The following is a 121,896-nucleotide window of genomic DNA, read 5'->3' as shown; positions in this document are numbered from 1 at the left end:
TGCACACACTCAAACCTTTGTTACATTGTTGCTATGGCAGCTAACTCCGACTCTCAGGGCGACTGAATCTTAATATGTCACATTGCAGGTGCCCCATGGGAATCACACTCTCCTCTCTATCCTTGATCCTATTTTCTCTTTCTTTAATTGAACATAATTCACCCGAGCACTTAAAAACAACATGAAATGACATTTGCATTACCACTGCAATGTGACATTTCCAGGCATAACAGGATATTCAGTGGCAAAAAAAATACATGTCTGATTTTGCAGGTACATTGTGTCAACCTACAGGCACATGCATGAATAGATTAGAATACCACTGTTAAATGTTTAAAACTACACCCGAATTAGAACACTCTTTTACTTCCCCTGCCATTAGTTTTATTGGTGAGGGGTGACACAGTGGTCATGAACTCATGCGTACACAAATACACTGTGTGTTTATAAAGAAAGATACAGCAGGGCTGTTCAGATGGATTGCAGATGGATCTTTGGGAACACTTTGTCTTTTGGTTGAAATACACACAGCTCGCAGCTTCACTGGCTTTGACATGTATCACCCCTCCTCATTTTTCACACCTCCCTTTGCAGCATCTCAAGTTTTAATGTTTTGATTTGTTATTGCATACTTGAACTACTTTGCCTCTACCACCTTTTATGTCTCCATTTCAGTAAACACACTGAATAATTCCTTAGTGAATACATTAAGATGATCTGAAACTAATTAGCTTTCATAGCACAGCTCAACCTGTATTGTAGTATCATTTTATTTCATATTTCCCATGAGGTTTATATTTAGGGGTCCAAATTTAATACCCATTCCTTTTAAATTGATGTAGACTTTCATAACAAAACTTCAAATCACCTCGAGTAACCTTCGCAAACAAATCATCTCTGTTTGATTAGCCTATAACAAGGGCTGTGCGTAGCTTAAATTACATCAGAAGGCCCAATCACAGCAAATAAGCCTGATTAATGTGCTTCTTGTGTGCAGTTATTCAGTCATAAACATATTGTACACTCATACAGTGTATGTAAAAAAGGATTAGATTTGTGAATCTTAAAGAGTGTTTTAAACAGTTAACATAGACGGAATAAAAAGGCACAACGTCTTGTCTATTTCTGCCTTAGCATAGAAACAAATGTGCTTAATCGCTATGAAGAGTGTGTATTTTGTTGCATCATCATAAACATATCCATCGTTGGTCAGATTCTTCATGCCTCTGTAGGCCGTCTTGCAGACTTTGTACTCTATTGGTCCTAGTTAAGTTAATTCACTGCAAAAATTAATGTAGTTTCATATCATGTCATTTTATAAATGTGTGCAATTTTGTCTGTTACCTGCAATATTTCACCCAAGGCCATACAGAAGGCCAGTGCCGACCGATTAGATACACATAATGACATAAAGAAACATATTAATTTCCTGAAAGGCTGGCAGACATTTTTATTTTCAAGTTGTGAGATGGACTGAACAACCGTTCAAGCTTTCTGAATTCCTGAATCTACCACAACACTTGGCAAAAGCAGAAACTATAAACAATTTAAATCAGAATCTGAGGTTTTAAGCAAGTTAAACAGTTAAAAGGATGTGCAAGTCTAAGAGTATTCGTGGGTAATCCACAGTGCTGGAGTGCTCATTATCCCACGCCGGACCCAAATTTCTTATGACTAAATGTGGTTCTCCCTGCATTCTGCTCCTTTGAACAATCAGCGTCTGTGAGAAGGTACAGAACATAAAATCAAAACCACATGTTTTACATACACAGAGTCTGTCAACATTACTCATGATTGACAGAGCTTACTAATGCCCTGCATTTTGGACCTTTCGTTCTGGCAGCAACTCTCACTTTCTAGGCCAGACACTTGAAAGTAAATCTCAATGTCTCAACTTTGGCTCTTTTATGACATAAAAGCCCTGGAAATCTTTTTTTTTTTTTTTTTTTTACTTATTTTTAAATGATTTGGTCACATGAACTCCTAGTAGGCCTAGAGAAATGAGTAGGCCTAAGTATACATTATGCACTGGTTCATTTACATATAAAGATATGCCAGAAAAGTTGTTTATAATGCATCATACATTCACAGCACTTACACTACCAGTGTTTCTAAGGGTTATCATCCAATACGTTGTTTGTACTTCTACCATTATATTGGTTGGGATATTTCCTCTAAAGTAGTTATGACTAAGAAGTTATATTATTTAGCTGAAGTGTTAAAATTATTATTTTTTTAAATCCAGATTGAATTTGCAAGAATTATATATCTTCAATAAAAACAATAGATTAGGAAAAAAATATTAAGGGGAAAGATATTATTTAAAATATGATTTAATTTTAATTATGTGTTTTTACATGTTTAGTTAAAAAATAATTTAATTAAATATCTAAGGCCCTGCTACACTGTGTCTACCATCTAGTTTATGGATTTTTTTTTTTTTTTTTTAATTTAGCTTTTATTGCAAAGTAACTTTTTTCAGTTGCATATCTTATATGTTGTCGCTGTTAGCTTTAGCATGTTAGCTTAAGCTGAGACCGAGATCCACGTGAGGGATTATTGTGCATATTGTACAAGCAAATATACATAAATCACACAATATGAGGTGATGATAAAGCATTAAATGTATTTGTAAGATGCTGTCTTCTCCATAAAAGTCCCAAACAATATTTTCTCAGGGCAGTATTGTGGCCTACATCATCTGAGTGTGAATTTACTGCACACACTGCTTACACTGCTAGTATTGCCAAAGTAGGCAAAATGTGACAAAGAAACCTGGTTCATACCAGTCTGAAAAAGGGAAACGAAACAGTTTAAAGAACAGTATGGCATCTGTCCACGTAGATATCCTGTTTGCCCACAGCCTTTCCTCTGAAAGAACAAGATGAGGTGAAATGTGTGTATATGTCTGATAGAGATCCACTGAGTGAGATGAATTTTTGTTTTGTCTTGAGAAATGTAAAAGTTCCTACATAATTCAGCTCTTTGTTCCATCAATGACCTGGAGAAGGCCAAAAAGCTTTTTCTCCATTTACCAGCAGACATAAAAGGGCTTGTGTGTGTGTTTGACAGAGAATATGCAAAACTGTGGGCTGCACTAGATGAAAGCGATCATCATTCATGTGAGAGAAACACAAAGGCACAGACAGAAGGACAGCGAGCAGGAAAGCAGGAAGTATGTTTCTGTATTAGAGTGAGAGACTTTATTTATGTGATGCCTGGTACTAACTGGTTTATGCTAGTTCCGTCTAGCTGTTCCAGTAAAAAAAAAAAAGTGTTTCAGATTTATCTTTCTGGTGAAACTGGATGACCAAGCATACCAACATCTCCATGTTGGGGAATACAAAACAAAAGTGCATGCATATAAATATACTTGCTGTGGCACCCCTTGATGAAGGGTGGTAGTTTTTCACTGCTGTGTTATCCAAACACATCTTGTCGTGCCCCTCTGAAAAAGATCCAAGTCGTTCAGCCCTGAACCCCCTTTCCTCAGGAACAGTTCTCTCTGCCAAAAAACATGTAGCTCTTCCTGAATGTGGCCTGTACTGTCTAACCCTGAACCACATTTCACATCTGGGTCACATCAAAGTAACCAGACATGGACCTGGAAGACAGCTGACTGGCACTCTGTTCATATCCAATCGCATTCCTATGAGTATGGCCCAACTCTTCAATCCCTCCATCCATTGCACAAGCCAAAAATAGGTCACAATGTTCTTGTTTGGGTTTACATTTACTGTGTTTGTTACTCTTAGAGTGCAAAGCTACATTCACATTGTTTAGAAGAAAAATCCACAACGGTTCATAATTATGGTCCATTACTCAATCAAGCCAATTGAAAACAACTTGTACTGAGGCACAGTCTTTCCAGACATCTTAATTGTTTATGTGTCTATTGTAAGTGATTCACAAGTACACCACAGCAAGTGAAAACTTGTCAATCACGAAACGCTTAAACAGACCATTGGAACATTCTGCAACATTCCAACATCTACATCTGCCCATTACTAGCCCTCTGTTGCAAGAAATTCAAAACACTAGTAAGCCCATAAATTGCACTTCACCCTCCATGTTAGATAACCAAAGTAATGTCATTCAGTTATGCAGACATCAGTTCATTCTGTCTTAATATCATTTTCCATGTCGTCAGTTATACCTCCCTCTTAAACACTTGCGTCAACACAGAATGAAGCATGCATACAAATGCATTATGTTGCTTTTGTAATCAAATTTATTGAGCATGAATAATGTTATTTAACATGACAACCCCTCTTGTTTTCTGTAAGTAGCAGTTTGTCTTTTGTAATGGAGATTGTACTGTGATTGGAATTTGTATGAATTTTACTGGGCAAAAATAGAAGACGACAAATGTTACAGAAAGAATCTGTAATGTTTGTATGTCGTTTGTGTTTATGAATCATGTTTGTGCATTGTCTAATTAAATCCTTCAGTACTATTGTGAAATATTCACCAGCAAGTTCAGTTTTTTTTTTTTCCGGTTTGTTTTTCACAGATATGTAGCACTGGCCACTACAATGCTTTGAAACAAAAGAGGAGGGTACTGCACTGAAGGGACTTGCCTATATGGCCATGTGTCAGAGCTCTGTGTTTTACAACAGAAGAGCAGGCATTTTCCATATGTGGTAAACACGAGTGGCTGTGCTATGCATCTCTGGATAGGTTTGTTAATGTTCTTAATATCCTCTTATCGGGTGCTGTAAATCAGAAGGCCTGGTATTATAACATCTGCATTGACACCGATGGTCAACCACAGCAGGGAAAAAACGATGAATGTGGAAAAAAAATGCAGCTAATGTTTTTGGTGCATACATCAACAAACCATGCATGATTACGCAAGTTACAACATCCTTCAAATAATACTGTAGGTTACGTTATTGGCTCAGTTGAAATTAAGGTTGATATGATTTGTGCAGTCCACAGACATCATCCTCCGTAAGGTGCCAATTACTGCTGAACCTAACAAGATTCAGAAAGTGCAAAAACCAAGCACATTGAGCTTTTAAATTCTCCATATGGTTTGCATATGCAATTCATTTTCTAAAATTAATGTAATTGGTAACATGCAGAATCCCCAATTGTCCACCAATATACGGTGTAACATTTGGGTTATGAAGTAAAACCACTGCATCCTCCAGCAAGAGGAGGATCGAGATCACGTTTAAGTACATTTGACTCTAGAATCTTATGCGTTGAATTTTAAAAACTTAACTTACACGGAGTAATTAAAACTGATTTGATTTACAAACACACCATTTGAATGAGCAAAAAGCATCAAGTTAAACACTTAAACAGATCAGAGTCACTACAGGCAGCATCTTTATTGGTTCCAATCAATACATAACCACTCATTTAAGATGTTCTTCAAAACTTGGCAAAATTAGCTCTACTCAGTTGCACCACAGCTGAGGAACAAGCAACCAGTCAGTCATCGAATACATTTGCCCCAAGATGAGGCCATCAATGGAATCTGTCAAGAGAGAAGAAAAACCTTGAAATTAAACTTCAACCAGGTAACAGGTTGCTTAAACACTGCCTGCATTTAATTTTCTGATATTTGCATGTGTCTTGCGACAGGATCCAGGCATAGAGAAGGTGACCTCTGACCCAGGTTTTAGCAAGAGTAATTCATTGTACCCCCCTTATATGGCCACTAGAAACACAGACAGTCTCCAGTGGGCAAAGCATAGGAGGGAACCTTAGACTGCATAAAAACATGGACTTCGTGTCCATGACATCACCCGTAGGTTCCTGTAGTGTTTGAAGTTCGAAGTGGGCAGAGGGAGCCATCACCATCTTAGCAGCACCTCACTCCCCGATAAAATCAAAAATAGGCAAAGAGGCAGGAGCTGGTTGCTGAAACCACACCCACCTAACTTGACCGTGGTGTCACTCAAGTGGCCACACCCTTAATTGTGCATAACTTTAAGGCTTAATATAAATATAACTTTTAAATTAGTTAATAAAAATTCACCCTCGCAGTTGTCATGAAGGGCAGAATTTGCTATATAGACCAAAACACTTTTTGTACCAGGCTGTAAATGTTTTTGTAAAGTTGGCCATTTTAACATGGCTCCCTTTTGGAGCCAGTCAATGATTTGCAGTTTTAGTAACTTCCGTGTTGGTTTCAAGAGAGAGACCAGAAGGTTGGCACTTGGAGGGAACATGAGACTTGATCAAACTGGTTGCAGGAAAGTGTCGATAGGAAGTTACTCACCTAATGACTGTCGTTCTTACATTCTCCGCCATTAGCTGCAAAATACAAGTGTAGATTGATTAGAAGGTACCTTAAAACAATTAGAAAAGCTAACGATTACAAAAAAAAAATGTTTCTCCCGACAGGATCCGAAGCATGGAATATTAAGCCAATACTTCAGGTTTATGAGAGATTTCATATAGCCCCCCCCGTGTCGATCATTCAAGACATAATAGGACTTGAACGTGCAATAAAAGGGGCAGACAAAAATAGAAAACTTCCTGTAATTAAAACTCACTTACCAAGTAACAGCTAAAGAAGGACTCTGCAGCACAACTGTAGCCTCACAGAAGCAACTATTTGCGCCTAAACATAAAAAAAAACACAAAGTAAATTATAAAGTCGTCAAAAAAAAAATACCAATTTTAACTGCTTTTAGCAAGATCTAGAGTAATGAGACATGAAGTTTTGATGTGAAAATGATTTTTTTCTAACTACTTTTGTTAATGAATGAGAACCTTGAAATAAGTTAAACACTTACTCACCTTCATGGGTAATACATTGTAGAAACTAAAGTGTCTTCAGTCAGGAGGTTCAGATGGACAGTCTATTAAAGAAAATAGATGCAATCAGCATCAGCAAGCAGACAGGCCTTACATTCACCACGTGCGTTCTCGAGCCACACGTGGCCTTACGCCACTTGACATTATATTTCTATATAATTACGATCATGGCTTGGCAGCAAGCTGTAAAACACCTTTATAGAGCATATTTTGTTTTACTCTGAGAATTATTTTTCTACCTTTCTATGCACTTATAATTATCACCGTAAACTGTTCTGGTAAATTAAACATGACTATTTGCGATCCGACGTGTACATGTTATGCTTATGTATAAAACAAAGCAAGGCTTCAAATAAATAAGAAATTACACAAATGAAAAAATAACTGAACAGAGACACTTACTAACACACATACTGCGTCCGCTCATTCTGTCGCCAACCGATCGTGTGATCTTCTTTGTGCGAGAAGCAATGAACACGTGGGACCGACCGTTGTGAGGAATTCTGGGATACTTAAGAGAGAAGGACCGCCTACCGTTCATTTCAGCGAATCGGCTCTTTCTAGCAGTTCATTCAAAAATAAAAACGCCCTGACCATTCTGTCTGATCGATGTACAAATCTCTCCAACATTTATTGGAAAAGGTTAAACTCTAATCTCCGTTTGAAATATTACCGATTGAAATAGAATATGTTATTTAGCGTTGCAGCGTCCTCAAACTTCATTTATGCTGTTTGAGTGTGGAGTTGTGAATTGTGCTATAAATTATGCATTCTATTGGCTACACAGATAGTTCGAACGCACGTTTTCGACACTCATTGGTGACTCAATCTGTCAATCAACTGAGCAGCGTTTCATGTCGTAGACAACAAGTGCACCAATTGCGTCCCAGTGGGCGGGGTTTGACCGATAATCCAGGATGTGAATGTTTTGTTTAGTCCGTGCAACTGGCAAAGATGTTTACAATAAATATATTCAGCATTTTTATTCTTAGTTGCAGCGACCAAGAAGAAAACAACTAGATGAAAGCCACAGATGTTTATCTCTCGCTTTGTCTGCACTTTGCATGAGCAGAGGGGATTGAATGGTCACTGATTGCTGTCCTCGTTTGGGATTGCAGCTTGGCCTGTCAGTGTACTGCTGTTACAATCATGTTTTTTTCATAAAGATGGCAACGAGGGGCACATTATAAACTAAATGACTGTCAGAAACATCGCCTCTATCTGTAATATGGTAAGTATAAGTGTGTGGATCGCGTGCTAGCTAGCTCTTACGTAATGATGATGGTTGAATGGCTTTCCTTACAATCAGGTGCATGACCTCATTTATGAGCTGCTGTATGCATGGATCACAACTGTACTGAATCTTCTATCATAACTAGACATTTTCACTCGCTCAAATAATAAGCTGAGACTAGAAGTGTAAGAAATTGCTTATACTGACTTTACTATATAGCAGAATAAGTGATGCCCTTTTCATGTTGTGATAGCTCAGGTTAGCATCTGTGGTGTTAATCTTGCATTTTAAAATATAAAACAGTGATAATTTTTTAGGCTACTCTGGGTTTAAGGGTGCTTTCTGTATTTGTTTTACGAAGACAGCCTAGCTGTATGTAGTCCACATCGCTCTGTTGTCATTTTGATAGGAAGAGCATGTTTAAAACATGTCACTTGTTGAAATATTAAAATACATGAAGCTTCTCTAAATAATATAGTTCCCGCAAAATGAAAATGGTTGTAGTCGAGAGGTTGCTTCTTTCTGTGCAGTTTGGATGGATGCTCAAAAAAAGTTAAACAACACCCTTAAAGCAGCCAATATCATCTTTTGAAGTGATATGATGGCTTTGTGAGCTGTCATCTGCTGAAATGGATTTGAGCTGAAGAGTACTGGATAGGTCTTATTCTTGATTTTATGAACTAGATGTGTTATTATTTATTTATTTTTTCTATTAATTATATGCTATGTTTTTATAATATTTATTAATTAATATTTAGAATTAGCTTGTTTTATTGTTTTCAGTTTTCATTTTATTTTCAGAGTTAGTAATTTGTAGTGCTTTTCTTTTGCCATTTTAACAGTTTTAAGATGGCTTATGGGAGCAGAGCCCAGTGTTTTATGTAATGCTGTAGTTTCTGTGGGATATCTGACATTGCCTGAATGTTTTATTGCCTGTAACTGGCCTGAAGCCTCTATCTACTTTCAGATGTCATCCTTAGATAACTGCAGGTATTGTGTCATTCTGAGCTAGATGTGGTTCGGAACAAGAAGAGTGAATTATTGCCAGCATGAGGGGGCACAGACTTAACGTCTGACGGCTGTTTAGTGCTAGTTATGTAACCAATGTCCAGACAGGGTTCATTTGTTCATCGGTGTGTGTGTTTGGAGCCACATCTTAGTGGCTCATTGACCACGGATACAAGGCAAGCTAATGAAATGTTCTCTTTTATGTCTTCCATGTTCAGTTCTGCTTAAATGGATTCAATTAATGTGTATTTGGTGTGCACAAATGCAGACCTGTCTTTTAATTTGAAAACATGGCTCTATTAACTGTGCTTTAGTTTAAGAACATTCGTCTATTACCTGAATCTGGCAACATATTGTTTTATATTTTGTGCGTTTGTGTACGTGCGCGTTTATGTGCTGTGGAAGGTTTCTAAGCAGAAACGAAGACGGCCTAGCTGTATGCACTCCACAAGAAAATTCCCCCCATTTATGAAGTCAAATCTTTATATTGTTAAGCCAACATAATGCCACTTCATTTTTTCAAAGCCTGTGAGCTGAAGAGGATTTGATAGCCCTTATCAACAAATGCAGCCTATTGCTTTCCTATTGTTAATTATTATGGCCTAAAAATATTCAAGTTCCTGAGTCTGTCTTGCACAATGCCGTATTTATATTTCAGTAGGTAATGAAGATCTATTAGTGCTGGAATTGAAGGTCTTTGTGGATTCATATTTCCTACAGATAAAAAGGTTGCTGTCTCGGTCAGGTTAATAACACTAAACTAGACAATGCAGAGATACCGAGAGCGGCTATTTCCCATCTTTCAACTGTCAGTCATGGTCTTGACTTCATTGGTGCATGACTTTGATCTCTGGATCTGATTGTGTTTTTTTTAGTCATTAGCTAATCTGCTCATTCAGAGTCATTCAGAGATACTGCTCAGGTTCTAAAGATGCGTTGGGCTATTAATGGGCAGCCATAAGCACGACTATTCAAAAGTCTGGTGTCAGTAAGTTTTTGATGCTTCTGAAAGACCACGGCTGTATGTATTTGATTAAAATATGCAATAAAAACAATACTGACAAAATAAGCTGGGCTAAGATGAAATTCCAGCAGCCATTTCTAAGTTGTGTTAAGTGTTTCTTATCATTATCATTGAAAACAGTTTCTCTTGATATTTTTGTGGAAACTGTATAAAAACAATATTACAATATAAATATATTTAACTTTTGATCAGTTTAATGTCTCATTGATGCATAAAAAGTATTAATTTTCTTTAAAAAAATCTTACTAATCTCAAATATTTGAACCGTAGCATGTAGTTCTTTGGAAAAAAATTACAAATAAAGGACAGTATTTCCCCTGAAATTGCCATCTTTTTTTACATTTTTGAGGGGATTACATTTGTATGATTATATTATAATATATTTGTATATCCTTACAAAACTACACCACTTTAATCTGTAACCTGAAATGCATTCTTAATTTGAACAATTATGGCTGTTAAGTAATGAAATAAAGTTATTAGTCTAAATGACTAAAACCAGAAAACTTCTCCGTTTTGACTTTGAGCATGGGTATTTATTGATAGTTTTCCACACTTGGCAATGGCATGAGAATTAAGAAAGCAATAATTATGTCTTACCGATTGCTAATGATATTGTCATAGTGCTATAAAAAGCAAACAAGAAGCGTAGGTTATTGTCACTTGCAGCATCATAAACGAGACGAGTCATTCTCTATCAGTACATCGTGATTTGTACCATTTCATTTGGTGGCTTAATGTCACGTCATGGAGTTTAGAGAAAGAAAACTTTAGACATAAATGTCTTCTTATTCAATGTAAAATGAAATTGTAGTTGTCAAGTCTTTTACTTTTTCTCCTTAATTTCTGTTTCAGGGCGCCAATGCCTCTGCTCTGGAGAAAGACATTGGTCCAGAGCAGTTCCCCATTAATGAACACTACTTTGGATTGGTCAACGTAAGTATCACACAGCGCCAGACTAACTCTTAAACAGACACATGGCTTTACATGTGAGCCAGTGGGAGCAAAAATATATATTATACATATGGTAAGGGTTTGCATATTTGTTCTTGAAACATTGGGTAGCTTGGTTTTCTCAGTTTTGTGCATGTTATCATACTTAACAACATTATTCATTGTGAATTTGAGGAAGATCACAGGATTGAAACAAAGCAACCATCTGAAATGTTTCACTGACCTGAAAAAAAAGCACAGTTCACAACCTTTGCTAACCATTTTATTTGTTCTTTCCAACAGAAGTGATTGGTTTATTTTGATCTCTTCTGCAAAATATATTAGCATTTGATTTTTTCCTGCAGAATATGTCAGCTTGACAAAGCTGAATGTGTTCCTGCTGCCATTAGTGCAGCTGGTGTGATTCATGAACATGTTACTGTTCAGTCTTATAGCTGCATCTTTCAGGTCAAGCTGCCTCTTTGTTTTGGCCAAGCAGTTAATTCACTAATTCAGAGAATCGTCAGGAGAGGGATCCACAGAAATCAGGTCACAGTTGTTATTTTTCTTACTGTCATTTATTTAGATTAGAAAGCGGTTCGCATAAATTAGGTCACAGTTATTAATTTTTATTTTTCTTTATTTAGATTTATAGGAGAACTGTCAGCCTGGTCTAATTAGAATTGCTTTAATTTTAATTAAGAATTTACTGCCATCATAATGTGACGATAAAACAAAGCAATTAGCTTAATGAGAGAATTGATTAGTTTGATCCCAAAATGATGTGTCTGAGTATATATTAGAATGCCACACAGAAAACTGTCTGCATCTGAGGTTATCAAATATTTATATATTGCGCCATGATGACATTTTTATATCGAAACACACTGTTAACAAGAAAAAGTACCACTCCAGAATACTGATGCACTAATGATGTGTTAACCTGAAAACATTTTCAATAAGACCACAGAGTGCTGAGTTTCAGCACATTTACCCCTGATCGCTGCATTTTTCATAGTTTTCATAGTGTTTCTAGTGTTTTCATGTTCAATTATTGTTGTCACTTTTGAATACTCATGACATATATATCCTGGTCAGGTTTCCTCCTCTTATTCTGGTCATTTTCTCTCATCTCTCTGCATTCTCTATCAATAAAAAAGGCAAAAAAGCCCCTAAAACAACTTCATTGTCAGTGTGAGGGAACAGGAACAGGCCTTTGGAAGGGAAACAATGCTCTGTTTTCATGGTAACGTCAAGTGCTGCTCTTTCAGCCCGTGCAGGTCATGTTGTTAAAGAGCTTGTGATTCCACCATTAGGTTTTTCAGCCATTTTATTTGCTTTTAGTGGTGAGAAGGGAGTTTTTCTTGATTGTAAATGTTTCATGCAGATCTACATTTGGTGAGCCGTATCTTGCCTGGAACTCTTCCAGATTTTCTCTCTCGGTTTCATAAATCTGATTTAATTGCGTCCCAAGTGTCCTTGGTTTGTTTCCCGCTCAAGGATTGATTAGCTCAGCCTGAATGAATTCCTCTCTCTCTGTCTTTTTCTCTAGTTCGGGAACACGTGCTACTGTAACTCAGTGTTGCAGGCTCTGTATTTCTGCCGGCCATTCAGGGAGAATGTGTTGGCTTATAAAGTCCAGCAGAAGAAGAAGGAGAACCTTCTCACCTGTCTGGCCGACCTCTTCCACAGCATCACCACGCAGAAGAAGAAGGTGGGCGTGATCCCTCCCAAGAAGTTCATCTCACGTCTGCGGAAGGAGAATGGTGAGGGAACCAAGGGATGGAGGTTTGGCAGGTTAACATGGCCTTGTTAACCACTGCTGGTAGTAACTGTTAACAACTCTAATATGAAGGCAAAATGCATCTTTCTGCATTGACATTCATTTAAAAGTAGCTGTGTATTTTGGTCAAATAATTAATTTGTCAACACCTAATATTATATATTTATATATACATATATTTAGTTCAAAATACTGGGGTTGGTAAGAGTTTTTTTAAAGAAATTAACATTTTTATTCAGCAAGAATGTTAAATTGGTCAAAAGTGAAAGTAAATGCAAATCATGTGACAATGAAGACATGAAAATTTGGTTTTTTGCCTGCATAGGAATAAATTACAATTTAAAATATATTCAAATAGAAAACAGTTTATTTAAGCTCTAATAAAATGTCAGAATATTTTACATTATAATTGATCAAATAAATGTAGAATTGGTGAGTATAAGAGAACATTTACTCAAAACAACAATACAAATTTTGAGCGGATATATATTTTTAAAGGGCTTTATTTATGTAAATTCCTTATTTTAAATTTTAATTACAATTAGAATTTTCTGGAGTCCGTTTTTTATTAAATTGTATTAATCAAAAAGTCTGATTATAATCATGTTTAATTTAATAATCATGTCTAATTCCACCAAAATTCATTAAATTGTTTTTTTTTACAAACTCCATTTGAATATTTTCAGGGTACTAAGTTTTTTTTTGCCAAATTCCGAATTACTGTCTATAATGACTAAATTCTATCTGTGTGTTCCGCATCTTGGAAATCACAGGGCCCTAATTCCTGTGGTGCCATCAACCAAGTGCCTATTAGCAAATTGGCAGATTACAAATGACGCACTTTCATTGTGTAACATTGATGAATGGTAACGGACTGGTCAGAAATATGCAGAATCAAGATGTTTTCAATGTTGACTGAATGAATGACACATTCACAAATGCAACACATTGAACAGACTGTTTCTTTTTCATTTTTCCTTTAAATAAAGTTAAATATGGTTTCCACTCTGACTAAGCATCTGTTTACTGCTAATTTGTCATACCAGAACATTTTCAGATACATTTGGTTGACATTTTGTTAAATATATGCAGTAGTTTATGAGCAATGTAAAATCTTACATTGACTCATAAAACCAGTCTTAAGTCACTGGGGTATATTTTTAGCAGAAGCCAAAAAAAAAAAAGACATTGTATGGGTCAAAATTATAGATTTTTTTCCAATCATTAGATTAAAAATGTTCCATGACGATATTTTGTAAATATAAATATATAAAACTTAATTTTTGATTAGTAATTTGCATTGTTAAGAATTCATTTGGACAACTTTTAAAGGCGATTTTCTCAGTATTTAGATTTTTTTGCACCCTCATGTTCCAGGTTTTCAAATAGTTGTATCTCTGCCAAATATTATCACATTATAATAAACCATATATCAATGGAAAGCTTATTTATTCAGATTTACATTTACCCTTAAACTTAAGACTGGTTTCGTGGTCCAGGGTCACATATATGTAAAAGTGTTTGCTGGCAAAGATGTCAACATGAGTTTGTAGGAAACTACTAGAGCAGTATCTAGCGTTCAGACAGGAGACTGTGAGAAATCAAACCTGTCCATGATAACAGAAAGCCTCTGTGTGATATACTGAAGGAGAAGCAGGTGTAACAGATCAGGTGTATGTGTGCTGAGGGAGAGGAGAGGGATAATATGTAGCATAAAAGAGGATTTGTTCTTCGGTTTTATTCCAGAAAATGCCCTCGCTATGAATGAACAATACAGACCTCTATCAGAGAGACGTCACTTTACCAGCTCACCCTCACAGAGTTAGCTTTATGATTGCAAATGCTAGACAAAAGTTAATTACCTTTTTAGTAGTGTTAACTGGAACATTAATTGGAACATACTGAAAAATACAGGACTTGTGCTAAAGAAGCCACATTACGACACAATGCCAGATGCTATGAAATATGGGATTGAAACGTAATCTTTAGCAGGATTGCTAGCTAATGTTACACGTTTTGCTCTCTGGCTCTTCCTATAGACCTGTTTGATAACTACATGCAGCAGGATGCCCACGAGTTCCTGAACTACCTGCTGAACACGGTGGCTGACATCCTGCAAGAGGAGAAGAAACAGGAAAAACAGAACGGACGACTAAAGAACAATGGCACTGCCATCGCCTCAGACACCGAGCCAGAACAGAACAAGGTCGAGCCCACTTGGGTTCACGATATCTTCCAGGGCACACTGACCAATGAGACGCGCTGTCTCAACTGTGAGACGGTAAGAGTGTTGCTACGCGCAATAACTACTAATAAAAAGCCAATTTATTATTAATAGGCATCCTAATAATCAACTAGTTAATATTGAGATTTGTTCCCTTTACTAAAGTATTACAGTGTTTTATTTTACTGTATTGTATTGTTTTGCTTTTATTTAATACAGCAATGAAAGCCAGTTTCTGCGAATGGATTAAAAAATAGAGGTAATAGTGACTTTTTAACAGAAAATTATGGGATATAAACTCAGAATTGTGAGATATGAACTCAAGATATAAACTAAAGATCTAAAATTGAATTCTATGATAAAAAGTCCCGATTACCTTTTACATTTTTTATTCCATGGCCGAAACAAGAATCTTAACTGCAAGAAGTAAACTATAATATGTCAAATCAAATACCTTATTTCAGGAGATATATATATATATATTTTTTATTATTATTATTAAATGTAATTATTATTATTATTATTATTATTTTTTTCCTTATAGAATATATTGAAATATATGCAGCATCTTCAGGGACATGCAAAATAAAATGTTATATTTAAAAATTAAATGTATAATTTATTGCTATTTTATACTATAAATAGTAAGTTAATTAAAATTATTTTGTAGTTAGTATAAATTCTAATCATCTAAATTCTGTAAGAGATTAATGTAAAATTGTTTTTCTGTTAGACAGATGCTATTTTTTACTGTGAGTTGTCTTATAAAACGACATTCGGTCAATCCTTTAAATATTGCAGCCTGAGGAAAGAAACTACCATCTCTCTATCGTGTGGCCCACTTTTCAGTCTTTGCTGTTGAATAACCTATCTTTTCTTTGCATTAACACATTGCCGCTGGACTACAGTTGAGTTGTAACAGGCCGTCACACGCCTGTGCTCTCACACATCCTTACTCGTGTCTTTCTGCAATAAGTGCAAGACAACGAGAGACAATCAGGTCAACAGAGTGCAACCCGTTCACCAGCTGAAACTGTTCGTAGAAAGCGGTTGCCAGCACACGTGACAAACATCTTTGTAGAAATGAGACCCCACTAACTCTCTGCCCCTTGAAGATACTTGACAGATAATATTGTCTCTGTGGATGTCCAGATCACAGTTTCTGAAGAGCCGCGTTCTCTTTTTACTCCGATGCTTTGTGAACTCACATGTCCTTATGTTTTTACAGGTCAGTAGCAAGGATGAAGACTTTTTGGATTTGTCTGTAGATGTTGAGCAGAACACTTCAATAACACACTGTCTCAGGTAGACATATAAAAACACTGTATCATAACAGTAATCATGCATGCTTATGTGCACAACTAGTTGTTTTCTTCTGTGGTTATGCTCTTTGATAGATCTGTTTTTTTGGTGGCTTTTACAGGGACTTCAGTAATACAGAGACCCTGTGCAGCGAGTATAAATACTACTGTGAGATGTGCTGTAGCAAACAAGAGGCACAGAAACGGTGAGCGTCCTTGTGTCAGATGTGTATTATATAGTGTGGTAGTGCAAGTAAGGTTTCAGAATGACATACTACTTAATAGCAAACTTTTCCAAAAATTGTCTAGTTAATCAAGACAACTTAATCAATTAACGTACATTTTGTGTTCCAGTCATTTTGACCTGAAGAGGATGTTTTTTTTTGTTGTGTGTTTTTTGTTTTGTTTTTGTTTGCCACAAAATGTTCTATATATTGTATGCAACATCCAACATTGCTTAATTTTGCACATGCTATTTTAAAAGATGGTTGTTTACACTACACAGTATATATGGTATAGTATACTAGTATTCCAATTACAAACCATTCCAGGATAGGTTTGTATGTCATTTGATTAAATATTGTAGCTTTTGAGGCGTGTATTAAACAGTGCAATTAACGAAGTACTTTTTTGTGAAAAAAAAAAAAAATGCTTTGGTGCTGCTCTATACACTGCAGTGTTAATTTCTACGCACCAGTGATTTGTTTTGTGTGCATGTGTGCATGTTGTAGTATGCGTGTGAAGAAGCTGCCCATGATCCTGGCTCTTCATCTGAAGCGCTTTAAGTACATGGAGCAGCTGCATCGCTACACTAAACTGAGCTATCGTGTGGTCTTTCCACTGGAGCTCCGCCTCTTCAACACCTCCGTAGACGCTGTCAACCTCGACCGCATGTATGACCTCGTCGCTGTGGTGGTCCACTGTGGCAGGTATGAGAACTGTCAAACATGTTCATCTGCAACATATAAAAACAAACTGTCTTAACACAGTCTGCCATGTCGGTACATTAAGTCATATGTTATAAATACTGACCATATAAGCCGTTGGAGTCTATGGTGCAAATATTTTCGCCGTAGTGTGAATGTATAATGGTAATTTCTTTCATTAAGAATGAAGCAGAATAATTTAATCAGAAAAGAGAGGTTTTTAGAAAATAAATTAATAAAAGTGATCTGTAAAGTATTTTGAGTTGAAACTTCACTTACACACTATGGGGACATCAGAGACTTATTTTACATCTTGTGAAAAGGGGCATAATAGGTCCCTTTTAAGAAATATCCATTGTCTAAATATTTAAAATATAAGTTGATTTCCTTCAAAAGTTTAAACATTGCCTCTGTAACTGTTTGTATAAGTGGCCCAAACAGAGGGCATTACATCACCATCGTGAAGAGTCATGGCTTCTGGCTGCTGTTTGATGACGACATTGTTGAGGTATGAACTTTTATATACATATGTTTAAACATTTTTTTTTATTATTGTTGTTATTAATACTTCTCACAAGAATTCAACAAGGATGCATTAAATTGACCAAAAGTGACAGTAAAGATTATATTTACAAAATATTTATATTTCAAATAAAAGCTCTTCTTATGAGCTTTTTATCAATCAAAGAATAATAAAAAATAAAGAAAACACATAATGCGTTAACTGTTTTCATCGTTGATAATAAATGTTTCTTGAGCAGCAAATCAGCATATTAGAGTGATTTCTGAAGGGTCATGTGACACTGAAGACAGGGGTAATGACTGCTGAAAATTCAGCGTTCCTATCACAGGAATGAATTACATTTGAAGATATTTTCAATAAAAAAAATATTCAAATTAAAATAATTTTTAATTGCAATACTATTTAACATTTGTATTGTATTTCTGATCAATAAATTGAGCTTTAGAGACTGAACATAATTTAAACATATATATTCTTTTTTTTTTTATTTTATTTTTTTTACGTAGAATGGTAGCATATAGTCAAAATATAAAGCCTAATGCATGCATAATACAACACTTATCTTTCTTGACTTTTCTCAACATGTGTTTTCTATCTATTCCTTTCCATTTCTCTTACAGAAAATTGATGCACAGGCAATAGAGGAATTCTACGGTTTGACATCTGACATTTCCAAGAACTCTGAGTCGGGATACATCCTGTTCTATCAGTCCAGAGAATGAAGGAGCAGAGGGGGAACAGAGGAGGAACGTGAGAAGAGATCAAAAGGAAGGGTATTTGTGAAGATGACATCCGCTAGATTCCTTTTCCACATCCCTCTACTTTTTCTCATCTCATACTCAGGGTCTCCAGCTGAGACTGAGTGCCAAAAGCCCTCTGTAATCCCATTTGCCAGTATGACATTTCCCAATCTCAATGCACTCTGCGGGGGGAAATCACATCTTCAAATCTGACCCTCAAGTCAGTCACCTGCATCTGGAAGGCACTTTATAAACAACAATATCTAACACAAAAGTAATACAACAACAAAAAAATCACAACATATTCAACTACAATACTTGTGAAAACTTGAAGGAATCAAAAAGCTACAAAAGGAGCAATGAGTCCAGGTAGTCTAGCCAGGGTCACTGCTTCTGTTCATTCAACACCCAGGAAAGTGCCTCTCATTCTGGGTATCTGAAACCAGAAAGAGGGATTCTCTCTCTCAATCTCTGGCTCAAGGTCAGGGACCCATTTTGGGTCACTTTAGATGTTTCATACTGTGATGCCCACTCATCAGTCCACCTTTGTATGACTCTTACCCAGTAACTGGTTGAATCCACACATCCTAGTCCAGTCCTGGTCATCAGAGGGACTGTATGCACTGTGGGACAGTTTGTTGTGGAGTTTGGCATGTTGTGGGAATAGGATTATGATTTTAAGCAGTAGTTCTGCACAATGAATCGAATGCGATTAATCGCGATTGTCATGCACTTTTAGTGAGTAAAGCTGGTTCTGTGATTAGTAGTAGATCTCCATCACCTGCTTTCAGATGGAGTAGCATTTATTAAACATAGCTCAGGATCATTTAGGATTAAGAAATCGACAAAATCGTTCGCGATTATGACAACTGTTTGCGTATCTTCTCCGCGAACTTCAACTTTGTGTAGTAAATGCTGTTTCATCTGAGAGTACGTGAAAATACCACATTTAATAACATGTTTTGACTCCGAACTCACTTCAAAACATCAGTCGAGTGTTTGAAATAAATCCTTCTGTGAGATGATGTGGCTTCTAAGAATAATTAAGGCACACAATATATTGTATCCTAAGCAGTGATAAAGGCTATGTTGATTAGCATTTCATTATAGATATACTTTATCATGTTGAAAGTTATAATAAGAAGAACTCCGATAAACCATATATTGCCGTACTCATGTGTTTATTAGTCACGTTGAATCAATGAAAGCAGTTAAATCTTCTGTTTATTCAGCTATAGCTATAGGCATTAGTGATTTTCGGTTCTTTAACAAATCATTCTTTTTGAGCTGGTTTTCAGGAAGTAACCGGTTCACAAATTGAACAGAATCAAACTTTAGTTCCGAGTTGATGACGCAGGACGCACAGCCGAAGTAGCACGTCCAACTAAAAAAAAAAACTGTTTGAGATGGTTCAACCAACTGTTGAAGTTTGAGGGGGTTTCCGAAGATTCTGATGAGCAAGTTGACGATATTGTGCAAGCCTGAGGCACGCACTGGAAATTAGCTTTTTATGACTTAATTTACATTTGATTAAAACCTACAAACCTTTCTTTCGAGTGATGTAAATAAATTTTACAATAGTTTATTGTGCATGGATATTATATTTAAAGTTCCTTAAGTGAAAATCAAGGAGTTTATGTTTATCCATTCTTTATACTGTAGACATGTAGAACATATCTGCGTTTGTGCATCAATGTCATGTGTGCTGTAGGTGTGAAACTTTTAAGAATCTTATCCAAGTTGTAGGCTAGTCAGTCAAACACCATTAACTTGAATTATATGGCAATAATCAGCAATATGCTTTCACACAAATAATAATAATTTAAAAAATTATGTTTCAACAGGCCTATGTGCTGACACAAATGACTTGTTTGAATTTTTCATTGATACAACATGGCACAGAGTTATTAGAAAAGAAACGCGTAAAGACGTTGCTTGATGTCTTCAGGAACCTATGAATCTGCTGTTTTAACCAGTTCAATGAGCCGATCTGTCTGAAAAGAACCGGTTCATGGAAACGAATCGGGCTTTGCATCACTTTAGGCATTTCCTGGGTACGCATGACAATCGCAGTTTCTGCCTAATCGCGATTTATTGCCTTTGCGATTTAATTTCGATTAATTGTGCAGCCCTACTGAGTGTTCTGTTACACAATTGAGTGTGTGTGTGTGTCTGTGTGTGTGTCTGCATTTAGTCATGCAGGCAGCTGCTGTGAAGTGACTTTGCTTTTCATCCAGAAATAGTTGCAGCCTTGTTACCTAGAGAGTTTTCAAAAGTTGTCCTATTGAATTCTTTGCTCCCTTCGAGTAACAAAGAAAAAGGGCAGAACTGCAAGGCTGAAATGCTGCTTTTGTATCCCTTATCTAACACTGTTGTTACCTAACTTCCATTGTAGGTAATGGCCTTACTTACTTAGTTACAAGTGTTAACAACCTTGCAGTCTTGTAGTCTTGTTGTTAGGATCACCAAAATTTGCCGGCCCTTACTGACTTCATCCCACAAAGCATTCTGCTTCTGTCTCACCTTTACGTCCTGCTTTACTTCCTCCAGTTGGCTTGAATACATATTTTTCTCTCCTAAATAGACGTTGTAACTTGGTCCGTTTTTTACAAAGTAAAATGATGTGGCGTTTCATTGTATTATTACTTTGAGGAGTAGTTCACCCACAAATTAAAATTTAATGAAAATTTACTCACCCTTAGGCCATCCAAGATGTGGATGTGTTTGTTTCCTCATCAGAACATATTTTGGAAAAATAGTATCATTAGTCTATATCACTTGCTCACAAATGGATCCTCTGCAGTGAATGGGTGCCGTCAGAATGAGAGTCCAAACAGCAAATAAAAACTTCACAATAGTAAGTAATTCACATGACTCCAGTTAACAGCTTGTGAAGTGTAAAGATGTGATTTGTAAAAAAAAAGAAAATCCATCATTAAAATTTCTAAACATTGCTTCCGGCTAGAATACAATGTGCATATTTGCTTTATCGAGTAAAAAAAAATTGTCTGGTCTGAATCAGGAGAGAAATATGAATGGGTCAAGCTCAAGACCATTTACAAGTCAGTGCAATTGTAAGCAAATATGTCGGTGAATTTTGATGTTGCAGGACAACGGGATGGAAGCGTTATTATGAAATATACACTCGTATTTTAGCTGGAAGAAACAGTCCGAGTTTAAAACATCAATGAATTTATTACCAACCTGCAGCTTTTAGCTAGACAACTGCAGTCATGTGGATTTCTTGTGGATCATTGTTTTCATCAGCTACATGGACTCTCATTTGTTTTGATGAAGAAACAAGCTCAAACATTTTTCAGATTGCCTGAGGGTGAGTACAAATGTTCATCGTTGGGTGAACTATTCCTTTAGTACATGAAAGTCTTGAACATGCGAGTCAGTGGTAGGAGAAACCTGAAATGCACCAGTCTTGAGATTACTGCAATGCGGTCAGTAAAGTTTAGGTTTAGGGCTCATTATAGTATCTGATAGGTTTTCGCTCTTACGATAAGAACATGCACACAATTGCTTTGATATGATGTGAGCGGCTTTTATCTGAGAGGGCTTTCACTGTTTAATGTACGTTGTACAGTCAGGAAAGTATCTGACTTTAGATAAATGGGGAGCTTCATAGAAGACAGTACGAACAGAATGTTAATTTTAACATTTAATTTTGTGTATAAATGGGAGAGACTGAAAGGAAACAAAGTGCAATACAGGGACAAGATAAACATTCCATGGTCATTTTACACCAATTTTTTTTTTTTTTTTTTTTTTTAAAGAAACAACTGATAGGTACTCCTGTTTATTTAGTGTATGCATTTATTTTATGTTTTTAGTTAAGGCAAATGTTTAATTTACCATTTTATTCTCTCAGAAATAATGTGTTACTCTGAGTAAAAATAGCCCACAACTGAAATAAATGATTTATGTATTTGCCTTTTTTGTCCGTTCACAGCACAACAGTATAGAGTTGATTTTAAGCTGTTGATTGATCCATTCTCGGCTTGTGGTACCTGTATCTTCACACTCCTCAACCAACATCATAATGTGTAATTGTATGTTACAGCCAGACTACATGCAATATAGATGTATGAACACTGTGTAACAACACGATGTGGGATTGACTATGCAGCGTTTGTGTTCGTCCTGTTGTTTCCTGAGGCTTGACAGATGCTGACTGATTATTTGGACAGTTGTTCTTTCATTTGCAGTTTCCCAGTGATGCCAGCAAAGTGTTGTTTCTCAAAAAGAGGAGCAAATGTGGTTGTATGAAGATGTTTTGTTGGTACTAAGACCACGTTTCTCTTCTTTCATTCGTGATCAAAGTGAACAGAAATGTGCCAAAATTGCGGTGGGAAACCTGCAGTCCTTCGAACTGGAAAATGAAATGGATATTTCTGTGTCATGAAACTGTACATAAATATTATGTAGACATTGGTTAGAAATATATTCTATTTTTAAAACACTAGACGATTCTATTAAAATTGACCCAAGGGGAGGGAAAGACATGGTCGCTCATGAAGAAATTAAGAGCTAGTATGATTTCAGTCAGGTTTCTTACGGTGACCTGGATGATTTAGAAGTTTGTTCTGTAGAGTAGCCTAAACTAAAAGTACTGTAACTGCTTAACACTGTGGATTGAATCTCCACACACACATACATGAACATCTGGATTTGTTGAAAACCAATTATCAGTCACACACCTTATATGCAAAAAAAACACACCTGTTTGTTTTGTCCTCTTTTATTGTGTGTATTTTCTTTAGGTCCAGAAAAGAGATGTACAATGTGTGTGTTTGTGTGTCTGAGAAAGAAATACCAGGACTCAAACTCTAATGGAAAGTGTGATAACTGTAAGTGCACTTTATCATAGCAGAACCAAAAAGGTTTCTCGTAGGAACTGGAATCCTGACTGAGATTCTTTTGGTTTATTTTCCTTTCCTCAATAAATGAAACACAACTTTACCAGCTGTGGCTCAGCAGTGCTTTTTATTGATTTGTTTGCTTGTTTTTGTTCTCTGTGTGTTCCTTTTAATTATTCTGACACGCATCTTTTTCTTTTCCTCTTCGAGGTGACTAATAAAATGAAAAATTGCAATTTTGTACAAAGACGCAAAAGGCCTTGGGCAGAGAGCTGAAGGGAGAGGGAGTGAAAAGAGAGAAGGATAGACTCATCGAATGATACGAGAAATGAAAAGCTTTTTTACGGAAAGTCCTTTATGTGCCTAAAGTGCTGATTTTTTAGGGATTTCCTAAGGGAGATCTGTGACTGTGTGTGTGTGTGTGTGTGTGTGTGTGTGTGTAAAAAAGCAATTGGTGTGTGATGTCTTTGCACAAATAAAAAAACTAAAAGAACACCTGCGACAGAGTGACTCGGAGACTAAGGAGTCATGTTCTTTTAGATAATCAATGTCTTTTGTTTTTATGTGTGTGTGCTTTGTAAGACCCCAACAGATGTGTGAACACGCATCATAGTATGTGTGTCACATGCTGATCAGTGTGTGTGTGTGTGTGTGTGTGTGTGTGTATGTGTGTGTTAGTCCTTGACAAATGTTTCTTTTATACATCCGCTTGTTTTTGAAAATGAACTGGTTTAATCAAGCGACGCTCTTTTATTTTCCTGTGTGATGGAGGGATGTGCTTTTGTTCTCCAGCTGTCTGCTGTCTTTTCACCTGACACTCTCCACAGGGGAAGCAGGGATCATTGTAACACTCAATAAATGCTACATTTGGGGGAAAATACTGTGCACAGTGCACTCAGTGGTGATAACACTGGGTCTGTACATGCACAGTTCAGTTTTCAACCTCCTCCCAAAACAATGGACAAACCGTTTGTAATGAGGAATACTGATAATACAAATAACATAACCAGTAAAACATGTTCATTTTTGGTTTTAAAGTAATAATTTTATTTATAATAGATAAAATTATGCATCATTTAAAACGGTAATATACAGTGGCATGCAGAAGTTTGGGAACCCCTTGCAGAATAATTAAAAAAAAAAAAAGAGAGATCATACTAAATGCATGTTATTTTTTATTTATTACTGTCCTGAGGAAGATATTGTATATAAACATTGTTTGCATATAGTCCACAAGACAAAATAATTGCTGAAATTATTAAAATAGCCCCATTCAAAAGTTTGGGAACCCTTGATTCTTAATACTGTGTGTGGTCACCTGATGATCCACGACTGTCTTTCTGTTTTGTGATGGTTGTGCATGAGTTTCTTGTTTGTTCTGAACAGTTAAACTGAGAACTGTTCTTCAGAAAAATCTTTAAGGTTCTGCAGATTCTTCCGTTTTCCAGCATCTTTGAATATATTTGAACCCTTTCAAGCAGTGACTTTATGATTTTGAGATCCATTTTTTTTACACTGAGGACAATTGAAGGACTCAAACACAACTATTTAAAAAAGGTTCAAATGTTCACTGATGATCCAGAAGAAAACAAGATGCATTAAGAGCTGGGGGGTGAAAACCTTTGGAATTTGAAGATCAAGGTAAATTGTCCTTTATTCGTGTTCCGGGAAACATACAAGTATCTTCTGTTGCTTACGAAGGGCAGAACTAAATGAAAAAAAAATAATTCAACAAAATAAGAAAAATTTGGACATCTTCTTCATGTTCAAAAGTGGACATTTACAAATGTCATTTACAGTGATCACACATGGCACCATTCCGTTTATGCCGCCTGGATATTATAACTGTAACTTCAGCATTCATAGTTTAATTGCATCTGACTCTTTAATGTCTTCTTTCTTCATTTCTTTTCCGTGCTTATTTATGATTTCATTCTATTCTCTGATGATCTTGCTTCATTTATTCATGTCTCATTCAGAATCTTTCCAGAAAATCATAAATGCAGAAAAAACATCATTAATCACTAATAAACATCATTCCTTCCCAGCAGGAAGTCATGATAGCCTGGTAAGTGAGTTTTTGCATCTGTGACACTGCCATCTCAGGCTGTGATGTCTCTCCAGTTGTGTGTGATTCAGTGAGTGTCATGACTCAATGCAGTTACATTTTCCTCTTAGTAATCACACTGCTGCAATCACGATCATCATTTCAATAATCTCCATTTGAAATTTAGGCCAATCAAAGTATCAAAAGAATATTTTTAGAAGCATGTGTTATTAAGCAAGGAATCCCGTCTGATTATTACAAGGAAATAAGGAATTAGTTTTAATAATAAGGAAATTCCTGTGAATCAAAGGCTGTTGTTTTCGGACAGATGTCAAAGCAGCACTGGAGTTTAATATGATTCCAGTAAACACTTGTAATTTCAATGATTATGCATAATTAGCTGCACGAGATGCAGTCTGGGTGTGACTGTGATCAGACACTGAAGCCGGTCTGTGTTTTGGGGAGATTACAGTAATGTACAAACAACTGAGTTTCAGAAAGATTACCCAGAGATACAATGATCTTGTCCAGCTGATGTAAAACTATGAATTTACTGCAAATACATGCATGCATTCTTAGAGATTCCTAAATGCATTTAAGTCAAATTATGCTACAAAAAATTTCTTCTAACAAATAAAACTCCTGAAACTTTTTTGTACAGGAGTCAGTTTTTTATTTCATATGAATATTCTAAACATGCTTTTATTGACGTTTTTAGATTCTCAAGGGTTGAGTAATTTGAGTTACCTTATATTTTATTTTGTATTTTATTTATTTTAAGTAACATTTTTTTATTTGAAACATTGGAACATTTTAATATGTTTTAAACAAAACAATAAAAACATGTTTAGAATATTCATCCAAAATAACAATCTGACACATACTAAAAACGTCTGATCAAGCTACTTTTATTTGTTAGAAGAAATTCTTGCAAGCTGGATTTTTTTTTTTTTTTATAATTTTACTTTGATGTATTTGGGAATCTCTGAGAATGCATGCATTTATTTGCAGTAAATTTATCAGAAAGGGGTCATTCCTAGTATTACACAGATATCACTATAGAGATCAATTTAGAAAAACTTTAAGTCATCACACGATTTCACATTTCCACACGTGTGCTTTTACCCAGACCTTTTACAGATACATTTTAATAGCTCAAATTGAATAATACCATTATGATGTACTGACATAACAACCAGACGTGGCATCATATAACTGCGGTTTTATTGCGAAGGTAGGCAACCCACTGTTAATTTCCTGCCTGAAGTTTCCGTTGAAAAAGTCCATGGGTGTTTACTGATAGTTAAAGTGAAGTCATATGAATGAATGGAGAAATGCTCATTATGTGATCTTCCGGAATGATCCTCCTCCTCAGGTGTGGATGAAAGAAACAGAGCGAGGCAGAATGATTCTATTCAGTCTCAAGGCTGCGAGCAGCGAGAGATGCGTCACACTGAGAGCTGTGATGGGGAATGAATGAAAGACAGAGAAAGCACTGATGTTTGATCAGAGAAAAGTTCTGGGGTTGCCTGAGTGCAGGCGGAGGAAACGCGTACGCCAGTGCAAGTGTGCACTTTAAAGAAGCAGTTATGTGCTATCCAGCATACATTGCTTTTAAAAACACAGATACTATCATTCTCTCGCTCAAGGTGGAAATGCCATATTTGCAGTATCAAGTCAAATCATCACACACATGCTTCAGAACAAAGATCAGAGGCTGTTACACGTGCATTCTGCATCAGACATTGAAAACCTCATTATGAATGTTAATGCATGTAGTCTATGAACTGTAATTTCATAGTAGCGAAACACTGACAAGCAATCAGAGTTCTGACCTGAACCATGTGCCTTGTAGGAAGTGCTGAACTTTCCAGTAATACTTTTTTTGGCATTTGTTGTCCTTGTTCCCAGAAGTGCACAAAAAAGCAACAGAATTTGCTTTTATACTTTACAAAGTGCTTTCTTTGTGAGGACTCTGAAGTCCAGAGTAGCAGTTGACTGGAAAGTGAACTGCAAAAAGCTTCAGTTTCCAAGCTTTTTTTCCTTATGACTGTGTTCAAAAAGCTCTTGAGAGCTTCTACAAATTTAAAATTGTTTATTGGGGTCATAAAAATTATGCTTAGTTGTGTAAGAATGGTACAAGTGTTCTCAGTAAAATGCATTATTATTGTGTTTAGTTTTTTTTTTTTTTTTTGTATGAAGAAATCTGGAGAAAACTTAGGCTTAGGCTGCTATTATGTAACTTTAATGTTGATGATTTTCTTTATTATTTTTCTCTAAAGCAATCATCTCTACATATCGATTTAATCAATTCTTGTGTTTTGTAAAGAACCTTTTATAATTTGTTTATATGAGCATGTCATTTCTTTGTCACGGTATTCAGAAAAATTTGTCATATGTTCACATCAGCTGTAATTGACTCATGGTAAAAAAAAAACAAAAAAAAAAACGTGGTTGTTCTATGGTGGCCTTATTTTTATGTGTGACTGTGACCTTGTTACAGGCAGCATGTCCAAATACAAACCTTCATCACAAGGTAATGACACCCTTTCACAGGAATGTTCTGGCCTCCTCTATATTTATATTTAATCAGCAGCTCTTAAGGTGTCTGCTCAGTGAACACCTCAAAGCTGCCTCACACTTCCAGTCATCTCTGTATGTGGAAGACCAGGTATGTGGCACTAATGAGCTGCTGGGTGCACAGACCTAATAAAAATGTATGTCATCTGCTAAAACTAACGGCAAGCACAAGGGTATGTTCTTCCGAATTTAAACTTCATGATTCAGGATGAGAAAACATATGCTAAGTAAAGCTGACAAGATGAAATCCATAGATAGATAGAGAAAGACAGATGAAAAGAACACACGTGTGTGTGCGTGTGTGTGTGTGTGTGTGTGTGTTCAATACTGTATATTCACAAGAATCTTAAAGCTATAATGAAAGACTTGGCTATGACTAATTTTGCATTGCTTCTGTAGGATGCATCAGTCATGTATAGAAACTAAATAGGCCTAAAAAAGACTGTTGCTTAAAAAGCTACCACTAGGCTAATGTTTTTCTATGAACCACTAATTAAATGAAGTTATAAACGAACCTCTGATAATAGGTGTTCAATGAATCACACACTACATTCCACTCATATATGCTACATGCTCTTCACTAAATGAGCGCACATACTATTTTGAGGCAGTGTGATCATTTGTGGCACACATCATCATCGCTACAGTCATACACCTCTTATCTTATGGAATGTTGAGCTCCAAAGGCCAGGCTTTAGTCTTGACTCAAGGCTATTTCTGTGCCACTCTAACATACACAAACACAAACCAGGACTCTGCAGTGCTGCAAGGCTATAAATGGCTCATAGTAGTTAGTTAGAAATTCTTCTGAGCGAATAATATTGGGAATGTTTACACCACGTCTGTTATTTCCGACTGCCCTGCTCTTGTCCAGTGACTCTCGGCTCATGCGCGCCCTCTAGAGGACAAACTGCCCTTACCTTTGTTTATTTATACCGTTGCTGTTTGCACTGAAGTAGGCCTGTTGAAATTGATTATATCATGGATAGGCAACGTCGGTCCTGGAGTGCCATTGTCCTGCAGAGTTTAGCTTTAACCCTTATCAAACAAACAAGCTAATCAAGATCTTCAGGCTTACTAAAGACACAGACAAAAAGACTACAGACAAGTGAGGTTTTTTTTCAGGGTTGGAGCTAAACTCTGCAGGACATCGGCACTCCAGGACCAACGTTGCCTATCCCTGGATTATATTATCATATTTGAGTCAAGAATATGTATTCATTACATTTGCCTCTCTTTCTCTTTCAGCTTGATCTCTCTTGTTCCTTCTCACCGTACGTATCTACCTCTGACACAGAGAGGTGTGATTGTGTTTATGGCTGACTGTGTTGAGGTCTACTGTATGTGGGTCATTCCTGTTATGCAGTAAAGTTTTTTTTGTCTCCATCAACCATTTTAGAGAGTAATAAAGATATTACGAGTATTTCTTAATTTCATTTTTCTTCTTCTTCTTCGTTGCTTTAAACATTTCCTCGAAATGTTACGGTTTCCCATGCCCTTAATTTTGTTTTCCACCCTGTTAGTCATTTGTAACAACCCTTTAACTAATCAAAGCTACGTCCTTAATGACATCATCCTCCAGGATGTGACGTCATTTTAGTGGGAAAACAACAACAGAAACATTAGTATTAGCATAATGGATTTTCTGAACTCTGTCTTTTGCCTCACTCTAAAACAGTGTATTCTGATTGATTCAATAACAGACACCTGTAAGATATCAACATTTTAATAGTTTGAAGTTCAAATTTATTCAGGTTTAAATGTCCGAGCTTGATCAGAGCATGGGGAAGGGGAGCGAAAATAGAGTACAGTGTAAAAACCTTTACACCTATTGAATTTCCAGTGTGGGAAGTAACTAGTTACATGTAACTAAATTATGTAATTTAATTACAGAATAATTGTAATTCTTATTAGTTACAGTTACTAATTACAGTTATTAGTGCTAATTATTATTAGTACAAATTACTAATTAATTCGAGTAAAAAGTGTAATTAAATTACAGTTACTTATGAAAATTTTATAGTTTACAAAGAGGGGTAATTCTGAATTATTTTCACACACACATACAGGGTAAATTGATTTGACTCTAAAATAAGAGACACCAATGTTTGAGGAGTTCAATATACAGAATATGGACACATGCTTATTCAATAACTGTTTTATTTCCTTTTGGGTTTTTATATGCTTTATTTTTTAAGATTAGTTGTTTCTTCCATGCCATTGTTAGATGCCAGTCTTTCCTGTCATAACTACACAAAGATTAGATTTTTTTTTTTTTTTTTTTACGTATCGTAGCTACTAAACTATTACTTGTTATAGTTTTAAATCTGTATTTAAATTCAGAAGGGTCTCAACATTACCTTCATAAAGTAATTGAAATAGTTACACTACGTATTACATTTTAGATAGAGAAAATGTTAATCTGTAATCGTTTTCATTTCCAAAGTAACCTTTCCAACGCTGGGAATGTCCCCAAATGTGTGCGTTGTGTGTGTGTGTGTGTGTGTTTATTTTTCCTCTTTTTATCGCCCTCTGTTGATGTCAGATCATAATTGCAGCTGATACTGCAGGATGATGTTGCTATATTTACAGTTCAGTGATTTATTCCGCATATAAAGTGTTTTGGGGAGATATTGACTGAAAAGAAAATAACTTGTGTCATAAGAGACTCAATTTTTTCCATGCTGCTAAAAAAAATAAAATGGGTTTGGAACACCATGATGGTGAGAAAATAACAGAATTTTCTTTTTTTTTTTGGAATCTAGTTATCCCTTTAAGCAGGAAACAAAACCCACATAAAGTGCAGTTTTGAGAATAGTGTTCCTCTCTCTGAGTTCTCAGTTCTGAATTGAATATAACACACAGTGACATTAGCATGGTTATTTTCAGAGGAGCGGACTCTAGATGAAATAATTTTAGTGGTGTAAAATAGATTTAATACAGTGTTCCAGCACACTGAAGCAGTGCTAATTCAAGTTAAAGTAAAGGGAAATGGATGTGACCCCGAAGTAGGTTGAGAAAATACACAGAGACCCCATAAAACATCCCTGAAGTTAATAAGGAAGGAATTCAGTCATTGCTGGCAATGTATTTCTAACTATGTGTGTGTGTTTTATTTAAGAACAAAGACACCAGTGTGAACACTTTCTTAGATATTAACAATCTCTGATACTTGATATTTAATAAAAACAGAAGCAAATTGCATTTTAACATTTTAAAGACTTCATCGCCAGAATTGGGGCTGTTGGGTTGTCATAGCAACTGGGATTTGCCGCCTTGCAGGTGTTTGTGTTGTTCTGAACTCTGGCTCTGTTCTGTCCTACAGCGGGCCAGTAACAACAGGACCCACCCTTCAGAGTGTTTGTGTTCAGGCGCAGGACCTGCTGCTGCTGCACTGAAGCACAGGGTCAGAATCTGATCTGGGATCAGACCCAGTTCAATGAACTTTAAGACCCCCTTTACGCAAAGACTACATGTGACCGGAAAGCAACAATATATCTATTCAGAAAAATACGGTGTTCTTGTCATGATTTGCAGGAGCACGGTACAAAATTATTATTAAAATTATTATTAATATGTTTACTGGCCATAAAAATTCTTAATAAAAAAAAAACTATATCTATTGTAATGTATATACAGAGAGAGAGAGAGAGAAAAAGTAGGGGTGTGCGATATACTGGTAGACATGATTAACTAGAAATTTGTCAACCAGTAGAGATTTTGGACTTCATCTCTATCGCGGTTACACACTCATGTGACATTGCTTTACTACATGGTCATGAATACTTATCATTTGACAAAACCCATGTTTAACAATATATTGGATCCGGGTAGCTCTTAAAATGACAGCAGTCTAATATTCCTGCTGTCTCTCATTCATGTTAATCAAACAACAAAAGAGAGAAAATCTCTCACTACTAAATCACTTTTGTAACTTTAATAAGAATAATATATCAAAAATATATTTCAAGTTGTTGTTTTTATCAAATTCTGCAAGATCTAACCTTCAATAACACTAGAGAAATTCTTTCATACATTTACCTTTTTTTAGCATCAGCTGCATTTGTTAATTTTTTCCCTTCAATGGTTTTTAAAACCTTAAAAACCATCATTGACACATATGATCTCACACACATGGAAGCACATATGCAGAGGTGCCAGCAGCACAGAGCTCAGCTGAACACATAGCTCTGAATAGACAATACATCTTGGTGACAAGCACACACATGGATTCTGCAGCTATGAAAACACTAGCAACATGTCTATGTCTGCATATGCAATCTGTCAATGTTTTTTTTTTTTTGAGAGAGAGAGAGAGAGTCTGTTAACCAGAAGAGTTTTAATGAATTTGATCAGACTTTAAAAGCACTTTCTCTTTTTTTATTTTTACTTTTAAGTCTATCCAAAGACAGATTGAAACTCCATATCATGCTTTACACCCCAAGAGTCCCAGTCGGTGAGTAGAAAACTAACTGAATACATACATGCATACAAACATGCCTTGACACAAATAACAACATGATGATATTATTTATTATGGCCACCTGGCTCTTTGGATCTCAAACAAAGTGATCCTATAAAGTTCTCCAATATGGCGATGGGTTCCCTGTCAAAGGCCTCACTGAGCACTGACCATGACCACTGACCGTGATCTCCGAGTCTGGGGACCGTAAGCGGAAGCCATGCTAAAAGAAACATTAGTCTTCCTGTTCCTCTGGGAGTGCTGGACACCATGGCAAACCTACAAGTGATCTCTGCCTCATCTGACAGCCTCCAAATGCTTTAAAAGGCTTCTATTTTCAGCACTAGAGCTCTTGTGGGCTGTTAGTCTGAAGGCTAACTTTAAAGCAGCGGTGGCTTTATTCAGCAACGTGAGCCAAGAACAATCCCACACAAAGGTTGCGTGGACGTTCAATACTGTACTTACCATCTCAAAATATTCATTAAGGTGTCACAGCAGCCCTCCATTACAAACACACGGCTTCCCAAGTGTTCATCTACAGTTATATATTTAGTCTTCCAGTAGATATATAGTGCAGAGGACTGTATTTATGACTGTGATCTGGTTCTGCGTTTAAGGCTGGAGGCCTTGAGCTAATGAGCTAATGAGCTAATACTGATTTAGGATCAGGTTCCTTTATGTGACCAGTATGAAAGCTGATTTGTTGATGAAATCCTTCTAAAAATATATTTGAATTCAGACATGTTGATGAGTTTTGCTAAAGGCAGAAAACCTTAGGTTTTGTGTCAAAGCAAAAGTTGGACTTCTGGAATTAGTTTAACGTGGGTTAAAACTGGGATTGTTTTGAAGAAGCCAAACAGAAAATGGTCCTTGTTCCACAGGGGAGAGCAAGGATTTATAACCCTATTCTTTATGTTTAACTGCAGATGTTCTGGTTCATGTGAAAAAGAAAAGATATTATCCTTTCCTCAGATTGTATCACGATTCTGTAATCTAACATCATAACAATCATATGACATCTGTTGTGGTGAATGCTGTCACAGAACACTGCGAGGTTGCAAAGAGATCAAACTAGAAACTTTATAACGAGTTCACTAAAAAAATACAAATTCTGTCATCACTTATTTACCCTCATGTTGTTACAACCAACAAATAAAAAGATATTTCGAAGAATGTTTTAACTGTTTTTGTCCATACAAGGAAAGTCAATAGGGTCAGAAACATCACAGAAAAGAATATCTTTGCATATACTAATTAAATAAAAGGACAACTGCGTTTAGTACTTAAAGAGAGTACACTTTTTAACACACTTACAGTAAGTACACTCTTGAGAAGTGCGCTTACTAATAATGTCAAATAAAAGGTTTGACTTTAAAGGACATTTTAAATAATTGTTTAAAATAATACAATGTTGTGCTTTAAAGCAGTGTACTTATCTTGATCTATTAACTAACACACAAAAAATACATGTAAGGGACTTGATTATAATTTAACTGAAGTTTGTAGCTTGATATTACATTTAAAGTCACATTAACCATATATATTTAAATAACTGCAACTTGATTATTGCAAATATTTAAATTCGTGACATACTGTACAAGTTTCAGGAGAAAATAAATAATACCATCAGTTCTTGTCAGTGCATTCAGTAGTACAGTTTAACCATATTTTAAAACTAAATATTATTAATCCTTTAATGGTAAACATCATGAAAACATAGCATTCAGATCACACTCAAGTTTTCATTTGAAGTATATTATTTCTGTAACAACTGCTCTTTTTTTTTTTTAAGTATGCTTAAGTGCACTTCTTTAAAAATTGATTCCTGATAATGCCATCTTTTCATAAAAATCAATTTCAGACCAAGACAATGTTAGATCTAGGCACAGGAAATGAGTTTTGAGCTATTTGTATCCCCTCCAGACTGTTGCCATGGCTGCCACTCATACTAGGTTATACAAATATTGTTAGCATTAGTAATCATCAGCTTGTTTCACTGATAATAAAAGAAATTCCCTCTGTGAATCTGTGAAACCTCTCTTTGCTGTTTCTGGGGTCTTTGGTGACTCCGTTTGACCTGTTTAGACAGAACCTGTTAATGTATTTGACAGGACATGACATAGTAAGTGTCAAAGATGTGGTGTAGTACCTCAGCTTGCAATTTATCGAATAGTTAAACAGATGAATTACTGTGAATTAAAAAACCTGATTGTGGATCCTGTTGAGCTCTGGGAAGTTCAGAATGTTCATCAGCCAGCAAATACCTCATGTGTGAGTCCTCCAAAGGCAGTGTCAGGATATATAGTGACAACAGAGAGAGAAATGACACAGGAGAGAAGTTTATCACATTTACTGATGAGATAATATGGCAGGTTTCCACAAGCAGTGTGTATGAGAGAGTGTTTTTGTCTCATCGAGACTCTGTCATGGAGTTACACTGCCATCAAGTGTTGATGTGCTGCAGTGCAATATGGAAACGCTAGTGGACGTGGTTCTGCAAATCCAGAGTGGAAACTTTTCTCCAGCGTAGTACACAAAATGATGGTTCGGTACGTACCTCGGTTTTAACGTCACGGTTAGGTATGATTTCAGTACAGAACTAAACTTAGGGTTAGGGTTAGGTTATATATATATATTAATAAACGGTGGTTTACTTAACAAGTAATACAATAAGTAATACATTCAGTTTACATTTTCTTCAAACTTAATTTTAATTAATATTTATTTTCAATTGATTATCAACACTCTACTTTATATATTAAAAATGGATGCAAACCTGTAAACTGCATATAATGAAGTTTTTTAATTAACTTATAAGAAATATATATTTTTAATATATTCAATTACACACTGGCTGTCATAGCATGTTTCAAAACAGATTAATTTAAACATACATTAAATAATTAACACTAACAGGTTTAGTGAAATATAATAATGAGTAGTCTATACAGTGTGTGATATTTCGCTATATGTTCCTTTCTATAATCAATTTCACTAGTGAACTAACGAGCTGTGGACACTGATGACTTGCTGAGGTAAATGAAATGCTACGTGATATTTTATTTCCACACTGTTTTGTTGATGTCTTTTCCACGGTTGAAACACTGATTGAGCAGTTACATGAAGCGTGAGATGTTCAGTCATGTTTATAACTAGTAGTACATAGTACATTTACACTGCACAAGTCTGCAGGGCGTTGAGGCTGGGTCACAGGAAACAGAGCTGATCGTGGCCGCTCTAGTCAAAGCTTGTGTTGGGTTTATACCAGCATGTTTCTGAACCGTCCCAGAAGCATCTCTCCAAGGCATTTATACAGAAATCTGTCATACCACATCAAAAACTGTCAAAACGCCATTTATTATTTACATTTCCTGACAAAAAAACTGTATTTGTTCGGTACACATAAGTGTACCATTACACCCCTACTCTCTAATGCTCCCCAAACCCCCTCCTCACACTCCACTGTGGGACATAAATAACCTCACAGATAGGCTCCCAGTTCTGCTGTAAGGAAATGCCTTTAGTTTGCTTCTGCTCCAGAAGACTCACTGTCTGAATGTGTTTGTGTCTGACTGAGTGCAACTGAAAGAGTTTTAAAGAAAGAGCTATGAAATAGTATACTCACGTTTGCTGGAAAGTTAAGAGCTTTCTTTACTGATTGTACCTGCGCTAGCAATGCTAAGGACAAGGGTTAAATTATTGACCCATCGCAGAGAGTTTGATTGACAGGTGATCTGACCAATCATAATGTTGAATCTGTAATTTTTGTCGGACAAACAAGCTAGACAGTAGATTGACATCAGTGGATCACGACGCATGTACATGCATTCCTCTGCTTGTAAACAAGGCACAGCGCATGTGTGTTAACTGCTATGTCTGCAGCAGCACGTGCATTGCATGTATTCCTGTAGATCAGTGGTTCTTAACCCTGGTTCTCACGACCCACCCAGCTCTGCACATTTTATATGTTTCTCTTACCACTTCAGGGGTTTGTTCAATTCCAACGTAAGTGCTCTGCGAAGTGAACATCACAGGATATTCCACCATGGTTCCAGTTCGAAGCGTATATGTTCCATTCAAAGGGCATTCAAGTGCACAAGATGTGACTTCTGTGCCAATCTCATGATTACGGTTAAATAACCCTTCGCACTTCTGGATTTAGGTTTGTCAGTTCTTAAGTGAAGTAAACTTCAGCTAAATTCCCTTATGCAGGGAGTAGATGGCAATAAACACTATGTAGGGAACATGTCAATTAGAACACAGTTAATTTATGGGGCTCTCTTTTACTTAACTGGTTATCTGATGAGGTGTGTTCAAACAAGAGAGATATGCAAAATATGCAGTGCAGGAGGTCCCAAAGACCAGCATTAAGAACCACAGCTCTAGATAATGGCAGTGTATGGCACAAGGAGGAGAAGAATTGTTGAATAAAGTCATTATCTTTGTTTTCTTTGCACACAAAAAAATATATATTTTTGTAGCTTTATAAAGTTACGGTTGAGCCACTAATGTCACATGGACAATTTTAATGATGTCCTTACTGCGTTTCTGGACCTGAGAAAATTTCAGTTGCATTGTTCTCTATGGAGGGTCAGAAAGCTCTCATATTTCATCAAAAATATCAAGACTCATGGGTTTGGAATGGCAGGGGTGTGAGTTGAAACCAATATTCAAATTTAACCTTTTTCTTATTTATGAAATTCCTCTGTCTTCTCTCACTTTTGTTTCTCATGAACTATTCAAAATATGATTTCACTGGGATTACGTAAGCAATTTAACCTCATGGCCATAAACAGGTTAAATTAATATTTTTTAGTTTTGTGATTGTTTGTTAAGACAAATGATGAAAAGAGACATTTGATTTATTCACCATGTTTCAGTCCCATGACCTTCGTCAGACACAGGATCTTAATTAGAAATGCTGTACATATAAACAGGCCCATTGTTTCAGTGTGACTCATACTCTCTCTCTCTCCATCTACTGGTTCTTTGCTGTGGCCAATGTAAATGAAAGCTAGTAATCTCTAACCTATAACAAACAAAACCAAAACAACTTTCTCACAGCTCTGAATCTAATGCTGGGAAAAATGGACTGAAACAAACCATGACCCCTAAAATTAGCATCAGCAGCCACAACATGGAGACATAGCACCCTTAATTTAATAGGGCTGTGTATTGTGAGGCCATAAAGCTTTTAAATGCCTAGAACTGTCAACTGTAATACATATTGTGTGTGGTGTGCTGTGAGCAAGAGCATACCATTAAGATCCTTTGATTCTTTCATGTTCAAGACCGAGGAACAACAAAGTACATGAAATAAACTGAAAGTCTACAAACACTTGCTAACTGACACTCATTTGTGCGGTTTATAATAGCTGATTAGTCACATGGTTTCCACATAATTTTAGCAAAACTTTTGTCCCCTGCAGTTTATTGTTTAATATGCTCAATTATATATGCTTAATGCCAATAAAATGCACATGTGTTATTTAATCTGAAATAGTATGGTGAATGTTGAATGAGTTATACAGTCGAGTGTGTTGTGTTGTTTAATTGTTATTTGCTTTATTTTACTCTCTGCGTAGAAAGTGGAAAGATACTATAACTTTTGTTCCCATTTCTGCTAAAAACTGCACGTTTAACTGTCTACAATTGCTAAACACTATTCTGGACTACTGAAAGTCTTGGCTTGCTTAGATTAGAATGGCAAAAAAAAAAATGGAAAAGTAGGGGAAAACATGCTGTAAATTAAAAAGTTTTTGTTCTGAGAATATTTATGTAAGAAATACCTGGATCTATATTTGCTCTCAACTTAACCATTAATTTTAAGTATGATTCATATTACTGGAAATCTTTTTTACACTTTCACTTTTTTTTTTCCTTTCCAAGATAGTGTGATGTGATTATAATGTCACACATACTGCTTGAAATTGTTGAAAAATTCTTTTTCATTTTATAATAATAAAAAAAAAATAGCAGCAGACATTAGCCGGTATACAGTGTCCAATCATAGCCCTTGCCTTTCACATTTAAGTGTATAATTATTGTGGTATGTGTATAAGTGTTTAATGTTGAATAAGTGATATTTCAGCTGGCCCATAAATTCATGTTGCTGTAACTCTATCAGCGGGTCTGACTGTGGCCTTATGAATCTAAATGTGATGTTTGACCCCCTCCTCTGTTCACCACTACATCCTTTTAATCTGTACCCATATTCAATAACCCTAAAAACTTATTTTCTTTCCGTTTTCTCATCATTCTCAGAGTGTGAACTACATTTTTCAGAATTGTCATTGGTATATGAGAGGGATTTGCAGTGCACTAACAGAGCTTTGTCCTCTGCTTTCCGTGCAAGGATCAAATCAGCCTGTTCACTAAAACGTCTCTTGAGTGCTATAAAGTAGAGAGACTCACACCTGGACGATCCCACTCACCCTCCCCACTGCATGGCTCACTAAAGCACCACTGTTTTTCCCATCATCATAATTCTCCATATGTTTCTTGTAAGGGCAGCGGTGAGGGGCCAGTGCTAACTGCTATCATGTGCAACAAGTTGTGTTTGGTCAGTGACTCTAGTTGGGTTACCTACCTCAATGTGCTCTGCTAGTATCCCGATAAGCTGACAGCGGTCAACATTTAGAGCTATATTTACCTTCTGTTTCTTTCTTTTATTTGAATTTTTACATGCAGTTCAAATATAGTAAGATCTAAAAATCTGATACCACACTGAAACTAAATTTAAGTAATTAATAGGGTAAGAAAATTTAGTTTGTTTAAAACTGCTTGTTTACTTTTATACTGTTATATACTGTTACTTTTATACTGTTATTTATAAATAAAATAATAAATTAATTAATAAAAAAATTAAACACTTAAAAAGCACAAATATTTTAAAAAATAAATTGATTTTTTTTAAAAAAAGTATTTTGTATATATACTGTATTTTGTATATATATATTTGTATATATTGATTGCAGTCCCCTGGGGACCTAAAAACCTCTGGTCTAAAGCATTACACATGTAGCTTTCCCATTGAAGCATGACTGTCTGAGGCCTCGTGTGGTGCTCTGAACATGTCTGTTATGAAACATTACTATTTCACCATTTATTTTTACCTTTTTAACGACATGTAAGGCCACCTACTCTTGCTTCACTATGCAGCATAAAATTCAAATTCAAATTATTTATTTAAGTGATTTCACAGCTCTTGTCCAGAATCTAACCTTTCCTTTTTTTCATTTGACTCCACAGTTGAAACCAAGCTTGTCTGTTCTCACCCTTTCCGCTTTTAATTTAAGAACTGGGCACTTTGAGGTGTGACAAATGGAAAGATGAAACATTCCTATAAAAGTCACAGCCCACTGACAGATCCCTTTTTTGTTAGAGCACCTTTTCAAGTTAATAGAACGTCCAGCAGCCTCAAAGCTTTCAGCTGATGAGCAACTGGATGGACATTTGCGGAAGAAGAAAAAAAAAAAGGTGACTAAATAACACTTAAACCTTGTGAAAACTAGCAGATGTGAAATGACTACAAAACATGACTAAGAAAGTTTGACAACGAGGACCAACGTGGACTTAAGATTGGACATTTTATGAAAGACATCGACCTTTGTTGAGAGGAAATAAGCGAATGTCTCGGTGGAGGGGTTGGACCATGACATCGCTGGACCGGACAGTTGTAATGTCATGGGTAATTGGGCTTTCGTTCACTGGGACAACTTGCCTTGCATTAATAATATAAGCTAAAATATCTTGGCTGAGGTTTGATATAACCTCATGACCTCATGATTGTCAATTCTCCTGCTAGTCATAAACTGCAGTTCGGTGGTCACTCAGTAGAACTGCAGCAGATGGATTTAACCGGCCTGAGGAGCTTGAGGGACTTTGTTTCGATGTGTCTGTGGGAATATGTATTTGTATTAGAGATGTTCCGATACCCTTTTTCTCTTCCCGATACCGATTCCGATACCTGGGCTCAGGGTATCGGCCGATACCGAGTACTGATCCGATACCTGGGTGTATATCTGTATATACAGCTGTATATACTACTAGCCCTGTGTAAATTGCTAGAATTTTTTTATGGTGTGCTTCAGACAGATCCCTCAATAAAACATGAACAAATACATGGTGAACTACTGTATTTATTACAGTATTTTTATTATCTAACATGAATTTGACAGTATTATTTATTTTCTTATGCAAAAAAGAACTTCAAATGCAGCCAAAAATCTAACACTGCAAACTAAAAAAGGTATTTAAGTTTTACAATATAACTGTATAAAAAAACTGCAACAAATAAGTCTAGGAATATAAAAAAAGATCTATTAATCAGATAATCTCTAACAAGTAAAAAACAAGTAAAAAACAAGCAACCATCTAGGCATAATTATTATTATTATAGAGATGTATTATTATTACTGTAGGCTACAACAGTAGCTTTATATATTGTCAATTTACTCATGTAAACCAAACATTTATTTTAATGGGCTGCCATGAAGATCTTTGAGTGTCTGTGTTTATGATATGACAGTATTCTCAAATGAAACGGTAAATTCTCATGAAGTGACGGTTTATGCGTTCGTGTCCTCATGACACACAGCAGAGACTACAAAACAGCGAGCTCTCGCGCATCTGTGCCAGTCACCCACAGAGATGTAGATTTTGCGGGAGTAATATTTAAATAGTATTTTGCAGTTTAATATTCACAGACACTAGTATATATTCGGCTACTGTCTGGAGCCCTGCGTTTTGACTTACACGGAAGCGACTGAACGCAGTTGCCGGTACTGAATATACTCGAGAGTCTGTAACTACCGGTACTACAGAGACATACTGCTAACCACTGATCTATAATATAGTAGCGGCTTCACTGTCTTTTGGCAGTTTAGAATGTGATGAGTGATCCAGTCATATATAGATAAGGGCTGCTAACGCGTTTTCATTTCTTCTTCGCTGCTCTAAACAGGGGTTGCTTGTGGCAACACAGCACAACTTCCTGTGTTTTCAATGCATTTTGAGCAGCGAAGAAGAACCGTGCAGCGGTTAGGCAAAGCTTGCGGTCATAACTAGGTCTTTTTTAAGAAAATGGTATCGGATCGGTATATGGGTTCATGTACTCGCCGATGCCGATGCCAGAATTTGTTGTGGTATCGGAGATATTTCCGATACTAGTATCGGAATCGGAACAACTCTAATTTGTATTTCAGCTATGCATTACCTCAGTCAGGAATAGTGTGCCAAGACATAGGTAACAGTCAAAAGTGTCTCATAAACGGCTCTCTCTATGTTATTATGTAGGCCAGAGCCCATTACATTATACATGTGTATGTGCTTGTTTGTCAGTGTGAAAGAGGAGAAAGTGTTTGTGAGTGGATGGGTACAGGGGACGTTCATACTGAATGAAAAACTTTAGAAACAACTCAGTGCAGTGCAAAGGCCTGGGAGCATGACAAAGTGCAATGACCAAAGACTCCCATCTAGGACTGGTTTACACAGAGAAAAAAAAATTATCATTTTATTCAAAGCCAATAGCATCATGGGCTGCGGTGTGCTCAACTCAAATTCTATGCCTTTCTCTCTCCAACTTCAATAATTTCCATGTTCAATAATTTAATCTGCACATTTTAGAAATTAGCCTGATTCAAAATAGAATCAAAAGGCCGAATGCTGACTGGACGAGAGGAGGAATTGGGGATGGAGGAGGGTCTTTAGCTATTGACCAATGCAAAAGCTGCTGATAATACTGAAGGACCTTATATAGGAATGCTGAGACATGAATCATATTCCTAAAGGTAGACGTGGATCAGCTGATGCGAGCTTGACTAACTTGAAAATCTAACTTGAACTAAAGCTACTCTTGACATTTAAAACTTTATTTAAATAAAAAAATAAGTCGTAGGTCTATCATTAGGATATCAGCTGGGTTTTTTATATTGTTGTTGTTGTTGTTTTGTATTTGTATATACATTTGTATATATAATTGTATATATTTATTATGTTATTTTTGATAACCAACATGAAATCACTCCTCTTTTAGTCATCACTTCTGTTTTTTATTTTCTGTTCTTGCTATCCACTCCTCTCTCCTCTCCTCCCTTCATGATTTGTACATCACTGGTGATTTATATTGTGTGGTGCGGTCACCTGTAACCCTGTCTGTGTGTGTGTAGTGATATATGAATGTGTTAATGCTGGACTTCAGGGTTCAGCCCAGTTTTCAGACTCCCATTTGGAGAGAAAGAGCTCATAGCCGGCCAAAACCCAACTCACTCGACACAGCTCACAAAACACAACCGGGACACATCAAATGCCCCTTCACAGAGAGATTGAGAGTTAGTGTGATAAAGTAGAAAATGGAGGGGATCAGGTAGTGCACAGAAATAATTTGGGTGAGTGAAACATTGACCGAGTTCAAAAAATGCTTTAAAATGAGAATATATCTAATTACGGGAGACGAAAAGGCCAATCCATCATGAGTATCAATGATGATATGCACTTTATTCTCCTGTTAGTCAGAGAGGCTCTATGTTTCATGAAGAAATATGTCAGACCAAATCTAAGCGTGAATGTGTGTGGAAAATGTGTAGAAGGTTCTAGTGGCAGAGAGGCCACTCTAAAGGCAGGAAATGTGTCTCTAGTGGCCATCAGCTTGTGTTTTTAAGAGCTGACTGTAGATCTTTAAGGGCTTTGATGCTCTGAATGCTGCACTTGGTCTCAGGTCTAAACGGATTTATCACATGCTGTACCACAAACATCCAACCTCTCAGGTTCAAACTGTGGCCTTTCTTAAGGCTGTTTACCGCTGACCAGCCATGCACCACCAGTTACCTGTTACATAAGCTTCAACCATGTGGTCAGGCTTCCCTTTGAGAATCTCAATAAAAAAAAAAGGTTCTGTGTGTCAGAGAACATTTTTTTTCATGGTTATAATCAATAACTATAAAACTATTAAAACGTTTTAAACTGAAATAACGCAAAAAAAAAAAAAAAAAAAAAAAAAAATATATATATATATATATATATATATATATATATATAAAATAAATGTGACTTTTACACTTTTATAAATGTTACTTAAACTTTTTGAGCAATTGAAACAAGTTGAAGCACTAAATTACTAACTTGAAATAAGTAACAATTAAAACTGAAATAAAAATAAACTAAACCTAAAAAAAAGTATCAAAATTTATAATGAAAACTGAAAAAAAGATATATATGTAGTATGTGGCTTTTGGAACTCTTGATATAAAGAAAAATAAATAAATAAATGTGGCATTTTGTTTTACAAAATAAAACTGACAAATTTCATATTTTATGGACTATCAATGCCTCTATGGGTCGAAAATAAATTTTTATCATATTCAACAATCCATTGATTTTTAAAAAGTCTTGTCTCATAGGATTTATTGCAGTCATCCTCTAGTATTTGGGCATTTGATTAAAGGCTGGTGCAGTGCTTTCATCCTTACAGAAGGGATTTGGTAGGAAGATTTGATGAAAGATCTGTTGATGGATGCTCAGCTGAACTGATATATGCATGGTAGTGGGAGGACATGTTTAAACACACTTATGTTTTACCCCCTCCTTCAACACCATGTCGGGAAAGTACAGTGAGTTGCAGGCCCCTGCAGAGCTGACCTCCAGTGAACAAGCAGGAGGTCTCTGCGGTTACCTTCCCCTGTCTCTCAAACCACAGCACAACTGGATAAACGTTCCACTGGATATGTAACGGAGCATCCAGGCCTGATCAGCCCAGATGCCTCTGACTTACACCAAACCACACCAAGCTTTTTCAACCGAGCATTTCACCCCCAGTGAACTCAACTCGGCAGACCAGCTGAATGTTTGGGTTCTAGGAACATTCTGGGCTGCTGGTTTATCATGGAGATCCCAAGCGTGTGCTCTGGAAGGATATTTCTATACCTCCAGGGAAAAGGCAGGAACACAAACAGAGAAGATAAAAGGGGCAATTTCAGGTTGGCACATGGGTGATTACCTGAACAGCCCTCTAAGAGCCCTCCAGGGGAAGGATCATCGGTTTATCTTGCCAAACACCGGATTGCAACATGTAACATTAAGAAATGTCCAACATTTTCAATCTGTTCCAAAATAAACTGTGGTCTACATCTCTTTGGCTTGTTTCAGCAGACATATTCATATTTCCAAATGTCTTGTAGGCTAAAGTATTTAGCCAAACGCATGATCCAGTACACGGCTCACTGAAAACCTTCCAAGATAAACAACATAACATAAAATCAATCTCTGCTGGTGTTACAATGCAATATCCTATAGTCAATAGGCATGAAACTGTTTTTATAGCAACAGGCAAACACTAGAAATAATGAATCAGTAAGACAAATGGATCTGCACATGCCTGCAGACATAACTACTGAAATCTATCAACAATAGCCAGATGTGAGAGGATGATATGAACTCTGCCTTAAGTTCAAGTTCCTTTTCTTAAAATATAAAAATGTTGTTTTTAAATAATAATGAGCATATTATTAGTAGTGGTAGGAATTTATGTAATTAATAATTCATTTAATATTAATAATAAATTATATTAATGATTATGCTATATTAGTATTGTTGCTGTTGTTATTATTATTATTATTATTATTATTATTATTATTATTATTATTATTATACATGCACTGCTTTGACAGTAGTTTCAGTGTTGGGGAAAGTTACTTTAAAAAGTAGTACATTACAATATTGCATTACACCATAAAAAAGTAACTAATTGTAAAGCTGAGCTTGCTTTTTTTTCACCTTTTTTTTTTTTTTTTTTTACAAAAAAATAAAATAAAAACACAACACAAAAGTTATATTCTTGGTAACTGTAAAGGCCCTTGTTTGAAAAAGTAGCCTAATTAAGATATTTCTTGCAATTTTAAAATGCATGAAGTAATCCATTATTTTAGTTACTTGGGGAAAGTAATTTAATTACATGATGCACAACCCCGAACACTGGCAATAGTCATATGAATCTAAAAAGTGATTCTCCTGAAGGTTAGATTGTTCATGTCGATGATCTATGTTATTTAAGGATGAACTCTTGTTTCTGCCATAAACACGTGTTCTGTGCCCTCTTGCTCACCCTGAAGTGTTAGTTCATCTATTTTCCTTCCATTCTATTTATTTAAGTCTCTCTCCAGGCAAAAGCCCAAGAGATGCTGCCAAGCTTTGCTAATAAGCTTGACTGAAGAATTCTGCTCATTAGCTTGTGGCAATTTCCCAGTCTTAATTAGCAGTTGTGAACAATGGCTCCACACTATTGCTGGCATCACCATCAGGACTAAATGAACTCAGACAAGCCAGCAATGAAAACTGTCCGGCATTTTAAAACACAACACTGTTATCAGCTACAACAATCTCTGAGTGCAAAAAGATACTCCTAATGGAATTTTGTAGTGCGGCTATGACATATTGCAAATATACAGATTGTTACTATTTCTCTTTCTTGAAGTCTGCTCTCTGACTTTCTCAGTTCGTTTGTGGATGAGACTCTAATTCAATTACACACTCTCATATGCATTCATTTCTGACTGAACTTGAACTTGGAGACTCAAGGAAAAGCCTCAAACGTTTATTCCCCCTCCACCCTTTCTCTCTCGTTCTATTTCTTTAAAGAGCACACAACCTATTATTTATCATAATTCTATGACTATTTCAGTCTCATTCTGTAAACATTTGACTCTTGTGGTTCATGCAATGAGCTGATGAGTGTCTCAATCTTAACGCAAGATCATCACCTAGTGGCTCAACATGATTTATTTCTAGAATTTTGGGTTAATTATGCTTCCTTACACGTTTTCTGACCATAGGCTATATGTACATATTCACACAGTGCTGTTTAGAAAAATGTACATTAACCCTAACATATAAGTGTTGTTTTATGACTGATTTATGTCCAGTTCCTTCAGCTGCAGTTGCTTTTTTTGTATTAAAAATCTTCCAGTGTTTATCCAAACCAATGAAACTTTGAATGATGAAGGGATTTTAGCATATACTGCTTTTTATGCATGCAGACTTCAGACTTCTCGAACCTTGGTCTGCTGGAGGTCTCAGATCTCAGTCTGCTACAAGGGACAGTCCAGGTCTGGCAGCAACTGCGCTCAAAATAACAGCTGGTTGGGGTATTTCTAGGACAGAGAGCAAAATACAGCATCTGTTTATTTCAAGAAAATGATAAGTAGCCATTGAGTATGAGTTCATGCTGCGCCAGTCTGTATTACTGATGCCTGCTTTATTATTTGTTAGTATGACTTAGCCTTGAAGTCCTTCTACAGTTACACTCCTCACCATCCTCTCATCCTGTCTCATCCTTTAACAGCAGGAGTTTATCTGATGCCATAGCAACTATATAATGATGCTTTTATTTGTAGCAAAAAGATGTGTCTAAAGAAGCATGTCTCTGTAGCCGGTTTGTGTGTGTGTGTGTGTGTGTGTGTGTGTGTGTGTGTGTGTGTGTGTGTGTGTGTGTGTGTGTGTGTGGTTATACATGAGGGTCTCAATGAATCCACTCTCCTCTAATTACGTACATTGCCTAGCTAGCAATTTATTTTACTTCATAATTCAAATCTTTAAAATGGACTGTATTTTATCCTCTTTTTTATTTCTCTATTTCTATTACAATTGAAAATCCATACTTTGAAAGAACACAAGTAATGTTTTGTTGTTGTTGATCTGTCTGTTTTGAAGTTACATTGTCCAATAAAAGAGAGTTGCAGAGATAAAGTAAGTAATATTTGGCTGGGTAACCCATATGTAAAATCAAACAAAACTAAAATCTCTTAAAAATAAAAATTAAATTAAATTAAAAGCAAGAAACTTTTAAAAATAACTTTTGTTCATTGAAATAAAATGTGTGTGTGTATGTGTGTACATATATAGAGCTGCCTTGACAACTAACTGATTAGATGATTAAATGATTAGATAAATTGAAGTTGAAGTACAATTAAATAAAAATACAAATATTCTGCTTTTGAAAAACAAAAACAGTTAATCCAAATGAAAGCACATATTTGCTATAAATAAATAAACATAAGAAATTAGAAAAACAAATAAAAAATATGAATAAATTACAATATTTAGATTTTTTTATTTTAATCTATTTATTTGATACAAAAATAACAACACTTTTATTAGGATGCTGAGGTTGCAGAGTGTACATTATTTCTTTTTAATGACTTTTCAGAAGAAATCTCTTTTTTATTTATTGAGTGGACCTTTAATATTATCCCAATTTCCATGGAATAATGGATGCGTAATAAATCTGTATTCTCCTCAGTTTAGTAGGATGCGAGTGACCTCTAGTGGTGACAAGTAGAAGTCAGTACAGCACACAGACAGAATAAGGTTTTTGGACTAGGTTCCCTTTTGTGCTCACATTATACTGACGTTAATATAACCCATCTTTTATGTAACCTTGGCTTCCTTCATATACTCTTTTATGATTCAAGGAAAACTAAGTAATAGTATGCATACACAACCATGTTGAATCATTTTTTGTTTTTTTATTATTTGCACACAGATAAATTATTTTACTGTATGAAAATATCTATTTAACAATATAAAACCAAAAGTTTTAGGTCTGTTACTAATGATTCACACGCACACATATTTGTACATTAAGACAAATTTAATAAATGATTTGAGTAACCATGACAGAAGAACAGACTGAGCACCATTAAACTTATACTGTAACACTGCAGTCTGATTCTTTTGCACCCAAAAAAAAAAAATATATATATATAATAATAACACCAACATTAGGAAAAAATACAAATTGACATTAAAAGTGGCCTTAAAGGGAAAATACATTCAATGCATTCTGTAAAATATTATTTTAGTGTCTACAGATTATGTACTACAGTTCAGTAAACACTTCACATACAGCACTTTTATGCAGAGTGATGACAGAAATAAAAATGAAAAATATTAATATTCTATAGGGAATCCGAATTACAAAAGTGCTGGTGTGCAGGTGTGACTTCGAAGACAACAGATTTTCTATTTCCTACTGTATAAATAAAAATCACATATATATGTATGAAAACACTGCACACTAAAAATGAGAAAGAATAGCACCTTAAAGGACTTGTCCAGTTATCACAGACAAACAGAGCACCTTAACAAGCACATACACCACCATTCAAAAATGTATTATAAATATGAATGAAAAAATGGTAGTGTAATGTGCAATGGTCCTGTTAGACTCACTGAGTAAAATGTTAACATTTAGAGAGCTGTTCCCTCACTTTGAGTCACAGATCAGTATAATGCATATTCATGGTGCTGATCAAATATAATTAAAGTTTAACTGGCCAATCAAACCAAGTACAGTCAAGTCAAGTGCAGTCCACTCAGAATATTAATGTGGAGCATGTAAATAGTGCATTCTGTTTAAAAATGACAAATGACTCCATTCTTCATAGGTACAGAGTCAGTAATAAAGGTAACTGTTATCCACTTTAGTTTCTAATTCATCCCACACATAGAAAAGAATATGTTAAAACTGGAAAAAAAAGAATAATGTTTTGATTATTCTGCTTCTGTTTGGATCTGTATCCAGCAGATGAAGTGAGGTCAGGTATCTAACTTTAAAGTCGATTACTTGAGAGACGTCCAGGGGAAGGGCTTCGACTACGACTGGGCATCTGACAAGAGACAGAGAGAGAGAGTGAGACGACTCAAAAAACAGCAGAAATTATTTTGTAAGAATTCCACAGTAGAATAAAAGAATTTGCAAAGAAGTTGTACTAACCCACAGACTCAGTGAGGAAGCATGTGCAAGAAAATGAAGAAAACTTAATTTCTAAACTAATGCGCACACTGAATTGTGGACTGTATACTATATTGTGGACTATATCGTTTTTCTTGTGTACTTTCGGGAATGTTTTAGGAATAGTTTGCCACAAAATGAAAATTCTGACAATTTATTCACCCTTATTTTAAACCTGGATCAAGCTTAACAGCAGAGGTTTAGCAGAAAGTCTAAGCTGCTCTCTTTCATGCAGTGAAAGTGGATGGGAACCATGGGTTGTCAAGCTCCAAAACACACCATAAATTAACTTTAAAAATATGATCGTTTTGTGTGAGCAACAGGCTGACTTAAATCATTATTCACTGTAAATCTTGCTTGACAGCTTTGGACACAAGTCGCTTTCATTATAAAAGAAAACAGCACCTTTAAACATTCTGCTATAAATAACTTTATGTCCCATAGAAACTCATTCAAGTTTCAAAAAATGTAAAGGTGTGTAAATAATGACAATTTAATATTTGTATGTGAATTATTGCTTGAATGGGAAGACTAACTGCTGGAGTTGTCAGTAGAAACTCACAAATGTGCGGCTGGGGCTTCCTGTGCGAGAGCGAACCGGACTGGAGCTACGACTCCTGCTTCTCCACTAGACAAAACATCCACACAAACATCAGTTCAGTTTCTTTGAAAATTTCTATTAAATTCAGTTCATTAAGTTTTAGTCAGTTTTAAACTCCTAAACACGTTTTATATTTAATCATTTATAATACTATTCATTTATATTTATTTATATTTACCAATGTCATAGTTCTTTAACAATAATGCATACAATTTATTAAAAAATATTAACAAAAATATCCACAAAAAACTTTTAGATAAGTTTATTTTTTCTTCTTTTTTTTAATTGTTGTTGTGACTAGTATGAATGCTATTTAGATTGCTTTTCTCTGAATAGCCTCCACATACCAGAGCTCCTCTCCTAGTGACCGCCTCTCCCTTCAGTATGACCGTGTCTCCCTCCAACAGTGCAGGCCACACGTGATGCGCCACAAGCGGAGCGGTGAACTCCGAGTCAAAGCTGCGCCTGTACCTGAGAGGAAGAGAAGTGTAATATACACCTATGAAAAAGTTCTGCTTTTCAAATTCTGTGTGTGAGGAGATGAAATTTGCATCTCAAGACCCTTGCTATGTGTTGATGTGTGTGTGTGATTTATTAGCTCCACTCACTTAACATCACTATAGAGTTCTCCATCTGAGCTGAAGGCCAGGTCCAGTGCTGGGTCCAGAGTCTGCATAGCGAATGCTATTCGACATGCTTCCCTAATGAAGCTACTGATCAGAACAAAGTCCACCTCAGGAGGGAAAGAGATGCGTGGGTTTACGTTCATCGCGTTTATCACATCCTGTAGATGGAAATGAACAATGAACAAATTAAATGTTATTCAACAACACAAAAGGGAACTACATTTATATGAACCTAGCAGTGTTGTTACTAAATCTATTAAAAATAAAATATACCGTTACTATAAAAAATGCTATATAATAAATATACTTATAATAAATAACAATAAATGGCATGAAAAACATGTAGAATTTCAGAGCTGACACAATTAATCACAAAAATGTATTGCAACCATGGTCAAACTTACATTAACGCTTGTCTGCACGTCATACAGATCCAGATTTCTCACAATGTAATCCACCACTGCATCCTCCAGACTCTCAGGACCAATGTGAGTGGAGGAAAGTGTCTTCCTCACACGTGATTTAAACTGCCGATAGGCCATCTTGGCAGCCTGGAATGATTCCTTTTTGACAATACTAATTATTATAATACAGCATATAATACAGCATCTTCCCTGCTCCTATAATATAATATAATATAATATAATTTATTTTTAATTTAGGATCAGATAAGTTCAAATTAAGTAACTGCTGTGTTCTTTACTTTACTAAAGCACCATAACTTTATTTCTAGTCTACACTAGTGGTTATCACAGGATGGAAATAGGTAACCAGCATTATTCTTACCACAACAGCGATAAAAAGGATCCTCTGGACTGTTTCCATGTCGTCGATGTATCTGCGCAGGAGACTCTGAGACTCCAGTCGCTCTGTGGCGTACAGGTCTGAGAAGCGGGACACTAGCCGCGCGTGCCGAGAGGAACTGGTGAGCTGTGCGCGTGTAGGAGACTCACCTCTCACAGGGCTAACGGAGCGACTGCGGCGGAGAAGAGGACTAGGTGAACAGCTCCTGACCAATCTGGAAATGAGTCAAGAGAATAAGATAGACTTGATTAAGTCTCATTTACTCCAAGCAACGAGGTGCTTTCATGTCAAACGTACCTCTCCTGTAGAACAGTTTTTTCAGCAGTGAGAAACGAGATCTCGTCTCGTAGGATTCTGACCTGCCTCTCATAGTCATCAAGTACATCCAGCTTTCTCTTATACAGATCAACCTGATCTTGAGCAACTCGCAAGCTGGCACAAACACATCATTCGGTAATTTAACAAAAAAATACATTTAAAATTCTCAAACATTTATTGTTCTTTATGGTTTAATCCACAAAGAGAAAAACAGACATTTAGACAAAAGTTCACCATCTCTGACTCACTCTGCCTTTAGATGTAGTATTTCATCCTCTGTGGCCAAGAGGGTGGTTACAGATTTATTCTTTGTGGAGTCCAGTTCAATCTGGGTGTCAGCAAGCCTGGGATCAAATAAACAATCCAACTGACTTTGATTGATTTGTATGGAGTATAAAATGTAACTCTGGTTCTTAAGCATGCCTGTATTACAATGTATTGTGTATTGTTAAGGATCAGGGTGCAATTTGTCAGGGGTTAGGGTTCTGTTTATACGAGCTCCTTAACTTTGCAATCCAATTCACACTTTAATTTACATGTGCATTTATGTTTTCGGAACTAAACTTGAGTACATATGCAGTGTGCCTCACATATGCAAAGCCACGGCTATAATATCACCGGAGCTTAGTATAACTGCTGTTTTAACCTTGATGACCTACCCAAAAAATGTGAAAAATATGTCAGAAGAGCTTATTATTTAGCAAAAATATGAATAAATATCCAGTTTGCTCAAAACTGACCAGTTTGTAAACCATAATATAAAAGTTAGTGTTTACATGAAGGCTTTTCAATCCGATTACTGGCAGACTTTTTGGGTGCATGTAAGCATACTACATATTCCCCAATTCCTCAGTTTTTCAACAAATTGCACCCTGATTAGGATGGTGGTCATTTGATCATACAGAACCATTAGCACCAATTATCTCATTTAGACTTGTTAGTAGAATTGATACCGACTCCTGTTTAACTGTGTCCAACTCCATACGTGTAGAACACAGCTTGTCTTCTATTTTGTGCATGTCGCTCTCATGAACTGAGGATAGTTCACGAATCCTCCGATCTTTATCCACAGATTCCTGATTGGCACACACAAAAGTATACATGCGCCAACACAGAGAAACACACACACATGCATGCAGGTATGGCTACTCAGAATAGTTATTTCACTGATGAACACAACCATACACAAAACACGTACTGGTGGTTGCTAAAATGTGGAACAAATGTTAAAGACAGCAGCAGAGGATTCTGGATATCCGTCTGACCTGAATGAGGCTAAGGCTGGTATCTGCGGAGACAGACGAAGCTGCAATGGTGAAGCAAGAGCCAAGCCATGGCAAAAGGCGAGATTTCAGTGTGTCTACACCTGAATAATGTCCCCCTGAGGAAGGAAGAGGACAGAGAATCTGCTTGAATGGTATTGTTAAACAGTCAGCTAGAGGAAATAACCATGTGACATGCTAAATGTGAATAATATTATACTGTTAAAGATAGGGGCAGGTCCATTTGTTACCTTCTTGCGCTGTAAGGTTGAGTATGGTGAACAACTGACCCTGAATCTTAGAGGTGAGCTCCACTAGCTCACAGCACCTATTCAGGTTCTGGTCACAAGAGAACACCTGTGAGAAAATATAACCAAAGGATGTTATAAGATGAGGTATAGAAAGTTAGTATGAAACTAACAGCGACAAGTGAAGCAGCATTTGTGGAAACGCCCCCAAACTGCAACAATGGGCTGAATCGGATATCGCACTTCCTGATCAAGTAGTATGAAAACAATACCTTTTCATTGCAATAATGCTTTGCTAATAGTGACAAATAGGTATACAAAAACTCATACTGATATTTCAATGTGTCTGTGTGTGTGTGTGGGGGGGTGGGTGTTTTTGTGACATATCAGGACACAACTCTGTATAATGACATGGGTATCACACAGGTATTACAAGGAGAGGGTGACTATGAGGACATAACCCATGTCCCCATTTTTCAAAACGCGTATAAATCATACAGAATTAGTTTTTTGAGAAAGTAAAATGCACAAAGTTTCCTGTGAGGGTTAGGGTTAGGTGTAGGGTTGGTGTAGGGCCATAGAATATTCAGTTTGTACAGTATAAAAACCATTACGCTTATGGGATGTCCCCACTTTCCACAGAAACAAACGTGGGTGTTTATATGCATGTATGTACAGTATTTATGTATGTATGTATATATGTATACATTTTAATTTAAGCGTAATTTTGACCTTTCAAATTAAAACAAAATAGCTTCTTGTCACACTTATTTTGAAGTCAAACTGCTTATTTTTTTATTTTTATGTTTTAATTTCTCTATGTTTTTCGGGTAAGGGTCCGACCCACAAAAATATCTAAATGACTAAAAAACTAAAAACATGTTTAGCATATAAAAAAATACATTAGGCTAATCTCTTCTCAACACATTCTACTTGACTTTCATTTCTTAACGTATTTTTATAGAATAAATTAATGATAACTAAAATAAGCTACGCTTAAAGATACAATTTCATTACACACACGAAGAGAGTAAAAACTCCTATGACTCCCTCCATTCGGAAACACAAGCCTGACGGGAGCGCGCACGTTTGCTTTCAGCCAATCAGAAGTGCTCAGGAATGGAGTCCCAGTTGTCCTGACAACGAGCGTCCATAGAAACCAAACTCTGCCGCAAAAGCAATGTAATAAAGCAAATATTACTACTAAAGTCTGTTGTTATAAAAGCACAATGCAGGACACCACTGTGCATATTAATTCAGGATGCTTGGCAACTACTCCAGTATATTACTGCCATCTAACATCTAACGTCAGGTTACTGTGCATTCTGAGTTGTGCAAAACTCCAGCCGCAAAGCAGATGCATCTAAATAGTTTAAATACATGTGGAGAAAACAGTCCCCAGACAGTGTCTCAAATACCACAACCTGAAAACTGTGAATCCTGAATTTGTGCACTTGATATTCTACGCATACCTGACTAAAATGTAAAGTCTACTACTATTGTGGTTGATGACAGACTAAGTGCAGCTTGAATTATTGATGACTTACATGATAGTCTTTGTACCAAGCTTCAAGTTTGTCCTGCAAAACACCATACGGAGATGAGTTGACCAGTCGTCGTAAAGTGTCAGCCATAGCTGCAGATCTCTGCTGTAATCCTGCTTCAGGACGTCCCAGCGCACTTAATCCAGCGCGAGACTACGCTCTTTGTATTTATACTGCTCGTAAAAGCCCACCATTCACACCCTCGACCTTCGCCGAAACCATGGACGCGCTTTCAGTTGTAGCAACGGTTTACTAGACTTCTCAGTTTGAGGAAATATAGCTGTATAAGCACAATGTGGACAGCCTAAACCTTTTTGTAACACGGCCTCTTATTATGTTACTCGGTGTCTCCGTCTGAAGGTGAAGCTCAGTTCTCAGTGATGAAATCTCACACTGTTAAGTGGGTGTCAGATGCCAAGTGCAGGAAGATCTTTATTTACATTCTCTTGAAGGACATGTGTAATGCCTTAATTGATTTTCCATCATTTAAAGTTATATCACGTGTCAAAATTACAAGCCTCTGTCCTGATCTCAAATTAAATGAAAATAAATCATTTCTAGTATTGCACTGTAACTGTTGCACGACTTCACATCCAGCAAGTGTGACCTAGTAAAACAAAGAGGTAACACATTGGTAAACTCTAAAATAAATCACAAACGTTAAATAAATTGCAGAACTGCAACACAAAACACCCAAATGCACACATAAAAGATCCCTTTCTATTTAAATAAATAAATAAACAGACTGTTTACACAGGGAAATTTAAAAAATAATGACTAATTTAAAACAATTGTAACAATATTTTACTGTAAAAGTAGTCTGAAAATTCATAGTTAATTCATAATTTAATTTTTTGTGGGAAAAAAAAAACATTCATGGTTGTCATTCACCATTGTATTTTTTTCTGTTAATACTACGAATATTTTTTCTTCAATGTAAACAAATTTTCACTAAAACAAAAAATGTTTTGTCATTTTCATTTTATGATATGCTCTACTACTTTCCTTATACGGCGAGTCACAACCGTCTATGCTCATCATAACTGGCTCTTTATAGCGGTGGAACAAACCACCTCACATAGTTAGTGTGCTCCCTTAAAAATAACTAATTTCTTCAACACTAGCCTATATTTATGGAAAATTTCATTCTACATTTCATTTAGCCAGGATTGAAGTGAATCATCCGCGTGAAGGTTTGTCAGTTTGGAACTATTGTTTGTATAACGGTTCCCTCGCGGTGGTTTCTCCTCTCCTGTGTGTGAAGCTGTCAGTGCTGGTCTGGAGAGAGAGGGAGGGTCAACATGGCGTCAGAGCAGGTCTGTTTTCAATGTGAATTGTGAATGTTTTCTCTTTTACAGTGCTTTTCAAGCGATTTTGAGCGTTAAAGCGAGCGATGTATAGTAACTTTAAGATTGTAACGATGTCTATGTCGATGTATGTGAATGAATAACGACCATCTGCGCAATTTATGCCCAGTCCGTTTATGGAAAAATTGACTCATTATTGCAGGGTTAGAGTTTGCTGTGGATATACTGGAGGGTGATGCTTTGGAGCTTTAAAATAAAACCATTCCCTCGTGTACAGAGGAAAGGGCTGCGTGTCATTTATTTTTAGGCAGACACAGTCAGACACACGGACTCGTCTGCTGCATTCCTGAAGACAGCAACACTGCTTTCTTTTTTAGCCGCCACACTTAGCACGAAAGTGCGTATTGTTAATTAATGTGTAGTGTTCGTTAAATCGAAAAGAAGACGCATTTAGCTGAGGAAAAAGAGAAATTGTTGTAATAGGATGAGATTTATGTTATTTTCTGCATATTCCCACATCGGACAATCAGACTCCCTTGTACCGAAAGTAACTCAGGTTAAAAGTCAATTTCCACTATTTAAGTGCTCTATGCAAAATTGTATATACTAATATACATTATTAAGTACTGAGAATATGAAGTATTATTATTAAACACTGTGATACTGGTCCCAAAAGTATTACAGCATGTAAGACATGTTTAAAACCAACATTGAGTTACATGTTTAAATATAAATGATTAAAATATAATAAAATATTAAACTAAAATGATATTTATTCTAAGCATATTCAAAATAGATATGCTTATAATTAAATGATACAACGTGATAAAATGTTATTATATAAAAGATATGTGCTGTTTAAATTTAAATTAAAAAGTGTTTTGACATTGTGTGGTTGTCAATCATTAGTGAACATGATAAATGTATCTATATAGTTAGTTATTATGCCATTACACCTGTGTGAACTTGAGGATAACTTAGTTCATGTATCTGCTAAAAATTAACCTTGAAAACAGTTGGTTGAATGTATTTGGAATAGAAATACTCAGAAAAATGTAAAATTTTAAGTGTGGCTTAAGTATATAGGCTCCCCTTATTAATTGTAATTGTTATTTTGCAAATCATTTAAGTAAAGCTATCTGAGTACTGCTATATTTTTGAGGGGTTCTTGTTTGGTAATCTTAGTAAATGTGCAGTAACAGAAAATAATTGTACCAACTAATGTACCATCTTATTTTTCCTCATATCCAAAGGAAATCCCAAATGCACCGGTGAAGAAGTCTATGAGGGAGAAGGCTATCGAGCGCAGATCAGTTAATAAAGAGCACAACAGTAATTTTAGGGCTGGATATATTCCGATTGAAGAGGAGAGACTTCACAAAACAGGACTGAGGGGTCGCAAGGGCATCATTGCCATTGGCATAATCATCCTCCTTTTTCTGCTTGCACTCATCAACCTCATTGTGAGTTTACTGGTTCTTTGTTGGGTCTGTGATACTTAAATGATAGGATATACTATCGTTTTATACTATATTTAGCATCAAATCATTTTTTGGAAAATATCATGTAATTTGAGTTACATCTCTACTGCTCACTGAATACAGAGAGTGTTATACATTATCTGTGTTTTCTAGATAACGCTGGTGATATGGACAGTGATACGGATAGGTCCTGGAGGTTGTGAAAGTATGGAGTTTCATGAGAGTGGACTGCTACGCTTCAAACAGAAGGCTGATATGGGCGTGATCCATCCACTACACAAGAGCACAGTGGGCGGCAGGAAGGACCAGGACCTCGTCATTACTGGCAACAATAACCCAGTCAGTCAGCATAGAATCTGACTTCCTTTCAACAAGTCTGTATGCTCTGAGTGATGACTTGAGAAAGTGTATTGATTTAAGTGTTCTTTGTGTGAGTTACAGGTGGTGTTCCAGCAGGGCAACACCAAACTGAGCGTAGAGGAAGATAAGACGTCTGTCGTCAGCGACTTGGGCATCTCCTTCACTGACCCCCGCACTCAGAAGACTTTCTTTAGCACTGACTTTGACACCCACGAGTTCCACCTGCCCAAAGAGGTCAAGGTTCTCAACGTGAAGAAAGCCTCTACTGAGAGAGTGAGCAACAGACCTGACTCAATAATTGAGTCGAATTTTCATCACACCGCATACATCCCTTACATGTCAGGACAAATCTTATCTATGAAAAGTGTTAATATGAGATTTATGATCGTCTTAATCTACGTCTTTTGATTAGTCAAGCCTGAGGTGTGTTTGTACAGTGACTCACTGCCATCTTTTGCAGATCACCAGCAATGCGTCATCTGACCTCACTATCAAAGGTGACGGGAAGGCCATTATTCGTGGCAACGAGGGAGTTTACATCATGGGCAAAACTGTGGAGTTCAGCGTGGGTGGGGACATTGAGCTAAAAGCAGTAAGTAGTTAAAAGCGTTGAAATGTTTTCCTTAAATTTGTATATGCAAGTCAACTTAATTGTAATACTTTTCTAGGAATGTCAAACAATTGGATGTGATTAATCACATCCAAAGTAAAAGTTTGTGTTTGCATAATACATGTGTTTACTGTGTATATTTATTGTGTGTATATATAAATACATACACATACATGCAGTGTTTGTCCCCTGGCATATTAGGGGGTGGCCCCCCACGGCCCCCCCCCTGAAGGTCAATATTGATTAATTACATTATTTTCTCTACAGGTAAATAATATAAAATGTACCTATAGATACCTTTGTTCTTTTATTAAACAAACTAAATAGCATTATGTTATTTATCTTATTTAAACGACGGAATGTCATTCCTGTCTCAACATTATATGGTCACACTCTCTGCATCGTGCACAGCGGAGTTCTCCAGATGCGCGCACACACACACACACACACACAATACATGAACAACATCTACATAACCTGTGCCTCCTTGTGCAAGGTGTCAATGGTCATATTTTGGACAACTGTCATGTCAGCAGTCTTCCCCATGATTGTGTAGTCTACAGAACTAGACTGAGAGAACATTTAAAGGCCTTTGCAGGTGTTTTGAGTTCATTAGCTGATTAGATTGTAGCATCCAGGTGTCTTCAATATTGAACCTTTTCACAATATTCACATTTTCTGAGATACTGAATTTGAGATTTTCCTTAGTTATCAGTTATAATCATCAAAATTAAAAGAAATAAACATTTTAAATATACCAGTCTGTGTTTAATAAGTGAATATAATATACAAGTTTCATATTTTGAATGAAATTAGTGAAACAAATCAGCTATGATGATTTAAAGATGATATTCTAATTATATGACCAGCACCTGTATATAATCTAAACATAAATAAGAGTGTGTGAATGTTGTTTTTTCTATTTTGTGTGCAGGAAAACAGCATTATTCTGAATGGCTCAGTAATGTTCAGTCCTTCACGTATACCGAACTCCTCATCAGGAGGACACCTGTACTTCAATGAAGGGCTGGAGAGGTATAAACTTTGCATGTGTGCAGACGGGACACTGTTCAGAGTGCAGGTCAAATACCCCAACATGGGCTGCCAAACATCCGACAATCCGTGTGGAGCAGCACACTAATGAAAGAGAAAGGAATACCACTGGAAAACACATACAGATGCTCATTAATGCCTTCATATGGATATTTAGTGTGAACTGCCAAAATATACAAAGATGGAAATGTTTAGTTTTTTATTTTCTGAAAAACTGGATAATAATTATAATATTAGTGTATACACATGCAATACACAAAAAATGCACACTATCTGCCCTCACACTCCCACCCACCAGGATAGTTATTTTCTACAAACCCACTCAGCTTTATTAGAGTTCTAAGAACACACACACACACACACATACCTCTATGATGATAATGGCTCCCTTATAACCATAAATCCGACCCAGCACAAACAGTACTCTTTTCTTTTATGGCTGAGAGCTCTCTGTGCATTGTCATTGGCTCACCTCAGTGTTTTACAGCCTTTAAGCTTTCTGCTTTCAGCCTTCATTGCATGTGCTTTTTATATTGTATTGTAGCAGAGTTATTGAGTCCAGTGATTTCTGAGCAATATTATTACTCTCTTTTACGATCCCCTCCTGTCATTAATAACCATCAAATGGGCACATAAAAAGAGGGGTGTTGTTTGACTGATACAAGTGTTAAAATAGTTTGTCTGTTATAAACCTTTCTCCATTCTTTGGTCTGAAAGTCTAGTGCTACATGGCCAATGTGACTTTAGAAGAGGGGATTTAAAGTGGCCAATACTATTCAACAGCTCAGATGTCATTAAGATTTTTTCAGGGTTGGTTTTTATAACACAAATGTTTACTTGGTCATGATTTTGCCTTTTTCTTTTGTTTGTTTTTTGTTTTTATCTACACTGCAGCAGGATCAGCAAAACAACTGCATTTTATATAAGTAACACTAAAAGTCTGATCCTAAAACAGTGGATAGGGATGCATCACCATGGAGCATATTTTCAAGGCTTGTATTATAGTGCCCAATCACCCTCTTAATGAGAAATTACTATGAAACATTCAGAGGTGTGTACCAGTGTGTTATCTTTTAATAAGATAAAAACAGGAAACTTCTATGATATATAATTGAGTTACCTGAGTGTGATATGTTGTGCAATTTAACCTTCTTGGCCTAGTTCATCTGGGTACATGTGTGGTATTTATTGTTATTTCTGAACACAGTATTATTGTGATGTCCAAACTAAAAATCTTAAGAGACTGTCAGATGTGGCTTTCTTTTCCGCCCTCTATAATGGATTAGTCTGTTAATCTGAAACCATCTGATTATCTGTGGTTTTAGATCTTTTCAACATTGTCAGAAGGGAAGTCACAAAAAAAAAAATGCTTTCATATTGCAGTGTTTTTGTTAATAAATGCAAATGCGGTTTTGATTGAAAAAAAACTGTGTATTGTGATTGTTGGGACTTGGGACTGTTAGATGCATTCATCTCAACAATAACAAATACAGCTGCTAACTATATCATGTGACAACTGAGTTAAGATATTCAATTATTTGTCAATTATTAATTTTGGTCAATAATCTAGTGGCAATTCACTAATGTATCTGCATAGATATGTGAAAACTTATTCTTATGTATTGAACATTAAATAGGATTTTTATTTATAAATTGTATTTTCATTTGACTTTTTTACATTCTTAAAATGCTTGGGAGGGAGCAAACCTAAGTAAGACATTAACTCGGGCAAGTGAGTGATTGTAGAAAGATTGTTCTTTATGTGTGTGTCTCTGGTGCCATAATGTTATTCAGACTTTGATCTTAGGGAAGTTGGAGATAAAGTCAAAGAATTTCTCAGTTGGTCTCAGTGTTTTGTTGGTAATTATCCAGAGTTACAGACAGATCATCGCCTGAGCCGAGTGGAGAACTGCTACCCTAAAAGGTTAGTTTTAAACAAATCTACTATGTATTTTTCATACAGTCTATCTGAGAGTTGTATAAAAGTTTTATATTAATTTTCCCTTAAGCTTAGGCAAGTAAAGGATTAGTGTTTAATGATTTAGACTCTTTAACCGTATATGTATGTGTACATATGATTGATTTTGTGATGCAGTATTGTATTTCACAAGGGAGAGAATTTCTTTGCTTTCATCCTAACAGCTTAGTAAAAATAAAAAAGCATGTATTTTCTATCTATATAGCACCATAGTAATGTGAGTATGCCATGTTCTGTAAGGATTACTTTTTCACTTCTCCAATCTGTTATTTGTTGCTTATATCATTCAGGGCTGACTATAATGTCAGCGTACATCTCAGTGCTTGGTGTGGCAGTGTTGCTCCTCCACCTTTGGGGGACACATTCTTTCCCCACCTCTGCCTGTCCTGTTCCCTGCCTGTGCCAGCGCGGTCCACTCCTGAACTGCTCTTCTTTGGGTCTGACTGAGATTCCCAGACACATCCCAGCAAATGTGGTTTCCTTGAACATATCCAATAATGCCCTGCGTTCTCTGGCTCCTCTCAGCTTTGGTCATTTAAAACTGAAGGGACTTCTGCAGCTTTGGGTGGGAAGTAATGCTCTGGAGAGCCTGTCTCTGATTTTGAAGAAGGACCGGGCAGGCACTAGGACCCTGTCAAGTGGAGAACAAGAATGCATGTCCTGGGCACCTGACCTTCAGTTGCTGTCTGCTGAAAGAAACCATCTAAAACATCTACCAAAGGGTATGTGCCACATGAGTATGTGATACACACTTTACTTTACCTTACAACAGTAGTTATTTATTCAACATGCTTGATGAAGAAAAAAAACAGTATCTCTGCCCTTCCTTTGACCTGAAAAGCATATTAAACAGAAAACAGATAGATAGATAGATAGAATAGATAGATAGATAGAAACTAGGTGTTTACTAAAAACAATTAAATTAGCTTAAAATAGACTCATATTAAACTAATTTTATTATGTACAATCTGTAAAATTCATAAAACCCACACACATTCTCCACCCTGTGGTAAATGACTGTGGTAAGTGGACCTTTGATCTGTTGGAATTGCGCACTCTTGATCTGTTAAATTCCATTTTAACCAGTCACAGGATCCTCCCTCAGCACGAGGGGAAAAGAAATCACCTGTGATCCTAGTCACAAGGGTTGGGCGCTGGCATTCCTGTGCTTCATAACGGGCTGTAAAAGGGTAATAATGGTCTAAACACATTCCAGAGAATGAACTTCATTATGGCCTTGTATTTTGACCATCCTTCACATAAATGCGTACATTGAGTCCTAATGTGTCCAAAGGTGTCTCACAATGCAGGATGGCTATTTAAGGTTTCGTTCACAACTCTATTTGATTTTGAATATTATCCGTTGTAGGGTACATCTTAAATTTTATTTCCAGTGCTATTCTAATGGGATGGCTAATTCTTTCATTTTATTTCTGAAATCCTGTTCGAGGATGTGATTACTAGAAAGTTGATAGTCAATTTTGGCAGGGTTTAATGTTTCTATGTCAGCCTGTTTGAAATCCAAAGGGACTTGTTGTCAAAGGCCAAGAATCGGATTTTAAATTATGCTCTTAGCTTTAGCAGATCCCGATCCGGCCAGGCTGTAAGCACTGAATTAGATGTTGGCGCCTCAATGTTTTTCAGGTCTTTGTGATTCAGGGCACAGCCTCAGTGTTTCTCTCTGATAAACCCCTGTCCAACACACCCTCGTTTCAGATCAGCAGTCAACATGGTTCTTAAAATAGGCAAGAGACTTCTCCATCTCTTCTCTGAAAGAACATTTGCAAGCCTTCCTCTCTAAATCAACTCAATTTTGTTCCTTTGTGCACAAGAACCTTTTTGATATCCTGGTTTGCATACCTTTTCATTATTTTAAGCACCGTAGTTTGCATTTAAATATTAAGACAAAAAATATTAGCCTCTTATATGCAAGTATTATTTGTTAATAATGAGAATACCATTACCAACATCTTGAGAGTAAAGTCCTGAACTTATTCAAGCAGAGTTGCTGCAAGAACCTCCCTGATTTGAAGTAGCAGTGATCCACACAGTGCACTTTTATGCTAGGTTTTGTTACAGCCACAGATATTGACACAAACAGGTGCTTGTGTTTTATGGGGTCAAGTCAAGCTTTTAACAGGTAGAGCTCAGATTTAAATCTGGGCGCAGCCAAACACTTCTATCGACGATCTATGACATCTATGATCCATGTGTTTTTCTCTTTTTAATGCATTATATTGCTTTGGATTTGAACTATTACAACAAACAACTGCAAAATGTTTGACGTTGCTATTTAATGATAAATAATGCAACGCCTGTTAGTGACTAAACGAACGCATTGATATTTAACTAGAAACTAGTTTATCATTGCATGGCTGTTAATCATTGCATTAAGTTTACCTTTTGATATTCTGAATATACATATTGCTTTCAGGGTTGGGCTGCATGAAGTCTCTGCAGATTCTTCAGCTGTCTTACAACCAGATATCTAAGATAGGCCTTGCTGACCTGGACAACTGCATTAATTTGAAAGAGTTACATCTCCAGCATAACAGCATCATAAGCATTCAACCACAAGCTTTTATAGACCTAAAACAGCTGCAGGTAACATCTTCTAACTATTCAACTTATTTGAGTTTCATTTTAATACCTGCCACTTGATATCGTAACCTTATCCTAAGGGGAAATCATTTTAAGAGCAATTTTACATGTTTGTGAGTGTACTCTCCCTAGTGGCATGTCTTTTGACAGACTCTGTAGTTATTGCATAAATGAACGTAACTAACTCAGCATGCATTAAAATGTGGAAAACATTTTCACTGACTAATTCCATCCAGGTCCTTGATCTGAGCTATAACCTGCTGGTCACCATTCCTGTTCCTGCTTACCAGTCCCTGCGAAACCTGAATGCCTTGGTCAATGTCTCCTTCAACAGATGGAGGTGTGACTGCAATTTGCAGACCTTGAGAAAATGGATTAGCTTTGATACTGAAATGGGTGATGCTTCCTGGCAAGTTATATGTGCCTCTCCACCACATCATGCTGGAAAAGATCTGCTTCACCTGAAGGATTCGGAGCTTACTTGTCCAACACATGAATCCAGTACATCTGGTCACTATCGTAACATGATTGTGGATGAGGGGATGCAAATATCAATTCCTTGCATCAATGACAGCCAAGGTATTTCTGCTTACTTGTCTGTATCTTGACTATAAAATCACAGTCCAATTTACTGAAACAAGACATTATTAAAAATGTTCAAGTCATGTAACTCCTAAAATCCACATGTAGACAATGTAAATGCTAATGCACATTTAATGATGAAATGTCCTGTTATTTTTATTCTAGATATCATGCTGGTTCACTGGTGGACTCCACATGGCCAAGTCACAGATAACCAACCAAATCTTCTAATTAAGGACATTACAGAGCAGCATGCAGGACTTTATGTATGCCTTTCAGGTCTCCAAGGGGAGCACATATCAGTATTTGATCTATATGTCAATAAAAAAGGCAGTGGCTCAAGACCACGTAGGGAAGCAGCAATCATCATGGACCAGGAAGAAAATAAAAACACAGCAAGGAATGATCCTGTTGTACGGCAAACAAGGGACCAGTCAGAGTTTGTCCTTGCCGTCTGCCTCTCTGTCATCATTACATTTATTGTAGCCTTTATCCTTGGTGTTCTTTTGAGACCACTCTTAGACAAATTATGGAGGAGAATACGATCCAAGAGACAATCGACACCACCACCACCAACAACCACCACCTCCACTGGGCCCCAGCCGTATGTGAATGAAGGGTACTGTGATGTAGAAGACCAAGAACAAGAATTAAGAGTAGGTTCAAGAGTTACATTTAGTGAAGTCACAGAAGTGGAAAATCAAGTGCCTTACTATATTACAGTAGAGAATGATGAAGCAGATGGATCCTCTGAGAGCAACACAGAAGTTGAGACTCTTTATGAGACCATTGAAAAAAATAAATCCTCAATAACTGATGGGAAACAGCAGGGCCTTGAGATGGAGGTTCACAGAGGAAGAGCAGACAGCAGTAGTAGCTCACTACAGGAAGAGAATGCTTTAATCATAAATGGTAAGAAGCTGCCACCCTGCTCAACCGAAGACATGGAATTTGAGCCAATTCCAGATGCAGATGATATTACTCAGTTAAAGAGAAAGGGTAGCTCTTCAACATCATCTCAGTCAAGTCATGAAGGTAACTTCTCAAAACAAACTGAACAAAGTGTTGACCCTGTCACTATACCGGCAAACAAAAACACAATAGGTAGAATTCCAGGATTTAGTACAGAGCCGTTTTCAGAATGGTCAAACAGACTGACTGAACAGAATGTTGATAATTTGGACCCAGAGTTGTGGAATGACAGTGGAGAAAGCTTTTCTTTCACTGACTGCTCTGAAAGGTCAAGTATCCGTGATCTCTCCAGCTCTGCTGTAGGACACCCACTGAAGAATGATGACATGTGGAGGCAAAGTAAAGCAGAATCACCTTCAGAAAAAACGAATCTTGATTCAGAGGTTCTTGATTTCGACAAACCTTTTGGTAAAGAAGTTCTTGTTGATGATTTAAAGCAGCTGGAGCTCTTTGACATAGTAAGCTCCTCTAATTCCAGTGAAAGTGGTGAAAGTGTAGGTGGACAAAACAATTATGTTGTAAACCCAGAGTTAATGGATGAATCAGACACAGAGAACTATGCAAACTTGGTCACTTTAAAAAAATTTGAAGATGTCACCTTAAATAAAAGAATGCCTAGTGCTGGCATTCTTATAAGACAAGAGACAATCACTCTAGAGCCATCAGACATACGTTTGACACTTACTCATGGAGACAGCGTTGATGAGAGTATGCATATTTATGACTCCCCAAGAAAGAGTAAAGTTGACAAGTGTGGGATATGTGTAGATGTGGGTCTTGATACAGTGCCAAAGGTTAAAAGGTATGTTGAATTTAAACCATTCAAACCTAATTTTGGACCACCATCTCTACCATCATTTTCTCATACCTCAACAAAGAAGAACAACACCTTATCAGATATTGAAGTGAAATCTGAAGCTAACACTGATGTATTCTCTGGAGACAACAAATGCTTAACACACATAGAGGTATCTCCTGATAGAATTCAAAAAGTGAAGCGATACATTCACTTCAAACACCCTGAACCTCATTCCCCAATTCTGTCATCATCACCTTCCTTCACCAAAAAAGGTGATATGCTGGAAGCAAAAAGTTATAGCTCATCCTCAGATGACGATGATGCTGAACTGACAACTAAAGGCAACAATTTAGATGTATCTTCTGATGGAGTTTCAAAAGTGAAAAGATACATTTTATTTAAACAGATTGAATCTTCTTCCCCAGCTCTCTCCGTATCCAAACCTAAAATTGAGACCACAACTGAGCAAGCAATAAAATCTTTGCAACCAAGCACCACACCTACAAGTCAAGATACAAGTCAAAATGTGAATAAACACATTTATATTAATCAGCACAAACAGCATTCCTCATCTCTGCCATCATCACCTACTTCTACCAAGAAAGGATTATCAGGAAAAAAGTCTAAAAGCAAAAAACAAGATCAATCATACTATGGAAGTTATGATAGTCTGCCACTATACCATGTCCATCCTGCCTATAGGTCAAGTATAAACAGACTCAATAGAGGCTATGATACTGACAGATCGTCTTCCAGTGAAGAAGATGATACATTTTTGGAATACCCAACAAAATTAGAGATTACACCTGGGATAAACAGAGGAGTCACTACACTAGATAAGAAAACAGACAAAGTCCTTAACATTGACTTTGATAACTCCTCCAGCAGCACAGATGTATTTGACAAGAAAAGGTCTAAAGGTCTAATGAGATTAAGAGAAATAAGTGCACGACTGTTTAACAAACATGAACATGAACCAGATGAGGGGAATCTTCAATCACATGTTCAAACTAAGTCAAAAACTAAGGTGACCACTAATGAAGATAATCTCTTTGGAAAAGGTTTATCCCTTGATCATTTACCAAAAGTGAAGAGATACCTTCAGTTTTCACACTCCGATTCCTATCCTCAAGTCCAATTACCATCTCCTCCACCAACCACTGGGGTAGCCATACCTGAATTTTTAGCACCAACTCCAGGAGAGTCAAGGAGATCTAGTTTCTCCTCTGAGGATGATGTCAAACAAACCACTAAAGATAAACATTTTGCTGGACAACTTGATGCATCTTATGACACTCTTCCAAAAGTAAAAAGATATATTCAATTCTCAAACGCCGAACCTTGTTCAACAACACTGACCTTGAACAAAGAAAGTATATCACCGGAACTAGTGGCACAACCCGAATCAAGGAGATCAAGTACGTCATCTGATGATGATATCAAACTTACAACCAATGAAGATAGTTTCTTTAGAAAGATAGGTGTATCTCTCGATACAGTGCCAAATGTTAAAAGATACATTCAATTCAATCAGCCAAAACCTTTCTCTCCAACTCTAACATCTTCACCTATTTCAACCAAGAGGCCTGAGGCTGTAGTGGAGACAGGTTCCAGCACATCTGTCAAGTTGGATGACAAATCTGATGCTACAGAAAACAATTTCTGGGGGCAAATAAACATTGATGCAGTGTCAAAGGTTAAACGATATGTTCAATTTACACAGTCCAAACATCATTTTCCAACTCAGCCGTCAGTATCATCCTCTACAAAAGTCACAACTGATATGGCAGTGAAACCTGAAGCTACAATTGACAGATCCTCTGGAGAAAAGGGATATTTAATGCAAACAGAGTTATCTCCTGAAAATATTCAAAAAGTGAAAAGATACATTCACTTCAAGCAGTCTGAACCTCATTCCCCAACTCTGCCATCCCCACCTTCCTTAACTATGAAAGATGGTATACAGGAAACAAGGAGATATAGCTCATCATCAGATGATGATCAACTGACAACCAATGAAGACAATTTCTTCAGGAAAATAGATGTATCTTTTGATGGAGTATCTAAAGTAAAAAGATTCATCACATTTAAAGAGTCTAAACCCTCTTCCCCAACACTATCAATATCCAGTCCTACTGCCACAACTGAGGCAGTAAAGTCTATGGCCACTAGCACCTCTAAAGATGATGTCAGATCTCAGAATGAAGGTGATCATTTCTTTGGTAAAACAGATGTATCTTTCGATGGTATTTCTCTTGATAGAGTACCACAAGTAAAGAGATATATTCAATTTAAACAGCCTGTATCTCATCTGCCAGTAGAATCACCCACCACTTCAGATACACTGCAAGTCACAACTGAGGTGAAAACCAAATCTGAGGCAAAGAGATCGAGTACTTCTTCTGAGGATGATGTCAAACAAACAGTCGATGTCTCTGGAAAAACAGAAGCATCTCTTGATGGAGTGCCAAGAGTTAAAAGATACATTAAATTCACACATCCTGAATTTCAGTCTCCAGCTCAGACAACAACTGGTCTCTCATCTGAAAGAGTCAATGCAACTATTGTAGCAAAAGAAACAAGGAGATGGAGCACTTCATCTGAGGAAGATGTTATACCGACTAATAAAAAAGAGAATGTCGCTGAAGAAACGAGCGAATATCTTGCCAAAATCCCAAAAGTAAAGAGGTACATTACGTTCACACAATCTCAGCCATACTCCTCAAATCTGTCACAATTTCGTCCTTTAACCATGGGAAAATCCACAGAGGTGACGAAAAATGAACTCAAACAACCAGCCACTAGGGAGAGCACTTCATCTGAGGATGCTGTTCAGGAAGACAATAGCTCTGGTAAAAAAGGAGTGTCTCTTAATGTAGTACCAAGAGTTAAGAGATACATTCAATTCACACATCCTGAAAGTCAATCCCCTGCTCAGTCAACATCTGCTGTCTCAGCTCAAACACTTGGAACATTGGGGGCAGTTCAAGACACAAGGAGACCAAGCACTTCATCTGAGGAAGATGTCACACTAAGTGCTAAGGAAGATAATGTCTTTAGACATACTGGAGCATCTCTTGACAAATTTCCAAAGGTTAAGAGATATATTCAATTCACAAAGCCTGAAAGTGAACCTCTTGTTCAGACAACTGCTCTCTCAGCTAACAGACTTGGAATATCTGGGGTTGTTCAAGAAACAATGAAATCAGTTACTTCATCTAATGATGATGTTCAGCTGTCTACTCTTAATGATGATGTGTTTAAACAAAGAGGTGAATCTTTTGACAAAATCCCAAAAGTGAGGAGGTACATTAAATTCACACAATCTGAACCTTCCCAGGTTCTTGCACCATCTCCTCTTCCAAGCACTGAGAAGTCTGTAAAGGTGATAGAAACAGGATTTAGTACTCTAGTATCTCCTAATGAGAATTTTAAGGAAGATAGTGTTGTTGGGCAAACAGAAGCACATCTTAATCAAATACCAAGAATTAAGAGATACATTCAATTCACTCATCAGTCCCCTACGCAGTCAACAACTTCTCTATCAGCTGAAAGAGTTGGAATATCTGAAGTCATTTTAGAAACTCGAAGATCAATAACTTCATCTGAGGATGATGTCACCTCTAAAGAAGACTATTTTGGTGGACATACTGGAGCACCTCTTGATAAAATACCAAAAGTTAAGCGATACATTCATTTCACACATCCTGAAAGTCAATCTCCAGCTCAGACAACAACTTCTCTCTCAGCTGAAAGAGTCAATGTATCTGTGGTAGCCAAAGAAACAAGGATACCAAGCTCTTCGTCTGAAGATGATGATAAACCATCTACTAATGATGGCAATGTCATTGGAGAAACAGGTGAATTTCTTGACAAAATCCCTAAAGTAAAGAGGTACATTGAATTCACACAAAATGAACCTTATTCCTCTGCAAAGTCAAAACTTCCATCTTCAAGTGTTGCTAAATCCATAAAGGTGACAGCAACAGAATTAAAGGGATCCAGCACTTCATTTGAAGATTATGTACAATCATCTGCTAATGCAAAAAAAACAGCATCATTGACAGAGATCACTTCATCTGAAAATCTTGACAGAGTACAGAGAGTTAAGAGATACATTCAATTCAAACCTATTGAAAGTAAATATCCTGCTCGGGCATCAACTGCTGTCTTAGCTGAAAGAGTTGGAATATCAGGGGTAGCTCAAGAAACAAAGATATTGAGCACTTCAGCTGTTAAACCATCTGGTAATATCATTGGTAAAAATTTCTTTCAAGAAACTGGTGTATCTCTTGATAAAATCCCAAAGGTAAAGAGGTACATTGCATTCACAAAGAGTGAACCATCCTTTTCAACCAAATTAATGAAAAGAGCTTTAACACCTGCAACAAATACAGACTTTGAAACCACATGGTCCAGTTTATCATCTCAGGTGTCACCTCCTGCCTCAGTGAAAAAAGGTTCTGCATTAATAATAAAGACCCAATCAGAATCATGGGCCTCTGAATTTACTTCAAAGGACAATATGAAAGGAGAGCTTATAGACAGTTCAGTAGAACAGACTGGCCTGAAGTCAAAGGTAAAGTATTCAAGTTCCTCATCCAGTGACGAACACTCTGTGGGACATGATGTTGTGGATGTGGCTGTACCAGTACCACAAAATGAGCCACCAGCAGTTCCACAGACATCGCCACCTCCCTTAGAACCAGAGGAGGCCAGAGAGTACCTCAGAGAGAATTCTGAAGTCCGTCAAAGACAAGAACGCAGAAGATTACAGCAGCAAAGGAAAAGGGAAATGGATGAGTTCAACATTGCATCCCTATCCTCCATTCAACAAGGCGACCAGCAGGATACATCACCAGCAGATTATGGCGAAGTGCCACCATTCCAAACAGAACATATTTATAGCAATGTTTCTACAAGGAACACATCAACTTCTAGACATGCAGAAGGAGCTGAAGCCCCAGTTTTACGGGGCCTTAAAACTAAAAGCACATCAACACTTAATTCCAAGTCAACTCCAAAGTATAGGGAATATTTAATTTAAGTAGGAGTTCATTTTGATTTACCAGACAATGTTGTATGATTTTGTGCTGATGCTTTCAAAATCACAGCTTTTGAGGATGGTGATTTGCTTTTTACGAAGTATTGTAAATACTGTATTATAATCATGAACATAACCTAAACTTCAGTATTTCACATGTTACTTAAGAATGTGTATTGTCTAAGAATATAAACTCTGTATTGATTTTATCAGTCATGATGTGCAGTACAAAAAAAGAAATCCAGAGGCTATTAACTGCACTCAATGACAACACATTATATCCATTAATGAGGCTATAAACTTTCTTCCAATGCTGTTGAATCAGTGTTTCTTAGTCCCTTTTATTAAATCTCAATGGTTTTAGGGGTGTAACGATTAATCGCGAGCCAGTTGAAACTCGATTCAAATATGTGACGATTTTAATCGGTTGAATGCTACAAATCGTGATTTAATTAGGGGTAGGAGTATATATGAATGTATGTCTGGGGGGAAATTACTGTCTTTAGAAAAGTTTAGATGGTATTTTTTTCATTTCATCTTGCCTCTGTATAATGCATATTAAAGTTCATAAGTGCAGGGCTGCTTTGTTTACAGTGATAACCAAGGAAACGCTTAAACGCCACCTGCTGGCAGAGAGTGAATCTGCGTCACGTTCAGTCCGTCCACAGTTTCTGTTTCATGCAGATATTTTTATGTATAATTTCACAAAACTAAGGTCAAATCATTCTGTTTGCTTCGAGATTTGAAATTATACAATCTAATTTAGACTGAAAACTACTCATGTTGCATGAATGCAGCATCTTTGTTTGGATCATGTTTAAAATGCAGAGGTTGCTTCTCTTGTTAATTGGAAAGAGCACAGACAAAGTCTTATTTTGTTTATATTAAGAGACTTTTTTATTTTGTTATTTACATTTAAATTCTATATTAATTTTGTCATATAGCAGACACTTTTATCCAAAGCAACCTACAAATGAGAACAATAGAAGCAATCAAACCAACAAAACAGCAATAATATGCAAGTGGTATACTAGTGTTATAATTCAGTTCCACAAAAAAAAGTGCAACATTTTGTCCAAGCAATAATAATTGGAAACATTTAACTTATAATTTGTCTTGAATCTCATTTTGTTAAAAAACATCATGGATCAAATCAAACCGAATTGTGACTTGAGTGAATAGTTACATCTCTACTAGTTTTCCTGCAAACAGGCGGAAAGTCTCAGCATGACTTCAGAATAATTGTTAGTCCAAGGCTTCCATCCCTTTATCTAAAACAAATAAAAATGACTCCACATTTCGTTAATAAACCCCTTTATATATACTGAATGTAGAGAGGTTACAGTGAAAACAAACACATATATACACACACATCCATACATATGTACAGTCAGAAGAGAATGCTCGGCCCTCTGCATTACATACTCCCCAACAAAAGCAACAGCCATAATACAGGGAACTTGTCTATCTGTTGAAATAATTAATTTTAAAACAAGTATTTCCCTCCGGCACAAACAGGTGCAGATGAATGGGATTATAACAAGTGTCTGTAGACATTTTTCAAATGGATTCTGGCCAGCATGCACAGCATACATAGACTGTTGGCTTCTTAGATGCTGGTTGAATACATGATAATTTATTGTGAGCAACCTTCATCTTTCAGAAAAAAAGTAGTGGGAAAAAATCCTAAAACAGAACAAAAATGTCCTGTAAGCAGAAAACTTTTTTTTTACCCTAAGTAAACTTTAATAAAGTTAATGTTTTTGTCTGTCTCTGTATGACATAAACATAAAATGAATATGTTTACATGAAACTGCAGATACTGTATACTGAAATGCTGCAGTCAATTATGCACATGGTAGTTTAGCACTTGATGGAGAAGGCAATGCAGAGAAGAACATCTCAACAGATGAGGTTACAAGTGTGTTTAAGCTCTAAATACCATCACACAATCATGTTTTTCATAAAGCGTTAAGACTGCATGACCGCGGATACCCAAATTAAGCACAAAAAAGTCCACTTCTACAAATACCTATACAAAAAAAATAAAACAAGAGCAAAAAAAGTACAAAAAGAAAAAACCTCATTCATTCACGAAGACGGCTCTAATTGCAGAATGCATGCATGCATTTTTTTTTTCTTGTTCAAATGACAAGTTAGCTTCACGCCACAGCCATAGACAAAACTCAATAGTTTTACAAACATAACTAGAACGTTAAATAGTTGCTAGGCATTGGTCACTATGGGTTAAGGTGATCATACTTGACCACAAAATCTGTGGAAGAGGAAGTGGCCAAAGAAGTGTCAGTGTTTAGGGCAGGATACCTGTTTATATATTTTTGTGGCAATTCATCACAGAAATCAAAAGTGCACTTTAACAGCTTTCTCTCATCGTCTCTGCCTCAGATCCACATCCTGTAATTTTAACCGTGACATGCACAGTAAAGTTACATTGCTTAAGAATGAAATATAGTGAATGCATCCCATAGTCACTTTAACCTGCTTACACTCCTCTACAAGATGGCCATATCTTGCCATTGCAGTGTGAATACACAATGGTCATGCGAGCCAGGAAAAAGATACCGGGCTCCACGCTCATGATAAGTTTAACTCGCTGTTCTTCATGTTGTGAACAGTAAAGCTGTTCTTGTTGATTTCATAATCAATATCAAGAATGTAAGTGGTGAAATAGATAATGATACAACACCACTGGAAGTACTTAGAGCAGAATGTCTATGACACTCTTGCATGTGGTGCAGTTTATTAAATGGCATCCAAGTGCAGTGAGACTGGTAAAAATAAAACTTATGGCAAAGGTTGCGGTGTATCTATGGTAACATGCTCTGACTGTCATCATCCTCCAACATAAAAACCGTAGTAAACAGTGTTTGGACCACCATCATCAGCAGAGCGACACGGTAAGCTATTTCCATTGTGAACCTTAGCATTAAGTCACTGACCTTCAGTAAAAAGCCATGCAAGTTCTTCTTTTTCCTTTCCTTACAGGCCTAAATTACCTAAACTTCAGACAGTATGGGAGTTTTTACCTACCCTGCCTTGTGGAGAATCCAAATTCATCCTCCTTAGAAGATCCTATATGAAACATTCACAGCTATATGAAACATCACAGTGGGGTGGGAAGGCGGCACCAAGACTGGCCGTGTGCTTACCCACAATGCATTGTGGGTTATGGGGGACATAAGGTGGAGTCGGTGAGGTGCTGTTTCTCCAACACACAACCACCAGTGACCCTCCTATGGCCCCGGCTTAAAGGGCGACATACAAACATGTGCATTGATAATTACATTCTACATGAACACTCAAGCCCTCAGCGCCAGGGGCCACCATCAGTCTGTCCCAAACACTTCAGTTTTGATTTGTACTTTGTTTTCTAGATGTTTGTATCAAAGCCGTTTCTGTCGTCATTGTCATGGTGATTGTTGGCGATTAGTTGGTCTATCTAGTTGGTGATGGTGGTAGGCATGGGAAAGCTGTCGCTACGACATCTCTCGGTCTTTATACCACTCCACAAACTCGTCCAAAAGCACTGGCCCTGAGGAAAGAGGGAAAAATGAGTCGAAAAACAAATCTGATGTACTTCCAGCTGCATTGTACAAAAGAATGATGGATGTCTAAATTTGTGCTTGTACTCACAGGCCCCGTCCTCATCATAGTTACTGAGATCAAGGTTGATAGTCCTACTGAATTCTAGAACATTGCACCATTGATCTTTATTTATAACCTTATACTTCGATTGCTGTGGAAAAAAGGGGAAAATTTGTCAAATTTCACAGACTTAATATTTAAGACAATATGTGCTGATGCGCATATGTCTGTATAAACAGCCAGTCAAATATCCGTACTCACTTAATGAACCGAACATGGTCTTAAACCTTTTGATTTAAAGATTTATGGTGAATTAGATTTTTCAAACAAACACAAAATTGTGGCTTCACGTTTAAGTTTTATTTTTTTAAAGGAATAGTTCAACCAAAAATGAAAATGTTGTCATCGTTTACTCACACTCATGTCATTCCAAACCTCTATGAGCTTCTTTCTTATGTTAAACATAGAATATATTCTGAAGAATACTGGTAATCAAACCCCACTGACTTTCACAGGGTTTCTTTCCCTGCTATGGAAGTCAATGGGAACCAACAATTGTTTGGTTCTTCACATTTCTACAAAATAACTTTTTTAATAAGAAACTTGAACCAACATGACAGTGAATAAATTATGACAAAATGTTCATTTTTGGCTGAACTAGCCTGTTCCTTTTAAGGATGAGTAGGAAACAAAAAAGCAGGCAATAGAAAGATCAGTATACAAGTGTAGTGAACTTTCTCTCAGTACTGTTTCAAAAGCATCGCATGATGTATTAAGTTGTATGACCATCAAATATATGCTCAAATATTTTTTAAATTAGTTTTTCCATTGTTATTTTTTATGACTTCATTAAGGGGGATAATAAGGGATTCATTAAGTGAAATGTCAACATTTACAGAGCCTTGAATTGTTCTAAAACTTTCTTGGTTTTTGATAAAAGTGTTTGTTGTTGTCGTTTTTTTTTTATTTTTTTTATTGTGTATACAATGAAAGTCATTGGTAACCAAAACTGTTCGGTTGCCAACACTTTTTCAATATACCTTCTACAATACAGTTTTGGAACGACATCTGGTTAGGTAGATGACGGAATGTTAATTTTTGATTCAACTTTCCCTTTAATAATAATAATAATAATAATAATAATAATAATAATGAGTAGAAATAATGGTTATGAAGGTGTGTCCAAACATTTGACACATCATGTAAAATAATTGAAGTGACTGATAGACTGTAAAGATTAAAGTATTTACTTCTAGAAACTGGTTAAACACTGGAAACAATGGCCAGGTCTTGCCAAGCAGAAGTCCCAGCATGCACTTGGCAGTATTCAAGTCTAAACTCCTCTGATCCTTCTCCTACAAAGGGGTGGAAGCATATTAAAGTTTAAAGAGTTTGAATACAAGTTCACACATCACAATAAAAAATACTTAGTTGGCAATTATGGTGGTGGCTGAGGTAACAATCTGTAAATTACCCATTATTGCCAAGGTACTTAAAACCAGGTTGCTTGGCTTTGGAATTCAGTGTACTGTGTACTCTCCATACTCTGAACTTGAACATATATGACCCTGGACCACAAAACCTGTCATAAGGGTATTTTTTCTTGAAATGGAGATTTATCAACTGAAAGTTGAATAAATAAGCTTTCCTTGTATGTATGGTTTGTTATGATTGGACAATATGTGGTCGAGATACAACTATTTGAATATCTGCATAAAAAATTAGGTTTTTATACATGTACAAAATATCTTCATGGAACCTTTTTCTTTACATAATATCAAAATGATTTTTGGCATAAGAGAAAATACAATACAATGTTTTTTGTTTTTTTTGGCTATTGCTAAAATATACCCCAGTGACTTAAGACTGGTTTTGAGGTCCAGGGTCACGTATGATATTACAACCACCTGAGCAGACATTATTATGGTCCCTGCACCTTGAATAGCAAAAATAGATATTAATGTCTTTAAAATCACTCTAACTGCCATAATATGTAACTAGTGCACAACAAAGGATTAAATGCTCTATTCAAAATGAGTCCAGACATGAACAATTCTGTTTCATCTAGACAAGATGAATGTCATGTTATCCATACAAGGTTGCCACGAGCTGTTTATTTGTACTCCTCCACTTTATTGGCCCTATCGAATGGCTCCCGTAAGAGTTTTACTCAGTCTGCAAAGATCCAGTTGCTTTACAATTCATACCAAGGGAGTGAAAAAAATTCAACTATCTGAACAAGAGATACTTCTGCTGAGCAGACAAAGAGCTAAAACAACCCAAAATAGCACCATTTCTCAGCAGTCTCAAGCCCTTGTCTGCTGTAACTGAAGGACTGTGATGTGCCAAGCATACACGCAGGGAAGAAAAAAAACACAAAAAGGTTCCAGATGCACAGCTACTGGCAAAATTAAATATAGTGTTGACATATTACAAGAAGGCCAGAACTTCTAAAGTGAACAGTGATCAATGTTTATCAATCTGTCCTAATGCATATACACAGTCACGCTTACCCTGGCAAAGTCGAAGGCATATCGGTAAATGAGCTTGAAACTGGTGGCATCATTGAGGACAGACCTCAGGTAGTCTAGAGAGTTCCTGAGTTTTTCAGTAGAGTCACATCTGCGTATGACAGAAGAAGAGGAAAAGTGAAGGTTGGGATGAGAAAAAGTGTAGTAGCGTGGTAGTAAATGCATTTTAGTTCCATGTTTTGCCAAACATACTGCAATGAGCCCATTCCCTTGAGCCACTCCTGTAAAGTGAAGTAACCCATACTCTGGGCATCAAGCTTCCAGGCCAATACCAGCATCACTACCTGCGTACAAACATGCATTCAAATGTAAAACTAATGACAAGATTTTTTAAAAGTAAAGTAAACTATGAAATCATATAAGATCCGTTTAGTTTTCTTACGTTCTCTGGCTCCACTCCAATGTCTTCACAGAATTTCTCCATCCCCTCCGGTCCAACAACGTCATCGCACCCTATTTAAACATTCAGACACAATTTACTATTTTATACAGTGGTGTTTAGACAATTAAGCCACAATTAAAACCACATAAGTGTCTTTGCACAAGCACAATTCAATCAAAACATTTTATAAGTTTGTTAACTTAGCGATAGGTATGCCGTTTAAAATAAAAACAAAAAGTCTTGGACACTTTAGTTGTCTAACCTCTGTGGAACATGTTTATATGTAAATGTGCCAGGGTACTCTGAACTTAATAGGAACTATATATATATATATATATATATATATATATATATATATATATATATATATATATATATATATAAAAAATTGTGAATATATATAAGTAATTGAAAAACTGAAGTTCGTTCTAAGAAAAGCTTCTTTTTTTTTTTGCAGATGCCACTTGGTTTAATATTTCTTAATCTTTATATTTGGCATTTTGCATGCAATAAAATTCAGACATTTTTAAGTGTGACTGCAAGGGTTAGGATGCTTTAGAAGATGGAAGAATTTTTTATTCTCGGGTGAACTAAGCCTTTAAGTTTCCAAATACATGTTATTATATACTTATATTTTATTTTCATCTTCACTTCATTTGGAAAGTGTCTGAAGCCACAAGGATGGAATTCTGAATCCAAAAAAGCCTACATTTAGCTGACATTATTCACGGCCTTCTAGACAAAATCAAGTCAAATTATATAAACTTTTCAATACCTTACTAATAAAATCAAAGATATATATATATATTTGCAATAGTTCATAGCATTATGACAAACTCAAAATGACTACAAATGGGATGCCCACATACCTGCGTATTCGTAGAACCATTCTAGGCATCTCTTGCTAGAAAAAGCTTCGGCTTCCTGGATTTGCAATGTCTCCTGTTTTCTGTAAACACTAAAATGAATAGACAAGGACTGAGCAAGGCTATTTAAATACACATTAATACACACTTGTATACACATTAAAGCACGGACATGCTTCATCTGATACAAACAAGTAGAGACACATGAGGGCAGAAATCCACCCACACAAAGAGATCTGATGGTACAATTAACAGTTATGATCATTTCAACTTTATTTTGACATTATTCTAAAATAACAACATTCAGTTCCTTCTGTGCATGAATACAGGATTTCTTAATTGACATATTTTAACTGAAAACTAGTTTAGTTGTTAATCAAGAAGTTAGATGGATAAGCGTGTCTGCTTGAGTGAATTGTTGCCATCTGGTCGACGCTACAGAGCACTGAGCACCAAAACGACCAGACACAGGAACAGTTTCTTCCCCCAAGCAATCCATCTAATGAACAATGATAATGACTGTGGAACACACTACACTATTTATATTTATATACACATACACTTATTTATCTAACGCACATACTTAGTGTACACTTAAATTTTGCACATACTATGCCTGTACATACATAACTGCTTTTTGTAATACACCTGCCTACAGTTGAAAATGTGTATATTGTCATTCCTTACCTACTTATTTGCATTTTTTATTCTTTTATTATGCGTTTTTTTTCTGTCACTGTCATTCTGTTGCACTGCGGAGCTTCTGTCACGAAAACAAATTCCTCGTATGTGTAAACATAACTGGCAATAAAGATCATTCTGATTCTGATTCTGATTAAAGGAAAGTCAACGGACAGATGGATGGATGAATGGAAAGGTGACTGTTTTGGGCATACTTATCCTGCCGGCTCTTCTTAGCAGACAGGTCATCTCCAGCAGTGGGTCTCCTCTTTTTCCTGGGGGGCATGGCTCTGGAGCAGCAGGCTGGAAAAGACAGATAAGCACGACACAAAGATGATGAGTATTTTTTGTGTCCCCTTTTGATTCATTCCGTCCCTCAAACAAATTATATGTCCTCATTTAATTTGCTTAAGATGGCCTGCATGTTTTCAGGACTGTTTAATAAATGGAAAGTTCAAAAGAACAATTTATTTGATAATATATTGATATTATTTGAAATCTTTTGCACATTATAAATTACTTTGCTGTTATTTATGATCAATTTAATCTATTCCTGCTGAATAAAAGCATTAAAACCTTACTGACTCCAAATTTTGTATATACTTTTTTTTTCACTACCTGTACCTTGAGTCTCTGGGCTGACGTCTTCAGTCAGGTTCTATGGTGAAAAAGAAACGCCCACAATCACTCTTTCTCTCTCTTACTCAAAAAACATTCTGCAGCATATTAGCATCTCACCATAAAAAAAAAAAAAGAAAGCAAGCATGTATATGTGTGTGATGTAGGTGGATGATTGTCTTATTTCTTGTAACCTTTACAGGTGCTGCCTGTGCTCTTCTCGGAGAGGAGAGTTCTGGAAATAAGCTAATGTAGAGTACAATTCTGTGTGAATCAGGCTTATGAGGGTAGTTATTTAACTAAATGACTTGATCATAGGCTAATTTGTAGTTTGTAAAAATGCTGTTGAGTGTCCTAACCTCACATATAGCCAAACACTGCTATCCCAAGATGTTAATCTACCATGACAAGCAACACTGACCAGTCCAGCATTGTCAGCTTTTGCATTCATCTCAATAAAAGAACCACAACTGTCCTATAACCAGGGAATAAAGGTTTATGGCCTGATCTAATAATATTCACATACACAATATCAGCTGTCATCCCATTTGCAAAATTCTGCATGCAATTATACATCCCTCGCCTGTTTGTTTAGGGGTTTTTTTGTCGGAAAAAATTTGACATCATGATTATGCTACTGTACCAAATACGGTGTACCAAAGATATGTCTAAAATAGCTGCATGAACAATCTATTGTAATTCTAAGGTTTTCTCTTTTAAAAGTCATGTTTGAAGAAAATTATTTTCCATTGGTCTTAGTACACAATGTAACTACAGAAGAGTCAAGTTTTAAATAGGAAAAATATGGAAACTCTTTGGTCATTTTTGAGTGAGATGCTAACGGTCTAATAAGATTCGATGATCTATGCTAAGCTAAGCTAAAAGTGCTTCAGCCGGACCCTAAGTTCAGCTGAATAGACCAAAAATTTAAAAACTAGACTGTTTAACTCTAGGGGAGTATTTTCAAAATAAAATGGAGGTTTCCTTAAAGCAAGAATGTTTTGAATAAAACTGATTTATTTTAGGTTGGTTTATTGGCCTACCTGCCAGAATCACACTGAAAAAAAAATCAATCATCTAGTGATGAACTATATGAAACAAATCCCACCTTTATATATGCTCTTGGTTTAAATTATTTAAAGACATGAATGTTAAATCTGCCCAAAAAAGCTGATGAGTATTTAAGTGCATGCAAACTTAGGCCATATTTACCAGCCTGTGCAGGGTGTGGTAGATCTTGTGGATACTGGCCAGTGTGGACAAATGAGAGTTCAGCTGGAAATCTGTGAGGGATATATAAAAATAAACATCTGGTACTCCTGGCAATTATGTGCAAGCATCTGGGCTATACATGGGTTTCTGTGTGTTGCTTGTTGTGGTGTGTATATATGTTCACACAGCGTCTTCATTTTATACGTTGAAATTATTGAGGAAATGAGAAAGCATCTGCTCCAGTCAGCATGTAAAATGACAGGGAAATATGAGAGGCCATGTGAGATTCTGAAGTGTTTCTAATATGCCAATGCATACAGTATGCATTTAACTGCTCTATGTGTCTTCATTATGAATATAGCCAGCTACAAACACTGACACTGTTATCCATAATCTTTACATTGTCAAGTATGGTTTCATTAAGAAAGTAAATGCCAGTGTGGAGGCCATATTTCTCTAGCACGTTAATATCAGGTCCTAGTGAATTTATATATATATAAAAAAAGATTTGGGATTAAATATATTTAAGATTAAATATGCACAATTACGCAGAGCCAAGCACAGATTGAACCAGGCTTACAAGGATATACTTTACACCAGTTGGACAAAGGGTACACAGCAATACTCCATAAGCTTGTAGTTGTAACCTAACACTTCAGAAGACGCATCAATTCATTGAATGCGATCATGAGATGAAATCTAATTGTTTTTGAAGAAAGTGAGTAATGCCAATTCCCTGTTGGTCTTCAATTTACCTTAAGATCCAGTTTTTCATTCAGGGTATTTCATTCAAGAAGATATAGCCTAGATATCAAAAATGATATTCAAATATGAATAGATGTGCATTGTGAAAGGTTAATGGGATCCTTTTAAAGTTCCACTGAATTGTCCTCATGCAGTGCAATGGAACGAAAAGTCATATTCTAAAGCATAAAGAAGCACTATTTTGAAGTGCATGGATCTTATTTTCATTTGTTATAATGAAATTAATAACATGGTGAAGGTGGATTAGACACAAATGTGTATTGTAATCCCTTCTATACTGTAAATACTTGCTGCTGATTATATTTGATGTCAATTTTATTTCATTAACTTTGCTTGTTTTGAGTTTTGCTTTCAAATAATATGAATAATAAAGTATTTGAAATTTATTAGCCTATTTTTTGATTAAGTCGAAATGGAATAACCTAATAAAATGCAACGTTCACAGAATAAAACAATGTGCTGGCGCCTGAAAACTAGGTTAACATTATGAATTTTTAGAAAAAAAATTAGACCGACGTAGCAATGTGAAAAACGACATACGCATATGATTCATTTTGCACACGTTATGAACTTCCACGTTCTCGTTATTCAGATCTAGAAAATTACGTATTGGTGCAGGCCTTACTGTACAAGCGACGTGCGGGTAGACAAGCCCCTGAAACAACATTAAATTCAGAGTTGATGGAAGGTATCCAATTTAAACATAGTTCGGTGTATAATCCAGGACCTTATTAAAGCAAACTCGACGTAAAATAAGACTATTTGTGAACGTGTGACGCAGCTGTCAGGAATGCCATTGGATATGAAATACTCCAAACATGCAAGATACAGTATTACTCGAATTCACACAGACACATTTAAAACATTCAAATCTTTATAATTGACTGCAGTTGAAAATAGGATTTTCTGCCACATAACGTTAATTCACATTTGAGTGTATACACGCACAACTTGCAACGACTTTACAAAGTATCTGGAGAGTATGTGGACTTATGGGGAATGTAGTCTAACTGCAAACAACGCCTGTGTTTGCCAATGAAATGGTTCGGCTGAATAAACCACATTTCCCAGATTTCCTCAAATCATAATTTCAATCGGTACTCTCCCCAACTGATGAATGCGACCCAAATGCTGCAAAAAATATTTTTCGTCTTTGATCAAAGATATTTATTTCACAACGATATGCAGTTGATCTTTCAGAGGGACGTAAGTGATGTCCCAGATCATACTCGACGTGTTTGCAAGCACTAATTTTTTACACAACTGCGTCACAATTTTCACCCTTGTCATTTTTCCGCAGATTTCTCGAAAAAAATAACGACCCGTTTAGCTCTAAAAAGCCGTCTTTCTCTTGCTCTTTGGTTGGTTTGCACTGCTCACTCGAGTTGTGAGGAGATGGATCCCCTTAAGGTTATTTGGGTATTAAAGGTAATTAGTATACAAGTGTATCCTGTAAATACGATCAGATACCTTGCTCGGATTGCTGTATATACTCAAACAAAGAAGGCTAAAATGCAACGTTATTCCTTGCAAGGTAACGTTAGTTGTCGCTTGGAAGCGCCCAAGACATCGGAGTAAAAACACAAAGAGAGCAGCTATGATCTGTATGCTCGGGTAACGGCTACTTTCCTAACAAAATGCGTCAATACAGCGAATCATACATCTTAAAAAGAAGTCACGCCGACTTGTCAGGGTGCAGCAAGTTCGCAATTGTCATCACAGGTTGACAGAACACGAATAGCAGTGAAAATGTACTATTGTACTTACTTGACGCATCTGAGTGCATTTTTATGAAGCACACAACTGTATTTGTGTGAGTCTGCAGACCGGCCAGTGGGCGGGACATGTCAATATTATACATGCCCACAAATGATTTAGATGGACGAAATGTTCAGTCGCCACGCCCACTTGCGTCAATCATTGGTCGAGACGAGTGTCAACTACATTGCGCAAGTAACACTATGTACCTCCCGCCTCTAAACCAACGTGATTGGTTGAAGCGCTTCCATTGTCCCTCCTCTCATCGCACATGATTGGCTGAGAAGTATGTCTACACCCATCAGTTACGATAGTTTCCTCGTGCATAGCAGAAAGCCAGCCCACGATGACATGCTATTGGCTCAGCTGTCAACCAACACAGAGCCCACTTGGGTTAACAAAACAATGGTGAGAGAATACAGTTAAAAACATTACTGAACGAGGTTGCTCTCGGTTGTTCCCTGCGCAAATGTCATCCAGACATTTCTATGAAAAGTTTCAAAAGTAAATGAAAAACATCACAATGAGCAGGAACCCTATAGGAACAACAATTATGTTAGCCATTGTGATTAAAGGGGTTGTCCACACCCAAAGATCATCATCATCTGTTCCAAATGTTGTTTAGAACCAGTATTTATCTTTTCACCATAAAATATGATTTTGCTCCATTCACTTGCACTGTCTTCACTGGCAATATACTATAAAGGCAAATGGTGAATCATCTATTTGTGTATGCTTTTGTGTGTCATCTATTTGTAACATACCCTGTGCTTATGTTATAGTCTTTGATCTACACAATAGCCTACTGAGATTGCTGTTATAATATTTTGGAGCTATGCTTCTCAAGTCAGTTCTTTCTTCAAACCATTATTTATCTATACATTTAGTAGTGTTCAACCGGCATCAGTTCAATCTGTGTGGAACATAATGAAGATGTTAAACATCTGTTTTCTCTGAATAACATTTTTTCATTTTCACCCTTTCATGTAGTTCAAATCAGCTGAGATTCTAATAAGTTGGCATGAAAGTTGAGCGTGAATTTATACACTGCATTTTAGAGTATTCTTTAAAAATCAATTTAATTACTGAGTCACCCTCAGATATCCCAATTATTAGGTGCCTTCATTAACAATATAGCTATTCAGTATATATTTGAATATATCTTTCTTAGTGTAAAGAACATTTTAATAATATGAAGAACTCTTTCCACTAAAGAATCATTTGTGTAGTGTGCAGTTGTTTTCATGGATGTTAAAAGCCATCAGTAGGCCTGTTTTTTAAGCAATCCACAAACCCTCTGACTGTGCATTTCCAGCCTTGTGTTCATTCCTGTCAGAAATTATATCTTGTGCTATCTTGACTAAGGTCTTCAACAAAAAAACTAACAAACTATAGTTTTGTGGTACATTTATATGTCAGTATTTATATTTTGTCAAAGTTCTCTCTGCTGACGATCTGAAATAAACAGAAAGAACCCGAGCTGTCCACTATTGCTGGTTATATTTTCAGGCGAACATCTGAACGGCATCTGGGAAGCAGGTGGAAGCTATTTTCCTTGATTAGCTGGTTACTGAAACATTTGAAAACCATGCACAACTGGAGGAGACAAGTAAAACATATTAGTTTCCCAATCTTATGTTTCTAATGACTCCAATTAGGAGTTAATCATTCAAACCGCACTCTAGTCTTTGCAGTGAGATGGGAACCAGAGCACTGTGAGGATGTACGTAGTGCAGGAAGGTTGATTAGTTAGTTTTATTTAATTTATATTGTAAGGTTAGAAGATTCATACCATCACTCAGTTGCTATAGGTCTCACTTGTCTAATTTTTAAAGCAAAGTGTTAGGTTAAACATGTCAAAGTATTCTGTAGGATGTCGTGTCTGTAAGCATGTTTAATATATAAATAGATTTAATACACCATAAAAGAAAGAAAACTTTTAGATGGCCTTAGTGCGATGTTGACTATCATCATGGAGGGCCTTTCTATCATATATTAGAGTTGCTGTAGCTCAATTGGTAGAACATTGGTCTGTCAAGCAAGGTCGGGGGTTCGATTCCCCGGGAACACATGATAGGTAAAAATTGATAACCTGAATGCACTGTAAGTCGCTTTGGATAAAAGCGTCTGCTAAATACATACATACATTTGTATATTTCATGGAAGTCTCATTTATTACCCTACTGATGTTGTGTAAAAGACGACTCTAGTACTGTATCTTGCATCTTTTAGTTTGAGTTTATTTGGCCATTTTGATCCGTCGGTTGGATTGTTTCTGATTCAATGCAGCAGCTTATTAGGCCTACATCATATGACCACTAGGTGTCGCCAGAGAATTCACTGATAGTGAGTTGGAGGAGCACGTTTGACTGTATAAAAACCTTATTTTACTGTCTATTATAAAATCAGGTCTTCTTTTACTGTCTATGGTCTTAAGCAAGCATTCCACAGTTCGAGCTCCCAGAATGCATTGCACGCTCAACTTTAAATAGTATCTGTGTCCGAAAGCCTAGGCTGCTGCCATATGAGGCAATGATTTTGCAAGCAGCGTTTTTGCACATAGACACCTCATGAAACGGTACCTCCGGAGACAGGACGTAAAGCATAATCTGGATTCGGACATGCCTTGATGCCTTCCTGCCTCCGAAGTCAGCATTTTAGAGCTTTCGGATGCAGCTAGTATCATATTTAGTGGTTTCAGTACTTATGCATCTTAAATAACAATTATGGTAGATAGATTAATTTGTTTATTGTATTGATTTTGTTGGTATAATTTCTAAAGGTCGCTAGCTACTGTCATTGTTTGTGTCTCGTCTCATCTCATACTGAATCCGAAATGTGTAAGATAGATTCCGATTGGTTGAGCTAAGTATTGCCAGAGAATGTCTAATATGGCGAGAAGTTTCACTCTCACTACACTTTCGGCTTCTGAACTGGTTGCAGTTCCACTCTGATTCCATATGAGGGCGCTCACAGGACGAGTGGAGAATGAATGGAGGTCAATGGCGGTATACCCCTCAAAATCCACTTTTCTCAGGATATAATTTTTTGTCTAGTAATTTCAACGTTGTATTCGAAAGGAGATTGCAAAGAAATTACACATTGCGGGGTAATAGATTTTTTAGAGTAACTTGCTTAAATGCTTTAAAAAGTCTTTTAAAAATGTCAATGACGTCATCGAACGACCAGAGATACTGCTTTATAGCAATCCTTCAGTCACTTTGGTGCTTTCAGAGAATGTCTATGGTGCTTTCCAGAGCCGTTAGGTAACTCCTAAAAAAACCCATTCAGTCTGTAGAAGGTGATTCAGTGAAGTAGTTAAAATAGTTAAAATATTAACAAAACAATTTGTAGCAATCGAGTAAAGAGTCCCCCTCCCAACAACACGTATCGTTAAGATCTGTGGTAGCCGCTCAACCTGGCCAATTTTGGACATTAGCCAACCTCCCACATGAACCACCGTAAATTCAGGTAGACTTTGACAATTAACACAGTCCACATGGGTCACCTTTTTTCATCCTTGGGAAATGAGAAATAGGACAACCCTTGCCCACTATTAGAACAATTTATCATTGCACACCCGTGAGGCATTTTTTTTCCGTTTTCAATTTTTATTGATATTTAGCACTATTGATCTTGACATTTGTTTGTTTTTTTTAAAGGTGGCAATACTATACCATATGTATCTGGTATTTCTTAACACAAGAATAACACAACAAGTACTCACATTCAATTTATTTTCCGTGTAAATTTCACAGTACATACATAACAATAGGCAGATAAAAGTGCCAGCAACAACAACAACAAAAAAGTTGCTGCGTTGAAAATAATATCTTGGGCAAAAAAGTCCGCCTTAACATTCTGATCCCGCTGATTCTGATTGGGATGCCATTAAGCGGTATCTCTGGTCGTATCAGTCCTTCACTGACCAATCAGCGTTCATTAGCAGAATGCTTGCGTGTTATGGGCAACAACAACTCAACCTGTAAGAAATCGAAAGGACATAAGTACTCGTTCATTCAACTTTCGACCTATATCCCATGTTGAACTTGCAAAACCTACAATCAGATCTGAGATTTCTCTACGGCAATCGGGTGAAAGGGACACATTTAGCCGTCTAGGCCCATAGACTCCCATTCATTTCGTTCTCATGGCGATCGCCCCCAGTGGAACTCTGGTGGAACTGCAACCAAAATTCGGCTCCTCGGTACAATAGTACTTAATTGGGAGTGGGAATGTTCTCTGTAGACGGGCTCTGGCAGTTCAAATTCAAAACATTGGGGAGGGTTTTTTCACCTGAGCCCTTCTCCTCAGACTTGAGGGGACTGCACGCGCAGGTTGCTATGGAAAGCCAAGTGGACCATAAAACTCGTGCTTTTCAACGCCGTATTAATTTTAAAATGCCGTTTTCATAACGCCGCCAGGATTAATTAATTGAAATACGCTGTGTTTTCAGACAACTGGTAACCTGGAGTGCCGAAATACAACAATGTATAAAGGGCTCCGTTACCTTATATGTTACATTATGGCCCTGTAGAAACAGTTCAGCTCACTTCAAAACACACAAATTACATCGAAAGGGAATTTTGACATTTGAAAACTTAAGAAACTTAAGGTTAAATCACATCACATCATTTGAGATGTAGAGGTTAATTTTTTTTTCTAAGTTGTAAATAAAACGGATTATTGGAGTACTGTATTTTTAAAAAATATTTCTACTTTAAAATGTAATCTTTAATTCCATGTTATCTGCTTCTTTGTAATTATTTGTGAAATTTACTATCAGTTTCTGTCTGAAGAATTTTCAAAGTAAATCCTACACTTTTTCAGCATTTATCTTCATGCTTACACTGATTTTTTTAAATGTCTTTTAAGCGCGATGTAGTATATATTTTCAGTATACTTATTTTTAAAAACTATTTATATCTTATATGAACACAATACTAGCTAAAACACTAAATCCAGCGATTGCCGTCTACATTCAAATAGCAGTGTTCACGTGTGTGTAATTTGCAAGGCAACCATGACGTTGGGTTTGGATTGAAACTACAGGACATCAAGGCACTTCCCACGACGGGAGGTGCCTTACACAAGGAGAGGAGGAGCTCTATAAGGGGTCAAAAGAAACCAATAATCATGAAAAACGCAAAAACATTGACTTTTCAGAAGTAAAGGAGAAGCTTAGCAGACGAGACAAATAGAAAAGGGAGGAGCGTGTGAATGGAAAAGACATGAGTACAGAAGGAAATCAGAGTATGAGTGGAGAAGGAGTGGAGGACACAAAACCTGGCCAGTCTGGGTGGAAGGTAAGAGGGTTTTGAGAAGTTTGTTCAGAAAGACTGCAGCTATAAATATTAATGTAGCTGGTATTAATAATGGATATAAAGATCTTTAACAGGAATGTGGGCCTTCATGGAGAGCAGTATCCTTTGTGTCACATTTAGCATTTGTTTGTTCAGACCAACGTTCATGTGGTAGATATCATGTAGACTGATAGTAACCAGATGTTCACCTCGCTTCCTGTGACATCAGGCCTGCATTTGCTGTATGGTCACTAAGTTTACACAGAGCCAGAAAGCTGTAAACTACATTTTGCAGATTTTGTGTGCTAATGTGGTCACAAGTACAGAAGATCCTTTGAAACTAGCCACCAGGTTTCAAAGTACCGTGTGATGATTGTTTAACGGGAAATAGCTCGACAAATGGGACTTCCTGTAACCCGTATAATTATCTCTGATCTTTTTGTTGTTACAGCAATTCCAGTGCCCCATAGCTGATCCACGCTTTCCTAGGGAAGATATAAAGCAGATATGGAAGGAGTGTCAGTACGAGAGCTTCTGGTATCGAGGTAAAGAAACAAAGACACATTTGTACTCATTTACTGTCCCTTAAACTGAAAGCTGACCCAAAAAATCATTTACTCACCCTCATGTCATTCCAAACCTGTATGACTGACTTACTTCTACTAAACACTAGTGAAAAGAAAATATTTGTTTTGGGTTGACTTTCATATAAGCATGCAGATTTCTTCTGTTCCTCCGAATAAATAGTTTTAATTTTGGGTGAATTGTATTTTTTCAATTCAAATATTTTTCATTTTTGTAATTATTTGTTTAGGAGATCTTTTTATGTTTTATTGATGGGAAAAGATTTTGAGTGAAACTTATCTTTATATCAGTTGTTTTTTTAGTGTAGGAGATGGGTTGGGTTATTCTTTAAAAATGTGTATCTTGGACAAAACATTGAATGGTTGCCCTCTGAATCATCTTCATAGGGTGTGTGCTTTTGTAAAAAGGACCTGACAGATGTGTACTTTTTTTTTTTTTTTTTAAGAACGTTTTTCCAAGAAAATGGCTAATGGAGCAAAGCAGTGGTGTCTTTATTATCCAGTGCTTATGTTTTGACATGCATGGCTGGAATTTTGTATTGAACACATGAAATGTTTGAAACATGAGCCTCATGTTAAGTCTTCCAGCTGACTGTGATCTGTGGTTCAGCTGACCAAATATTGGATGATAAAATGAAGATGTAGAATACCCATCATCAGTGCACTTATACAAGTAACATTTTATCTGACCAGCCCCTCTGGTGTGTACCACGGATAATATCTACCTCAAAATCATTTCTAGATCCTCGTAAGTCAAATTTGAAACTTGAAGTGTCTTCAGATTGCTTCTTGTCTTGCAGATTGAGAATTTTCGTGTTTACATTGAGTGTGACTTCTGGATCTGATTTTACCAAAGGAACCATTTGGTATTTAGATGTTGAATGTTTAGCTCTAGGTTTGGAGTAATAATGTGTTGACCTGTTAATGTCTCAACAGCTCTTCCACTGTCTGCCAGCAGCATGGCTGTGACTGGTGGCCTCATATATAGCGGTAAGATTCAGTCAACAAATAATGTAAATGTGTATTCATTACACAAAGCTGTTGGGTTTGAGTCATGAGTTCAGGAGCAGTTTGGGCAGTTTTGTTTAAATTAAATGAAATGATATATTCAGCTTGGTACATATATGTTGCCACACAGGCACAATTCACAATTCACCACAAGCTGCTAACAAGACCAGATTAGACTTTGCCAAAAAACATCTAAAAAAGCCAGGCTTGGGCCTGGAAACAGCTCATGATCCAAATCAATCAACATGATCTGTGAAACCTGGTTGAGCAGTGTGATGGCATGAACACGCGTGGCTTCCAGTGGCACTGGGTTACTAGTGTTTACTGATGAGGTGACAGAAGACTGAAGAAGCCGGATGAATTCTGAAAGGTATACGGATATACTGTCTGCCCTGATTAAGTCAAATGAAGCAGTTGATTGGGCAGCACTTTATAGTACAGATGGATGATGACCCAAAACCTACAGCAAAAGTAACCTAGGAGTTTTTGAATGTAAAAATATTTCGCAATCTCCTGACCTCAACCTTCAACCCGACTGAACATGTATTTCACTTGTTGAAGACAAAACTAAAGACAGAAAGACCCACAAACAAACAACAACTAAAGTCGGCCTGCAGTAAAAACCCGGCAAAGCATCACAAAAGAGGAAACCCAGGCTCTGGTGAAGTCCATGAGTTCCAGACTTGAGGCAGTCATAGTCTGCAAAGGATTCTCAACTAAATGTATTTATTTTTGATTATTTATTAGTCAATGACATTTGAGCCCTTGTATATACGGGGACTATGTGTAAACACGGTTGTAATTCTTAAGAATTTTTTATTTTTTGTTCAACCTTGAATTAAAGCTTAAAGTCTGCGCTTAAATTTCATCTTGATTCTTTTATTTTTTTCATTCTGTTCTGGTGGATTACAGAGCCAAAATTATGAAAATTGTCAGTGTCCAAATATAAAATGGACCTAACTGTAAAAAAAATATATTTCTGCTAGTTGCCAGGGCAGCATTTTTCATTCTTGATGTACTAAAATAACTAAAACTGTGATACAAGTTAACACACACACACACAACACATATAAAGACAGGTTTAATACAACAGAATTACGAAAACTTTAAGAGATTAATATTAAAACATGTAATATATAACATACAAAAAAAACAATTTCAAGATATTAATAAAAATGACTAGTTTTTTTTTTTATTAAACTAAAATGACACCGTCTACCTGTTAAATTATGCTTTATGACTGAAACTAACTAAATTTTTTTACTTGAGCCAGACGATTCAAAAGATGAGCACATAAGGGTCTGTTTAGTGCATGGAACATAGAAAAACAATGGAAAGGCAGTGCAGTGGAATGCAAAAATAAGTTTTGTGTAAAAGGACTCTTCTTATTGACTATTGAAAACGTATAATCCAGTTTGCTTTTTTTTTTTTTTTTTTTAACAGGTGTCTGGAAAAAATCCAAGCGATTTGGGTATTTTCCTAAACTCCTTTGTAAGTCTCTGTTGAATAATAATTTCCCATCTCGTATTATTATGAATGTTTTGTATCATTACTGTAGCCTACTTGGCTAACCCATCAATCTACTTTCCTCTGCAGTGGCTGGTATTGTGGGGTATGCTGTAGGCAAAGCTTCCTATGTTGGGACCTGCAGAGAAAAGTTTAACAATAAACTGGGACCAGATTTCGCCAGAGGATTTGGTCCGACTCCTCCTGGATTTGGACCTAGTGGCTGTAAACCTGGACATAGGTCAATATCGTAAGGAGGCATGTCATGAGTCATGTTGCTCTTTGACATATCTGTTAATGGTTTCCTTTATACAGACACTGCATCCATGTGTGTGAGAAATGCAAACAAGAAGAAGCACAAGCCGCAGCAACAGCGCCTGATGCACCCACTCAGAGCTGAGGTAAAGAAACCCAACACACTCATATACCTAAACACAAAATTCACCTCACTCCACACCGGCACACTAGACCATACCCACCAACTACTATTAATTTACATTCTAAAACCACAAAACACCCCTTACCTGCTGTCCTTCAAAGGAAACACAGTATGCAATCAATGCTAAAGTTAAATCTATTTGTTTTTTTGTTGCAGGGTCTCTGAGATCCACAGGACATCACTCGTTACCTCGTCATGTTTTTTCAATAAAATAAATCACTAAAAAACTTTTGTTTTTTTTTTTTTAAATGCAAAACAAAGCAGCTATAATAATCTTGAATGGACCTTCATTCTAACGAACCGACAGGGGGCGCCAAGACACTACGAGACCCTGCAGCAATGAGGACAAACTAGAGCTTTTTCTTAATTATTGGAATAGACTATTTCAGTAGTTGCGAAAAAGGTTGTCTAGTTTGACCACATAGATGTGTCAAATAAAATTAACGTTTTAGCACAGAGATGTAGTGTTTGAGTTGGATTTGAGGGAACAAGGTAACAATAAGAAATGTATGCTGTTGTAGTGTTAAATCCGGCGTAAAAGAATCCACCTCATAGGAATCAGTATGATGTTTTTATAATGTTATATCCAAATGATATTTGCTCAGCTTTTATTTGTTTAACGTTTGTTTGTTTAAATATGGAAAAGGGAATGGAGGTTTCTGTTGAATTTTTTTACAGTAAGTAGCTGCATTTGATCAAAGTTAAATGCAGTATGTGTGTGTGTCAGATTTGCATGACTTATGACAATATTATGATTCAAGTATATATTAAGTGTATATTTCCTTCACACACAAGGATCAATGTGCAGTGAATGAATTACACGTCACAGGCTTTATTTGAAATGTCTGAACATTTGAATATAAAATTTCATTAAAAGTATTTTAAAGATAATTAAGGAGCAAGTATATATTTATCTCCAGCACAGAAGACTGTAATAACTGTAACATCAGTGAATGATGTCATCCTCATCATCATGCGTCCAGATCTAAACACATCTACGGTCATAATACTGTTGGAATTGTCACTTGTGCACAGCTTTTAGATGCTGTTTTTTATTACATCTGCTTTTCTGGTTTTATATGAAACAATATCATATTTATTGTTATTATATAATTTTATTTATTTATTAGCAAATCTCAAGCACATCTGCCCAGAATGTCCTGATCAATAAAAACAATGACAGTTTGTTAAAATGATTTCTTAAGTCTGCTTAAAGCAAGAAGCCATGGTGAAAAACTTGTTTTCAATCCATAAATGTGCTATCAAAAGAAAATAGTCATTTAGCATTCATTTGAAAAATTGAGTTTTACTCCTTAAGGTACATTCAACTTTTGATTGCAGCTTTTGGTCTGATCTGGCAGAAGGAGTCATGACAACTCCACAGAAGTCACTGTGTTGAGATCTTGAGCGCCTCAAACAGTTGATTACTCATCCCAAGCATCTCCATATTTGTTCTTTTTAACTGGAGGGGGGAGAAAGAAAGTTAAACTGGTTAACAGATGAAAACATACAAGGACCCTGAAATTGTAAAATATTTATTAACTATACCAATACTCATACAAACATAAAAATTAAAGTCAAGCTTCAACACTCTTTCTCACAGATCATTACTTGTATAGACCAATGAAAAGTTTAGGGAAATCAGTCAGTGAAGCTCACCTTCCTTCCTAGGTACTGGTGCCACTGTTTGTGGTTTCATCTGGGTTTCAGCTTTCTGTGTGAGAGTGACCTCATAGTTCTCTCTATTCTTGCTACGCAGTTCCTCATACAACACTGGCTTCTTTTTGGGCACATCCTCATCTGGATAGAGTGGAGCTTTGGGACAAATGCAAACTAGTGGTTTAACATCTACCAGTCAGATGACAAATCTTCATTCAGTGACAGATGTCTTCACCCAAATGTAATCAAATTTATGTGTCTATACAAATATACATGTTGTTTTGTGCAAGAGGGGCAGTACCTTGAGGAGAAATATCATCCCTGATGTTAACAGGACCAGAATCACTGAATCCAGAACTGAAAGGAGTGGGGTCGTATGATTGGGAGGGTCTGCTGTAGGTGTAGTCACTGGTGTAACTGCTGTCGCTCTCAGGCAAAGAACTGACTTCTGACTCCGAAACAGACTGTTGAGATTCTGATGGGTTTGGACCTTCAAAGTCTGACTGGTTTAGCCTTAAAAAAATTAATTCACCATGTGTAAAATACCTGTCAAACTGAATTACTTCAAATATATTATTGCTATGTCTAATGTTTTATATTAAATATAAAATGAAACAAATGGAATAAAACACAGAAGATAGCTATAAGCAATTTTATATTTCTAACTATAAAAACAAACTATAGAAATTCAAATATATTTGAAATAATTCTGTGTGCACTTGTTCTTACTCTGAAGGCATGTGATGCAGACGTCTCTGTCGTAGTGCCTCTCCCAGCGGGGAGTTCTCCAGTTTCCTAAACTTTTCTTCACAGACCCTCATGTAAGACATTTTCCCAGTAATGTATCCAAACATGCCGGCAACTGCATAAAAATCACAAATATTCAAAGGTACTTAGGAAAATGTAGCCTTTGAATATCCCTTATCGTATGTGTTTTATTAAATTTGTGCTGTCTGTTGTTCTTGATACTTACATGCAACTTTAGGAAGAGAGCCAAATCTGGGCGATGGAGTAAGGATTCCTATGGATAAACAGTATCAATATAAGACTTTACCCTTTTTTTTTCAATTGTTTTACTGCCAAAATCCAAACCCATGAAACTTTCTCATACTCAGAATGCAAATGAAGAGCATGTAGAGTTGGGTTTCGGTTTACAATATTTGACATGCTCTATATATGTGCACTGTTAGATGTTTCTATGTGAAAAAAGGCTAAATTAAATGGTTCATCATACAAAAGGATTGTGTCTACTTGGGATACTTGGATTAAACCGCTCTATTCATATCGATTTCTTTGACAACCTCTTTATGGAAATTCTGAATCACTCATATTTTGGTGGAATGGACTTTTAACGGAGGAATTGAAATCTCTCAGGTTTCATTAACGATATCTTCCTTTGTGATTCAGAGATGAATGAAAGTCGTATGGGTTTGAAACAACAAAATGTATCTCTCTTCTTCATGACTTCTCTAAAAATGTTGTAGTCATTTGTAATTGTAATGCTTTCTAAAATCTTTTACTTTCCAGAGCTCTAAATATATAGGGGGAAAACTAATTATATCAGTCTACAATAAAAAGTTTCATTACTTGAGATTTTATAGTTTTTAATGACTTTTCCCATTTTTATTTATACCCAGGGAAATCTAGAATTTCTGTGACAATGGGAGACATGAGTAAAACCTGAAAAGAGGATGTGAACGTACCTCTTGATACCATTACCTGAGTCGCTGCAACTGCAATGGCAGAAAATGGCAAGGCTGCAAATAACGAGAGAGCAAACATTCAAAAACTCTCATATACAAGTTCTTTCTCATCAGAAGCATCTTGAGATGAAACCTTGCAAAGAAATTCTGAGGAGGAATTAAACAGAAAACTAAAATAAAACGAAGAGAAAGCAAAAAAACATGTTGGCCAGAATGACAGTCAAGTGTCAATAAATCATGACAGGTTTCATCACTGAAGTAGAGCACTACTCACATCTGTACCAGAGGCTTTCTGAATTGCACTCTCTGAAGACACGCCTCTCTTCTTCATTGGGAATATAAGAGGCATTAAAAGCGCCCTGTGGAGACAAATCTATGCGTGAGGAAAACTTTCTGAAAGCTCCCTATCAGTGATACATTTATCCTGTAAATAGAAACCGCACACACACTTTGCTTCTGAAATACTTCTGCATGACACAGAGCAGTAAGAGACAGAATATGTGCTTTATAAACACTGTCAGGTGTATTTACTGCCTACCTTACTCGACCCATGTGATTCTTGAGCAGCCGGAGTGAATCCAGACGAAGACTGCGACATGACTGATCCAAGAAGCACAGCACGATTATACAAACAATAGTGTTTTTGCAGTAGCCATGGGATTACGCGGATTACGAGTCAATAAGGCAAGAGACACACTTTATTACATGACCTCTAGTCGACTCTTATCAGCAAACAACATTAACCCGGAAGTGCAGGAGTTAAGCCGGAAGCACCAATGAAAAGTCTCACAACAACGCACCAATATTTGGAAATATTTATTATAATAATATATGTACATATAAGAATGGTTTATTGTAAATTCAACACGGGAAAATAAAAAAATAAATTAAATAAAAAAATATATGTTTAAATAAAAATATGTTTATTTGCATGCTTAAGTTTTAAATTTTACTATATTTGAACCGTTGTCATAAGATTTAAAGATACGATTTCATAGCTCATACCTAATATCTATATATTATATTATATATACGTAATATGCATATCTAATATGTAATAAAACATCAGTTCAACTTCATATACTTCAATATTCTTATAAATAGCAGACGAAGAAAAGTCTAAAATTTAAAGCGTTCAGAGACAAACATGAACATGTACATGTGCATGTATTTGATACTTGATGCATTAACCTATTTGCATAATTTATTATTTTTATTAAGCATGAAATATAAAAATAAATACACAATTGTAGTCTGAATTTAAAAAGCATCAGATTTATTTATTTATCAGATATTTAAAAGTTTAAAGAAATCATAACTTGTGTCAGTATGAGTATTAATCACTTTTAGTGTTATGTAAGTAGCATTTAATTGCCTCATCTATCTATCGTCCTCGCAACGAAAAAATAATCCTCATAAACAACGAACAATTAAGAGGTCTGATCTAATAAAAGTACTGCTTTTTACTTATTCAGTGTACGAGTGTGTATTTTGACAAACCGAAGGAAATATCGCGAAATCATGTGCTTTCAGCCAATCCAGTAGCATTGTGTGTTGATTGATAGCTCAATCAGCCACTAGAATGGTCCGTTTGTTAAGCGTATGAATACAGTGCGTTCATAGCTGCGAGCTCAGGGCGGGGCTTAGCTCCGCAATCTTGACACCGCGACTCTCCAATCAGAAGAGCGGATTGTCAAAGCCGTTAGCCAGCGCTGCTCCAATCTGATGGACAGGGAGGTGGGCACGTTGTCATTTGTCGAGTTTTTAGGTGTTTTGCGAAAAAAGACCGAGAAGATCAGCCATAAGAACGAATGTTAGTGGTCAACGGATGTGAACTTTTGTTTTTGTGAAGCTCGAGTCCTCTTTTGGAGAGAAGAGCCATCGGGTTTTCAGCGCTAGCGCGAGCAGGCTAACTGACGAGGAAAAGCGCAGCTGCTCTTAAAAAGGTAAGAAGGGCCGAAATCTGTTTGACTAACCTCAAATACCCAACGTCTAGTGTATGACCGAGAGAGCCAGCTTTCACTTTTAACGCTCATCGGTTGTCCTTTCAGATGTACTTTTCTTCGCAGGATATGATCAGTTGGTAGTCAAGTCATGTTATGTTGACCTGCATTTAAGCGAAGATGAGTGCAGTCAGTGGCTATGTTAAAAACTGTAGTGAGCTGTCTACCTAGACAGCATTTTCGGGCATCATTGGTAAGGTACATGAGTTGAGCAGGCCATGTAAAACTAAAGTCTTAATGCACAGGTCACTATGTGACTTTTCATGGAGTTTTCTGAGCTAACATGAGACAACATTGCGTTTAACCATTCAATAAAACTGGAGAATCTGGCTTTGGGAAAGCTGGACTGAAGGGAGAGACCGTTACAAAACTGCAGTTTGGTGGAAACATCAGTCATAATATTAAGATCTGCGGTATAAGTAACAGGATGCTGTTAGGCTGAGTTTAAAACCCCCAAAGTTGTTCATCAACAACTCTTATTTTGTTTGAAACCACAAATTAGACCAATTAATTTGCTTTCTCTTTCATTTCCTGTAGTGGAAAAGAAGTGTGAAGTATTAGTAAAACCTTGGAGCGGGTTATGCTAAATCTTTTAATCTAAAAACATGGTTTGGTTTCAATCCAGTCCACATCTTTTATTTTCCTTTATCTTGTTCATCTAATAAAATCTGTCACTTGAAAGGCTCATTGAGGTTTATTGCTTGTCCTATGCAAACATGTGCATGAGTCATAAATGATGTTAATGGCTGTAGTGTCCCAGCCAGCCTTTCAGCATTTGGTGAGAGAGCTTGTTCATCAGTGAGCAGAGAAGAGCTCACACTCCCGATCTGAGCTCCGAGAGGAGTGTGAACTCTTCCTGCTTACTGATGAACAAGCTGCTCTGAGTGTCATGACCGCAGTGTGTCTCTTCTAAACAGTAGTGGGTTTGGTGGAAGACAGGTGCATGGGATTGTTGCATTGGAGTTAAACACTTGGGCCTTCACCTTTCAATGAATGCTTCTAAAATGTAGATGTATGCAGCCTAGATATTGAAGCATGCTATTTTAATCTGAAATTAAAAGTGAAATCATATGTTAAATAATAGTAAAAAACCTTTTACAAAATACATAATTATATTTTCAATAACAGTGGCAGTGAAATTTCATGATTATTGATGCCAGTTCAGCTACTAACATGCTAAAGAATTGAAAAAGCTGTAGTATTAGTATAAATAGTAACAAATTAAAACAATGTTTGTAGCTGTCAAATTAAGTAATTATAATTAAAAATACTTAAATTAAACTAGAATTAAAAATTACTAATTAGGCCAGAAATGTAATACTCTTATTTAGCAAGGATGTGTTAGGTGTTGAAAAGTGACAGTAAATATTTTTATATGGTTACAAAAAAAGGTAAATTTTACACCGGCTTAATGCTGTTCTTTTCTATTTTCTATTTATCATAGATCCTGAAAAGAAATGCATCACTGATTCCACGTAAATATTAAAGAACTGTTTTCAACATATAGCTTAAAATAATTTGAAATGTTTCGAGCAGCATTTTAGAATGATTTTTGAAGGATCATGTGACACTGAAGACAGGAATAGTTGCTTCTGAAAAGTCAGTTTCTTTGTAGAAAAAAAACATCTTAAGCACATAGAATAACATGAGTGGACTTTGAACGATTAATTGCCGCTTTGAATGTTTACGTAATTGCGGCATCCATTTATCTTAATCACGATTAGAAATGTTATTAATTGTGCAGCCCTAACTCTGAAATGTAGATCAGTGAGGGGTTGTTTTTCTTGTCAATATTATGCAAAGACCCTACAAGATCAAGACAGATCTGATATGAATGATATATTGTCTTCCTTGACATCATAAGATTATAACTTTTACCACACAGTGAACTGCTTGAATATATCAAGAACCGTTTCATATAATTTGTTTTACAAGCATCCTAGTGACAGTATACTGTGCTATGTGCATCGATAACCTAACAAATTACCTTGTTTAAGATGTGTTTTCAGTAAATTGCTTCTTTGCTGGAACTAATGCTCGTTGTTAATTAGTCCCACATAAATGAAAGAGATATACAGTGCAGTATAGTCGTAATCCCATGGGATCGTTTTGTCATTTAAGAGGGAGGGGAAAGGAATTAATTGATTTGCTCCTCTGTCCTAATTTTAATGTCAATTTGCCTGAGGTTGTAGTGTTTTAACGCCCTCTTGAATACCCTTTTCTTGTTTGATAAGTTATTAAGGGCGTTATCACAACAGATGTAATCAGAAAATATGATATAGGCCTGTTTACAGTCATGTTTGCATGGCATGTGAAACAGATTTTTTTTAACTTATTTTTTCCGTGAGAACTTTGTTTTTTTAAATATTTTTGTCTTGAAAGAACAAAACAAGAAACAGTGAGGGCTTTTGATTCGAGTCATCCATTGTCTGGTACAGTATAAAGGGTCTTGTAATAGTGGGGCCGGACAGTCTGGTGTAGGTGGCAAATTAATGCACATGTGGGCATTTTGGAACTCAGGCCTTACAGAGCTGGATTTTTACCACAAATGAAAGACACATTTTAATGGCCTAAATTTTTTTCCCAGAAGAAAATGAAATATCAGACATAGTTTTGCCCCTGGCCTCTTGTGCCCTTCAGGGGTGTTGTGTAATTGCATTTGCTAAGTGAACTGACACTGAGTTGTGTATTCTGCCATCTGACGAGCGATGCAGATGACCATCATGACCATATTTTCCATACGCCTACTGTGCTTAGAGCTCGCCGTTGTGACACTGCAGATCTGCCGTCAGCTGTCTCGCAGAGAATGCCAAGAAAATTAACACTGCATTCTTCTAGATAAAAGACTCCGTTATAATACGGACAAACGACATGATGGTTTTTCCCAAAAAGATTAATCCGTTTGGGATGATTCCCAGGAATTCATAGATGGATAAGCCGTTGAGATTGACAGCTGTGTTTTGCACATTCACATTACCACGTGATTATCTGCATGTGTGTTTTCAAGTTTCATTATATCCTCTATGCACGCTGGTTCACATTTTTTATCAAATTTGTGTTTGAAATTAATATAATTTTGTGTATGGAGAAATGCATCCTTATGGTGCGTAATAATGATAAATGGCATGTTGAATGCACGTTGAAGGCATGTCATCTCCTTGTTTTTTTTTTTTAATCAAATGAGTTATCAACAGGTTTAATTGTTTAATTAAAAATGTTTTGACCTACTGTCAAGCTCTAATGTATTTGTTAGAGGTCATATGTCACAAATCAGGGATTAAAAACTAATTTGTTTGCTATCATGTCCCGATATCCTTTCCAAAAGGTTACTAGTCAGAAGAATGAAATAAAACCACTGTTTTATTTGTTCATAAACAGAATTAGATAAAAATGTTATGTTTTTTTTTTTCTTATTTTATTATTATAGAACAGCAAATCCAGTGGGTTATTTAACAGAGCTTCTGAGAGAACTTAAATCAGTACATATACAGAAACAAGTGCAGTTAAAAACATTTTCCCCATTACTATGTAACTTTTACTAAACCGCAGATCAAAATTTTTAACATTTTTAAAATTGGAGAATTCACTGCCTATTTTACCTTTTGTATTATCGTCGATATATGATAATATCATATCGCTCAGCACTATGGACCACCTTTTTGTTGAGCTGGTGTGAAGCACTGCAGTAGGGGAAACTATCAGTGCGCACAGGGAACAGAGTGCATTATTAATGCCCAGGCTGTGGGTTCTGTCCGACCCTGACCAATCATCTCCCTATAATTCATCCCTGTGGCTCATCTTCTGATCTCATGCATGCTTGCATGATCTCTGCCGTCTGGTTCTCTCCATAGTTAAGACAAAAACAAGGGATTACTCTCACTAATATCAACATGTGAGAGAGAGATTTACAGAGGACATCAGGGCTCGCAAAATCGCTAGCCTGACGTACCTGGGATATTGTGGTTTCCATTCAGGCTACCAAAATGTAACAGCACTCTTAAATACAGCTCTCCCGAAATCAGATAAATACAAATATCAACTCATGTTTTTATGCAGCAAACACACAGATTTGTAAATGAGAGAGAAGTTATTGTGCCTTTCTAAAAATCTAACCAGTTAAGCCCCTAATATTTATTCTTTTTTAATTGACACAATTTATGTGCTTGATTTATCCCTTTTCATGAAAATAGTCTAAAGGCTGAAATGCTGTTGTGTAAGATTTTTGTTTTTGTGAAAAAACTGTATCAGAACTGTTAAACATGTAATTTTATGACTCAGTACTGTGTTACCATAGACATTGTTCAACACCACCACCACATATGGTGTTCATTTTACTTGTGCATTTCTTAAAATGGGTCATAAATTGACTTTTGTTTTAATTCTTCAGAGACCCTGTAAATATTTAAATAAAATTCCTTCCATCATATCTGTTGATATCTATGTATTATTTAACACATTTTTGATTGACATTTAAACTCCGATTTGATTTTCTATTTTCAGATTTTTTACTTTTTTCTTTTTTTTTCGGCTAGTTAAATATTTTCTCGGGCTACCAAAGTCTCAAGAGTACCTGCCTGAAGGGTTACCAGGGATTTAGAAATTTTACAAGCCCTGGACAGATAAAAGCAGACAGAACTGTTTCTCTCCCTAATGCAGTCAGCAGCTGCTGCCAACCTATAATCTGTCTCTCACTCTACATGATTTTTGTTTTTGTGTTGTTAATCATAAAAGAGCTTGCACAACTCCCTGGGTAAACGCAAAGTCATAGCAGAAGTCTAATTTAGAGAAACTAAACGTTTAATCTTGGTATAGTTTCGGGGTCGAAGGTCAGAGCGATGACCTAGTTGGCTAGTTAATTTCCTCTTCGAGCTTGGCCTTATAACGATATAGCATTTTATTTGCATATGTGTGTCTGAACGTAGGCCTATAAAAGTTTCTTATCAGGTCTTTTACGGGTAACCTGTTTTTATTGTTTTATGTTCGGTGGAGTTCATTTGCATTTTCTTTAAAGGTGCTGTATGGAAAATGAGTGATGTTATGTTTAAACTCAGTCAGGTGCAATTTGAGAGATGCATCTCAAAGCAGATTATTTTTCTCCCTGGATTTCCCTGATGTGTTATGGTACTGAGCAAGATATGCCTGTGCTGAGGGGGGTTAGGTGGTGGGCCCAATGTGTGAATCCATATTCAGAAAGGCACGGAAAACAAATAACGCTTAAAACACATAAACCGAGATGACTGAGGACGATGGTGAATGATTGTCTATCGCAGTGGTCCCCAAACTTTTTAGCACCAAGGACCGGTTTAATGTCAGTCAAAATTTTCACGGACCGGGCTTTAAGGTGTGACGGATAAATACAAAATAAAATGATACGACTGGCATAAAAACTGTGGTATATTGCAAATATAATAATAAACATGAATACACTGTGTATTCGTATAAAACTTTATTAGCAGTGTCCTCTTAACATCGCATAACATGAATAACATCCTCTCTGCCCCATAACCGACTTTTTTTCACTGATTATGGTCACTATGGTGACGTTTAAACATGCCTAAAAAATAAGATGCACCACAAAAACTAATATAAAATCCATGAAAATAACACAGAGCATCCGGCCTTTTTCCAAAATAAAAGATTGTTATGGCTCAGCGCACGTCTACCTCCACCTCTGTTATTTGTTTTGCAAAAATCCACTGCTCATGGCTCTTCTGGTCCAGTCAGCGCAGGGCTGTGCCACAGTGTTGTTTTGTGTTTAAAATGTAAAAAATATATATAATGAGCGAGTATATCATAAATCCATTTTCCAAACCGTGTTTTTGTCTTATCCTGAATCACTATGGTACACCTATAATAAGTATTTATATTCAGACTATTTTAGTCTGGTTGGGGTCGGCAACGCTGCAGAGTAGCACAGTGCCTGCGTGACTCGCCATAGATGTAAACAGAGAGAAGTAGCTCTGGCTACAAAGTTCTTCCTCCAGACGCGAGCGGCAAAAGTTACCAACTGCAGCTTTAATGTAAATTATTTATTCCTTCTTGTGCGGCCCGGTACCAAATGACATACGGCCCGGGGGCCTGACTCTGTAAGCTAATGAGTTAATTAATACACGTTTTATTTAGGCTTGCTGCAATAGTCATGTTTACGGTGTTAACTAAGCATGTAACGATTCACTGAACTCGCGATGCGATACGATTCACGATACTGGTTTCACGATACGATTTTCTCACTGTTGTTTGTACAAAATGAGATTTAAGAAAGACAAATGAAAAAGTTTCCTTTTATTATTTCATTCTCACTCAGACAAAATGCTGCACATTTCTTTCTGAAACTGAAATATCTTTGTCAAATAACAAAACTAAATTGAAATGTTAAAACAAATCCCAAATAAAATAAATACAAATAAAATAAATATTTTCATATAAACAAACTAAGGCTTTGACAGTGCTCTTTCCTAGCTTAGAATCTTTTTTTTTTTTTTTACTTTTTTTAAGAAATATCAGCATATCCACATTTTCTGGGCGAAGCTGAGATCTCGGCACATTCACAATGTCCCCTGCTGAAGAAAAAACCCTTTCACTAGGGACAGAGGTGGCTGGTGTGGAGAGATAATGCTTTTGCTATACTGGATAGCAGTGGGTATAGCCTAGCATTCTCTTTCCACCACTTGTGTGGACCGCTATTGAGGGAAATTGATGTTTCAGCTGTGTACTTATTCATTTCTGCCTCAATCTGACTGATGTGCTGTGCAACTGGTTCAACGAAAGTCCCTCCAAGGAGATCTTCCAATGCTGTTTTCTTGGAAGGAGGTTGTTTCAACTCTGCTCCTGCTCTGTCTGTCTGGTCAAGAGGCTGCTCTGCTGCAGGGGGGTGACCACTGGCACCTTCTTTGCCCTCATCCTGCACAGAGGAATAGCAGAAGTAAAAAGGACTCGAGACCGGTGGTGGGGCGCAGGTGCAGCTCATCTCCAATCACTACACCTGGCCTCCCTCCTCGTTCCCACGTCTCTTGGCCCCGCCCCACTTGTCACAATCTCATTTCGAAACTAATTTCTAAAGCGCCTTTTGGTAATATTTTGGATTTTGAAAAGCCTGTTAACTTTTGCTGTTTATCTATGGTGATTTTGGAAGTTTTTTTTAAACTGTTGTTTCTTATTTATTTGCTTCCACAGTGTCTGCTGATTTAAACTTTTGTGTATTTTATTTTACATCAAGGTTTAGCCTGTGTTGTGCTTCTAAGCTATCTTTAGCCGTGGTCACACTAGACTTTTCGTTCCTTCGTTTCGTTAGACTTCCATTCATATGCATGCGAATGTGTCAGACCAGAAACGCAAGCCATTGCGAAAAGTTCAAACTTAGTGAACTCGGGCCCTCGAATTTGCATCATGTGACACCGTGTGACCAACGACAGATCGCTAGGTCACAGCATGACGTCCTATCTGAATTAAAAGAATATAAATCTGTAGGAAAGTGGAGTAGATTGTTTGTTTTTACATTTTAGGTTTATTATTATTGTTTGTGTTCAATTTTAAGTTTTTAAAAATACACTGCAGAGCATGATAGACTTGTTTCCATCTGTCAGACCCTGCTCTTCCCCATTCTTGTGCGTGTATGGACGGGAGTTCGACTGAGAGATTTCCCCCCTAGGCAGTGATCTGCTGTCCAGATTAGTCAGCGGGACTCTCTATTGCACCACACACATTCACCATTGGAATTTGCATGGCCCTATTTCACCTGCTCTCAGACCCTGACCCAAAAAAAACACTGTGTTTTTGCTTCTTTACGGTTTTTATGTGAATATAAAGATATCAGTTCTTCTGTGTCTTGTCTCAAAAATTATGTACTTGCAGTCTTTCAGTGGCTGCCATATGTGATAATGCATATGATAAAATCGATTATTATCGATAATGAAAATCATCGACAACGATTCTCATTACAGAAAAAATATTGAGTGCAAAAACATTAATTGTGCTGAAATACCTGTTGTTTAAAAATCAGCATGCAGTGCCAATAATTTATTAGAGTAGGAACTGTGAAGGGACAGCAGTGTGTATTTGTCTGAATATAAATATCAGACTCTTTTACAGGATAAAGAAATTACAGTAAGAGGAGACTGTGTAAGTGACGCCTGTTCCTGCAGAGCATTTTTTTTATTATCTTTGTTTTCATTTTTGATCTAGAGATTTAAGGAGCCAGTAAGATGAAAATTCTAAGCTTCCTATCACTGTTTATAAGTCCTGTACAACAGGTTTAAATCCATCCAAGGTTAAAAAACATTGTCATTTTGTCAAAATATCATTTTAAAATTACCTCAATTCTCAGAGATCCCCAAACGGTTCGCGCGAAGCTGTTCAAAAGATTCAGTTTCCTTAAACCCCACCTTTCGGTAGCATACTGTGTTCTGATTGGTCAACTGACATAGTCAGGTTTGATTGGTTGTTCTGCACACAACTTCATGGTAAACAATGCGTTCATCTATTTGAGGTGAATTATGTCTTATTCCTCTCATCGTGAAGCAAACAGTAAAATAAAAAACTTGAACAGTCTCGCTGCTTTTTCTTCTGTGTGGGTGTATTCAAGCCGCGCGCTTCGGTTTGAATCTGAATAGCGCGTTCAGTGCGGGGACATGGTCACATTAGATATAATGAAGGGAGACATGAAAAACAGACATCGCATTGTTTTCATATGGATTACTTTATCACAGAATATCTGTTAGCAGCACTTATTTAGTTTTAAAGAAGACATGTCAAGCTTTCTATAGATATCTCTCTCATTTCTCTTCGTTGAGTGTTCACGGAGTTACACTTCATTTGAATGACGTATTTGTAAATAAAGCTCAGCGCAGAGAAAGGCTGCAGACAGCACACATACTGATAAGACGCTCGGGAGAAAACAAACACATAACTTCATAATCATACTTCGCGTTGTGATTCGGAGATGCTTGTTGGTCTAAATAAAGTTGGTAATGAACCCCTTTTATGGCCAAACGCTTTGAAAATCCCGCTGTACTCACCGAGATTAGAAAAGCAGTCATCAGTAAAATGTTGTGAACACAACAAAAGGGACTGCTCTGGTATTGTGGTAAAAATGAATTTTAGCCATTGGTTCTTCTGATCTTCATTCTTTGGCAGTGAAAATAAAACAAACTTGTCTTTACAATTAAAAACACACTGTCTCCTGGACATGATGCTCTCACACCAACCAGAGCGTCTGTGTGTGGGGGGTGGGGCAGGTCAGAGTTCCGTTTCTCCCAACACGGTAGGCGGAGATTATTATGCAAAGTGTTCCTAGTGACGTACATAGAGATGGGCAAAAGATTTGAAATCTATAATGACTCGTTTCAGCGATTCAGAGTCAACTCCTTACTTTAGAAGCCAATAACTTTATAAATCGTGTTCTTTTTGGTTTAATTACTTTGCACATTGTTTACACAGATGGACAGCTACATCATACACTGTAATACAGGTAATTTTTGATTTCCCATCTGTGTGTCTTTAAACTATATTCCCTATATAGCCTACAGTGATTAACAAATTTATTAAAACAAATTTATGTAAGGTTTTTAACCAGTTTTGTAAGGTTTGTGCCACTGCTGCTCTTAACGAACAGTATTGGTAATTACCAAAATATTTGTTTTAGCTTTCTGTATTGGTTAGACCTCCAATATGCGTGAGCTTTTTGGATATATTTTTTTAATAAATACTATTTGGTTGTTTCAGTTTGTTATTTGTCCAAAAATTACAATAACATTTTTAGAAAACATTTTTTGATAGATTCCTAAAATATTTGTGTTTTGCCATATGACAAGTGGTCTTATAAATTAAGCACTGTATGTTTTCATAGCATTCAGTTGGAAAATTTGTTTTAAGGTCATTGGGCAGAATGTTGAATAGTGTGTTTTTGTCAGTAAAATTAAAATAAAGAAGGGATTTTAATAGGGCTGCAACTAACGATTATTTTGATAATCGATGAATCTGTCGATTATTTTTACGATTAATCGATTAATCGGATTATGTACTTATATTTTAGTTTTTTCCATTTTTTCCCCAAGTAAATTATTAATAAAGGGTCTTTATCATTCAGCATAGACTTTTAAGAGATTTTAACCATTTTGCATTGTCATATCCTCATCAAAAATATACCTGGAGTTGTTTTATTATGTTAGTAATCCTTTGTCGAACTCTTCTGCAATCAAAACACTGACCCATACTCTAGCAAAATTCACAAGGAGATTTCAAATATTGTTTTCACCATGGCAGTCCTTAGAGCTCCTAAAGTAGTTTAACATCCCAAACAAAGCTTAAGGAATCTTTGAGAACATATTTTCACGAAGTATAAGGATAAAACAGAATAAAATTGCAGTGCATTGTATTTTATTATTTACTGGGAAAAAGCTTTATAGCTTATGCTGTGAAATTGTAAACAATCCTTCGAAAAAAAGTGCCAATGGCATGAAACCTGAATGGAACTCACAATTTAAAGTAAAATCCATCAGAAGGTTGTCCAGAAAAAAAAAAAATTGGGACACACACAAAAAACCTGCTGTGTGAAAAAAGGCAGTGAATACTTAGAAAAGAAGTGCATTTTAAATATACTCAAACATTTACCTCTCTCATTCAGTCATAATTAGGCTGCAAGCCTGAATTATGAACTGGTAAACGACAAACTGATCACATAACATGTTTGTAAAGCTTTAAATGTTTACTGTTAAAAAGCAATGTTATCAGCTTTTACGACTAAACTTTTGCAAACAACCTTGTACTGGAGAATCTGCACAAATAAAATTCTTAGGGGCCGTTCACATATCGCACCTAAAAACGCGTGGAAAACGCTAGTCGCGCCGCTTTCTCCTTCTTTCCAAAGCGCTCGGGCAGAAGCGCCCCTGGGGCGTCTGCCTTTGCTAAGCAACCATGACGTGCTCTCTCCATGACGTGCCCTCTCCATGAAGACCCGGAAATTTCAGCAAAGGATAAATGGATGCGGTGTGGACGCGCCTGGAAAAACGAGCGCATCGCACCGCGTGCGTGTCGCGACCGCGTCGCTTCCATTATGAGAGTGCATACTGCGCGCCTACATAGGAAATAACGAACTTGAGCACGCAAAAGACACGATATGTGAACGGCCCCTTAAACAGTTCAGTAGTGCAGAGTTTACAGGTTACTCTTCATTTTGAAGGCTCAAAGTAAAGTACTCCCACTTCCCGCTGAATGCTGCAGAGACGCTGTTCGGGAAGCACGTGACATAAAACGAGGCCAGCTATTGGCTAATCGCTACTTCACCTGCTGTACTGGCTGAGTAAAACCTCCGGTGGCTCATTACTGCCACACTTTGGTCACTGCAGATTTGAAATATGCACGAAATGAGCCGCTTATGGCAAATAAAATTTATTTAGCGACGAATCGATTACTAAATTAGTTGACAACTATTTTAATAATCGATTTTAATCGATTAAATCGATTCGTTGTTTCAGCTCTAGATTTTAATCTGATTAATCGAAAAAGGTATGCTCGTTTAAACCCGTTGCGTTCGATCCTTCGCTGGCTGTGGTGTTTTAAATCTAGTGGTTCTGTTGTGTTTGTGTCGCAAGTTCAGTGACGCAGGTAGTGAAAGCTCTCTCCGGCCAATCTGTGATCAACATAATTTTTGTCACATTTTGGTAACAGTACTGTTCACTTGGAACCTCAATGAGGTGCTACTTAAAAAAAAAAAAAAAAAAAAAAGTACCAGGTACTGTATCCAGTGGAAAAAACCCTAAAGTGAAGCGTACCAAACTGTACCGTGCTGTACCATGCAGTGGAAAAGCGCCAAAAGTGCATTCTTGGAAGAGAACCACAAAGGCTTAGAGTGGCATTTAGCACAAGGAAATGTAGGCTTCACTTTCCAGAAGTGTTTGTGTTTATATTTTTTCTGTATTTTTGTATGTCAGCCTAAGTCTAGCTCTAAAATCAATATTTTAAGAACCCAAAGTAGTCAAAAAGTGTGGATAAGTACACTTTTTTTTTTAGGTGTTCCTCTATTGTTGTTCTGTGGTGTGTGTGTGTGTGTGTGTGCATTTTCTTTTCTTCAATTTAACTTGACTCTGGACAATCTGTCTTTCCTCTGTTACTGCTTGGCTTCAGGCTCTGGCCCTTGGCCTTGCCAAAGAAAACAAGCCCCTCCTTGTCCTGGGAAAGTAGCTCTTTGTGTCTGTGTGTTCCGTTGGTTTTGTTATCACTTGTAAAAACTGTCTCTCACCGACCTAAAAGAAAAGTAAAAGTGTAAATGTAAGTGAAAGACATGAATACTTCAGTGTGTGAAAAATTGTGGGGGTCTAAGACATGAAGTGTTTTGTATATGTGCGTTTGCGTGTTTTTTTTATATATATACAGGAGGGCGTGAGAGAAATTGTTTTGAAGGTGAAGCTTGGTGAGTGTCTAGTTCTTTTTTTGTGGCTGTTCTGGTGTAACAGGAAGTTAGATGAACTATTCGTATCTCGTGTGGCTTAAGAAGAGGAAGATTGGTTGTGTGTGTGTGTGTGTGTGTGTGTGTGTATGTGTGCGCGTGCGTGTCTGTCATTTTATTCAGCTGACAGTTTCGACTGCAAGCCACCTTCTCTGATCATCTGTTTTAGGAAGTGATCTTCTATAAAAAAAGGGATATCAATAATTCTGATTAGTGTTGTCACGGTACCAAAATTTCAGTATTCGGTACCGATACCAGTGTAAATCCACAGTTCTCTGTACCAATTTCAGTACAAAAGCAAAACCCAAAAATATGCACAAAAAAAACACTTTTTATCACTAAAGATAAAACCAATGCCATTCTTTATATTTATTTACAATTGTGTTTAAAGTTTTTCTACAATGTAATTATGAAAAACAGTAAACAAGTTTCACCCAAATTTAATTTGTCTTTTTAAATTAAATTTAAACACATTTTATTTTTTGGTAAATAAAGGGGATTTGCTATTAAAATTAAAAAATAGAAGAAATCTTGTGTGATTTATTTCTCTAAAAAGTTTTATCAATTTTTTCAACAGTAGTAGCAGTATCACACACATTCTACTAAATAATAGTAATATTTCTAGCACATTGCCTTTATGTTAAAATAAACTTATTTTGACGGGCTGCCATGAATACCTTTAAATTGACACTGGTTTTACTCAAACTAAATGGTAAAATGCTTGTGAAGTGACTCAGAACAGTTTTGGTGATGTTGTTTATGGATTTATGTCCTTATTAAGACGGCACATGCTGAAATTACTGCAAGCGTCACACGATTCAGTCTATGTAGTAAACAAACCATTCATTCATTCGCACAGAGAAGCGCAGAACTTGCAGGATTCATATTTCAACCAACTTCTGCAGCTTAAAATGTACAGATACTGCTCCATATGGAGATTTGATTTGATTAGTTTATGCTAACTTTAACAAATTCCGTGACTGTCCATATTAAAATATACGTTTTATTTTCATGACTGGATTTTGAGATTCCGTCCGCATTTTCTGCTTCGCGGAAATAGAGCTGTATGCGTCAAGAACCGAGTTGACCGGGTCCTCGGTACCACCGGTACTTAAATAAACCTGCTACAGTCACATTTTCATTTTTTTAGGTTCACTTTGTTCCGAAGTGTCTAGTTCACCTGTTTGACAACACTAATTCTGATTAAGCTTGGTTACAAAGTAATGCCATTTTTTGTAGTGATTTGCAATTTATTAGTACTGTTTTATAATTTATGGGCCAATATTAGTTGTGAGTTTTTCTTGTCTATGGGTACTGTCAGTAGCGGTGTGCCATATCATACCATCCACAATAATACCGGTATAAATTTTTACATGATAAAAAAAGTGTCACATCACGATAATAATGATATAGCGATGACGAATTGTGGATATACGTTCCCTAGCACATACAAGCAGCACTTTGCAAACTGACAAGCAGCACTTCGCAAACTGATCGGTGTATGACAGCAAAGCATTGCGAGAGGAGTTTTAGAGCATATTTGAGTGCACACTCTTACCTTCAAAAATAGGCAAGGAGCATATCTTTAGTAAAGCGGCGTGAAAAAATGATGTACTTGCAGTCTTTCAGTGTCAGCCTGCCATATATGCAGCCACTAGGGCTGCAACAACGATAATTATCGATAATGAAAATCATCAACAGCGATTCTCATTACAGAAAATATTAAGCGCAAAAACATTAATTGTGCTGAAATATCTATTGTTTTACATTTTATAGTAAAGCGGCTTGGAGAGAGCGGAGTGGGGTGGTGATTTCAGCCGACTGCCTGAGACCAGATTAAAAAGATGGCATGATCTTAGTCATGAAAGCTTATCAATTGCACGTGTTTTAAGCCTTGCCAATTTAAACATTCCAAACAGTTTAAAGCATTCAAACAAAGGCATGGAAAAACTCATATGAGAGTTCGCTCGCTGAGTTCGGTAAGCACACGGAGAGCCGCTCAAACACCAAAACGAGCTCTTATTCACTTCCTTCCTTCCTACACCTCCCCTAATTAAACATACAAGCACAAAAAGACATGAAAAGCTTAATTCAGCACCCACGTACTGTTCTGTGCCTACAGTGTGCATGCAGCGATCCGCCACGTCTAAAGCCCTTAAATAATGAATTGAGTTTTGTCTCTTCTTGCTCATGAAACAAAAAATACATACAAAATTGTCAATACAATACAAAAAAAAAATGGTCTGTTATGTCTTAAGTGAAAGTAAATGGTTGCAAAACAAATGCAATGTGTATCTTATTGGATAAAGTGACCGTGCCTAATTTACTAGCTGCTGTCAGTGTCCTTGATGTTATTCCAAGAAATTAAATGTGAGAAAACACTCCCTGCCCTTTACTGTATTGCTTTGTAGTTATTAATTTATACAGAATAGACTTTGCAATGCTATTTACATTTGATTGCTCAGTTTCTTTACCTGGACACCTGCAAACTTGAAAAAACTTAAACATTGTAGGGCTGCAAATAACGATTATTTTGATAATCGATTAATCTGTCGATTATTTTTTACGATTGATCGATTAATCTTTATGTACTTAATATATTTTAGTTTTGCCCATTTTTTTTTCCAGTTAAATTATTAACAAAGGGTCTTTATCATTCAACATAGACTTTTTAGAGATTTTAACCATTTTGCATGGTCATATGATCCTCATCAAAAATATACCTGGAGTTTTGTTTTATTATGCGTTAGTAATCCTTTGTCAAACTCTTCTGCAATCAAAACACTGACCCAAACTTTAGCAAATTTCACAAGGAGATTTCAAATAATGTTTTCACCATGGCATTCCTTGGGGCTCCTGAAGTAGTTTAACATCCTGAACAAAGCTTATTAAGGAATCTTTCAGAAAATATTTTCACGAAGAATGAGAATAAAACAGAATAAATTTGCAGAACATTGGATTTTATTATTTTTTTCCTGTAAACACACAACTTGTACCTGGGAAACAGCTTTATAGCTTATGCTGTGAAATTGTAAACAATCCTTCGAACAAAGTGCCAGTGGCATGAAACCTGAATGGAATTCACATTTTAAAGTAAAACTCATCAGAAGATTGTCCAGAAATTGACACACACAAAAAACCTGCTGTGTGAAAAAGAGCAGTGAGCATACTTAGAAAAAAAAGTGCATTTCAAATACATTTACACATTTACCTCTCTCATTCAGTCATAATTAGGCTGCAAGACTGAATTATGAACTGGTAAACGACAAACTGATCACAGAACATGTTTGTAAATCTTTAAATGTTAACTGTTAAAAAGCAATGTTATTAGCTTTTATAACTAAACATTTGCAAAAAATATTGTACTGGAGAATCTGCAAATAAATGGGTCTTAAACAGTTAAACAGTTCAGTAATGCAGAGTTTACAGGTTACTCTTCTTTTTTGAAGGCTCAAAGTAAAGTACTCCCACACTTTGGATGACTTAGTACGATTAGTTTTATCTTCCGCTTTTTTCTTTTTCTTTCTCCAGCTTACTTCACTGCCGTCTGTCTTCACCATCTCGCTGAATGCAGCAGACGCAGTTTGGGAAGCACGTGACATAAAACGAGACCAGCTATTGGGTATTCGCAACTTCTTCTGCTGTACTGGCTGAATAAAACCTGCGGTGGCTCATTACTGCCACACTTTTGTCACCGCAGATTTAAAATATGCACAAAATGAGTCGATTAGGGCAAATAAAAGTTATTTAGCAATTAGTTGACAACTATTTTAATAATCGATTTTAATCGATTAAATCGATTAGTTGTTTCAGCTCTAAAACATTGTTCAATTTGTTTATTTGTGCTATTTACACAATTTAAAACAGGGCTTCTTGTAGTGCTTTGTACTTTCTTTCCAGCCTTTTTTCATTTTTTAAAATACGCCAATTCTATATCGATTCTCGAAAGCCGATCTTTTCCGGTATTTATTTCAGCACACATTTAAAACTAAATATGATTAACTTGAATCTTATCATTACTCTTCTCCACTAGATGTCACCCTTATTTACCTTGCACGATGTTACAACGAAAAGCCTGTCATTCATTCAGTGCTTATTTACATTACATTTACATTTACATTTAATCATTTAGCAGACACTTTTATCCAAAGCGACTTACAAATGAGTACAATAGAAGCAGTCAGGTCAACAAGAGAACAACAACAGAATACAAGTGCCATGACAAGTCTCAGTTAGTCTAGTATAGAACGCATAGCCAGGTGTATATAATTTTTTTTTTTTTTTTTTTATTAAATGAAAAAGACAAGAAAAGGAAAAGTACTGGTGTTAGTAGGTTAAGTGCAGGCGAAAAAGTTGAGTCTTTTAGATGTTTCTTGAAAATGAGTAAAGACTCAGCTGTACGAATTGAGATTGGGAGGTCATTCCACCAGCTGGGCACAGTCCAGGAAAAGGTCCGTGAGAGTGATTTTGAATTTCTTTGGGATGGCACCACAAGGCGTTGTTCACTTGTAGAGCGCAAACTTCTGGAGGGCACATAGGATTTAACCAGTGAGTTTAGGTAAGTTGGTGCCGTGCCAGTGGTCGTCTTGTAGGCAAGCATCAGTACCTTGAATTTGATGCGAGCAGCTACTGGTAGCCAGTGTAACCTGATGAGGAGAGGAGTAACATGAGCTTTTTTTGGCTCATTGAAGACAACCCTCGCTGCTGCATTCTGGATCATTTGCAGAGGCTTGACAGTACATGCAGGAAGGCCCGCCAGGAGAGCATTACAATAGTCCAGTCTGGAGAGAACAAGAGCTTGGACAAGAAGTTGGGTTGCTTGCTCTGAAGGGTCTAATCTTCCTAATGTTGTATAAGGCAAACCTGCAGGACTGGGTCGTTGTAGCAATGTGGTCAGTGAAGCTTAATTGATGATCCACCACAACTCCTAGGTTTCTGGCTGTCCTCGAAGGAGTTATGGTTGACGAGCCCAGCTGTATAGAGAAGTTGTGATTAATCAATGGGTTAGCTGGAATCACCAGTAGTTCAGTCTTTGTAAGGTTAAGCTGAAGGTGATGGTCATTCATCCAGCTAGAAATGTCACTCAGACAGGCTGAAATGCGAGCAGCTACCGCCGGGTCATCAGGCTGGAATGAGAAGTAGAGTTGGGTGTCATCAGCATAGCAGTGATAAGAAAAGCCATGCTTCTGAATGACAGATCCTAAAGATGTCATGTAGATGGAGAAGAGAAGTGGTCCAAGTACTGAGCCTTGAGGAACCCCAGTAGCAAGGTGGTGTGACTTTGAAACATCACCCCTCCAAGACACACTGAAGGATCTGTCAGAGAGGTAGGACTTAACCCACAGGAGAGCAGTTCCAGAGATTCCCATCTTTCTGAGGGTGGACAGGAGAATCTGGTGATTAACAGTGTCAAAGCAGCAGACAGGTCCAGTAAGATGAGTACCGAGGATTTTGAAGCTGCTCTTGCTAGTCGCAGGGCTTCAGTAACCGAGAGCAGAGCAGTCTCAGTTGAGTGGCCACTTTTGAAGCCAGATTGGTTGCTGTCCAGGAGGTTGTTCTGTCCAAGGAACATAGAAAGCTGGTTGAACACAGCCCGCTCAAGTGTCATTGCAATGAATGGAAGAAGGGATACCGGTCTGTAATTTTCAAGAAGCGCTGGATTTAGAGATGGTTTCTTGAGCAGTGGGCTTACCCAAGCCTGCTTGAATGCTAAGGGAAATGTTCCAGATTGAAGAGAGGAGTTGATAATGTGAGTAAGTGAAGGTATGACTGAAGAAGAGATCGCTTGAAGGAGGTGAGTGGGGATAGGATCAAGTGGACAAGTAGTAGGATGATTGGACAGGAGAATTTTGGAGACGTCCATCTCTGAGAGTGGGGAGAAGGAGGATAAAGAGTGTGCATCAGTCATTGTGAAGTTTTCCTCAGTCTGCAGTGTGGAGAATTGTTCACTGATGGATCTCATCTTATTTGTGAAGAAAGCTGCAAAGTCGTCCGCTGTAAGAGTCGATGGAGGAGGTGGAGGCGGCGGATTAAGGAGAGAAGAGAAAGTCTTGAATAGTGTCCGAGCGTCACAACAGCTGTTAATTTTGTTGTGGTAGTAGGATGCTTTAGCTGTGAAGACATTTGCAGAGAAGGAAGAGAGGAGAGATTGATACACACTGAGGTCCGTAGAGTTTTTTTATTTCTGCCATTTCCTCTCTGCAGCCCTGAGTTTAGAGCGATGTTCACGGAGAACCTCGGACAGCCAGGGGGCAGATGGGGCAGTGCGTGCTGGTCTAGACAACAGTGGGCAAAAGTTGTCCAAGCAAGATGTTAAAGTGGAGCAAAGAGTGTCTGTAGCACTGTTCGTGTCCAAAGCAGAAAACTGAGAGAATGGTGGAAGAGAGGATGAAACCACAGCAGATAGGCGAGATGGAGAGAGTGAGCGTAGGTTCCGTCGAAAGGTGACCTGCGTTGGAGTGTGTGCCACTTCAGGAGTAAGTGCTAGGTTAGCAGTAATGAGGAAGTGATCAGAGGTGTGCAGTGGAGCAACTGAAGAGGTGTCCACAGAGCAACCGCGCGTGTAGATGAGGTCAAGTTGGTTGCCCGATTTGTGAGTCGCTGTAGTGGACACTAGCTTGAGATCAAATGAGGTGAGCAGAGTTTTGAAGTCAGCTGCCTGGGGTTTATCTAAGTGGATGTTGAAGTCACCAAGCAGTACCAGAGGAGTACCATCTTCAGGAAAGTTTGATAGCAGCACATCCAACTCCTCCAAGAAGTTTCCCATTTGACCTGGAGGACGATAAATGACCACAAAGTGGATTTTAACAGGGTGGGTTACAGTAATGGCATGTGATTCAAATGAACCAGTACCTGTAGGTGATGGCTGAAGTTCAAATTTCCATTCTTTGGATATAAGGAGACCCGTACCTCCACCCCTCCCAGTGGTACGAGGAGTGTGGGAACAAGTGAAATTAGTAGAGAGGGCTGCAGGGGTGGCAGTATCTTCAGGTTTGATCCAAGTCTCTGTCAGTGCCATGAGGTTGAGACCGGAATGGGTAGCAATAGAGGAAATGAAGTCTGCTTTGTTAACTGCAGACTGGCAGTTCCAGAGACCAACTGGAATAGAGAGCATAGTAGTAGAGGTCAGAGGGACATGGCGTAGGTTTGTCAGACAGGCCTTCCTGCGACGTACATAGCGTGCTCTCCGAGTGTTAGTAGTGATAGTAGAGATCTGAAAGCACATAGTGACTACAAGTGTAAGATATATTTGAGAACAAACTATACAAAGAGTGGAAAAAAAGAGAAAAGCTATACTCAGGTGCCCTGTCGGTGTCCTTGCTCGGTGGAGTCGCGCAGGTAGAGTCGATTGTCTTTACACTCATCGGTCTTCACACGAGGAGGGTTCACACGAGGGTTGCCGCGACTGCTGCCGCGGTGAAACCTAGTGCTTTGTATTAGCCTGATTACCTGTGATTGAAGTCAGCTGGACACGCCTCACTATTTAGCAGATCGAAACCAGGCAGTCCCGCGATCAGCACGTATTAACCACGGTAAGACACACAATTTAAACCAAAAAACTTTTCTAGCAATGATGATCACACACTAGTCTGATGAGAAAACAAGACAAAACACTCACAAGCTGCTGTCCTTCTATGTTGCTCGACTGTTTCTTCTGACAAGTGCTTTCCAAACAGCTAATTAATTACTTTCACTGGCTTTGGCCACGCCTCACTATTTAGCAGATCGAAACCAGGTAGTCCCGCGATAGGCTTATCATGGATAGGCTTATCATGGAGATAGTGCTGATGAGAACTAAGAACAAAGCCTATGCGTGATTTGCAATGCTCAGGTGTAATGCTATAGGAATACTATAAATCTGCAAAAGCATTTGATAGCACGCAAGGCAGGCACAGTGATTTCCGCAATCAATAAATGAATGGTGGCTGGCGCATTTTACTGTTTAATTTGAGAAAACTATCGTTATATCACATACACAGCAGCTGCAAGTTCCTCACAGCGACCCATCAAAGTACGTTAAGAAACATCAGAATGTGTTACTATCTTTATATTTTAAGGAATAATCACATTTGTTTTCTTTTTTTAATTGTAACTGTATACCTCTGTTGTGGTGCACTTTGTTTGCAAACATTTTTACTGGTTTAATTTTATTTGATTAGGACAAATGAAACAAATGTTTCATGCCTTCTTCTGATTACCAGAAAAAATAAGAACATCATTTTATAGGGCCCTATTATTGTTTAAAAAGGACCCTATACAAAAAAATAATTGTAAAAAACAGGCCTGTGATTTCATTTTAATAATTTTCCATTTGTAAACTGATGTTTACGTTAAAGTTTTTTGGAAATATCAATTGTATTAAAACTATATTCACTGAAGGTAATAAAAAAAAAAATAGAGAATCGAATCGAGAGCTTGCGAATCGAAACCGAATCGGGACATCTGAATCAATACCCAGCCCTAGTTAAATGAAATCCTGGTCCTATTTTGATGCATGATTCTGTAATAACCGAGGGTAACATTTTAGTATAGGGACCAATTCTCTTTATTAACTAGTTGCTTATTAGCATGCCTGTTATTATCATATTGGCTAGTTATTAGTCCTTATAAAGCACATATTCAGCATGACCATATTCTATATCCCTAATCCTATCCAATACCTAAACTTAACAACTACCTTACTAACTATTAATAAGCAGCAAATTAAGCGTTATTGAGGCAAAAGTCAGTTGATTGTTTGTTAATGGCAAGAATTGAACCTTAAATTAAAGTGTGACTGAACCACCGTCACTCCTCATCACCTCAATGCCAGAAGTCCACTGAATCACCCATTGTGAGGGATGTAAGGGAAAACATCTCATTAGCTTGAAGTTCGAATAGTGTTTTACTATTTGTCTAGTTAAACACTACTCAACTGCCCTATTACTGCATAGATGTATGTGTTCGAGTGTCTCTTTGTGGAAGTTCTCCACGTGGGTGACCGAGTACAACAGGTTCATGGATAAACATTCCAATTAACCAATCAGAACAAAGGGATAACTTTTCAAGAAATATGTTTTAGGCTTACAATCAGGGTTAGGTGCTTATTTATACTTGTTAATCAGCTATCTTTTCACACTGATTTTAGGTTTAAGCGTAGGGATTGGGTTTAGTCTATATTTTTGGACCGTAATGTTGATCAACATCTTTTGTTGATTTTGGATCCAAGAACATGTCTTACTTGGCAAAATCACGGCGACCCTCCACGGGCTAGTTTCATTAATGCGCTTTAAAAGACAAACAGAGTGAAAAGCACAAGTTATTCCTCTTGGGTTTGCTGTGTGGTCTGTGTTTGGCTCTTTAGATGTACAGTGTAAATACATGTATTTATTCACCGCTGTGATTGAGTCGCAGTGTCCCTAAGCGCCGCAGGAGCCCTGAGTAGTAGTTCTAGCTAATGAGTCACAGGTAGTCTGCCTAACACTTAACACTCCTATAAATAAATCTTTGGCAGCCTGTGTGATTTTTGTTCTAGCTCTGGCGGACCTTTCTGTGCTTGTTTGTAGGGGACAGTGGGCAACTGATTTTATGTTACCACCGTTTGGATGAATGGATGAATGACTGTATAGAGGGAGGGATGGCGGGAGGTAATCTGTAGATTACCGCCTGAGAAGAGTCCTGCAATCCTGGTTCGGATTCCACCAGACCTGGTTTACACCATCAAGCATACATTTTATGTTTTCGATTTTCTGATCCCTTGATGCTGGTTGAATGATTTTCCTGCTTATTTGCTGCCGAATGAACCCATGTGACTTTGTTCCTTTTTGCTTCCTCAGATTGACGTGACCCGACCCCGCTGGCCTGTTGCTCAGTTTGACATAACCACCCAAGCCCCCCAAGCTCTATGGCCCTCTGGTATGTCTTCCACACCTCTTCTTCTGCTTTTGTCTATTGAGGACTTGGCCTGCTATTTACCTTGCCTTTTACATGGAAATGACAGTTCATGCAAAAATAAGAATTGTCATAATTAAATTCATCTCATGTCATTCCAAACGCATAAGACTTTTGGTTAATCTTCAATACACAAATTAAGATATTTTTAATGAAGCCAGAGAAGTATTTGTTTCAGGTACCCAACACTTAAATGATCCAAAAAGTTTATCAAGGTAGTGTAAAACAAATCCATTTGTATTGAGCCAAGTCTTGTGGAGAGATCAATCACATTATATGATTAACAAATTTAAATTCTCCATTTAAAATTTTATTTGATTTTTTTTTTATTACATATAAACAGTGTTCAGCATCCATACATACACATATAGTAATAATGTAAGCTTGTGTGTGCATCATATGCTTTTTGTGGAGCATATGACCAAACTCTTATGTGTTTGGAGTGACATGATTGTGAATTAAATGACAGTTTAAAATTTCGGGTGAACTGTACCTTTAATTCTAAAACTATAAATAATACTAGACCTGAATCCATATAGATATCTCACAATTCCTGCCAAAGTACATTATTCAACAGCAGAGTTTGAAATGGGATATGTGGATGGTTACATGCTGGGAGTTTTTGCGGACAGTGGCTTGAGCAGATTCATGTTGAGTAAAATCAAAATTGCAGGATGACGGTTACCACATATTGCTTCATCAAAAACACAGTCGTCAGAGTCTGTGCAGATGGTCTCGCTGTTGTGTTAAGAACAGGAAGAAAATTCCTTTGGGAAGTCGGAATAATCAAAAGACAGTAGCCACAGTGCAGTGGTTCTGTGGTCATCATTAGTCAGATGTGAGTCACCACCTCACAGACTCAAGCACTGATGGTCATAGCCTGGAGGTTGAGATTTAGGTTTCCTCGACATAGAGGTCCGCAGGTTTGACCCCAGGTAGCGATGACCCATGGACTGGAGTTAATGAGATTCCTCTTCACTATTTAACCTTTGAGACCTTAGTGCCAGGAGACTGTAATTGCAGTTGGGCAAACATAGTTTATGAATGACAAAATGTACAGTAACCAGTCTAAAGGCCTGTTCATATCAACATGATTATTTCGTGCAAAAATTTGTTTGATTAAAAGTTGGAATGAACGGCAGTTAATGCAACTGCTTAGGCTGACTTGAATATTTGAATAAAAACTATGACTTCGAGGTGTTCACGAACAGACTGTTTTGCTTTATGACAGTAAATAGGAAGAATCCAGAACCAGCTCACTTATCTCTGTACTCTTGTATATGGTTTGATAACATGCCATAGATAATGCAAAAATCTAAACAGTTGTTTAACCCTCTGAGGTCTTTTGGGGGCCCTGACTTTTGTGCTTTTTTTCAGTTGCTTGTAAACCTATACATGGCTAAAGTCTGAAAACACTGCATTCAGTTCAAACTGGTCTACAGCTAGTGATTGACCAAAATTTTATATTATTATATTATATTATATGTGCATGTTTAT

At 36.8% G+C, this 121,896-nt stretch overlaps 7 protein-coding genes, 1 long non-coding RNA gene and 1 other non-coding gene across 13 annotated transcripts; 4 read left to right on the top strand and 5 right to left on the bottom strand.

Annotated features, from left to right (window-relative positions):
- Nucleotides 1-5,322: 5,322 nt before the first annotated feature.
- LOC113121004 (uncharacterized) lies at nt 5,323-7,270 on the bottom strand. Its single transcript, XR_003294662.1, has 5 exons — nt 7,180-7,270; nt 6,760-6,821; nt 6,517-6,580; nt 6,236-6,270; nt 5,323-5,488 (listed from the first exon to the last, which is right to left on the bottom strand). It is a non-coding gene; the product is annotated as an uncharacterized LOC113121004 (long non-coding RNA).
- LOC113037987 (small nucleolar RNA SNORA26) lies at nt 6,343-6,466 on the bottom strand. The gene has a single exon (XR_003274731.1). It is a non-coding gene; the product is annotated as a small nucleolar RNA SNORA26 (small nucleolar RNA).
- Nucleotides 7,271-7,579: 309 nt separating the features above from the next.
- On the top strand, nt 7,580-23,443 carry usp46 (ubiquitin specific peptidase 46). Of its 2 annotated transcripts, XM_026291195.1 has the most exons (9): nt 7,580-8,008; nt 10,899-10,979; nt 12,529-12,742; nt 14,799-15,040; nt 16,212-16,288; nt 16,407-16,490; nt 17,016-17,213; nt 17,640-17,718; nt 18,354-23,441. In XM_026291195.1, exons 1-9 carry the CDS (start codon nt 7,973-7,975, stop codon nt 18,453-18,455), a joined length of 1,113 nt encoding a protein of 370 aa, XP_026146980.1. In that variant the 5' UTR covers nt 7,580-7,972; the 3' UTR covers nt 18,456-23,441. The 2 variants fall into 2 exon arrangements, with proteins under 2 accessions (XP_026146980.1, XP_026146981.1); XM_026291196.1 differs by lacking the exons at nt 7,580-8,008; nt 10,899-10,979 and adding an exon at nt 11,359-11,525 and having other exon boundaries at nt 18,354-23,443.
- A 24,770-nt stretch (nt 23,444-48,213) lies between these two features.
- spata18 (spermatogenesis associated 18) lies at nt 48,214-55,029 on the bottom strand. Its single transcript, XM_026291193.1, has 12 exons — nt 54,620-55,029; nt 53,076-53,181; nt 52,828-52,943; nt 52,520-52,638; nt 51,811-51,906; nt 51,542-51,676; nt 51,227-51,458; nt 50,845-51,003; nt 50,423-50,598; nt 50,162-50,285; nt 49,776-49,841; nt 48,214-49,088 (listed from the first exon to the last, which is right to left on the bottom strand). Exons 1-12 carry the CDS (start codon nt 54,704-54,706, stop codon nt 49,032-49,034), a joined length of 1,473 nt encoding a protein of 490 aa, XP_026146978.1. The 5' UTR covers nt 54,707-55,029; the 3' UTR covers nt 48,214-49,031.
- A 732-nt stretch (nt 55,030-55,761) lies between these two features.
- On the top strand, nt 55,762-60,617 carry sgcb (sarcoglycan, beta (dystrophin-associated glycoprotein)). The gene is made up of 6 exons (XM_026291192.1): nt 55,762-55,932; nt 57,177-57,386; nt 57,558-57,743; nt 57,846-58,037; nt 58,225-58,356; nt 59,309-60,617. Exons 1-6 carry the CDS (start codon nt 55,918-55,920, stop codon nt 59,513-59,515), a joined length of 942 nt encoding a protein of 313 aa, XP_026146977.1. The 5' UTR covers nt 55,762-55,917; the 3' UTR covers nt 59,516-60,617.
- Nucleotides 60,618-60,839: 222 nt separating this feature from the next.
- On the top strand, nt 60,840-71,724 carry lrrc66 (leucine rich repeat containing 66). Of its 2 annotated transcripts, none has more exons than XM_026291191.1 (5): nt 60,840-61,351; nt 61,696-62,127; nt 63,840-64,009; nt 64,341-64,585; nt 64,754-71,724. In XM_026291191.1, exons 4-5 carry the CDS (start codon nt 64,399-64,401, stop codon nt 71,404-71,406), a joined length of 6,840 nt encoding a protein of 2,279 aa, XP_026146976.1. In that variant the 5' UTR covers nt 60,840-61,351; nt 61,696-62,127; nt 63,840-64,009; nt 64,341-64,398; the 3' UTR covers nt 71,407-71,724. The 2 variants fall into 2 exon arrangements, with proteins under 2 accessions (XP_026146976.1, XP_026146975.1); XM_026291190.1 differs by having other exon boundaries at nt 64,243-64,585.
- A 957-nt stretch (nt 71,725-72,681) lies between these two features.
- On the bottom strand, nt 72,682-83,940 carry dcun1d4 (DCN1, defective in cullin neddylation 1, domain containing 4 (S. cerevisiae)). 3 transcript variants are annotated; one of them, XM_026291187.1, is made up of 11 exons: nt 83,832-83,940; nt 81,300-81,370; nt 80,088-80,127; nt 79,685-79,772; nt 78,792-78,880; nt 77,923-77,993; nt 77,733-77,824; nt 77,523-77,631; nt 76,260-76,364; nt 75,058-75,160; nt 72,682-74,956 (listed from the first exon to the last, which is right to left on the bottom strand). In XM_026291187.1, exons 1-11 carry the CDS (start codon nt 83,923-83,925, stop codon nt 74,901-74,903), a joined length of 918 nt encoding a protein of 305 aa, XP_026146972.1. In that variant the 5' UTR covers nt 83,926-83,940; the 3' UTR covers nt 72,682-74,900. The 3 variants fall into 3 exon arrangements, with proteins under 3 accessions (XP_026146972.1, XP_026146973.1, XP_026146974.1); XM_026291188.1 differs by having other exon boundaries at nt 80,094-80,127; XM_026291189.1 differs by lacking the exon at nt 80,088-80,127 and having other exon boundaries at nt 83,832-83,883.
- A 4,895-nt stretch (nt 83,941-88,835) lies between these two features.
- ociad2 (OCIA domain containing 2) lies at nt 88,836-92,889 on the top strand. The gene is made up of 7 exons (XM_026291186.1): nt 88,836-89,128; nt 89,577-89,670; nt 90,646-90,699; nt 92,161-92,208; nt 92,314-92,464; nt 92,539-92,624; nt 92,819-92,889. Exons 1-6 carry the CDS (start codon nt 89,054-89,056, stop codon nt 92,621-92,623), a joined length of 507 nt encoding a protein of 168 aa, XP_026146971.1. The 5' UTR covers nt 88,836-89,053; the 3' UTR covers nt 92,624; nt 92,819-92,889.
- Nucleotides 92,890-93,757: 868 nt separating this feature from the next.
- ociad1 (OCIA domain containing 1) lies at nt 93,758-96,784 on the bottom strand. The gene is made up of 8 exons (XM_026291184.1): nt 96,563-96,784; nt 96,299-96,383; nt 96,025-96,078; nt 95,295-95,342; nt 95,051-95,183; nt 94,623-94,834; nt 94,322-94,477; nt 93,758-94,124 (listed from the first exon to the last, which is right to left on the bottom strand). The coding sequence occupies exons 1-8, from the start codon at nt 96,620-96,622 to the stop codon at nt 94,087-94,089; spliced, it is 786 nt and encodes a 261-aa protein (XP_026146969.1). The 5' UTR covers nt 96,623-96,784; the 3' UTR covers nt 93,758-94,086.
- Between the last annotated feature and the right edge of the window lie 25,112 nt (nt 96,785-121,896).

The sequence above is a fragment of the Carassius auratus genome, chromosome 20 (genome assembly GCF_003368295.1).
Source record: "Carassius auratus strain Wakin chromosome 20, ASM336829v1, whole genome shotgun sequence".
In the NCBI taxonomy this organism is placed as follows: Eukaryota; Metazoa; Chordata; class Actinopteri; order Cypriniformes; family Cyprinidae; genus Carassius; species Carassius auratus.
Note: the sequence above shows the minus strand (reverse complement) of the source record. Positions and strands in the feature narration are given on the sequence as shown.

Coding starts and splice junctions, on each gene's coding strand:
- usp46 (XM_026291195.1), top strand. CDS start 7,973: ATGACTGTCAGAAACATCGCCTCTATCTGTAATATG. Junction 16,289..16,406: donor TCAATAACACACTGTCTCAG/GTAGACATATAA, acceptor TGGCTTTTACAG/GGACTTCAGTAATACAGAGA. Junction 17,719..18,353: donor TTGATGACGACATTGTTGAG/GTATGAACTTTT, acceptor TTTCTCTTACAG/AAAATTGATGCACAGGCAAT.
- spata18 (XM_026291193.1), bottom strand. CDS start 54,706: ATGGCTGACACTTTACGACGACTGGTCAACTCATCTCCGTATGGTGTT. Junction 52,639..52,827: donor CCAGCCTTAGCCTCATTCAG/GTCAGACGGATA, acceptor TGTGCCAATCAG/GAATCTGTGGATAAAGATCG. Junction 50,286..50,422: donor GAACTCTATAGTGATGTTAA/GTGAGTGGAGCT, acceptor TCTTCCTCTCAG/GTACAGGCGCAGCTTTGACT.
- sgcb (XM_026291192.1), top strand. Junction 57,387..57,557: donor TTGCACTCATCAACCTCATT/GTGAGTTTACTG, acceptor TGTGTTTTCTAG/ATAACGCTGGTGATATGGAC. Junction 58,357..59,308: donor GGGACATTGAGCTAAAAGCA/GTAAGTAGTTAA, acceptor TTTTGTGTGCAG/GAAAACAGCATTATTCTGAA.
- lrrc66 (XM_026291190.1), top strand. CDS start 61,707: ATGTCAGCGTACATCTCAGTGCTTGGTGTGGCAGTGTTGCTCCTCCAC. Junction 62,128..63,839: donor TCTAAAACATCTACCAAAGG/GTATGTGCCACA, acceptor TATTGCTTTCAG/GGTTGGGCTGCATGAAGTCT. Junction 64,586..64,753: donor TTGCATCAATGACAGCCAAG/GTATTTCTGCTT, acceptor TTTTTATTCTAG/ATATCATGCTGGTTCACTGG.
- dcun1d4 (XM_026291187.1), bottom strand. CDS start 83,925: ATGTATAATATTGACATGTCCCGCCCACTGGCCGGTCTGCAGACTCAC. Junction 77,994..78,791: donor ATGGTTCTACGAATACGCAG/GTATGTGGGCAT, acceptor ATGTTTAAATAG/GGTGCGATGACGTTGTTGGA. Junction 76,365..77,522: donor ATGCCTTCGACTTTGCCAGG/GTAAGCGTGACT, acceptor ACCCCTTTGTAG/GAGAAGGATCAGAGGAGTTT.
- ociad2 (XM_026291186.1), top strand. CDS start 89,054: ATGAGTACAGAAGGAAATCAGAGTATGAGTGGAGAAGGAGTGGAGGAC. Junction 90,700..92,160: donor TGGTGGCCTCATATATAGCG/GTAAGATTCAGT, acceptor TTTTTTTAACAG/GTGTCTGGAAAAAATCCAAG. Junction 92,465..92,538: donor GGCTGTAAACCTGGACATAG/GTCAATATCGTA, acceptor TCCTTTATACAG/ACACTGCATCCATGTGTGTG.
- ociad1 (XM_026291184.1), bottom strand. CDS start 96,622: ATGTCGCAGTCTTCGTCTGGATTCACTCCGGCTGCTCAAGAATCACAT. Junction 94,478..94,622: donor GGATGATATTTCTCCTCAAG/GTACTGCCCCTC, acceptor TTTGTCCCAAAG/CTCCACTCTATCCAGATGAG. Junction 94,125..94,321: donor ACCAGTACCTAGGAAGGAAG/GTGAGCTTCACT, acceptor TCCCCCCTCCAG/TTAAAAAGAACAAATATGGA.